Source organism: Anolis carolinensis, chromosome 2, assembly GCF_035594765.1.
Source record: "Anolis carolinensis isolate JA03-04 chromosome 2, rAnoCar3.1.pri, whole genome shotgun sequence".
NCBI lineage: Eukaryota > Metazoa > Chordata > Lepidosauria > Squamata > Dactyloidae > Anolis > Anolis carolinensis.
This window is the reverse complement of record NC_085842.1, coordinates 260,438,523-260,582,701: the sequence shown is the minus strand read 5'-3', so window position 1 is coordinate 260,582,701 and position 144,179 is coordinate 260,438,523. Positions and strand designations below refer to the sequence as shown.

The window sequence follows — 144,179 nt, the reverse complement described above, 5'->3', positions numbered from 1 at the left end:
TGGATGTGCAAACACTCAAGCAAATGCCTTTACTTGGGATGATCTTGCCTCTAGCAACATGTCAAATAGCACACTGCAATATGATCTCTGAAACCTTCATGTGGTGCAGAATGCAGCAGTCATATCCTAGTCAGGTGACCACTACAGGGCCCTGGTTGAGAACTATTTTGCATCTGGGCTCTGCTAGTCTATGTCAGCCCAACTTACCACCATAGGCCACACAACTAACCCACACAACTTTGTGAACTCTAGTTGGCTTCTGTAAATTGATATGGATGTTTGTTCAGATTTTATATTATTATATTATTTTTGTCTGATTATGTTGGTTTAATTTATTGATGTTAGGTTTAATTCATTGATCTTAGTTTTAATTGCTGTTTTCCTAAGTGGGGGTTTCCTGGGATTTTATTTCAGTATTTGTTTGTTTTATAGAGGCATTGAATGTTTGTCACTGCATTGGAACTCAGTGGTGCCCAGGGGGAGTGAGACACCAAATTGATTTGTGCAGTATATACACACACACGGGCACGCATGCACATGTGCACATGCATACATATGTCATATTTTTGTAGATTTAACCACGAAAACATTTGTCATAAGTCTAGCTTATACAGTAAATAGAACACTTCTAGGTGCAAAACTATACATTTGGAAACTGAAAGAAAATTGCACTCTGCAAAAAGGTTTCTTATGTGGGTCAATGTCCTAATTCTGCTTTCCTTCCCATACCAATAGCCCTTTACCCTCCCTTGTTTTATAATGTGTTAATGGTGGTCCTAGGGATAATTATTGCTGCTTGTTTAAAACATTTTGATATCAATATTCTATCTAAAAACTTATTATTATTTTTATAGTTTTATTCTTTTATTAGCCATCCTATATTCAAAGGCTGGATAAGTTTCAATTTTTAAAAAGTACTGTACATGTTTGGAATTTTGTTCCTATTGCACTTGAAGTGAAATTTTGTTGTTTATTGGTTTATAAAATGTAACAGCATTGAAAAATTTCTTCAAATGACAACAGAAAGAAACTGATCTTTCTTTATAAAAAATGGGGTAAAGCAAAGCTGACAGTTTAGTCTATTCCTAGCCAAGGCTGTCCAACATCCTAGGCTTGGTCTGGGAAGCAGGCCAGTGCTTGTAAATATCTTTAATATTTGAAAAGGGAATCAATATGCATACGCAAAAACTGTAGAACGGAGCATTATTGACCACTGCTTACTAGCCACATGAATCTAATGAAAGATGGGAAAGAAATTAAGGGGAAACATAGACGGAATATAAACACATACTTTTGATCTACGCCAGCTGAGCCTTTTTTTCCGCCTCTTCACTCTCTTGAGAAGAGGAAAGAAAGCTTTACTGCTGTTGCCAATCTTGTAGCCAGATTTTCTTCACTGCGGGAATATAAAGTAGTATATTTATTTATGGAGCTGAGAGGAATGGCTTTAATTAAAATAAAACATTTCATCCATCTTAGATCCAAATAGACTTTCTGATGAAAACATCACTTTGAATTTGATTTGGCTTGCTGGAGCAAAACCATTAGAATGAATTGCTGCCACAGCCTTGGCCAGCATACTAAAACAATGACTAAAGCTTTCTCTCTCTCTCTTTCTTTCTTTCTTTCTTTCTTTCTTTCTTTCTTTCTTTCTTTCTTTCGAGTGGATTTTGGACAATAAGAGAAAATGAAACTTGCAATTTAAGGGAGGAAAATAAAGTGTTTTTCAAAGCATGACACCTGTCTGTCCTCATTGAATTATACATAATGCTATGCATGTTTATGCAGATGTAGCTCCCTCAGTGTTCAATGGTGCTCTCTCTTTCTCTCTCTCTCTTACACACACACACAGAGAGAGAGAGAGAGAGAGAGAGAGAGAGAGAGAGAGAGAAAACATGAGTATAGGATTGCATTAAATAGTGACAGGCTCTTGAATTTGGCCCCATAAACTGATATATTTTGCCAAATCAATCATTAACTTGACATTGGAGCCACAAAGTCACCCTGTGACTCTCACCACCTCTACCATGATGTCTCGGCCAGAGGGTATTGGAGAAGTAGCTAGCTATTCCAGATGATCATAAACCTTTGAGGGAAAGTGTGGGGGGTCCTTGAGAGGAATTCGTCTCCCCATCCCCACACCAGAAGTTTAGACAAAGCTCCCTCCAATCCAATAAAGTCCCTGCAATTAGAAAACATGTACTGTGGTGTTGACTATCCAGATAAATTCTTGTCTGAAAAAGAGGACTTCTTGTTAATGAGGACTTCCTTGTATACAGTGCCATCCTTCTGAGAATTTCTGACAAACCATCTGTAGCCAAGTTTTTGAAGCTGAACCTTAAAACTGCCAGTTCTAAGCAGTTCTGAGGCTTTTGGAAATAATGTGTTCTACCATTCTAACCAGAGCCTTCCTTGGCCCTCTTGTGCTTGAACTTGGAATGAAGCTGGCCTTGCCGGAATAGCTTGGTTACTCTTTCTGAAACCTATTTCACATTGAACTTTGCTTTTTGAACCTCACTTTCCCTTCCTTAGGACTAATCTACACTGCTATATAAAATGCAGATTAGCTGGTTTGGATTATATGGGTCTACACTGCAGTGTGGATGGGGCCTTAGATAGTTTGAACCTGCATTTGAGTCAGAACCTATTTCTTCCCTAAATTGCCACTCTTGTTCAAATCCTTCCAGCTTGGAATCAGTCTGGCCTGGAACAGAAAAAAGTCCATGTCTGATCATAGTCTTAACACAGAATGCAGAGATAGCTGCAGATGTATGGGATTTAACTGCATGTTGATTCACGATTAAAAAACTGGTTCAATGAATCTACGCTATTTTTCAGTGTGTGCCTTCAAGTAGCCTGATGATGTATGGTGACCTAGGAATTTCACAATTTTCTTAAGCAAAGAATACTCAGAGGTGGTTTTTGTCAGTGCCTTCCTCTGAAATCTAGCTTACAGCACCTGGAATGCATTCCCCATGGATACACAACCCACTGTAAATACTTTCACTGATCATTCTACACACATATTCTGTGCAGTTGTGATCTACATAATGCTCTATTGTTTTAAACAAGGGATTTGAGGGAGCTCTGAAATCTAGGACTATTTATTTATTCAGTTCATTTAAAGAAATAACTTTACATTCAATTATGCAGTTTCCAGAATCCCCTGGGTAACAGAGCTGACACAAGGAATGTGGCCATGTTGGCTGTGGCATTCTGGCAGTTGTAATCCAAAAAGCAACTTGTCCAGGCTCTGCTTTAAATTAGCAGTTCCATTTTCAGTGAATTCTCTTGCTTCAGTTTGCAGCTGCATTCCATGTGTCACTCTGTAACTTCCTTCAGCTAAACTGGAGGATTGGGGAGGGAAGGGATGAATACATTTCACTTAAGATTACATTTCTCTTTCCATGCCAGGAGTGATAAGCAAAGCCTAATACCCTGAACAGAGAAACAATCCTTCAAAATCGAAAGAAAAGATTCTTGACATTTTAACAATAACAAGTTATTAATATAATTTGCCTTGCTTGAGCACAGTTACAATGCACTTTCCATGCAGTTTTGTGTACATTTTGTGTTTTGCTTTGCATTAAATAAATACATATCTGTCATATCAATGCAATACTAGTTATAATATACTCTGCAAATTTATGTTTCTAGCAAAGAAAAATTAATTCAAAACTTTCCTTTTCACAAAATGACAAGCTGCATATAAAATAGCTGAATGTTATATGCAAGAGCATGAAGAAAGTGAACAGTTATTTTTGGAAGAGTTACCCACAAACCAGCAGTGATAAAGGGATTTAACTATTATTCCTGATAATTAAAACAGCATAAAGGTAAAGGTAGCGGTTTCCCCTGATGTTAAGTCCAGTCATGTCTGACTCTGGGGGTTGGTGCTCATCTCCATTTCTAAGCCGAAGAGCCGGCATTGTCTGTAGACACTTCCAAGGTCATGTGGCTGGCATGACTGCATGGAGCACCATTACCTTCCTGCCAGAGCGGTACCTATTGATCTACTCACATTGGCATGTTTTCGAACTGCTAGGTTGGCAAAAACTGGAGCTAACAGCGGCCGCTCACGTTTGAACCTGGGACCTTTCGGTCTGCAGGTTCAGCAGCTCAGTGCTTTAACACACTTTGCCACCAGGGCTCCTAAAACAGCATAATCCCACACAAATGAATATAGACCCTAAAAATAAAATTTGCATATGCAAGTTTCTTCTTCAAGTGGATGAGAAAAACCATGAACAACGCATAACAAAGGAACAGTACCTTGGTGAGAACATCAAAAACAAATGAACAATGCCCACTGAAGACCTGAGCTTTGGATGGAAATTTTCCTAAAAGGATTCGCGGTCTAACTCCAGACCTTCTTCTTTAGGGGCAAATCTTAGAAACATTACCTTTCTAGACTACAACTTCCAGATCTTTTTCTCAAACAGTTATCTGTGAGATTCTGGAATTTAGAATCGGAAAAGTACTTTTTCAAGCTCTGTTTACCATGTGACCTCCCCCGCTCCTCCAATATTCTTGTGTTCCCAGAAATTCTTCTCTGCCTTGAGGTGCTCAGATCAAACATAGCAAAATCCTCTACTATATTTTGCATCCTCGAAAACCCCAATGGTAGTACTATACTAGGCAGAGATGAAAATTCTGCCACAAAGTAGAAAAGGCATTCAGGTATAATGACATGATCCGGAATGATGGCATGGGGGGAGGGGGGGAGAGAGGGGTATGTAATATGATGTAATATGATGTATGTAAATCAAGTGAGTACCTAGCCTACCTTTCCCACCCACCCATCTCATTAAGTTTGTGCTGTAACAAATTTTGGATTTCTTGCTAGAGAACCTCATTTACCAAACTGTGACCAATTCTGTTTTCAAAAACAAGACAAATTACATCCAACAGTACAAAACAAAATCACTTTTCTTCTTTGAATGTTAGATATTTGGTGTTATAAAGTTCTTCCTCAGGGGTATTTTCTTCTTTCCTTCTACTCTTTCAAAGAAATAATATTGCTGGAATGATAGAAAGCACACTCTCTCTTACTGGTTTAAATACACTTACATTTTAAGAATAAAGTTGAATTCCCATAGCATCTGCAAATCCATGGAAAAACTGTGGATTGCCTTAGGAAAAACAAAAAGATTTATCCCAATAATGGCCCTAGCTTGAGATCTAGTTGGGATATTATTTTGGCAGATATAGATGGCAGAAGTGAAACCTCGATATAAAAGAAAGGCACTGATAGATAGGTTGCTTAAGGCTAGTAGATTTTGGAGTTTATCACACAGAGCAGGCAGTCCATAATTCCAGGAAGACAACTGTGTTCTTTGCTTTGGATTTATCTCATGACGTCACTCCTTTCCTGCCAGTCTCCTGGTGGGATATCGTTGGAAGGCATTTCTTTTACAAAAGGAGGTCATTATTGGATTATTTGGTTTTATAAAATAAATGTTTCCCAGGCTTTTTGTCCACCAAGAGAGCAGCAGGAAAAGAGCAACATCATGTGATAAGTCCAAGGCAAAGTATAAATGCCTGGCTCACATGATAATCCTTTACATCAATGTCCTCTCACTGCTGTTGTGTGTTCCTGAGGCAAAGCGCATCCACTAACATCATGCACTAACTCCATATTTTGGAAAATGAGGGTGAAAATCCTATGAGTAAAATGTAATGAAATGAAAGGGATAATTAACAATTTCCTTGTCTTCCGTGTCATCCCAAATCTTCTCCTTGAGGGAGACATTCTGCCTGCTGGAAGAGCTGCCCTTTCTGAATTTAACTCATGCAGCATGTGTTTATTTCTCTGTGTATGTTTTAAACTGGTGCTTCTTTTGTCACAACAGAAAAGCTGTTTTCATATTTTAATAGACTCCATGATATAAAGTCTTGATACAAGACTTCCAGAAACTGAGAAGCACAGTTTGCATATCCCACCTCATGAAGCTAGACTACTAACTACACAGGGCTATCTTGATAGGAGCACTCCACCTGTGCAACACTGTCCCAAAGGAGGCTAGATTGGCCCAAACTCTTTTGGGGCAGTTGTGGAGACCCTGCTATTTCATTTGGCTTTTGGTTCTTTAAATGAATGGTAACTTTATTTGTCTCTAAGATGCTACAAAATCCCTCTGCATTCTCTTAAGTAAATAAGTAAATTCTGGAAACAGGATGCAAACATGGTGTGTGTTTCTGGTGTGTTTGCTAGGGTGACAGCTGGTTTAGTTTTACTGTCAAGAAAGTACCATTCTGTATTTTTTTTTCTTTCCTAGAATGGTATATCGCAATCCAGGGAATGAGCGTGATTGAGCTAGCAGACTTGGACAACAGATGAATTTTGAGTATCATGGTCTTCCAGAATAGCAGGAATATACAAGGTTGTAATACTGCCGACATTTGCAATGTCTTTAAAAGCCTCTGACTGTCTTTCCTCAGAAAACATCTGCAAGGCCAGCTGCACATGGACATCGCCAAAGACGAAGAGGAAAACAAGGTAATAAATTCTGTTTGTAAAATCAAGATGATGGCTGCAAGAGTTGCTGAGTGGCCTCTTTTCCCCCCTGAGAGATAAAGATGAAACTCTTGCTACTGCAGTATGATGGATGTCTGGCCCCATTTGCAAGTTCTTTCTTTGAACAGAATATCTTTGGTGAAAGGGGCAGTCAGGCCAAGGTTTTACTCCTGTCCCCCAGGTCATACTACTTCTCTCACCCTCACTGTCATAATGTTCTCCATAACTTCTGAAATGGGGGGAAGAGACATGCTCCAATAAACATGGTGTTTCCCATACCATTTTAGTCTTTAAAAAATCTCTTTATTACAGGAATACAGCAAGAGATGTAGCAACAAGGGTGAAGTAGAATGCATGAATTGCTTCCCAATGCTGTCATCTTTGAAAAAAAATTTAGTCTCCAAATTTCTAGCATTAAAGCAATTTATTATTTCATTTGAACATTTAAACAATATTGTTTAGACAGCAAAAGAATAAGAGCAGGCAAACTTAGCAAGGGAAGACAAACACAGAAAATGAAAGTTTTAAATGGAGATTAGAGGAAAATTTTGTTTTCAAAACAGAAATCTTATTTGGGTGGATCAGTGCTCTCATTTTGCTCACCATCCCATAGCTCCCTTAGTACAGCCCTGCATAAAAATCCCCATATATAGTACACTCAAGTGCTAAAAACATTGTACAAGGGCATCTAGTTTCAAGATCATGGAAAACAGCAAAGACAAAGCAGTCAGTCACCCTTAAGAGCTTTCTGCGAAAAATATGACTCTTAAAACTTTCCATTTCTACAGTCAACTGACTTTTTTTCCATTAGCAAGCAAAGATTTTGTCAGCATTCAACTTTAGACAATCATTTTATGGGTGCATTCAATGTGTCTTCAAATGTAAACATTAATCTATATCTTCACATTATTCTACATTATCAGTTCTCCAAAATTAGAGTATAACACATCATCTTGTGGGTGTTTCATGGCTGTCACAGTCCTACTGAATTCAACCCATCCTGCCCAATTTTAGTGTATGCCATTGTAGTGGCAAAAGAACTCTCATTCAGGCAATGACATGGGAGGGCAGAGAATTTCACCTTCTCTCAGAGTAGAATCAGGTTCTTCACAACCTTTGGCAACTACATTTCTGCTCTACTTTAAGATGCCCACTCCTTTATTCCCTCATTTTTGTGTCTAGATACAATTGTTAGAAAACAGGAAATGGTTCATCTCTGTTTCCAGACAGTGCATATAGCTGAATTTCAGAGCTGCATAACCATAGTAGTGAGGTGAGATCTAGAGGATGCAATTGTTCCTCATGCCCACCAGTTACCCACTATTCTTTTGGATACTGAATCCTAAATCCTATCTCAGCCCTAACTACATCACACCTTCCAACATTCTCAGAGGGAAATTAGTACCCATGTGGAAAAGAAACATCTGAGTGCGGTCAAGATGGCAGAAGTTGTTAATGAGGAAGAACACAGAAGATGGAACAGGCTACAGCAGTTTGCTTTCACCTGGGTCTAGTGGGAAGTCCAAGACTCCTCCACCTCCTCTCCATTCTCCCACTAAGATAAAGGCAAACTTCTTTTGTATGTTGAACTTGGTTTGCAGCACAGAAATAAGCAGAGGACAAGGAGTTGAGAGTAGAGAGGTCCATTTTAAAAGCAACTGAACAAGTGAGATGGCAGAGGATTGTTAGGAGTGTCTGTCCACTAAAGGAGGTATGTTACTCAGAAAGAATCATATCAACATTCACAGATATTAATTTACTAAAACAGATTCCTTTATCCATGTCAACTGATCCATGTCAGCCAATCCATTCTGACAATTTTCATCTTCTTTTGCAAAGCCAGTAATATTAACAGGTGATTCAAAACCTACCTACCCCAACATTCTTTAGATTATCAACCTTATCACATGGGGTAAAACTGGGATTGCTCTCATCTAGATATCGTTGATGCTGAAAATTTGTTTTCCGCATTCTTCCCAGCTATTGTGAGAATAGCATGTAAATTTAGGAGAAAAAAAGGGGACCCTGACAACTAGCTACTAAGGAGTTTAGTCTTCAAAAATATATACATAAACGTGAATCATGCACACTAGCAAAAGTCTACATTCTGTTGTCGAAGGCTTTCATGGCCGGGATCACAGGGTTGTTGTATGTCTGGAACATGGCCACACAGCCCGAAAGACATGCAACAACCCAGTCTACATTCTGCCTTCTTTCCCCACTTCTTTTTTCTTTTTTGTCAATTGAGCAAAAGCCTTCAGCTTGCAAGGCCCGTGTCACATATTTTGAAACTAGCAGCATATCTTTGTCAAGTGTGCAATCCATCTCTATCAATTTTACCTGTGCAATCTATCAGCAAGTGCAGTTTAAGAGAGTAATTACATACCTTGACTATTCCTGTGCCCTTGTACAAAAGAAGCAATGTTGATGGTGGTAGCTCAACAGTTTGAAGGGGAAAAAAAGCTAAATAGTAAGGAAAACATACCTTAAATAAAACAGGTAGGTAAGGATAAAAAGTCAAGGTAATTTGTATAACTTCAATGTAATTTACACCCTGGTTATTCTGTAAACCTACAAAGCCAATTACAACCTTAACATACCTCATACAGGACTACGGCATTTAAATCAATTAGTCACACATTTACTCACTATAAAGATTTTAATTGTGAAGATAAATAGGCAGTTTTAAACAAAAGTGGAACAAGCACATATCATAAATAATGAGTTTATTCATATTTTGGATAGATCCATTAAAATCACCATTAGTAAAGTCATAAATAACCCAAGTCCTATTGTTTGCTGTGGGTCTGCTTTAACTATGACTAAATCCAGAACCAACTCAATGTATACAATCATCAGCTTGATCTGACCTACAAAACAAGATATTAGATTACAGGGAGGCTTTGGAAAATACATTTGACTGAGGTCAGACAGAAAGTTTTTGTTAAAATTATGAATATCTGTCAGCATTAGATTAAGGATCTAGAATTAAGAAAATTGGTACCATGTTTTGGATCCCCTCAGCAACTTCCATAGCAAACAGCTGTGGATATTGAATTTCTGTTGAATACAATCCATGAATGAGTAATGAATGAATTATGTACTGAAATTAATATTACTAGTGGATTGCCAGTTGGGTGTCAAAAGATGCCAAAAGTCATGGCACTTTAAATCCTGTCAAATTGGAGCCACGTTCATTATATATAAATTCCACCATTTCAAGGCAGTAAGTTGTTTAAGAGAAAAAAATATTTTAATCTTAGAGGAGAAGTTACGTCATTCCCATGATTACAACCCTAGAAAGAGATGAACTGAAATTGACATCCAAAGTATAATCCTTCAAACATGCACATGGAAAGAAACACAACACAGACACACAAAAACAATTTTCAATGTGTTGGATGCTCTCCAAATCAGATAAATTTCAGTCACAAACTCTTGACTAATAACTCTTCTTAGATAGCAATCATAGAATCATAGAATCATAGAATAGTAGAGTTGGAAGAGACCTCATGGGCCATCCAGTCCAACCCCCTGCCAAGAAGCAGGAAATCGCATTCAAAGCACCCCTGACAGATGGCCATCCAGCCTCTGCTTAAAAGCCTCCAAGGAAGGAGCCTCCACCACAGCCCGGGGGAGAGAGTTCCACTGTCGAACAGCTCTCACAGTGAGGAAGTTCTTCCTGATGTTCAGGTGGAATCTCCTTTCCTGTAGTTTGAAGCCATTGTTCCATGTCCTAGTCTGCAGGGCAGCAGAAAACAAGCTTGCTCCCTCCTCCCTATGACTTCCCTTCACGTATTTGTACATGGCTATCATGTCTCCTCTCAGCCTTCTCTTCTGCAGGCTAAACATGCCAAGCTCTTTAAGCCGCTCCTCATAGGGCTTGTTCTCCAGACCCTTAATCATTTTAGTCGCCCTCCTCTGGACGCTTTCCAGCTTGTCAACATCTCCCTTCAACTGTGGTGCCCAGAATTGGACGCAGTATTCCAGGTGTGGTCTGACCAAGGCAGAATAGAGGGGGAGCATGACTTCCCTGGATCTAGACACTATACCCCTATTGATGCAGGCCAGAATCCCGTTGGCTTTTTTAGCTGCCGCATCACATTGTTGGCTCATGTTTAACTTGTTGTCCACGAGGACTCCAAGGTCTTTTTCGCACACACTGCTGTCAAGCCAGGCGTCCCCCATTCTGTATCTTTGATTTCCATTTTTTCTGCCGAAATGAAGTATCTTGCATTTGTCCCTGTTGAACTTCATTTTGTTAGTTTTGGCCCATCTCTCTAGTCTGTCAAGATCGTTTTGAATTCTGCTCCTGTCTTCTGGAGTGTTAGCTATCCCTCCCAGTTTTGTGTCGTCTGCAAACTTGATGATCGTGCCTTCTAACCCTTCGTCTAAGTCGTTAATAAAGATGTTGAACAGAACCGGGCCCAGGATGGAGCCCTGCGGCACTCCACTTGTCACTTCTTTCCATGATGAAGATGACGCATTGGTGAGCATCCTTTGGGTTCGTTCGCTTAGCCAATTGCAGATCCACCTAACCGTAGTTTTGTCTAGCCCACATTTTACTAGTTTATTTGCCAGAAGGTCGTGGGGGACTTTGTCGAAGGCCTTACTGAAATCCAGGTACGCTACATCCACAGCATTCCCTGTATCGACCCAACTCGTAACTCTATCAAATTAAAGAGTACTTCGACTACATCTCAAAAGCAAGTAAACAAAATTAAAACAAACTTCCTGTTAAAAGAAAACTAGTAAATTTACAAAAAGCTGATTCCAACACATGGGTGGGAATTATCTTGTTGAACTGCCACTTCCAGGATTCCTTGGACTGGTGAGAGTTGCAGTTCAGTAACACTGATATCGTGATAAAATGAATTTTAATGAATCACATAATTAACATTCTGCATTTTCTAAACATAGGACAGACTCTGTTCTAGCAGCACCAATCTCTAGGCCTCTAGGTCCAATGTGATTCACTAGTCAACCTCCCCCAGTTATGCCAGAGGATCCAGAGATTTCTAGAGAAAACACTTCCCTCAACATCTCTAGTTCCTCCAATACAATTCTATAGTCAGCTTCCAGCAGAATGTATCCATAGAGTCATGCTGGAAGACCTAGAATTTCCCAAAGAGGCGTTCTCTCAAGTAAAAAAAAAAAGTCTTTATTCACAGTTTTTCACTTTCACAATAATAATAATAATAATAATAATAATAATAATAATAATAATAATAACTTTATTTTTATACCCCGCCTCTATCTCCCCGGAGGGGACTCAGGGCGGCTTACATGGGGCCAAGCCCGAATAAAAACAGTAGCAGTATAAAACACAGCAATAGACAACAACTTGCACAATAAAAAAATTTAAAAAAATAAAAAAATTAAACATTAGCCAATAAAAAACAAGAACTAATAAAAACATGGATTAAAACTGAGAGATTGTAAAAGTAGACTGGGTAAGGTACACCATATAAATATTGTAAACACAAGGTGACTGATAAAGTGCTGCAAATTCTGGAAGTGCAAATTGGGATGGGAATAGACCCTGTGTCTATATCGAGTTGACAAAGGTAAAAGGTGCAAACCGGTACAAGAATGGTCACAGATACAGATTGCTTCTGGATTAGCAATCTTTATCTAAAGGCTTGAGTAAAGAGCCAGGTTTTCAAGCTCTTTCTGAATGCTACCAGGGTGGGGGCTTGCCTGATTTCCCTGGGGAGCAAGTTCCAGAGCCGGGGGGCCACCACGGAGAAGGCTCTCTCTCTCGTCCCCACCAACCGTGCTTGTGACGGAGGTGGGAGCGAGAGGAGGGCCTCCCCCGACGAACGAAGAGATTGAGCAGGTTCGTAGGGGGAGAGGCAATCACTAAGGTAGGAGGGTCCCAAACCGTTCAGGGCTTTGTAGGTGATCACTTGCACCTTGAATTGGGTCACAAGGATTCTATGGCCCTATTCTCAGCAAATATGGAGAGTTTTGCATTTTTAATCCAGTATACCTGACTGCATGGTCTATTGTAACAGGGTATATAGAATCATATTCTTATGGCAAGAGCCATCTAGTCCAACACCACCATGCCAGAAACCACAACTAAAGCACTAGAGGAATGGCCATTTAGCCTCTGCTTAAAGACCTACAAAGGAGATACTACCACCATGCAAGGCAGTCCTCACCCATTGTTGAACAGCCTTTTCTACCTGGGAATTCTTCATAAGGTTTAGGTAGAATCTTTTTTTCATATGATTTGAATCCATTGGTCCAAGTCCTAGGACCTCTTCACATGGCCCTTTTGGGTTGTGCAGTTTCACCAGCAGTTGCTGGCAAAAAAGAAGGTGCGTAGAGCGGCTCGTGGTGCACTGTGCATCATCCCTCCTCCCCCCATCGTACAATGGGGATGGGACAGGGTGTACTGGCAGCCTGTCCCTGTTCCCATCAAATGGGAGAAAGGGCAGCAACACACATCAATGCCATCTTTTCCCCAATCATATGGTGGAAAGGAGAGGAAAGTGTGGGTAGCTCCATTAGAGCTACCCAAAACACACTTTCCTCCCTGTGGGGTGGAGGAATAGCCTTCTGGCATTTCCCTTCCACTTTGGGAGGAATTTGGGGGGGGGGGGCTGCCGAGCATCATCCAATGACACTTGGCAGTCCCCGTCCATACCCAGCCAAAAGTGGCAAAATGGGTTTGTTTTAGCCCTGTATGAAGAGGTCCCTAGTCTTGCAGCGGCAAATCACAAGCTTGCTGCATGGAATTCATTCAAATGTTTAAAGACAGCTATCACACCATTTCTCAGTCTTCTCTTCTACAAATTAAACATACTCATATCTCTAAGCCATTTCTCTAAGATCTCGGTTTCCATCTTGGTTGCTCTGCTCTGCAGGTGTTCTCCACACACATTAATCAAATCCTTCCTTCCAATTCAGCAATAATTCAGCATAGTGAGACCAGGAAATATTTACTCTAGATTGAATTCATGACATAATCACATAGTCTTATCTGATTGACTACATTAAACCAACATTAAGCTTTTTCGGAAATATAAGGTATTTAATCTTCTCACTATGATACGGCTTTGTGACATCATCTGGTTGCATCCTATTCTTTCTGTGAATATTTCAGGGCCAAATATAAATAATTGAAATAAATAATAAATAAATAAATATTGTTATTTGGCACAATGACATTTAAGCAAGTACAAATGGTATCATGTATTATACTCTATTAGCAATATATTTCCTGTTTGGGATCATTTCCTATGCTCTTTTCAAATTTGTCCCCCATGTAGAAGATTATGTTATTACAATTTTAGGGAAAGCTTTGCAAATGCTTGGCACTCAATAGGGTTACAATTATGTGATTTCCATGAGTCATTTTACCAATTCATGTCAAGCTTTGAGCAAAGTAAGGAGTTACAACACCAGCTAATAACTGCAATTTATAAATATGAAATGTTTTGCTTCAAAAAAGCCTAGAGGCTTCTGAAAAGAACTAGTAAATGAAGAATGATTTTCTGAACAAAGAGGGAAACTAGCAAGAAAGGAGTTTAGTGTCCCTCGGCTTTGCAATACTCTAGGCTGTGAAATAGCCATTGACTTTTCCCACAGCCTGATACTGAATAATTTGCCATACAACAGTTTTCAAAAATTTTGGGCCTAATCTGCATATTATGAAGAAATATTTGCTAATTATGTAAAATTCATGGTGTGTTGAGAATCAATATTTATCATCCCTAGTTCTAGCAAAAGGCTTATTGTGTCAACCATTGCACATCTAAAGAGTTAACACAAAAGTGCTATCCAATAGAGAGCTTTTGGTTGTGTAGGCAATTGTGTAAGGGGCTGCACAATAATTCTTTCAACTGAATAACTTGCAGAACTGCTTTCCACACAGACTTGCATAAAACCAAAATCCAGTACCATGTGGTTATGGAGATTTGCACTCTGTTAGCATTAAGTTAGATGTATTCTAATGTATTATGTGCATTTTCCCAAAGCCTATGAACATTATATATTGGACCAGAAAAAATGCAACATATAAAATGCCTTTAAAACCCTCAAGTTTTTAAATCTTTTCTATATTTATGAATCTATCATAAATTCTAATAGCCAATCATTATTTTTTCCCACTCCTCTGGGGAAAAGTATGCTGTCCTTATTAGCAAGTTGATTTTCTAATTTTCTTCAGTCATGTGTGTGCAACTATGCACAACAAGCATAGACTACTTCTCCCCATGCATTTCTTAAAGTCTTAGCATCAGCTTATAAGAAGTGCAATGAAAGGAAAAATTCTGTCTTCTAGCTCTTGAAAGAGAATACAGAATCATCTTACAATAAGGCAAGGTAAAAAGCTCTCAGTACACATTTATCAATGGACACCTCCAAACTTAAAAGGAAAAAAACCCTCTTTTTTACTCATCCAAATTTTAAAGACAGAATAGCCTTAGTACCCTAGAAGAGAACTCTCGCCCTGCACCATTCTCAAAGAGAATACGGAATGCACCTCCAATAAGCCAAGGGAAATACTTGTAGTAAAGTCTTCCTCAGATGTTTCCCAGCAAGCCCAGAAGGTTCAATACAAAAGGGAGCCTTTGTTTTCAAAGGTCTGTAAAGCAATTTTTAATGTTTCTTCCCACGAATTCCCCTCTTTTCCAGTGAGCTACCATCTCCCAGAAAGACAGGAATGTGAATAAATAAAATAATATTCTGGTTGGTATTTTCTTTCTTTCTTTCTTTCTTTCTTTCTTTCTTTCTTTCTTTCTTTCTTTCTTTCTTTCTTTCTTTCCTTCCTTCCTTCCTTCCTTTCTTTCCTTCCTTTCTTCTTTCTTTCTTTCTTTCTTTCTTTCTTTCTTTCTTTCTTTCTTTCTTTCTTTCTTTCATTCTTTTGCAACATAATTCATATTTCTCAGAGCAACACTTTTTCACCCTGTACATAAAACATTCTTGTGCTTGACAAATTCAAAGGTGGGTTGTTCTGCTTTACAAATTTCATTGTGGTTTTAGGGTGTACTCCATGCTCCATACAATAGAGGCTTTGCTATTAATGTAAGCTGAAAGACCCATTTGTTTCTCATCTCGCTGGTACCACAAGAACTCTTGTTGCTGTGGGATGCACAGCTAAAATGTTCAATTGTATTCAGTATGGGTATACTGAAAATGTCATATAGTGGACTGGGATTTTCTGCTCTAAATGTAATACTTTTGCATGCTTTCTAAGAAGATGTAGTACAGTGTTCCCTCACTTATCACAGAGGTTAGGTTCCAGGGCCACCCGCAATAAGTGAAAATCCGCAAAGTAGGGACACTATCTTTATTTTAATATTTATACATTCTTTTAATAGTTATACACTATTTTAAGTCTTTATCAACCAATGTGTGTTGATAAATCACCTCCTTCTCCTCCTGTTGCCGCTTGGGCTCCTTTTCTCTCCTTTTGGCTTCTCCTTCCTCCCTTCCTTAGGCTGTAAATTGTAATTTTTTATGATTTATAATAGTCTTTTAGAGTTTATTGAAAAACCGCAAAACAGCAAATCCGTAAAAAGTGAACCGCAAAGTAATGAGGGAACACTGTACTTCTGGGGTGGATCTCCAGGTGGAGGTCTAGGGCTGATTGTCGAAAGGGCCACCAAAGGTAACTCCTTTATGAGGTTCACTCTAATTCATGTGATACTCCATTCACTATTATCCAGCATATGAGATTGAGATATTTTTCTAGCTGACTAACCTGCTTGCTTCAGAACAAATCAGACACTAGAGAAAACTGCATCTTATTAATATTAACTTGAGATGATTCTACATGGAAACTTTTTCCCGCTTTCCTCTGCTTCTTCCTGCTATCTTCAATTAGAAGTCAGAAGAACACCCGACTCCTGAATATTGACTTTTCTCTCTATCTTCTCACAATGGTATGACAGATTTGCATCATGGGAAAGCCACTGGGGACTCCGTTACACCAGAGTGAGAATATGGTGAGTAAACAGGGAAGACTTAGTGTGGCATAAGGTCCATGGTCATATCAGCCCCAGAGAATGAAATGGTTGTGGACCATTCCTCGTCACCTAAAGTGATGTCCGCCAGGATGCCAGAGTGATGTGGAAGAGAGGAGAGGCAGAAAGGAGAAATCACCCCCTCTTTCTCCGTTTCCTTCTCCAATTAACCCAGTGCCACAATTGACATCACTCCGAGCAATGAGCAACAGACACCAGTCATTTTGTGCCCGGTGGCATCTCTGCCACAATGAGAAAAAAAGGGGGGTGATAAGTGCCACCTGAGCATGGAAACACAACATGGCCCTATATACAGTTGCAACCAGTTCCATCTCAGAACCAACTGTTTACATGAACCTGAAGTCATCATTTGCTCCAGATTCTTGAGAAAACTCCAGAGCCAACCATGACTTTTGTTAATACAATTCAAGGCCATATTAAGCTGCCTTGGCCTATGAATATTGTGTAGCCACCATGGAGCTGATTTGCCCCACCCGCTTCAAGAGTTAAGTGTCTATGAATATGTGCTCTATAGTTTGGGAAGCTAGATTTTTTTCAGTATAAATGTAAGACTAACCAAAGTTTTGGTTAAATGGTGATTCATCTAAAATAGAAGCAGAACTTTCCACTAGCCTTTTCACAGCTATGGAAGAGAAAAGAAGATGAGTGCATATGAGTCTAAGGAGAAGGTGGGTGTGCTCTCATTAATTCTAAGACATAGTATAACATGTCTGTGGAGTTAAAGAATCTAACAATGAGCAAGATCTGAACTACTTTCCATACTTAGAAAATATTCACAGAACATACTCTTCAATCAGCATTTGAAAGTTTTTCAGTCAGATAACAGCTTTTATAAGTAAAGTCATGTCATAATAAATCCAATCACCTGACACCCTGAAATTAAAAATGTCCTTTCCTTTTTGTAATTTGAAACCTCACTAATTATTAAAATAGTAAGTTTTCTCCCACATATTCTTTTTCTGGGAGCTGTAATGAAAAGAATTCTTGCAGACAGTTGAAGTAACCTTGGAAATGTATGTGGGAGTTAATTATCTCACTAGATTTTTTCATTTAAGGCAACATTCTGTGGCCACTTTTTTCTTTAAGAAAGGTGTCTCTAATCTTTACTTTTGTGCTTGCTTTCACCTGGGTTCTTTCCCCATCTTTCTTTGTACTTGCAAAAGAAAGTTATCCACTTTGACCTACATTGCAGGTGCTTAAAGAAAGACAGCTGGGCAACATGGCTTCTTCTTTCTGACAGAAAAAAGGAACAAAAATTATTGATATACCATACTGTCACATAGTGAATAATGACCCCATTGAACTCACTTAGCTCCCATTGAGATGGTCTTTTCTTCATCCCATTGAAAACAATTGGACTTTTAAAATGTTTAATGGCAATTGGGTTGTGCCCAAATTTTATACCTGTTGCCCATGCTTTCCATCAAATATCAGTCTAAAATTGCTCCTTCAGTAATCCAACTTTAATAACAAATATTTTAATATTACAATAATATTTCTATATATCTAAAAATACATAATTTTATGCAATTTTAACAAGAAATTTACTGGGGAGAATTTGCAGTACTATAGCTGACATGAAAAAAAGATATCCTTCCTGTCACTGTGACAATTAATTTGAGGAAAAGAAGTCTACTGCATATTACATCAGGGATAGAATATGTGTTGTGCCTCAGGTATTGTTGGAATGCAACTCTCAGTAACACTCACCACTGACTGTACTAGCTAGGATTGATGGGAATTGTGTTTCAACATGTGAAAGAACAGATATCCCTCTATCTTTTACTAGTTTTAATTTTTTTATCCACTTCAAAACCTTAATATTATTTTGTGAGGGAGGGTTGCATATTTCCTTATTTTACGGTGCTATTTTGATGGTGTAGCAGCCAGAAGAGTATATGGTTTTCCAACTATGGTTTCATCATTGATTCCTGTAAGAGCAACACAATACTAACATTTGATTATCAGTCCATTTTCTAATCACCACTAGCTGGACTTTTGCTTTTTTGACTACTGCTACTGGATCAACATTTTTGCACAACTCTCTTTTGCTAACACCCAAAAGCAAGTTCAACACTGAGATTCCTGATGAGCAATGTCTGTTGAATTATCATGAACACAGGAGGAAGCGGGAAGGTTTGCCCTGTGGGAGGAAAAGAAAGAAAGCTACATCTGTATGCACTCTGTCCATTACTTAGATGTCATCTAAGATATGTGGAAGGTTACTGGTGGCGAAGAAACTGCTAATAGGTTACAGGACAGGCAGTGCCTTCATCCTCACATGGCTTCTTTAAATTTGGGACATCAAAACTAGAAAAGGAGAAGGAAAAGGCATATTGAGGAGACAATCACAGGGACATGTTTTGTTAGGAAACAAAGCTGTTTTGTTTTATTTGTACTGAAAGAACGATGAAGGTAAAACCCTAGAGGAATTCTAAATACAAATCTTTGAAAGATTTGCACACCCTAAGCTCATTTCCTCAGAGAAATGATATTGTGATTTCTTTTCATTTTCCAAGTCATGGAGATACTCTAAAAATAAACTGGGAAATACAGCATAAGTAAGCCTAACAAAAAAAAAAAAAGCTATCTCATATGCAAATCTGACTATTTCCGTGCCCCACATTTGGAAGTCACTAATGGAAATTTATGTCGCTGCTAACACTGTGGAAGAAAGCAACATCGGAGGAGGACACACCACTTGCTGTATTAACAATGACATTTTAAATATCAAATTCCACATTGCATGCTCTGTAAATGCAAGGTTATTGAAGAACTGTACAACAGAAATAAGTGTTCTTTTGTCTAAGAAAAATAGGGAAAACTGGAAAGGTTTCTCTGTTCTGTCATTCCCAACATAGGTTTACAAATGTTGTCCACTTCATTTATGTAAGCATTTCTGCAAGTGTATCAAAGCCCCACCATGAAAGAATCACAAAAATCAGCAACAAAGGCAAGACTATAGCCCTGAACCAGCTGCAGCGCTGTCTTGGCAGGAACCACGGCCAGGATTAGCAGGAGTCCAAGCATGATTGATAAGAGAAACTCATTAGGAACATTGAATAGTACTTGGTCTACTCAATGGAGCAGGAAGAAATCAATCTACCATAAGCCTGATAGTAGCATAGCTTACAGGTTAGTATGTGAAAAAGTAGCTTGCTGAAGACTGAATTCTGCATCACACACTCCCATAGAGCTGGATAATCAAAGAAGCAGCACAGAAAGCTTTGAGGCCTGGAGATTAATTGGTTTATGTGGCAAAGTGCTATATCCTTCATTCCTTGATAACCAGTTTGGAACTCTTAGGATATTTTAATGTACTGCTGCCTTGGCTGATCCTACCCAGTCAGCAAAACATATCAAATGGTACTGAGGATAGATGCTTGGAGGAAGCAGATTCATCCTCTGGCTGACCATCATGAGCCTCCTGCTTCTTTTTGCTCTAAGATGGAGTTGTGTAAGCCACCCAGCTATATCTAAACTCCAAAATTAGCTGCTGCTGAAAGTCTGTCCCCTCACTATGGATCAAGAAGGTTCTGGTTGCCAGTTCAGTGTTTCATGCAGCAAATGAGGAAGGATGCCACCTATAGATGCAAATCCTGATTAGTCTGTCTTCATTCAGTGATTAGAGTAACACAGAAAAAACTGACCACAACGCAATGAAATGATTTTTTGTAGGATAGTGTTTTGGGGCTATTGCACAAGGCAGGCAAACTGTCATTGAAGCTAGATCCTCATATTTCACATGGCACTCTGTGCATCCTGCTACCAGTTTGCTTCCTTCCCCATAATTATCAGGTCCCTTGCTATATAAAGCCCATTAATGGTTCCCATCATCTACCTTAGTGCCATAAGTGCCTTTTGCTTCTGTACTAGCATGACATCAGGGCAGGGGAATTCTCCTCCTTTCCCCCTTTTCCTCCCATTTTTGTTTTATTTTTTACATATCTTTGGTTTTTTAATGCTAAGTACAATTGCACTAAAATAAATGTAATAAGAGGGGATGCAGAAATATGATCACAGGGCCACGGAGTGACATATTAGTGTACTTACACTATTGAGTAGAAGTGTGGTACTGACACTTCAGTATGTATCCACTTCAGCATAATAATGTGGCCGTAGTGGAATAGCAGGTTGGTGTGATCAAATCCTTGGAGAGATTTTGTGCACTAGCAGAGCAAGACTTAAAGAAGCAATAAAGCAATCAAGGTTGCTTAGATTGTTAAAAAGGAAGTTAATTAGATGGTTTGGTTGCATGAGAGTGCTTGCTGCTTGTGTAGGCTTATAAACAGAAAATAAAATCCTAGTTCTGTAGCAAGATTGTGGGAAATGATTCTATGATTCTGTGAATATGACTAGGGAGTCCTGGTGCCTCATTCTCATTCTAGACTGTAGAACTCTTACAGGAGCTGAAAAGGTAATTATAAGACTCCTCATAATGCTGATATAACTGATATAACCCATCCCAACATATGTGTGTGCATGTGCGTGTGGGTTATGTTTGTTTTATTTTGAAATAAAAAACAAAGCCACTGAACCAAATCACACCAAATTTGGCCACAAAAGACATAGTCATCCAAAATATGTCTTTCAATAAAAAAACAAGAAAAATAAAGTTCTTTAGAGGAAGAGGAAGAATTGTTTTTTTTCCTATTGCTGCAAGTTAGAAGGCTAAGCTCCGCCCACTTTGTCTCCTAGCAACCCACTCAGTCATTTAATGACACCCAGGGCCTCTTCAATCAGGCCTCTTCCACACTGCCTATAAAATACAGATTATCTTATTTGAACTGGATTATATGGCAGTGTAGACTCAAGGCCCTACCACACACCTATATAAAGAAGCATTGGCATTTTGTGAAGAGACAATACACTATGTGCATAAAGCATGAAAAAATGTGTTGATTGGTTAATATACACTAATCTTCTATTCATGCGTTCATAGTTAGGAAAAATCAACATGGGAGGGAGGAAGCATGCTAGACCTACTTCATCATCTTTTTCAAAGAAAATTTGACATTGTACTTGCACATACAAGAGGCTTCCTGAACCATTGGCTTTCACATAAACAAAATAGCTGTGGGGGAGGTTTACTTGACTTAAACTTTCATTGATTGTCAGAATTGGATACATGTGAATACACATAATAATATAATAGAATATATGACAGATTTAATAAAGGAATTTAATTTGGTAGTTTATGAAGTCCAAGAACACACAAACTCAGAATTCCCATTACCAACTAAAGGTTCAAAGTCATTTCAGTTCTAATCTATGTACTCTGACCATGGTGGTCCATGCTCTGGTTACATTCTGTATAGACTACTGCAATGTACTCTATGTGGGGTTTCCTTTGAAGACTGTTTGGAAGCTTCAATTTGTCCAACGGGCGGCAGCCAGGCTGCTCACCGGAGCGACATACAAGGAGCATTCCACCCCCCTGTTACGTCAGCTCCACTGGTTGCCAGTCTGCTTCTGAGCTCAATTCAAAGTGCTGGCTTTAGCATATAAAGCCCTAAACGGTTCTGGCCCAGTCTACCTGTCCGAACGTATCTCCCTCTATGAACCTTGGAGATTAAGATCGCCTGGGAAGGCCCTGCTCTTGATCCCACCTCCTTTGCAAGCGCAGCTGGTGGGGATGAGAGACAGGGCTTTCTCAATGGAGGCCCCTCAGCTGTGGAACTCCCTTCGTAGCGATATCAGATCAGCTTGTTTGCAAATCTTTGCAGGTTCACAAAAATAAAATTCATATGTTCAAAGTGTCTATACTATCTTTAATTGTGTTGTGCAAATAGTTTTCAATAGCAAGCATCACAAAAACAGCACAAACACAATAGGAGATTTGCATTCTGGTTCAGGAATGTGAACTATTTATATGTTAGTCTGTATTTTTTTTTAAAAAAATCAAGTATCTCTTTCTATGAAACAGGCACTGCCATGCTAAAATACACACAAATGCTGCCATCACACTCAGGCTGGCAGTGATGGGGACAATAATGAATTGTATTAGCTACAATCCAAGCTTAAATATAGCATATGATATATATTATAGCACTATACCATTGTGAAACATCTTAATGGTGCCAAAGTGGCAAATATATCAAAATGTTTTGGAGGCGTTTTACCCTTTTCTCTAACTGATGACCAACTTTCCATTTTTCTATGAAAAAATGAGGCATGGAAGAGAATTCATCAGCACTAGGTGGTAGAACAGCAAAACAAAAGGATAGTTTGCTGCTTCCAGTGATCAGAAGTGAAGTAGGAAAGCAAAAAGGAGAGAGCAAGTGTTTTTTACTTTACTTGTCATAAAAGTAGTGGAGGAACAGAGGAGTTAGGTTGGCTGAAGAAGTTCTATGAATTATGGCTGTTGCTGTTAGCCTGTACTGGGCAAGCTAGGTTTTTGCAAACATTGCTGAATAAGCTATAGTTCATTAGCATGCTAACAAAAATGAATTGCACTCAGTTCTTGTTCAACAGGAAACTGTGTTTTTAAAGGAAAAGGAACAACAGTTGTACACATCAACAGACCATCTAGGGCAGGGGTCCCCAAACTAAGGCCTGGGGGCCGGATGCGGCCCTCCAAGGTCATTTACCTGGCCCCCGCCCTCAGTTTTATAATATAATATTTTTATATCATTTTAAATAATATAATATATTGTATATACATATAATATTGACAATAATATTATAAAGTTATACAATATAATACTAATAATAATATCATATAATAATATTAATTATATGTTATATATTACATATAGTATTACAGTATAGTGGTATAGTTCAATATAGTAATGTATAATGTTAATATTGTGCTATGCTAATAATATAATATATTGTATGTATATACAGCTACTCTGAGTCCCCTTCGGGGTGAGAAGGGCGGGATATAAATGTAATAAATAAATGTAGTAAATGAATAAATAAATAATTTTAGACTTAAAAGATAAAGGTAAAGGTTTCCCCTGACGTTAAGTCCAGTTGTGTCCAACTCTGGGGGTTCGTGCTAATCTCCATTTCTAACCCGATGAGCCGGAGTTGTCCGTAGACACCTCCAAAGTCATGTGGCTGGCATGACTGCATGGAACGCCGTTATTTTCCCGCCAGAGTAGTACCTATTGATCTACTCACATTTGCATGTTTCCGAACTGCTAGGTTGGCAGAAGCTGGAGCTAACAGCGGGTGCTCACTCTGCTCCCCGGGTTTGAACCTGGGACGTTTCGGCCCGCAAGTTCAGCATCTCAGTGCTTTAACACACTGAGCCACCGGAGGCTCCAATTTTAGACTTAGGCTCACCCAAAGTTTGAAATGACACAACAACAATCCTAATTAACTTAACTATCTCATTGGCCAGAAGCAGGTCCACACTTCCAATTGAAATCCTGATATGTTTATGTTGGTTACAATTGTTTTCATTTTAAAATATTGTATTGTTCTTTCATTGTTGTTGTTGTTTTGCACTACAAATAAGACATTTGCAGTGTGCATAGGAACTTTTATTTATTTATTTTTTTCAAATGATAATTCGGCCCCTCCACAGTCTGAAGGATCGTGGACCGGCCCTCTGCTTTAAAAGTTTGAGGACCCCTGATCTAGGGTAAGGAACAATAATATTGATTTGCTCTAGGGTGGATACATGTTGAATTTTACAGGGAACAGTCCTCTATTCAGATATTACTGAAAGTATTTTCTCTTAGAAAAACTGTCCAATTGCATTATGTCTTTTTTAAAAAAAGTGGCTGGATTTTAGATGGTTCTCCATTATACCTAGCATTTCTTACCATTTATTTATTATGCAGGCTAGGGCTGACAACAGTTGCAATCCATCAGCATTTGAAGGGTTTTTTTGCATATAATTAAGGCATATGTGGACAAACCTTAACATTTCAGGGACAAATATTTCACCTGTAGAATCCACAGTGGGCCACAACAGATGCTGAAATGTCCTATATAATGGAAGAACTCTAGAAGTGAATGGAATTTTGTTTCTTGGTGTTCCGTATTGGGGGTGTATGATTTCATTTGGAGAACATATTACTCTATTGTTACAAAATTGCCACTGCTGTTAGCTGCCCAGGGCAAAAAAAAAAGTCTTGTTTAAAACAAATCATTTTCATGCTGGACTCCTTGGGGCTGTAAATCCATAAAAAGGCCTTGAATGATATATGTACCAGTGGATGAAATTTTCTGAGCCTTGGATTCAGGTAGAAATGCATACTTCCACCCACCCATTGTCATCCATACAGAACTCCTACCCATTGCCAACAAGTATCATGAGATGTCAGTTCCCACCTCACCCCTGTATAACATGCAGAAACACATTATCAGTAGGTGGAAGAGAAATACAATTTCTTGTTTTGTACAATTGGTGCCATTTCGGTTACATGAGACTCAAAACTTACTCTTTAAACTTTGTTAATAGAGAGATTGAGAGCATCTCATTTCCCATTCATACTTTTGAAAATGTATCCATTAATATAATCAGATAAAGTGATTTGCACTATTTTTGTGTGAACAGAAGTGTTAAAGGCAAAGAGAAAAATAAAAGTTATTATAGAAAACATCTGGAGTTTTAAATCCTTTTCCTATCACCCCATAATTTATACACACTGTCAGGTTTGGTGGCACTCTAAAAAAAAGAATAGCCAAAAAGTAAAAGTAAACTTCCTTCTTATAAGCTGTCAAACACAAAATACTATCTGGCTATTTCTATAAGTATTTATAAAACACAGCTGTGGAATACAAATGTATAGATTTAGGTTTCTGTACAGGAGGCATTGTATTTGTCTTCAACGATAGAAAGGCATGACTTTTAGAGCCTTGGCAAAATAAATAAATGGGATTTTAAAAGAAAAAGGGAGGAAAGCATTATGTAAATTAATAACAGTTTCTCCTGAATAAATTAAAGATTTCAACACACAATAGAAGCAACATTCATAGGACTTTTGGATCAGTACTATATCTTACACACGCAATACAAAATCTCATCAGTTCTGTGGCCATCAGACATAAGCCAGTAACTTATATCAGTCAAAATACTAAACAATTTCTCATGGCACATTCAGTACAGCAGGGAATAATGAGACAAATAAAAATAGCTAGTTTCTGGTCATTTTTTTCTTTTCCCAATTATAAAGATATGGCAACTTCACAATTAGAGCTAAACAACCGTAACATAACCATGCCTTTTCAATCCTTTGTATAGTCACAGTCCATAATTGCCATTAAATGGTAAAAAGACAGCTATCGCATGGTTTCAGGGAAGACATATACCAGAGCACAAAAGGCTATTCACTGTTGTAGATGTTATATACTTAGCATGGTGTTCTGATGGTAGTAATTGATAGCTTCCATGTCAGAGGCATTTGCTCTGGGTTTTAATCCAAACTATGAAGGTGCTCATCCTATCTCAAATAGATCCAGCAATTTGAATGGTTCATATAAAGTTTAAACCAGAGTTTCTCAAATTGTGCCTCCAGATGTTTTGGACTTCAGCTTCCACAATTCTTAACAGCTGGTAAGCTGGCTGGGATTTGTGGGAACTGAAGTCCAAAACACCTGGAGGAGCAGTTTGAGAAACACTGATTTAGACCAGTGGTTCTCAACCTGTGGTCCCCAGGTGTTTTGGCCTACAACTCCCAGAAATCCCAACCAGTTTACCAGCTGTTCGGATTTCTGGGAATTGAAGGCCAAAACACCTGGGGACCCACAGGTTGGAAACCACTGGTTTAGACTAATCATTGATATGGGAGCCACCAGCTCCTTTACATTCATATTAACACACATGATAATTATGCCAGGGCTTATCCAAAGTGGGGTATTTTGAATCAGCCTGGGAAAGACCACACAGTCATTTTCCAAGCTGGCCTTGTGTCAGGAGGGTGTCCACACAGCATGATACCATACCAAGGTCAGGAAAGAATTTGCACAGCCTAGTGTGCCCAAACCTGATTCATCGCTGCTGAACAGCCACCCTTAACATCAGCCCTTCTTTTCCCTCTCTAATTGCTCTGTCATTCTGACTAGTGCTAGCACCTGCAACAAGAAACAACAACAACCAGCAATTTTACATCCTGTGATCATTGCCGCAACAGGGATAGGATGGTGATGATAACTGCCATCCCCTGTTTCTTGATAGAATAAAAAGGTAAAGGTTTCCCCTGACATTAAGTCCAGTCATGTCTGACTCTGGGGGTTGGTGCTCATCTCCATTTCTAAGCCGAAGAGCCAGTGTTGTCCGTAGACACCTCCAAGGTCATGTGGCCGGTATGACTGCATGGAGCGCCGTTACCTTCCCACCGGAGCGGTACCTATTGATCTACTCACATTGGCATGTTTTCGAACTGCTAGGTTGGCAGAAGCTGGAGCAACAGCGGGTGTTCACTCTGCTCCCGGGATTTGAACCTGGGACCTTTCAGTCTGCAAGTTCAGCAGCTCAGTGCTTTAACACACTTGATAGAATAGCTGAGTTTAAATTAGAACTAGCCCAACTACTTACATGTGGTCAGGACCAAAGCCAGGAAAAAAAATTCAGGGCGGACGACTTTTTTTAATGAATCATGAAGAGTCATTCCATAATGCAAAATAATTTAGAAATCAGGCTCCATAGATAAACTTCAGTGGACACTCAAGCCAGATAAACTTCAGTAGACACTCATGGGATTTAGTTAATTAGTTAAAATTCATGAGTAAACCAGGTTTTTAAAAAACTGAAAAATTGGGAAGGGTTGAACCCCTAACCCCCCACCCTTGGCTACAGCCCTCCATGTGGCTAATGTTCAGATGAGCTCCAAAGCATTAGGGAAACTCCAGGGCATCCCCTGGCATTGGGTAAAATGGCCTTATCAGGCATGTGGGGTGAATCAGCTCTATACAGCATGAGGATGCCACAGAGTCCATTCATCACCACTCTGTTTCATTTGACCCATGTTGATGGACCCTTAGAGTCAGAACTTGGAGAAATTATATTTTTGAGCCACAGCTCCCAGAATCTCCTAGCTAGTGGTCATACTGGTTGTGATGACCGTGGCGCCAGCTTTCAAATTGATTTGAACCCGCAGCGGAGAGTTCCGCAGATCCATCACCAAAGGAACGGAGCGGGACCGCAGCAGACTATTATTAAAAGATATTTTTTTCTTCACTTTCCCCTTCCCTGAACTATGTAACAAATCCCCCCAATAAAAGTAGCATTCATTTTTAACAGTAACACTCTCTATCTGGTTATTTTGTGTCTTTCCCTGACTCCTTCTTTTGCACGCAATCTCCTCTCTCTCTCTCTCTAACCCGTCCGACCTTCAAACCCTGGCGGAGGCTTCCCCGCCATAGGTTAATACGGCGGACGATACAAATTGGCTCATATCTTTATCAAAATTACCCCTAGCACGCTCCTCTTTTAGTCCTAACCCTTCCTAAGGCTCCTGACCCAAGGACCACCAGCGGAACCAAAATCGGTCCAGTTCTCGGCACCTCATCAGCTGACTGTCAAACGGAACCGACTGCTCTTTTCAAGCCAGACTGCTCTCTTCCAGCCTTATCCCGGACTTTCCTCTCCCCGCGACCCGCGGGATGGTTTTTAAGAGATCACTGGTCCCTTTCTGTGAACTGTGGATGGGGGATCGCTCTCCCGCTGGGGAGACATAGTTCTCCAAGGACCTTCACCCTCTCTACAGCTGCCAGGAGGGTGCCTGGACGGGCGCCCTCCACGTTTCATTCACACCTTCATAATTTTATGAATGAGAAGAACACTCTTCCCAGACCTACCCCTGAACTTATGAAATCCTATATTTCCAAAGACTGCAACCCACATGTACCTCTTCCCCATGCTATTTCTATGAATTCCTTCCACCACAGATGAACTCTTTTCCCAATGTATCCGTGAATTTTCATATTCTATGTACCTGGACACCCTCATGAATCACTGTTATATGAATTTCTAATCGTTGGGCTAACTTCATGAATTGTAAAATCATGCTGCTAAAACTCCACTTTTATGAATTTCCATATTGGGTTCCCCAGATGTTATGAACTTCGTTCTTATCAAATGTTTTCAATTGTTTATATCATTCATGATTCCCCTTTATGCAATGTAACCACCTTTATGGATTCTCCCTTATTTCCATGAAATCTATCTATCTGCCTATATGTATTTGTACTCTTTGGGATCCCCGGAAAATATGTATTTTTCCCAGCAGGGTTTATATTCCAACTTTATTTTATTTTTCATTTTATTTCATATAATTGTCAAGTCATGAAATCAAATAGGAAATATTTTGAACTCAACCTGAACCCCAGAACCTATCCCATTTCCTATGACCCAGGCTTCCCTTCCCAAAAACAAAAGGATAATCTGCCACCGCTTAACCCAATCAAATTCAGATTGCATGGACAATATAGGGCTTGAGTCGCCGAATTCGGAGTGTTGTCCTAAAGGTGATTCGCCCCAAGGCAAACATTGTCATATCTCACCCAAAGGAAAAACCAGGACACCTCAGGAAGGCGCCCTGCAGAGCCTGTCAATTATGGCTCATCACCACCCATCTCTACTTCCACCTCTGACACCCCAAGACATATCTAAAATCTGTGTACGTGACAGAAACCCGGACATCCTTGATTGCTGTCATTAATCCCTTTAGAAATCGGTCCAGCAGGAATTAATCCGATCTTTCCTGCCCTGTCACTTCATTGTTTCAATAACTCCCGCCTTCTCCCTCCTGATTGGCTCGAGTAGAGACAAAAAGCAGCTCCCTATTGGGCCAACAGAGCAAGGCGGGAAACGAAAGCCCGCCTCGTTCAACCTTCTAGCCTATCAGCGATCAGATGGGCGGGGGAGCGGGGCGGGAAATTCAAAGGGCTGTCAGACTGAAACTTTGTATAAATATGGCTTTATTTTGATTATATGGTACCCTAGTAGACTGAATGATCGCTACTAGAGTCCTCTTCAGCTGAATTGCTCAATAAAGACTCCTTGGCGGAATTTTCCTTCAACTTTGGCGGACCTTCTTCATTTCGGCTTCAGGTTGTATTGCGGCTTATATTCTCCTTTTGGCTTCGCCAAGGTCCATTCTCTCAGGACCGGGTCGGGTCTCTCCTTAAGGGCCCGATCCCCTGAAACGCGGTCGACAACAGTTGGATAGTTCTGGGAATTCTATTCCAAAAATAATCACTTTTAAAACTATGCTTGAATGCATCTTCATATCCTGCAAGGTCTCTCCTCAAACCAACACAGTTAAGCATGATGAAATTGGTGGGTTTCAACAGGCTTAACTTTGTATTGAGTTGAAACTCCTGATGTTGGCCAACAAATACCATAGTCCTGATTGGGACTTTTGCGTTGGGAGGCTCCTGAGTTGAAAAATGGCATCCTGTGGTCGCTTTTTCTGAAGAGAAAGGTTAAAAATGGATTCAGTATATACTTTGATATAGAGGATTCAGAAGGTACTATTAAATCAAAACCAGCATTGTTTTTGTTGGGACTGATTGTTGATCAGTTGGAAAATAAATATGCAAAACTGTTATAATATATGACCACTACAACAAGATTGTTGCATACAGAGCTCTGGAAGTACAGTGCCATCAGCAGAGGATTGGTTGTTGAAGGTGGACAAATTACAGTAGCTGCTTTGATTAATCAATGGGAACCTTTTATCACGTTTTTGCAGAAAAATGAGAATTATATGTTAATTGTAGTTTTTGAATATTTGTGAGGGTGCACTACACTGACAATTAAATGCAGTTTGACACCACTTTAATTTCCATGGTTCGATGCTAAGGAATTACAAGAGCTGCTGCTTTACAGTTTTCAGCTTCTCTGCCAAAAGGTTCTGGTGCCTCATCAAACTAAAATTCCCAGGATTCCATAGCATTGAGACATGGCAGTTTAAGGGGTGTATGCATTCATTCTACAGTGTAGATGGACCCTAGGTCTGATTTAGAAGTGTATAAATAGGTTTGGACTTGGAGAAGTAATATCGTCTGTATTGGGATATAGAATCATTGGTAGAATAGTCAATGCATCTTTTTCTTTGTTCTGTTTCTTCACTGTCTTGTGCTTTTTTTTGCATATTTCTCTTTGCTTTTGATTGAATGTTTTCTCCAATTTAATGCATGTGAAAATTCTTAATAAAAATATTTAAAAATAATTTTCCTTTTCAGTACATAGTAGTTTCCTATAGTTATGTTGTTTCAGATGCTGTTCTGTAAGCTGCATTTGAACAGCATGCAAAATCCGAGGAGAAAATATTTATATGCAAAATGGTTCAACATGAGGAAATTTTAAAGACTATTTAGGGACTGCGGGATCCCCATTTAGAGCTCTGTCAGTATGAAGAACAAACGATCCTCCAAAGCAAGTGTAAGAATTGAAACAAAAAATGGCTTTTACCCACAGGGAAGAGATTTCCTTTGTAACCCAGTAGGTCACCCTCAAACCAATCTCTGTATCTTTCTAAATGTGACATTCGTGGGTTTTAAAGTTAAATAGATCTTTTTACTTTTGAATGACGAATTTAATCCCGGTTGTGGTTGCCTTTTTAAATGTAAATACTGTGACAGAAAGAAACTACAAAGATATTCTTGCAATCGAATGATTAGCATTATCTGTCTTCAGGAAGGGGGGAAAAGATGAAATAAATGTTCCTTTCCCCGCAGTCAGTAGCAGAGGCAAAGCATATTCTTCTGAGAAAGGAGCTAGTTAGAGGAAGGTTATATGGAATGACTCCTGGCAGACGATACACTCCGTCCCCCCTTTTTTCCTCCCTCTCTCTCTCTTTTTCTCATTTGAAATTCATGAAGATGAAGTGCTGCTTTTGTTTCCCGTCTCTCAGATGAGCCCTACTCTTCTTGCCAAAAGCAAGCTAAAGCGGTGTAATTGTTTTTCATCTAAATTGCATGTCCAACCTGCTTAGTCTTCAAAGAACATTGATGATACAGCTTTGATACCCAACAGAGGACTGACAATGTACAGGGCACACACACAGATGGTCATGATGAGCATTTTTAATCATCACTTTATCTTTCAGTGTGCTGAGAAACAAGGGGGAGAAAAAGAGAATTGGGGGGGGGGAGAGAAACCAAATGGGAGAGGAGGAGGAAGGAAGGAAGAATATTCATGAGACCAATGTGGTCCTTGTTCTCATTGAGAAAGCCTTTTCAAAATAAACAAGGAAATCAGCAGTTTGGAAAGAAGCTTCCCTGGAGGCATTTTTAATCTGCTACATTCCCAGCCAATAGAAAGGGTTACAAAGTGAATGAAAATATAACCAGGAAAGACAAAAGGAGCTGTCTCTCCCAATCTGAAGAGCTGCTGTTTATTTAAACCCAAAAGCAAATTTAGCTTAGCTTTACATAATAATGCATTTGCAAATTGAGGCTGCCCTGTTTCTTGGCTCTGCGGTCCAACAGGCTCTCCTGTTGTCCTTTTCCATTGGTGAAATGTCCAAATGATGAATTAGATTTTAATGTTATGATTGCTTCACATATGCTTGGAAGCAAACTGTTTTATAACCTTGCCCATTGACTTCCTTGGGTCAGCTGGAAGCAGTCCAATTTTGTATTAGCTGAGTCTGCTGTGAAGTGAGTAAAATAACGAAGGAGTTGTTATCTGAATTCACATTCTCAGAGGTGGGAACGCGCTACCGAGAAAACATGTGGCTTTCATTATTGATCTCTGTAATTCCATTGTGTAATCTGGAGCTCGGACAAAAGGCTTGGTTCCACTTTACCATTTTGTTCCACTTAATTTAATTCTTCTTAGCCAGTTTAAGCTATTGTTTTCTAATCACATTCTCTAAACTGCACAAAAGGGTAAAGGCAGTAAGGGGATGGGGAGTGGCCTATATGCTTTTGCCTGTCATGCACATCAAACATGGGGATGTGGCGCTGGAGTTATCCCTGCTGCTTTCTGTAATCTTATCACTGCATTAGCCAAGTGCTAGAGGATTCTTATTTAATACCAGGCAGTACAGTCTACAGTGTTTCCATAAATCACAGCAAGGAAGCTACACATAGAGGTAGGTCTCCTCCCTTTCTCTAAATAAAAGGCAGATGCAATTTTCTAGAAGAAACAGTGAGATCATTAAATATTCAAGCATAAAATATTAGCTTTTTCCTTTTGTGATCATCCAACCCCCTTTTGAAATTGCTAGCATTAATGCAGATTACTGAAGAAACACTCACTCCTATGCCCAAATCCCCTCCTGTAAAGCCAAAAAATCTTGTCCATATGAAGCAGAGAGGAACTGCAGATTCACAGAAAGATTCTAAGCAACAGAAACAAAAATGCCAAGACCATTGAGGCTCTGGGCCAAAACGTACAAGCCGACAACACAGTAATGCCGTCTGACTGAAGTAGACAGGAAATACAATTCTTCCTTGCCTCTTGGTATGAAGTCAAAAGGTAACCCAACAGAACTACATTCTTCAAAGGTGAGGGCTTGCAGATGAGAATTATTGCTCCATAAGTGTTAGAGAACGTTTTCTACCCTTATCAAAGCAAAATCCACTACATCTTTTGTAGGGATGGACACTTCATTCTTTTTCTAACCCATAGCACTTACATGACACAAGTTCACTCCATTAAATTTCAAAATCAGCTAATTTTTAAAATGAAAGCATGTTTGCATGCAATTGTTGCATGTACTTTGCATACATGTTTCTTGATATTTCTTGATACATTGTGGTGTAATGATTTGAGTGTTGCACTAGGGACCTCATCACATTGATGTGATCCAGTGTCATGATTCACCAGTCTCTGTGGAAAATCTGAGTGGCAGCGGAGCGATCCTGGCATCCCGGCTGCCAGCGGACACTTTCGTACCCCACGTGGGAAACCGTTGCCACTCCACTGAAGCCCCATTGCTCCCAGCATGCCGCCACCCCCGTTCACTCACGGAGTCCCACTGGAAGTCACCCTACATTGTATGATGGGAGGTGCGGGGCTCCATGGGTGAACAGGGACAGAAGCATCCTAGGATATTTCTTATGCCCCATGTGATACTGTGATAGGACTCTGAAGATTCAATTACCCATTCAACCATGGTTCAATTACCATTAGATAATAGATATATAATTACCATTAGATAATAGATGGTTCAATTACCCATTCAACCATGGAAACCGACTGGGTGACCTTTGAGAAGTCACACACTTCCAGCCCCAGAAAACCCTTAGGTCTTCACACGTAGGAAATGACTTGAAGGCACACACAACCACAAAACATTTAGACAAATATTTCCCTAATAATATATATTTACCCCACCTTCCCTATTAGCTTTCTATTCAATATTCTCCAATCAATCATTTTATTGATCTATTTGTCTTTTCTCCAAAACTTGCTTTTCTCAAAAGCAAGTAAAATCATATGTAGTTAAACACATTTTAAAAATTAAGTATAACTGCACACTAAACAAAATAATAAGTATAACTGCACACTAAACTGCTCCCAAAAGCCTGCTGAAATAGGAAAGTCCCCACCAGCCTATAGGAGAATAGCAAGGAGAGTGTCAATCCTATATCTTTAGGAAGGGAGTTCCAGAGTTTAGGAGCAGTGAAGTCCGTTTCATGCATTTCTATTAGAAGTATCTGCTTTAGCTGATGAGATAATGGCACCTCCCTTAAAGTTCTTAAAGGTTAGGCAGGTTCAATGGAAGATACAGACTTTCAGATAGCCTGGACATGTGATAACCAGCAGCTTGAACTGTGTTTAGAGGAAGACTAACAACCAGTAAAGCTACCGTGACAAGGGAATAATGCCCTCCTTGTAACCAGTCTCTGTTAGCAATCTAATTGCTGTTCTTTGAACTGGCTGAAGTTTCTGAAAAATGCTGCAGAGACAGCCCCATTAGAGGGTGTTACTGTAATCCCAATGTCATGAAACTAAGGTACACATCACAATGGCCACATCGGACATCCCTTGAAACAAAGATCGTTGGTGCACTAATTTTACCTGTACAAATACTCCCCTGTGTCTGTATGTGCCTTCAAGCCACTTGTTGACCCTTGGTGACCTCATGAATTTCATAGTGTTTTCTTAGGAAATAAATACTCAAAAATGGTTTTGTCAGTGAAATACTACCTACAACACCTAACATTCATTGGCGGTCTCCCATCCTGTTACTAACTAGAGATGATCCTACCTAGCTTTCAGGTTCAGATGGAATGTGGTATCTTCAGGGTGCCACTGCTAAAACCTGCTTCAGAGTTGGGTCCAGAAGTACACCCACCACCTGTGTCTTCAGGAGAAATGTAACTACACTCAATACAAGCTGAATCCCTGTTCCCTGATCTGCTTTGTGACTGACAAGAAGCCCTAATATCCACAAATATGTGCATTTCAGCTCAAATATTGAGTCAGAAGTTTTATTAAAAATATAAAATGCACATTCTGATATCTATATTCTGATCTTACAAGAACATTTGAATTTTACAGAAACAAACCAAGTGAAATTTCCCTCCACCACTATTCACAACATGGGGAGCTTCTATTCTTTCTTTATGCAAATATATACATCTCTTTGTTTTTGTTCAAGAGTTGCAAAGACAAAAAAAATGAATGCTGTGGGTCTGCAGCTTTGAAATATGATTAAATCGGAAAATTGATCAAAAGTGAGGAGGGAGAAAAGACATTCTCCTGCTAATCAATAGTGGAATCTGTTGAGATATCCATTGTCACATGCAAAATTGTGCATTTTGTTTTCTCATTTTCCTCACTCACAAGAATATTGCAGGATCAGTGCTAGAAAATAGAATTTATGACTTGATATAAATATCCCTGTGCTAGCTGAAAAAAAATATTTTATATTCAGACATTAAAGCATCTTGAAACCTATCAGAGTTGGCATAGATTATGATAGAACCAGTTCTTGCCTCTTGCTGAAATAAGCAGACAGAAGGGCAAAGGTAAGTCAACTGCTGCTTCATGAGAGGACTATTGATTTCATTGACTGGGTCACTAACGTCTCACAGTGCATTAAGTAAGGAGGGAAAACTGAAAATTACATTAATTCAAACGGCTAAATCAATATTTAACAGTGTAGTTACTGGTGGTTTATCTTATACGCATCTTTAATAAAACAAAGGTGAACTGAAGCAACCTCGAGCATAGGCTCATGCATGGTATTAATGTAAATTAATTCACAATAATGACACATCCTCAAATCTTTTGACCAGATTATGGTCAGATTTTGACAATGTAATTCATTGGATATTTTTAGAATTTTTAATTGTTCCAGAGATAGACTTGTGGAATTTGTCAGTGGAGTGTTCAATTCACTTTTTTGTCTGTAATAAAGAGCAATGAGTGTACACAGAAAAGGGTGCTCTCTTATTTTTCTTTCTTTCTTTTTTTTTTGGACAGTGATAATTATGTACTTGCACAATTGCAGCAATGTATTTCTTAACAAAAATATTAAAAATTTCTCACCCCTTTCCTCTAATTTTCAGTATATGGGCAAATGCACATTGGAACCTCCACAGTCTAGTATGGAATGCACCAAGAAATACACTGAGGTCTGTAGCAGAGACTTGCCAAGCCACAAATTCTAGAATTTCTTAGGATGGAGCCATGACAGTTAACATGTGACAGTCTGATATAACTGAAGTGCAAACTGATTGTTCGTGGGTTTTGCTGAAACTAACAAATCTGGAATTTGATCATTGTGACATTTTCTGGCTCCTCTCAATGCTACATTAGATGGCCTTTCATATGGGGAAATGTAAATTTCTCTTTTCTCAGATTTCATACTACTGTTGCTGGATCTACACTGCCATATAATTCAGTTCTAAGCAGATAATCTGGATTTTATATGACAGTGTAGATGAGGACACAATTGCAGTACTATGATTCCACTTTAACCATCAGAACAACATTGTATGGAATCCTTAGGCTTGTAGTTTGGAAATACATTACAACTCTGGTTGAGAATTCAAAAAACCACACCTTAAAGTGCAAATCCCAAGACGCATTGGAAAGAATCATGGCACCTAAATGGAATCATAGGCTCATTCTACATGGTTCCAGTATATTCTCTCTCTCTCTCTCTCTCTCTCACACACACACACACACACCCCTACACCTTAAGGAGAATGGGCATTTAAATGTTGCTTATTTCCCCCTTGCTGTGAGGATAAAAAGGCTTATAAATGGTTGATGATGGTTGATAAACATTACTTTAAAAGAGAGAAATCTGAGCCTTTCATGTCTTGTTATATTTCAAGTACATCACACCCTATGTGCATGATATTATAAACAAATTACAATATCACCAAGTTTGCATGGTTTGGTCATATCTAGTGAGAGTGGGTGAGCTCCCTCTGTCAGCTCCAGCTCCCCATGCAGGAACATGAGGGAAGCCTCCCACAGGATGGTAAAACAGCAAACATCCGGGCATCCCTTGGCCAACATCCTTGCAGACAGCCAATTCTCTCACATCAGAAGCAACTTACAGTTTCTCAAGTACCTCCTGACACACAAAAAAATAATCTTGAGAACTCTGATGACTGAAAATAAATTGTGTCCTCTGAAATCAGCAAATGGCAAGGGTCTGATGGGAACTTTCCAGATCTAATATTTTGCCACATTAATTAGTGCAGTGTTTGTCTCCTGCTTACATGTCTCTTTGGCACATTAGTTAATGGCAGAGTTCTCTCCTATTTGCATGGCTCTTAAATCTTTGAAAGCATCCACTGTGGCCTAATTATTTTCACTTAAAATGCTCATATATCCCTTTTTTTAATTCATGATTCTTATCAGCCTGCTTTAGAAAGGTTTTACAGTTCCTTTGAAGATTTGTTAGGAATTGTGCAAGTAAAGGAAGCTTTATGTTTTCATAATGCTTGGGTCCTAAAGACCCTTGAAAGACAGAATAATTGTGAATCAAGGAGTAATACACTCCTGTGAAATGAGTTTTTAATTACTGCCGTGCGCTCAGCTGGTTCACTGGAGCCATAAATGTCATGGCAGAATATATTGGCTAACAATTGTAACATTTTCTCTTAAATGCAAACTGCATTTCTAGCTACTGTATATTGCAAAGTGACAAAGTACATTGAATTCACTGGGTGGCTCATGGTTTCTTCTGAGATAGGTTGGACTTTGGTGATATTTTCCCACTTTTCATTGTGATATCACAGCTTTTCTGGTACAGTAGAGTCTCACTTATCCAACACTCTCTTATCCAACATTCTGGATTATCCAACGCCTTTTTGTAGTCAACGTTTTCAATACATCGTGATATTTTGGTGCTAAATTCATAAATACAGTAATTACTACATAGCATTACTGCGTATTGAACTACTTTTTCTGTCAAATTTGTTGTATAACATGGTGTTTTGGTGCTTAATTTGTAAAATCATAACCTACTGTATATGCTCGAGTATAAGCCTAGTTTTTTAGCCTTCTTTTTAAGATTGAAAAAGCCCCCCTCGGCTTATACTCGGGTGAGGGTCCTGGTTGGTTTATATTTAGGTCAGCTTATACTCGAGAATATATGGTACATTTATTATTTTTCTCTATTATTGTTGGTATTATTACATTTATTATTTTTCTCTATTATTGTTGCTACTATTACATTTATTTTACTCTATTTTTATTATTATTATTATTATTATTATTATTGCATTTATTATTTTCCTGTATTTATTATTACATGTATTATTTTCCTGTACTTATTATTATTATTATTGTTATTATTATTATTATTACATGTATTATTTTACTCTATTATTATTAAAAGGATACATAACCAAATTTACATTGAAGAAGGTGAGAATAATAATTTAATCAGAGTTGGACACTCTAATCTTAAATTAGAGCTTTATGTAAATATTCAGAAACATTTAACCTACTGATGCCTCAATTAATGCAATTTTATTGGTATCTATTTTTATTTCTGAAATTTACCACCCTCGGCTTATACTGGAGTCAACGTTTTCCCAGTTTTTTTTTGGTAAACTTAGGTGCCTCAGCTTATATTCGGGTCGGTTTATACTCGAGTATATACGGTAATTTGATGTTTAATAGGCTTTTCCTTAATCCCTCCTTATTATCCAACATATTCGCTTATCCAACATTCTGCCGGCCCGTTTATGTTGGATGAGACTCTACTGTACTACTTTTTCACTATTTGTAGACTGCAATGCTTTTATTGGAATGCAACAATGTTCAACATTTCAACAGTTACATGTATCTCAAAGAAAGAAAAATGATAGGGTAAGTGATTCTGAGACCTAAAATTTCTTCATATGATCCACTTACCCTAACTTCTCCAAGAAAAGACTGATATTGTTAGGGATCACTCCATCTCTTCTCTTCTCTTCTCTTCTCTCTCTCTCTCTCTCTGTCTCTCTCTCTTTATTATTATTATTTTTTGGTATCTCACTGCTTAAAAAGTGAAACTAACTTAATTCTGCTCTTCCTGTTCTAGCTTAGCCTACAACATTGTCACACGAAGAGGGCAAACCAGTCCATTGTAGCTGGACTGCATAAATGACAGTCCCTATCACATGACATCAAATGTGTCTCACTACCAGTTTATCACCCACATCCCTATGAATCTTCCATTCCTAGCAATTGATGAATAAAACCTATCAAAAGTTCCCAAACCCATAAAATTCCCATCACTACCTTGGTGCCAGCATGCCAGTTGCATTGTGACATCAGGGGGACGGGATTCTCCTCCTCTTCCTCACTATGCCCAATATATGCCTTTGCCTTGTTGTTGTTGTTGCTGCTGCTGCTGCTGTTGTTGTTTTTAATGATGAATTTGTACAAAAATAATAATAATTTAAAAACCGCCGTAGAGCAGGAATGTCGGGTTATAAGGATTTTGAGAAGTATGATGACAAGACCATGGAATAGTGAATTCATGCAATTGTCCTACTGAAGAGAGTCGCAATATCAAAGGTTCTCAACATGGTATTTATCCACTATCTGCAACTGTAGCAGTATAACGGGTTGGTATGATAAAGTCCATAGCTTAGCACACTTAAATAACTTTTCTGTCTATAGTAAAGTTCCTATTACAGTAGAGTCTCGATTATCTAAACTGGTGGGCAGATTGTCAGATAATCGAAACTGTCAGATAATAGGGAGGGTGGCAGAAGAAGGAGCCTCTTCCCCTGTTGATGGGGAAAGAGGCTCCTCCACCCCCTTCTCCTCCTCATCCTCATCCTCTTCTTCTGAGGGAGAAGAGGAGGGGGGTCATGAGGAACAGCGGTGGGGCACCTTCCAAGCCTCGCTTGGCCTCTTCCTGGCTCTGGAGGGAGAGGAGGAGGAGGAAGAGGACAAGCAAGGCTTGGAAGGTGCCCCACCACTGTTCCTCATGATCCTCCTCCTCTTCTCCCTCGGCAGGCTGGCTCTGGAGGGAGAGGAGGAGGAAGAGGACAAGCGGCAGGGGCAGTGTTGCCACTGCTCCTTTGCTTCCGGTCCAGCCTCCCTCGCTTGTTGGCTCACTCACCGGGCCATGTCCAGCAGCAAGGGCAGAACCAGGACCCACCCCAGTGAATGAGTGAATGAGCGAGAGTGAGGGCAGGTGGCAAAAACCCTCTCTCTCCCTCCCTTGCTCACTCCTCACTCACCAGGCCAGTCCCAGCAGCAACGGCGGCAATGGCAGCAGATCCAGGACCTGGCCTGGTGAGTGAGCAGGAGAGCAGGGGAGCAGGCTGCCGGCACCTTTGCTGCACTGTCCCAGGAGGAGGTGAGCGAGGGAGGGAGGGCACCCTGGGCATCAAATAATATTGAGTGTCGGATAAGCGGAAGTCGGATAAGTGGGACTCTACTGTATAAGCTATTGGTGCTAATGCATACATACACACTCCTCATTAGTGCTCTGACCATTATGTATGACACTTAGAAACTCTGAATAATTATTAAGTGGAATAAGATCTGAGCTTGGGCACATCTACACTGCCGTACAGGGTTGATCCAAGTTAATCCAAGGGAAAGCCAGTGAACAAATCCTGAGGCAGGATTCAGGTTGTCTCCCGAGTTAGGGGGTGTCAAGAATTAGGGGGTGCCATCCCTTTCCCATCTGCCAGCCTGCAGCCTTGCTAAAGAGGCTGAGAGAGGGGAGAGAGGGGCCCTGCCCCTCCCATTTTCCTTAATGATAGGCACCCTAGCTGATGTCAGCCAGAGCCATTCAAAGAACCAGAGTGCCCCAAAGAGAAAGGCAGGGTGTTGTAGCTGTCACTAGTCATGGCATGGAGGGGTGTGTTTGGTGTCCCTGGGCAGTGGGAATGCTCTGTTGCTTCTGAAGCAGCTTAAGGAGACCTCTCAGGCAAGCAAGCAGACTCAAATTGGGCCAATTTGAGCCCGCTTCAGTAGTCAGTATAGAAGGGGCCTAAGTCAAGAATATGATGGCATCAGCACTCTTGTTGAGCACTGATTTCTGTTTCTAAGAATGGAGATATGCTAAGGTTTCTAAGGGACATTTAAGTGTTATGATCAAGGCATAGTGTACACATTCATGTGTCTTCTTCTTCTTCTTTTTCTTCTTGGTCTCTGGCCAATGAAACTGGGAAATAGGTAGTGTCACCATAAAGTGTAGACAATTGTACTATCTCTAGGACAATATTTTGGTGAATGTACATGGAGTGATATACCTATATCAGTAATGGTAAAATGGGAACATCTTTACATGCTGGGGCTGTAGGTGTACATATTTTCTCATATATGAATACTGTATAATCATCATGTCCTCCATAATTTAATTGTGTTTTGCTATTCCTGTGCTGATGAATTAACAGGTATGGGTTTTGTACAATATCCTGGAGGTTTGTTTGATGTACAATTTAATCTCCATTCCCAGCCTCTCCTTTCGAAGAAAATACTTTACATGTTAAAATGAAAGAACAGAGTGCTTGTCTCTTAACTAAATAGAGAGGGGGAAACTAGCAAAATCTTCATAGGTGGCATGATTTAGTATCTTGCTGACAGTTTCTCTTTTGTCTAGTGCAAAAGCTAGATTTGTTTGATGAGCGTGTTGCACATAGAAATAAGTGTTGCTTAAGGAAAGTGAGTTATTTTCAGTTGTCATTAAAATGATACACCAGAGGTTTGATTTACATAAAACCTGATAGAATATTAATATTGCTTTATGTATTTCTTCTAAATCAATGTCATATCATCACTGCATAAAAATTTTCTTACTTTAGAAGTCTGAGATTTGGTATCTTTTTGCACTCCTTTTTTGTATGTAGAGCCCCTTCTACCACAGTAGAAGGCAAACTGGCATTGAGGCTGGACAGTCACCTTTGGTGAATACCCTATGGCACAACAACATGCACATCCTGCTGCCAGTCTGCCTCCTCCCCATGATTAACCAGTCCACCACTATTGATGGGAAAAACCTGTCAATAGTTTGCAATCCAACAATGTTCCTGCCACCTACCTTGTGCAATAGGTCTGTTTCTCTTCTGTTCTGACATGCCAGCAGTAAAGTGCTACTCTCTCACTTTTCCCGAGCTGTCTGTTTTCTGTTTATTTTATATTTTACAGTTATATTTGCTTTTTGCTGAAACTGAAATTGCTCTAAGAAATTTAAATGAAAAAATTGGGTCAACAGAAGTGCAGGAAGGCAGCATTATGAGGTTATGTGGAAGGACAATCACAGGACTATGGATTGTGAATTGGCACAACTGCACAAATGAAAAAAGTTGTGATATTGATGGTACTCATCCCAATATGTATCCAGTATCTGTGGTGGCACAACCACTGGGGTATAGCAGCTTCATGAACTAAAGTTCTAAGTTTCTAGACCAGGGGTCCCCAAACTAAGGCCCGGGGGCCGGATGCGGCCCTCCAAGGTCATTTACCTGGCCCCTGCTCTCAGTTTTAGACTTAGGCTCATCCAAAGACTGAAATGACTTGAAGGCACACAACAACAACAATCTTACTTAACTTGACTATCTCATTGGCCAGAAGCAGGCCCACACTTCCCATTGAAATCCTGATAGGTTTACTGTATGTTGGTTAAAATTGTTTTTATTTTTAAATATTGTATTGTTCTTTCATTTACTAATATTGTGCTATGGTAATAATAGAATATATTGTTATACATATAATATTCATACTAATATTATAATGTAATACAATATAATACTACTAATAATGCAACATAATAATATTAATTATACATTATATATTAAATGTAATATTACTAATAATATTACAGTATAGTGGCATAGTACAATATAGTAATATATAATGCTAATATTGTGTTATGCCATTAATATAATATATTGTATGTACATACAACTTGTAAGCCGCTCTTGAGTCCCCTTCGGGGCGAGAGAGGGCAGGGTATGAATGTAGTAAATAAATAAATAATTGATTGTTGTTGGGAGGGTTTTTTTTTTTTTTTGCACTACAAATAAGACATGTGCAGTGTTCATAGGAATTGGTTCGTTTTTTGTTTTTTTTTTCAAATGATAATTCGGCCCCTCAACAGTCTCAGGGACCATGAACCAGCCCTCTATTTTAAAAGTTTGAGGACCCCTGCCCTAGAACTTCTACGTTGATTGTAGCTAATAGTTAAGACATTAACATACTTTGTGCAAAGACAGGGGAAGCTAAGTCATCAACGTGTCCAAATTGTCTCCATCCTGTAACTAAACTTGAAACCAGATTAAAATGCCTCTAGATAATCCATCTCATCCAGACATCATCATCATCATTCTATAGAAACATTAAAACTGGAGAAGGATATCAAAATTAGGCATCATAAATCTCTTATGCATTGTCACAAATAATGGATGCCATACTGTATGTGCAGACGCAACACTTAGCAGAAATCTGATGTAAAGGTATAATCAGCTAAATTGGTAGATGATTAACTCATGCAGGCCATTTTAATGTGTAGATAAAAATGTTCATTCATGGAGTTTCAAGTTCAGAGCACAAATAATTACAGTTTTAGTGCCTCATTTCATCAATGTAGAGCAGGGGTTCTCAACCTGTGGGTCCCCAGATGTTTTGGCCCTCAAATCCCAGGAATTCTAATAGCTGGTAAACTGGCTGGGATTTTTGGGAGTTGTTGACCAAAACACCTGGAGATCCACAGGTTGAGAACCACTGATGTAGAGATTATAATGCTTGCTGTAATAGATTTTTTAAAAGTGAGTTGTAACTTAACAACCATAATCATATTATATTCTTCACAAAACACACAGCTAGATTATGGAAGTTGCTATCACAGGATGTAGTGATGGCCACCAACACAGATATGTTATTGGAAAATTTCACAGAGGATAAAGTCCCTGGATGTGGTACAAATTCAAACAAATATATGCAGATGGGGAGGCTTGCATTCATATTTCTAATCAGCTAAAAGCTCATGGCCTATTCATATATCACTGAACTTAATCTGTCCTACAAGGGTAGTCATGAGAATAAAATGGTAACTGTTCAACAACTTGACATATTGTCAGGTTTTGAACATATCATTAAAAGTGTTTAGCTTATGGATTTCAAAACATTTGTGGTACTGAATTATAGCTGTCACCTCTTTTTTATCTGTTAGGCTCCCATCTTTAACTAGAAGATTCAGTAAGATCTTCTAATATGGTGAATCATTGTACCTATTAAATGGGGCCAGTGCAAATGGAAAATAAATTTGTTTAGTTCATTTTATAACCATTTCTAAAATCCGCCACTTTCTTCACAATTTTGATGGGGAAAAATTACAGATCCATCCATCTCTAATTAGTAGTCAAGTCCTCTAAAACAATGCTAGTAGTGGAAATTTTGTTGAACTCTCAACTGATGGGAGGTTCAGGAAGTATGTGAGATTATTGATCTTAGAATAATAATTAGTATCTAATGGAGTTGGTTTCACTTGCAACCATATATTTTGGTTTAAGTATCAATAAATTACCAGAGTGAATATGAACTGTGCATATTAATCTGCTTTTCTTCTGTGATCCAGCTGAATTTCTGATTTGGTTTGCACATACACCAAGCTTTTAGAATAAAACAGGACAGACTACATTAGGTAAAAAAAATATTTGGCTACAATACCAGGTGTTTACATGATCACAAGTCAAGTACAGTGTATGTGTATGAGAGAGAGAGAGAGAGAGAGCGAGGGAAGGAGGGAAAGAAAGGAAGGAAGGAAGGAAGGAAGGAAGGAAGGAAGGAAGGAAGGAAGGAAGGAAGGAAGGAAGGAAGGAAGGCTGCTTTTTTATTTCTATTTCAGTTTGCAATCAGGATATAGTGTCTATAATACAGCAACTGTAGAGAAACAGCAATGAAAATGTTCATTCAAAATAGCACATAAAATGTAGTGTCAGACTGCTATGGTGACATGCTCTTCATTCTCCATTAATCTATGACCTTGCCAACAACAGCACTAGGCATCCAAGAGAAAAGCTTTAATTGAAAATGATACATTTAATTAACTGGCATCATGATTATGCATAGCACATCACCCACAAGTAGGAGTCAAAAAAGACCATGAGCTTTAAAAGCAAGAGCCTTGAGTCTACACCATAAATGACTTGCTTAATATACTTTCCAACATTTCACAAATGAAAACTGGGACATGGATGGACAAGTAGCATCAGAGCAAGATCAAATTATTAGTGAAGTAGAACACAAACTAGGAGAAGGTGGAGTCTGCAGAGAAAGACACAGTTCAAGCCCTTATCCTTCTCTTCTCACTACTAAGTTAACTGAGTGCAAATAACTTTTACACTTTGAAGTCAGTTTGCAACAATTTATGTAAAAAAAGGGGAAAGTGGGAGGGGAAGTGAGAAACTAGGACATTTTAAAATAAACTGAAAATTATCATAATTATTATATTTATTTATATCCCATTTTTCTCTCTCAAAAATACTTAAAGTAGAAAAATTAAAACTATATCTGCAAAATCAGGACAGTTGCAGAGTATGTCTTAACCTTAGTCCACACGACCAAGAAAAAAAACAGTTTGAGAATCAAATTTGGAACATGGGAAAGACTTGCATACTTTGGAACCTGGGTTTAATTTCAATTTTCCTATGACTTTTGCCTTATTTGGTTTTTAATGTGGGCTGACAACATCTGCACAGTACAAAACAAACACAGGATGTCATGGAAAGTTTTGCAGCAAATGAGCCCTGAATGCCAAAATTCTAGTTCGATTGCATCCTGAAATTTTGTCTCATCCTCAATATTTTTTTTATAATGTGCAGGTTATTCCTTGACTAAACACAAAAAAGGAAAAACAGCCTGTACAAAATCTTGTCAAAATGTCATTACTAATCAAGGTATCCCATTGAAACAACATTATCTTGTTGAGCAAGTGGTTCAAGCATTTAATTGACTGTAAACATGAGCAAAAAAAATAGGCCCTGATTTCCAGCCTCTGAACATAATCTGAGTGGCACAGATTGTGTTTACACTTTAAATCCCAGGATGCTTGTTGCTAAGTGTAGCAGAGCTTGCAAGGAAATTTGTATCATACTATCAATACATGCAAACAATCTGTCAGGAGTTGATGTTGTTCCTGATTTTTTTTAACAAAAAAACCCAGACTCTATGCAACATTCACAACAAGCATTCATTTATAACTGAACTGTAGCACAGAATGAAGTAATTTTTATTGTTGAAATAAATGTACAAAGGACCACCATCTGACACGAAATATATTTCAACAGCAATCTTTAACTTCTCCCAATAGTCCATTAATACAATAGTCCATAATTCTCTTTCTTTTCTATGCCAAAATAAATATATATACATGCATTTATTTATTTTGATATTTATAAGTCAGTCACCACACAATTCCTTAATAATAATGTAGTAAAATGGAACTAAATAAAAATAGACATCTGCAAAAATCCAAATGGTTTTCCATCACATTAAAATGACACAAAGCATTGATGGAAAAATCTCTTTTCAGAAAACGTTCTAAAACTAAGGTACAATCAGCTTCCACTTCATTTCTAGAGGCAATGGGATATAAACAAAAGAGCCTTCAAATGAGATCTTAATGTATAAGTATGTTTTTGTGAGCATAGGTAGTTCTTGGGCACGAAGACATTCAGGACCTGGTTGATATCACTCAGAGATGAAGACAAGCTTCACTCAGTTCATATTTTATTCAAAGGGTTTTTGTAGTAGCTTTGACTCATTGTGAAAAAGACATTTGTAGCATGAGCCTGCATTGCACTAGTTGACTCCATCAGATGCAATAGAAAGAATCTGGGGGGAAATTGTTACAAAATTCTTTCTCCCAATTAGGGTGCTGCTCAGATGTAGAATCAATGTTGCCATGGCTCAATTCTTAAAGTTGGAGCATTACAAGGTCTTCAGCCTTCTCAGCCAGAGTTTTGGTACTTCACCAAAGTATAATTTCCAGGATTCCATAGCCATGACTGTTAAAGTGGTGTTAAACTGCATTCATTCCACTGTGTAAATGCACCCAAACTCCCAAAGATGTTACAGGACTCCTTTGCTTTGTGATACCCACTGACATGCTGAAAAATCTCTCTCCCATTAACAAACAAGCTGAAAAGAAAGCCATCACAGTGATCTTAAAACTCAGGTGGTTTGTATAGATGCGGTCTTTCAGAAACTGACCTTTCATGTTTCCAGGATATCACCGTTGTAACCCTATCTGTCATGGAACCCAGTTACAGGGCTTTGGTAATTCAGCCCTGTAACTGGGAGTCATAACATAAACAATCCCAGGAGCACCTGGCAGAAGAAGATAGAATATGCCTGGGAACTTGGGGCCGAAAGTATAAACAATTATAATTGGTCTAGTGTGTGAAAATGGTAGTAATGTGATATTGGGGGTGGGACTTGATGATGATATTTACGTGTGGTGTTACGTAGCATCAAAAGTTATAAAAATAGTTGTATGTAAACATTGGGTCATTCCTGACTTTTCCAAAGTCATGTGTTCTTCAATAAAGATTGGATTTGAGAGCAGCCATCTCTGATCTGCGTTCAGACTGATCCTTTGAAGTGAGCAGGACAATTAAGTCAGGAATGCAGTTCTCACCCTCCTGCAAATTTGCAGTGAAGTGATAATGAGCAGGGAAGGAGATCAAAGCCATGACGGAGCAAAGGGGCCTCCGCTGGGAGCTCTGCCGTTGGCAGAAGAGACATTGCAAGCCATAGCTTCCTCTACGGGGTACCCCAAGCCGGACGGCGTGACCCAGAGGATTCCCAGAGGGGGAAGAGGCGTTCCGGCGGCGGCAGAAACCAGTTGGGGATCTGGAGGAAGCATGCCGGAGACCGTGGCCCTGCGGTTATCCATCCTGGAAACTCATTTATCCAGGCTGTCGGATACCGTGGGGAGAATAGTGCCAATATTGGAAGAGAATCTCCAAAAAGAGCACATCCGATATGGCGCCGAGAGAGAGCCAAGCAAAGGAGGCGATTGGAGCCAGAGGGGACAGCGAGCTTCCACGCAGAGTCCCGCGGCGGCAAGGGACGAGGGAGACGAGGAATATTGGCAAGAGCTGGAGTTCCGGGGCAGAATGGCGCGCGAAGTGGAGCGCCAGCAAGCTCTGGGAACTCTGAGGCCGCCAACCCCAACAGAGCTCCCAAACCCCCGAATGGGCGTCGGAGTAGAAAGGCCACTGGGGCCAGGGATCGGGTCCAGTGGATTTGTAGACGAAGGCGGAGAGAAGCGGGGGATCCAGGAAGAGGAGGAGGATGTGCCGTACGACGAGGAAAGGCGAGATGAGGGGGCTACAGCGAGGCCAGTATGCGGATGGGCGGAAGGGCCGACAGCGGCGGCAGACTTTCGGGAGCCGCGCAGAATGACCACCGGAGTGGGGCGCGGCGTGTTCCAAGGAGCCGCCCGAGGGAACCTGATGCAACCCTTCCCCATGCCTCCCAGACAGCATCAACGGGCCGCCGAATGGATGCCAAGAAGAGAAGATCTCAAACTGGAATACGGAGGGGAATCAGATGAACTGAACTTTTTTCTAATTAGCATCAGAGGATACATGGAAGACAATGCACACACATTCCCCTCCGAAGCAAGCAGGGTTCGAGCCATCGGCAACACACTAAAGCGAGGAGCAGCCAGCTGGTACGTGCAACTCCATGCCAGACACGACCCATGCCTGAGGTCAGTGCCCCGCTTCCTCGCCGCACTGGAAAACCGATTCAGAGACCGGCTAGAGCAATTGAGGGCTCGAGACCAGCTGAAAGGAATAAAGCAGAGGGACAAAACAGTGCCCGAGTACGCAGAGGAATTCCTACACCTCGCGGAAAGGGTACCAGAGTGGTCTGAAGTGACCAAAGTGGAGTTATTTAAAGAGGGACTACGCCCCGAGATTTTCAGCTGGGCAGCGCACAGAGATGACCCCGAAACGCTCCAGGGATGGATTCAACTAGCGGGGCGCGTTGAATCCACCCTGGCCCAAGTAAAGCGAATCAGGAGCAGCGGCGGCCAGCAAAGACCGGTGGCGAGAGGTCGAGGAGAAACGAGGAAGCAGGAAAGACCTGGAGGGAGGCCGGGGATTCCCTCCAGAGGAGACGACAACAAACCTAAACCGGGATGCTTTGTATGTGGGAAGACGGGCCATCGAGCAGCAGAATGCTGGGCACGGAAGGGGGAGCCGCCAAAACCCTCAAAGCCCAAGCCAGCAACCGGGAGGCGTGCGGAGGAGGAGGTGCAAGCCCCAGAATCTTCAGAAAAATTGGTGAGTCGGGACAAACGCATGATAGTAGTGCCAATCTGCCTCTCGGGGCTAGAGAATCGGGCCACCTGCAAGGCATTTGTGGATTGTGGTTGTTCCAGGAATATTATAACTCCAGAGTTAGCAGGAGCGTTGAAATGCCAGCAGATGGCGCTTGACTCCCCAATTGCATTTTCGCAGCTAGACGGATCAGTTGCTACTGGGGAAGTATCTACAAAGGAAATACGGGAGGTCCCATGTAAAATAGGCAAATGGGAAGGAAGAATATCCTTTGTGATAGCCCCTATTGCCACATACCACGTAATATTAGGGATACCATGGCTCGAACAGGCAAATCCCGAAGTAGATTGGAGAGGAAAGAGCCTAGCATTTAAAGAACAGCAGACGCAATGGGAGATAAGCAAGATTGCAGAAGAGGAGGACGAGGGAGATGAAGAAGGTGAAATAGACCCACTGCTATTGCCACCTGAATACAGAGACTTTGTGGATGTGTTCAATCAGAAAGAGGCAAGTAAATTACCTCCCAAAAGGAATATAGAAGTAGAAATTGAAATAACCCCCGGAGCAAACTTACCAAAACCAAAAGTGTATCCCATGTCTGTGCAGGAGAAGGAGGAATTGAGGAAATACATTGATAAAAACCTGGCGCGGGGCTTCATTAAGCCATCCAATTCTCCTCTCGGGGCCCCAGTGTTATTCAGGAGAAAGAAAGACAACTCCCTAAGATTGTGCATTGATTATCGAAATTTGAATGCAATTACTAAGGACAATAAATACCCTATGCCCTTAGTAAAGGATTTAATTACCGTATTGAAAAAAGGGAGCATATTTACTAAACTTGATTTAATTGAAGCATATCATAAATTAAGGATCAAACCGGAAGATACTTGGAAAACTGCATTTTCCTGCGCATTCGGCCATTTTGAATATAAAATTTTACCTTTCGGTTTAAAAAATGGAGGCGGGTGCTTTATGCAGCTTATAAATGAAATACTGCACCCATTGTTGTACAGAGGGGTATTCATATTTCTTGATGATATCTTGATTGTGACTGAAGATAAGGAAAAGCACGTGAAATTGGTCCGGGAAGTTTTGCAGAGACTAAGAGAAGCAAAGCTGTACGCAAAACTGTCCAAATGTGAATTTAATAAAACTCAAATTGACTTTCTGGGGTATCGGATATCTCCAGAAGGGTTAGCTATGGATCCAGCTAAAGTATCAGATGTAAAAGAATGGGGAGTGCCTCAAACAAGGAGGCAATTGCAATCGTTTCTGGGGTTTGCAAATTTTTATAGATCCTTCATAAAAGGCTTCGCGCAAATAACTGCACCCCTTACTGAACTTTTAAAAACAAAAGGGAAAGGAGAGACAGCAAAAGTAAAAGCTCCTGGCGCCAAACTAAGTTGGACGCCAGAATGCCAAAAGGCATTTGAAACCCTAAAAGAATGCTTCACAGAAGGACCCATTCTAAAACACCCCGATATCAGGAGCCCTTTCATAATCCATTGCGATGCCTCAGACTGTGCGTATGGGGCAGTACTATTGCAAAAGGATCAAAATGGGAACTTAAAACCCTGTGGATATTTGTCCCGGAAGTTCAGCGAAACTGAAAAATGTTGGCCGATATGGGAAAAAGAGGCACTAGCCATATTAAAAGCCTTAGAATGCTGGCGACACTTTCTCGAAGGAAGCGGAATCCCATTTGAAATTTGGTCTGACCATAAGAACCTCCAGTATTTAAAGTCCCCTCGAAAATTGTCCCCCAAACAGATTAGATGGGCACAATACTTCAGCAGGTTCGATTTCCAATTAAAGTTTTTTCAGGGGAAGCAGAATGTCTTGGCAGATGCTCTTTCACGCATGCCTCAACACGAAGGAATACCCACAGCAAAAGAGGGAACAATATTCTCTGACAAACAATGGGGTTTAGCTGTCAGAACAAGAGCACAAACCCAAAAGGAGAACACTGCTATGGTTGAACTCGACGGAAAAGATAATTGGGGAAACGAGCTGAAACAGTCTTATGAAGGAGACCAGTGGATCGCATCCAATGCAGAACAGGGGGAGCAGAAGGGGGGATTTTGGTTTGTGAACAAGAAACTGTATATCCCAGCAACATTAAGGATCAAGATTTTGCATCGTTTTCACAACAACCAGAGCGCTGGTCATACAGGAATTACAAAAACAACAAAAGCAATAGCAAAACATTGCTGGTGGCCAGGGATGAGGAAGGGCATAAAAAATTATGTTGTTCAATGTGATGATTGTGCCAGAAATAAATCGAGAGGAGGGAAGCCAATGGGATTATTACAAACAGTAGCAGAACCTACCAGACCTTGGGAATGTGTAGCTATGGACTTTGTGGGGGAACTACCGGTTAGCAAAGGACATCGTTATATTTGGACAGTATTGGACCTGTTTTCTAAACAGGCCCACTTTATAGCACTGACGAAACTACCATCAGCCGAGAAACTAGCTGAATTGTACATAAACCATATTTACAAACTGCATGGATGTCCCAGTAGAGTGGTCAGTGACAGAGGAGTACAATTCACAGCAAAATTTTGGGAAAAATTCCTGGAAATGCTAGGAGCAGAAAGGAGTTTAAGTTCTGCTTTTCACCCCATGACAAATGGGGCGGTAGAACGTACTCAGCAAACACTTGGGCAGTTCCTTCGAATGTACTCTAACATGAGACAAAATGACTGGTCTCGGTGGTTGGCTTTTGCAGAACTAGCTTTTAATTCGACTATACATTCAGCAACAAATAAAACCCCCTTTGAAGTAGTTTACGGGTATGAAATACAGCCTCTGCCCCAGCTGCCGAGATGGACAGAGGATGAGGGAACAGAGGCAGGGAAATGGAAAGCGCAAATGATGGAATGCTGGAGTCAAGTGACTGCATCCTTAAAAGAAGCACATAAAAAGTATAAAGTATTCGCAGACAGAAAGAGGGTGGAAGGTGATAAATTGGAGAAAGGAGATTTAGTGTGGCTAAGTACCCAAAACATCAAACTGGGGCTACCTTCGAAAAAATTGGGCCCTAAATATATTGGACCATTTAGAATACAGGGTGTTATCAACGAGGTGACTTTCCAGTTGGCATTGCCAAAAAGCTTAGGGAAAATACACCCTGTATTCCATCGTAGCTTACTGAAAAAATATATGGGTACTCTGGACAAAATGGACACATAGAATTATTGTTTTGTTTCAGGCTGGTGATGAAAGAAGAACCGAAGAGGAGGACGAAGAAAAGGAGGGCACCATGTCATGGAACCCAGTTACAGGGCTTTGGTAATTCAGCCCTGTAACTGGGAGTCATAACATAAACAATCCCAGGAGCACCTGGCAGAAGAAGATAGAATATGCCTGGGAACTTGGGGCCGAAAGTATAAACAATTATAATTGGTCTAGTGTGTGAAAATGGTAGTAATGTGATATTGGGGGTGGGACTTGATGATGATATTTACGTGTGGTGTTACGTAGCATCAAAAGTTATAAAAATAGTTGTATGTAAACATTGGGTCATTCCTGACTTTTCCAAAGTCATGTGTTCTTCAATAAAGATTGGATTTGAGAGCAGCCATCTCTGATCTGCGTTCAGACTGATCCTTTGAAGTGAGCAGGACACCTATCCTTTCTCCACTTTGTTGATTGATGTTTGAGAGGCAAAAGGTTTGATAGTATAAAGACATCGCCTCATGCATTTTATTTGAGTACACATTCAGCCACCTCATTCTGTCCAATTCAGATAAATACAAAGTATTTGTTCAATCATTTTCTTGAACACTCACTGTACAGTAACATGAAGCACGGGTTTTCGCCTGGTATGTGACATTTGAACCACAGCTCCTCTTTGAAACATTTATTCTAGCAAAGGATCAACTTACACGTTGCTTTGCCTGCAGCTTACTCCCATTTGTTGACAGCTATAGTAAGTAGCAACATTGTTAAGAAATGTACAGAAGCATTTATCTTGCCTCGTTCATCTGTCTGGCTGCTTAACATCAAGCGTAACAGTTTTCTCAGAATTTGATCAAAGACACGGAGTTTCTCTCTGTACATGACACCCCTTTCGTCTTGGACAAAAACAGCCCAGAGAACATACCATATAAAATTAAGCCTGATTTTAATTATCTCACTGCCTGTTTCCTGAGCTTAATTAACTTTTCTGAGTGCTTCTCTCCACTGCGTTGCAGAATGGATTCATTTTGCCTTATTCAGCACTTCATCCTTTTCCTCTTTTTCCTTGGTTCCTAGGACAACGGAAGCTTTCTGCCACCCTAATTGCTATGCCAAAGCCGGAGATATGAGATTTGAAAGACCAGCTATAACAAAAATTGGGGAGTGTGCCTATGCATATTAATGAGCAGGCAGAACTCTGCATGTGCTGAGAGGTAATCCCTTCCAGCCTGTAAATGAACTGACTTTAAATATTTAATTATCTTGTTAAGTAAATTCAGATTATGGGACTCAAATCCCAGTCATTACAGGTCATCAGGCTGTTTTAGATGGAGTACAAATTGACTGCTAATAATCTGTAGTGATCAAATAGGTTTGAAATAAAATAACACTAGGTTTACATACTCAAGCTTCTTATTCATTCTATCCATGTAGATCTTTATGAGATTTGTCAAGTCATCATGAATTACATCTTGGAATATAATTAAAATATAAAATAGCCCCTGCTCGTTGCTGACCTGGCAACCCGAAAGATAGTTGCATCTATCAAGTAGAAAATAAGGTACCACTTATAAAAAAAAAAGTGGGGAGGCAAGTTTAACTAATTTATGACCTGGAATGAGGAAGTGCCGTCAGAGTGGATGATGAAGCAGCTGCTCCCCCCTGTGGCCAGAATCGAACATCCCCTCAGGAGAAGATTAAATTGCCTCTGCGTCTGTCTGTCTCGGTCTCTGTTTGATGTGTTTATGGGCACTGAATGTTTGCCCTATGTGTGTATAATGTGATCCGCCCTGAGTCTCTTTTGGGGTGAGAAGGGCGGAATATAAATACTGTAAATAAATAAATAAATAAATAAATAATGTCACAGAGTAGATTGTTTCCATGGTTTAGAAAAATAATAAAAGCCATTAGCAAAACCTGGAGAAGTTTCCCCCCCTAGAATATTTTTTTTGATTGGTTGTGGAAGTCTTGGAATTGCTGTTCAAGAAAGTAACTTTTTCAAAGAATGGAAACAACTCTGGAAGAAACTATTACAATTTACAAGATGTTATACTGTAAAAGACAAACCAACTTTAGCCCTACAGCAAACTACAAGAATCTCTAGAATCTACAAGAATAGAAACCTTTTATAGACTTCATGAAAAACCAAAAGAAGATGATCACAGCAGGACTAAAAATAAGATAAATAATATATGTTTATCTTCTGTATTTGGTATGTTAAAACTTAAGGGATGGATGCTATCTGATGGGTCAACTGTTGAGAAATTATAATAGAAAAATGCATAATATGAATGATATAGAAAATATAGAAGCATATACACACACACATATATATATAGGTATATATATGAATGTGTTTATGAATGTACTTACAGTCATACACTGCGAGCAAAATTGATGTAAAAGAAGACTAGATGGGTTAGTGTGAACAAAAACTTGAGAAACAGAAGTTTGAGAGATCTGGCCTTCAGGAGCTATCACATAAATTCTTAAAAATAGACTATAAGAATATGATCATACTGAGAGATTATGGTTAAGTCAGATGAGCTTTCGACCCCCAGCAGTTATAAATGGAAAATATATCTGATGTAAATACATAAAATGATAAAAACATTAACCTACTTACAATATACATGAAAATTGTAGAACTTTCTTTATAAATATTTAAAAATGTTAATGTGAAATCATCTGCTATCAAAAGTTCAGTTTAATTTCCATTGAATCAGAACTGGAAAAGAATATATGAAGACCAAGAAACAATGTGAGAAGACAGAAGAAGATACAACCAATGGACTTAAAATTAAAATTGTTAGAATACTCAATATACAGTATTATGTAATATGTGTTAAAGAAATAGAGATGAAGACTTGTTGTAATACAATGATAACTTTGTAAAAGAACTCCCCATACCCCAGTAACCCCACCCTCTTGGTTTTCTCCTCGCAACATACCAGACATTTGTAAAGATACAACTAACCAATAATTAATCTATTATCCCTAAATAATATATTTTTCTTCCTTTGTCTCCCCATCCCCTACTTTCTGAGTAAATGCTTAATAAAATTATTTGGGAAAAAGTAACTTTTCTAAGCTCTGGCAGCTAAGAGAGCAGATACCCCATCCATCATTGGAATTTCAAGTTGGGCCGTGGCGCAACTGGTTAGTAGCCAGCAGCAATAAATCACTACTGACCGAGAGATCATTGGTTCAAAGCTCAGGTCAGAATTAAGCTCCCGGCCTTTAATAGCCTAGCTTGCTGCCCACCTAAGCAGCTCAAAAACAGTTGTGGTTGTGGGTAGAGAAATCTAGGTGCCTCTTAATATGGGGAGGCTAATTTAACTTAATTTACGACACCATAAAAACTGCCAGCAGCATGCAAAGAGCAATGAGGAAGTACTACCATCAAAAAAAGGATTCGGTATCACAGTGGATGATGAAGTGGCTGGAATCAGGCATACCCATATGAGGCCAGAAGTTGGAAAATGTTAAATTGCCTCTATTGTCTGTCTGTATGTTATATGTGTAATAATGGCATTGAATGTTTACCATGTATATGTACATTATAATCCACCGTGAGTCCCCTTCGGGATGAGAAGGGCAGAATATAAATACGGTAAATAAGTAATAATAGATAGGGACCCAAGGAAACTTCCATAACAATAAAAATATTAACAATGAAAAATTTAAAACAATTAAAAGCACATAAAAATGGTAACATCATAGATTTCAACATGATAATAGGATCTCTTCCTATAAATACAGTACTAAAAATAGAAATACTGTAGCAGATGTTACACTGCACTACTTTTTGTTGACAGGAAACTGTTTGGCAACTCTTTTGACATAACATATGAGGAAACAGTTCCTGGATTCCTATTTATTTATTTATTTATTTATTATTTAATTTATATACCGCTCTTCTCCCCCAGGGGGACCCAGAGCGGTCTTACATAATGGCAAGATTTATGCCACATATAATACAAAATATAGTAAAACAAACGATCGTAAAAACACACTTAAAAACCAATATCATACCCCATTTATAACAGTAAAGCACTGTGTGGCCATTACAACAGGGCCAGTAGCATTGGGCCAAAAGTCAGAGCCAGTCTGTATTCAATAACACATTAATCCAGTGAATACATCAGATTATATCGACCGTATCTTAGGATGGGCCAAAAGCTTGGTCCCACATCCAGGTCTTCAGCTGCTTCCTAAAAGACATGAGTGAGGGGGCTTCCCTAATCTCCCTTGGCAAGGAGTTCCACAGCCGTGGAGCCACCACCGAAAAAGCCCTGTCCCTCGTTCCAGCCAAATGCACCTGTGACGGCAGCGGGACCGAGAGCAGGGCCTCACTGGAAGATCTTACTCTGCGGAGCGGCTCATAGGGGGAGATACGTTCAGAGAGGTAAGTTGGACCAGAGCCGTTTAAGGTTTTGTAGGCCAAAGCCAGCACTTTAAATTGTGCCCGGAAGCTAACAGGCAGCCAGTGGAGCTGCTTCAACAGAGCAACCCTATGGTTGCCTGCTATTGTATCTGGTATCTAAAGCAGCCCTAATCTCTGTGGAAAGTTTTTTTTCTACTCCAACCCTTCTGTAAGCAAATCAGTTCATGGTGCTTTTAGTATTAGAAGTAAACAACACATTAGGTATATGGCAGGGAGGGAGGCAGAAAGGTTTAGTGACGTGACCCCAAAAATTTTAAATCTTCCCTTTAATCTCATTTTGAAATCAGACTTTGAAGCCACATTTTGCTTTTCAAGGTCTGATGGGTTTCAGCATTTTAGTTCTGTTTCCAATCTGATTTCAGCTCTAACACTGTTTCCTTTGAAATTATGGGTCTTCTGTCCCTATGTTGTGCATGCAAAGTAAACGCCCTTGGGCAAAGAGAATCCATTTGCCTTGCACAGAACCACAAATGCTTCCTGGCCCTGGTCCTTTTGTTTGATTACGAGGCAATATTAAATTAGCATCTCAGTATTGTGCCTCAATTAGACAAGGCGGCAATATCACATGGCGGGTGGGGAAGTGTTGTAATGGAGTTAAAAGGCAACCGCTTCTGTGCTTTCCTACAGTGACCTCTGCCTGAAACTCTACTAACATCTGGTTATTTACAATTTCAATCTGCTTAGAATTGTACTGTTGTTGGCTGCTGAAGCAATCTCACAGCATCACTGAATCAATTAAGGATACCATAAATAAGAACATGAGAGAGCAGAGGGGGAGAAATGTTGCATTATTTGCTGGACTTGTCCAGCAGTATTCGATTTGTTCAAAGTAAACATTAACAGCACTAGTGCCTAATTGTGTTCAGCTGTCTGGAAACAATTCCCTGCAAATGCCAAAAGCCACTTAGGTCTCTCCATTGGTTTTAAAATTGAAAAAAGACATGGGGGAAATAAATATGTTCATTTTCTATACACCCCCACCTCCATTATGGCACCCCAACTTGCATCCTATTGATTCGTCCCAACCAGAGAAGCTACATTGAATCAATTCCTGAATGGTCAATCACCATGTAAGGAAAATCCCACTGATCTCACGCAATTGTATGGGGATCAGGGGCCAATATTTGCTCTCCCCTCCCCCTGAATCCTATGTGTGTCTTTCCCAACAATTCTCCCGAATACCACTATCTAAATATGAGTCTTTCCCAAGATGCCAACTAGAAGTAATGTCAAATCACTTCCTATTGCCATTTTGAGAAAGATTCTAATGAAAATAGAGGTGTTTCTTGGTGCTAAGGGTGCAGGGAACTTTTGGATTGGGGCTGGAAAAGAATTGCCTGTATTGGGGGTTATCCACATGATTGTCAGGTGAAAAATACCAAAAATCCTACTGACAAATATAAAAATGAAGAGTCTGGGGGGCTCTGAGTATGACACAGGGCTTCAATGGCTGTAAAAGTGGGATCCAGGACATATGTGACACACAAGACCAGTTTTCTACTCCTTATTTAACGGATCTACTTTATTTGGAACAAACAATGGGCTTTCAGTCAAAATGGATAATTGATGTTCTGTGTCCAATTATAAGAACAAGGTTGTGCTTACATTCTATCCTGGGATAGAATGTATACAGGGATAGTCTATACAGGGATAGTCGGAAGTAATCATCTGTTATTTCACTTTTTTTCAGATGTTTTTAAAATGTCCTGTTTTCTTTCTGTTCCTCCCACTTTACCCTTTCATCATCAGGATAATTCAGCTGCAAAATGAATAAAAAGTGTAAAAGTAATTGCATGCAATTAACTCAGCAGTTGGGGAGGGAAGGGTAGGAGTAGCATACAGGCAATAGATGCATTATAATAGACGGCTTTTTATTTTTAGAGGTGATAGTATTTTTTTTCAATCAATTATGAATAATGGGAGTATATACTGGCCTTATAACAGATTTGATAGAGATAGAAGAATGTTGCTTTTGGCAGGTGCACACATGCTTATGCGGCTTACTGTAACTTTGATAAATCTCCCTACTTGCCTATCAATAGACAAGCTTGACTGTAACTTTGATAACTTGTTAAGTCAAATAGAGAGTTCTTCTGAAAGGGTTTAAGTGGCCAGGAAGATTGTAACCCTCCAATGGAAGGAGAGACCAAGTGGCCATGGAAAACGGGATATAAAAACGTGCTGAACTTTGCTTGTGTGTACCTACTTGCTAGGAGACCCATTTTGCAAGATGTCTTCTAACTAATAAAGCTTTTCTATTCTTATTCAAAGATCCACAGTGGCACATTGCAATAATGATTATACAAACTATTTTGTTCCGATTTGATATATGCAATTAGATCTCACGTGGATAAAGATGCTGCCGTGTGAATCATGAATTTTGTGCACTTTATGCACTTGTGGTATTCAGTGGTTGCCCAGCTGCCCTCCTTCCCCACCACCCCCTCCCCAATTGGCTGTCGCTTCCTAATAGAAAAATCCATTGAGTTCCATTTGTCTAAATGCAAAAGCATCATCAGCTGAAGCGGCAAAGAGCTTATTGGATATGTTCAGTTGAGCCTGCTTTGCATCTCTTCTGCCCTCATTAGCAGATATTCTGGCAATCAATGAAAATACAATAAAGCCTCAGGATTTCAGAAGGCAAGAAAAGACAGCACATTGTAAAAGAATGAGAAAAAAAATAAATCAAGCCTAAAAATGTTTTTACCTGCTCAACCATTTGCACCTCTCAACTTCTATTACTTAATTATATTTTATGCAGTGAATGCTTTTTATTGCAGCCTGTCATTTTATATTCACATGAAGGAGCTGTCCCATTCGTAAATGCTTGTGGGAGGAGGATGCTATTGTTTTCTCCATACATTTCCTGTGATTTAAAAGTAGACACCTGAGGAATATAATAAAAGATAAGCAAATTGCACTTGCCCTCCATTATTTGGACTTCCCTCCCTCACTAATCACTTTGGACAAGTGTTGACGCCTCTTTTGCTTATGACTCAATGCATAGTGAAAAAACTAATCCTCTACATTCATATTATTTATTATGCCACAAGTCGGTCCTGTTATTTTTATGGGAACACATAGAAACTTTAATATATTTTTACAGACTTTAGAGTTTGGGATGTTGTTTTGGTCATTTTCTCAATTATCCTTTTTTTTCAGCATTAAAATTCTCAAGCACATTAAAGCACTATCACTTTTGCTCACGGTCGGAAATTTGATGCTCCTCATGCCAGTAACAAATGAAACCTGAAGGTAAGTAAGCAGATGAACTAAATCTTATTCCAAATCTGCCAATATAAAGCAGATACTTATAGGATTCCCAGTCAAAGATGGCAATACATCTGATGGATCAATTCTGTTGCATAGCTTGAGCTTTCCTTTCTTGATCACTACTACTCAGGTCAACAGATGTCGACAGTGCTTTAGAAAGACAATAATTCAAGATCCAAGAGAGTTCTGACTCTTTGTCAGCAGTCTTGATCTTCAGAATCAAGTACACCCAAAAGAAAAGATTTTTGAATGCCAAGGCTGAGGAGTGGGGATCAAAATGGCTTCATAGAAATATGTCAAATGATTTATGCCATTCATTGGATTTACAATGAAATCCTGTTGCTAGTGCTGGCTAGAGTACACTCATTAAATCTATTGGATTTTCCTCTTTGTTGACCTGCCATTCAATAACTGATTGGCCTACTCTGGCCAGAACTAATCAATAAGACATCCAATGTGTGCATGCAACACATGCACAATCTCTGGTGCTTGTATCACACAGTTACATTTGCCAGGAAGACAAGGTTGTTGATGAATCTCTTATCATATATAGACTCAGAAATATATACACACTGCAAAATGTGTGAACTGACCATCAGTATATTCATTCCACTAAATCTTGAATAAGAATCATGGCAGATATCTACTGCTATATGAGCATAACATATAAAGAAACATGGATTCAATCATAAACCAATTCAGATAACATTTTGCTATCACTTCAACACTTTATGACTTTGGGATAAAGAAGTTGATCCACCAGCAGATCAGAAAACTCAATTACAGTCATGAATTGATTTATTACAAATCTTGCAGGAGTTATGAGTGATAGCTCCTCTAAACTCCTATGCATGGTGTTTGCACATAATTTGAAGAATGGAATTCAAACAATCACAAATCATGGGTATTTGAAGCTAATAATACAACAATTGGAATAGGCAAGAGTTGTTGCTGTTGTGTGCACCTTCAGGTTGTTTCCAGCTGATGGCGATCCTAAGGCAACCCTGTCATGGGGTTTTCTTGGCAATATTTGCTCAGAAGGATTGTGAAAATGAATCAGTCAGTCTGGGTGGATTTTGAGGAATGGTTAAATAAACTGGGTGCATTTGCTTGGAGATTAGAAAATTGAGGAAAAATACGCATAGTGGTCTTAGCACACTCAAATTACTCTCACAAGAAGATGTGGTAAACTTGCTCTTTTATTCCAGAGATCAATATTCGAAATGATTGGTAATTACTGCATCAGAGCGGATTTGGCTAAATGTTAGAACAAATCCACCAAGCTTTGTGACAGCGGAAGATAATGTCCTAAGAGGTGATGGGAACTTCTGTGTTGGAACAATTTAAAGAAAGATTGGATTGCCATTTGTTAAGGATGCTAATTAAGACTACTTGAGTGAAAACTGGAGAAAGCTCTGTATCTTTAACAGCTGTATAGAAAATGAGATTTCAGGAGGTGTTCCTTGCTACCTGGTTGTGTCTTTTAATTCCCTGCACTTTGAGAACTCCATCTTTAATCTGACAACCCTATGATATGGACATCATGTGGCCCTCCAGATGGCTGCTTTTGAACTGCAAGTTCCAGAATCCCTAGCCACCATAGTCAATGGTGAAATATTCTGGGAGTTCCAGTCAAATAATAACTGGAAGGCCTCATGAGTCCCACATCTGCTATAATTTCATAATCTATTGATCCTACCCTGAGCAAAAAGGTTGATGACCTGCATAGGTTTGTGACCATGTTCCCTTAACTTGGGATCTTATCGTGTGATTTATGTTATGCAGTGGACCCTTCATTATCCACCGGAATTTGCTTTCATTATGTTCTGAGGATATCAAAATCTGTGGGCACTCAAGTTCCATTATATACAATGACATCCCTTTTATGAGTGCTGGAGATAACCTAAGGGTGTATTAGTGAACATCACAGCAGGTTATGCCTACACGTCAGCATAGTGCTTGGTATGTGACCAAATCAAGGCTTTTGGGATTTTGTTCTCTATATTTTCAAGTCATGTTTGGTTGAATCAGTAATTACAGAACCTATGGATACCAGGGGATGACTACACCTTAGTACATTACTTGGAAACAATTCTGTTCAGTAAGCAAATTTCTTTGCATTCTCATTCTGTTACTTTCACTGCACAGCTTTTTCTGCATTTTTTTGTTTGGAGTCTAAACTTTTCCAGTTGATTTTAGGCTGCTTTGTGGAACTGCTGGAGGAGGGACAAAGTTATTTAATGGTAAACTTCCACTTAAGTAGTAGGGCTTGAGTGGGGGGGAGGGGATTTCACTCCCAAATAATAATTGGTGTAGGGGCTTAATGGAGGCAGAGAATATGGGGTGCAAAAAGGAGTAGGGGCTGCATGCAGTCCAAGGGCTGTCTTCCATGCTTTACTTGCAATGGATCCAAGGTAAAATAGATGGGCCACCAGACTAATGTACCAAGCCAAATTAAATGTGATGCCTGAAGTAGAACAGTAGATGGCGGGATTACACTGTGGTGCTGAGAGAGGTGTCAGCGTTGCTTCTTGCTCTTTGCCAAAGGAATAAGGCAAGGTGGGATCCAGTCTGAGCTGAGCACTTGAAGTGCCACTGAGTTTAAGGAAAAAATAATAACAGCTTGCTTCACTCTGTCATCAAGATCAATAAAAGATAAAGCAGTTAAATACAGGCCAAACTATGTACAGTATTATTTTCTTTCCATTAAATCTTTTCATTCAGGGAACCAAAAACAATTAGTCCTTGTTACATCTTGAGAGAACACAACAAGCAGTTAGTTACAATCACATATTATTTGAAGGCTATTAACCACTTTTCCTTTTTTTAAAAACTTTTAAATTTTTTCTTGATTGTGTTGGTGTTGGATGTTATTGTTTTTATTATTGTTTTAGTTATCACATTTATAAGTACCTGAATGCTACAAGTAATTATTGAGCTGTTAGGGAGTGGAAAAAATAGTCTAATGCCATAAGTATGCATAAAGAGATTTCTACCTTGGCCATTTAATGCAATTTCAAACTGGTATTGAAGAAAGTGTGCAGATGGTTGCATAGGAAATCCTGAAACTGGTTTGAGGCTGGGATAGGGATTACACAAACCACAGAACATTGATGCACATAAAAAGCTTTCATTTTGTGTACTTTTGTGCGAGTTTGATATGTTACCTTGTGGCCCATTGACACTGCCATATAATGTAGCTTCAAACTCCATTATATGGCAATGTGGATGAGGTCTAAAATAAAGTAGACTCGCTGATCTTCTGCTGTGGAGCATCCAGACAGCACACAGTTGACTTTGCAGCAGAAGCCCTGCATCCAGTTTCTGGGTTGGGTTGGATCTACTATAATCCACTGTCCACACCTCCAAAGGGCCCACTGAGGTGCCTCTGCAAACAAGTAGCTTCTTGCCAGAAGGCTTTCTCATTTCTGGTAATATCACAATAGGACTCCAATACATGTCAGCGAACATATAATGCTGCTCTTGTGCCTCTAGTAAGGCTTCTTGTTGGCAACAATTGCAGTGGTGAACTCCCTTGGATGGCCAAAGGGCTCCAGCAAGATTCCTAGGATACATCATAACAGATCTAGTGCCCTTTAATCCAGATAAATTGGGTGAATGTAGACATGGTGTAAAACTACATTAAAAATAAATACAAAGACACAGGATATAATTTTAATATTTCTATAGCATTAACACAATAACAACATAGCAGTATGTCCACTGTCCCTTCTACCAGCTTCAGTAACTGTACTCAAGAACAATGCGCAGAAATATTTTTTAAATTTGCATTTTCATTTAAAATACTCCATTTTAAATACAGCACCGTTCTGCCTCATTAGAACCAGTTGCTTTAAGAACATGTTGCTAAATCAACAGCACACAATAGTAAAATCTGCTTATAGTACTGCATTGAATAAGAATACATATATTTTCTGGTTTCATTTCTGCAATGAAAACAAACCATTTCAGTTATTTTTCTTCTCATTCTCTGATAGTATGAAGTACTATTCATATGCTGGGACTTCAGTCTGTCAATCCATCATTCTTGGGAAAAAATATGTTACCTGTCAAATATTTTTGCACAGAAGCAGTATGTGTCGTGCAAAATTTGATTCTAGAACAAACAAAGCGCAATTGGTGGGGAAGAGGGAGAGGTTCTTCTTGGTTGGTGGCCCCCCAGTTTTGGAATACCTTGCCCAAGGACATTAAGCAAGCCCCCACACTGTCCTCCTTTCAGAGGGACCTGAAGATCTGGCTGTTCAAACAAGCGTTTGAGAATACCTAGTCCCTAGCTGATCTATGCAATTGTTATGCAGTCTTGCACTTCATCCCATGCCCTCATACCATGTTTACTGCTTTGCACTTATCTCATTTACTTGTCCAATGCAAGAAGAAAGTAATTATTATTATTTGCACAAAATTCATAAATTTACATCAAAATATCTTCAATCCAAAAATATGTTTTATGTGTAGAGAAACTACATATGGTTTTGTTCAAATATATTTTGTAAACTTTCTGCTATGAGGAATGACTTAGGCATAGTTGGTCGTGAGCCTCATGTTTCCCCCAGATTCAAATTTGACCCGGGAGGGACATAGCGGAAAGCCCACCCCGCTCTGGTATTAGGGGTCATTTGAGGGCAAAATTGGATTTTTGGTGGTGAGAAATATCACGGGTGGTATGGCCTCACCTAGGAGAGTAATGTAACTCTGGTTTTCCACAGTTACCCATTACTGGCCTTGGGGAATCTGCTAAATTTAGCTTTAAGAAGAGAAGAGGTAACATGATAACTGTCTTTAAATATTTGAAGGGATGTCTTGTGGAAAATGAGGTGAGCTTGTTTTGCATAACTCCAGTTAACAGTGATGTAAGTGCGGAGTGAAAGCGTCAAAATAAGACACTGCACTTGCAAGTAAGAATTCTGCCTTCTCACTTGAAATTTTCCATTGGTCCCCACATTTCTATCATTTCAGTCACTCAAAACTTCATTTGCTCATTTAGAAAAATAGTTTAGGCATCAAAAGAAAAGGATCAGGCAAAGTTACCAAGGGAATGTAAAAACTGCAAATATTAACTGTTCTAGGTGTGAATGGCATGGAGACAAAATAAGGGCACTGATCAACAAGTGGGTACTAATGTACCCAAATAAGAATTTTCTCTACCAATGAAATTTTACTTTGGTCTCCAAACATCTAGCACTGCAAAGAGTGAGACACTGAAAATTATTCACATCTGCAATGCATTTATTTGCTCTATTTGCATTTCCTTGGTAACTTTGCCTGCCCCTTTTCTTTGGTTGCCTAAATTGTATTTCTAAATGCTCAAATTTTGCATGAAGCTCCCATCTTCTCCCACCTTTGGTTAGGCTGGATAAATCTGCTGTAGTCCAGCATGGTTTGGAAGTCCACAAACTGCTTATTCCTGTGCGGCATTATATTTTGTGTAAGCCATTTGATATTTCTCTTTTGAAAGTTCCCTTTATTTTCCCTTGGACATATCCATCTCTAAACAGCACTTGATAAACCACAGGGTGTCATAACCATCTGATTTGATGGATAAATACTCTGCTGTATGTCAGCTTCCTTTCAATAGTGTTCACTCTGCCTAGATTGATCCAGGCAGGCTTTTCAAATCACTCCTTTGCAGTTTTGATGGGAGGCCTTGCCCTCCAACACAGTGTTCTTTGATCTTGGAGTCCTTGGAAGTATACAGCAATATTTTCTGTTTGAGTAGCTCAGCTTCCATTCCAGGGAGACATGAATTCTGAAATGAGGAATTATTTATGAATTGTTCTCCATAATACTTGATTTAATTGAACATACTAAATATTTTCATGTTTTGGTTATTTATTGAAATTGAGTATAATCTTGTTGGACAGTTACGAATGATGACCTACCTACAATTATGCATTTGTGGCTGTTTCGCATTCACAATAGCCCCAACTTAGGGAATATATGTTGTGGTTGTATAACTTCAAGTCTTAAGATGACATTAAAGTGAACCCAGTGAACCTTTCATGGGGTTTTCTTGGCAAGATTTTGCCCTTGAACTCAACTAAAGCTAAACGAAAGTGACCTGTCTAAAGTCAACCAATGGGTTTCCATGAATGGACAGAGGTCAACTCATGAACTTTAGAATCATAGTCCAGCATTCAAGACCGCAATCTCCACTTACCATCCTGTGATAGACAAGAGTCTGTTCATCTGTCAATCAGGAAGCACCCACTCCCTTGCACGAGCAATCTCTGTCAGGGAGGGGCATTCCCACAGGGATCCTACTTTTGCCTATCACTCCAGAGTTTGCCTACAAGAGGGTTGAGACTGTCAGCCAGAGCCCTATCAACTCCAACAGAGGAGACTGAGGGGCACACTGCTACGGAGGTTGTGGGGGGCATTGGGGAGAAGATTAAGTTTTAAATGAAATTTTAATTGTACAAGTATTTTTATTTAATCTTAACAGTGTTTTAAGTTATATCCATGATACAATATGCAATTTTTTTCAATTGTTTTTCATTTTTGTATTTGGTATTTTGTATTTGCCATTGGGGAGGATATTGAGTTTTAAATGCAATTTTAATTGTACACGTGTTTTTATTGTATCTCAACTGTGTTTTAACTTATAGCCATGATACAATATTTGTTTTAATTGTTTTTAATTTTTGTATATATTGTTTTTACATTTACAGTGTTCCCTCACTTATCACAGGGGTTACATTCCAGGACCACTCACAATAAGTGAAAATTCGCAAAGTAGGGACACTATATTTATTTTAATATTTATACATTATTTTAGTAGTTATACACTATTTGAGTCTTTATCAACCAATCGTGTGTTGATAAATCGCCTCCTTCTCCTCCTGTTGCTGCTTGGGCTCCTTTTCTCTCCCTTCAGCTTCTCCTTCCTCCCTTCCTTAGGCTGTAAATTGTATTTTTTATGATTTATAATATGCTTTTAGAGTTTATTGAAAAACCACAAAATAGCAAATCTGCGAAAAGTGAACCGTGAAGCAGTAAGGGAACACTGTATTGGTTGTGTCATGGAATTGTGAGCCGCCTTGAGTCACCATGGGTAGAAAAACAGAGTAGAAATGAAGTCATTCAATAATAATAAATAAATAAACAGCTGCTGCCCAGCAAGTAGGTATTGGAAAAGGAGTCCAACAGTCAGTATTTGTAACCCATCTTTTTATTTGGAAAAAAGCAAGACAGCCGACTAAGCTCTTGATGACTGGTCCAAAGAACGATGAGCTCTTATAGTATAGCTGTTAGGATTTTGTCATTTATTGCCACTATTTCTTCCTCATTAACTTTCCTGTCAACAAGCTCTTTCTGTTATTTTAAGGACTTATGCATTACTGGACATAACAATTTATTGGATCTTCACTACACAGTTTTTTAAACTGGGTGGGCAGCTTAGTGAGACTAGAATATGTTCCTATACTCGGGGAGGCAGGGTCTTGGAGTCATAGTATGTCAGCCATCAGTTGACACTGATGTTTTTGGTTCAAAAGCATTCTTTTAGTGTTCAGCTGATGTACTATGTTGCTACAACACTAGAGGAACAGTCAAATACCAGCACGAACCACAATAATAGATGGGTATACCAGTATTAGGCCTCATTTTTCAAATCTGATGCCTTGAATTTTTTTATATATAATGTGCTGTTTCCAGCAAATAGTTCAAGATAACAAAAAGATGATCATGTATATACATCTTATAGACATTATATGTAACTACAGCTATAAAAAACCAGAAACAGTATTACATTTGCCCCATCTGGTTTCCCCCTGCACCCAATATCAATACCTTAAGAATATTTAAATCACAAGCTGATTTTCTTTTTCTTGGTTTTGCTGCAGATAAGCACTGCAATTCCAACCAAAAGATATTTTCTGTTGACAGATTCCTCTTATGTCCGCTGATCTTGGAGATTTGCCAAGAGAGCAATCTGCTGGTAGAGCACAAATGCCAGGGAGAGGGTATTCACATGTAATTTCCAACACTCTTAAACTGTGAAAGTTCAGACTCAACACAGTTGGCTTTTGCTAATTAAGATTATATTCCGAAATAGCTGTACATGGAAATGACTACACAATGGCCAAGGAGCTATACAATAGGATATATAACCCCCCCCCCCCAAAAAAAAACCATACTTTATAAACAGTGCAGGGACCTCCCTCCTATGGCCATTTTTCTTGGTGTCAGAGAAGGGGGCACTAGGGACCTGTCTCGCCTTACATCTGGACACACTGCAGCAAACATCTGCAGAGATTTTGGGCGGTGATAACCTTTCTGCAAGTGACAACCTTGCAGTGTCAGGTCCAAAAAAATAGCTGCGTGCATCCCGTTTCACTTCCCAGCTCTCTGACAACACAGAAATGTTTTTGTTGGATGGCTGTACTACTTACAAGTTGAGTTTACGGGGGGTGGGGACTTTGGCCATTGTGTGATCACAATAAAATGTGATCTACACAAAAGCCATAAAAGTGACTTATGATGACATAAGTCTGACTTAAAGCATTATAATTCACTAACCATATGACAGACAGCGTTTTCGTGTGAATTTCCATTCCATTTCTTTCATGTAGATGTGATTAGCTTTCCATATAAATAGGCTCACTAAACCACAGCTAAAATTTCAATGCTTTCATTCAGTCTTAAAAACCAATGTTTAAATCACTAAATAAATAAAGCTGTAAGAAGTATGAAGCACTTTACCCTCAATGACCAATCAGCTGCTCCCACCCACAAGCAAAACATGACTGCAACAGAACTTTCTTGTTCTTTTTTGTCAGTGGAAATAAGATCCAGTTTGGTGTAGTGGTCTGAGTGTTGGTCTAGGATCCTGGAGACCAGGGTTTGAATCTCCACTTGACTAAAGGTGACCTTGGACAAGGCACATTCTTCCAGAGAAAGACAAACCCACTCTGAAATAACACCATGAGAGGGTTGCCATAAGTCAGAAATGACTTAAAGGCACACAATAACACAACACATTTGAGGAAATATATCTTTGTCCATAAATAACAACCAATAGCTCTATCCGTGGTTTTGTTCAATATCCTTTTAAATACATTCAAGTTTCTAGTCATCCATTCATCTTATGCAAATGAATTCCACAGTTTATTATTATGTACTTTGTGAATAGACAGATAACAGAAGCAAATCAGGCAAATTTGAAGATGAATTTTCCCAAACCTGGGATAGAGACTTTTTCCCAAGCCCAACTATCACTCCAGCACCTACTCACACATGGCCTTGGTTTAGTTCATCCATTCATAGGTGGATTGACTTATGAGGGGTTCTGATCCTTTACAAGCCAAACTTTCTATGAATCAAATGTAATCCACCCATGGTTGCATGTGTTTTTATATTCTCCCTGGACATTTCAGTATTCTGAATTGATTACAGAAACAAATTAGATATCAGTGAAAATCATAAGCTCTGGAATAGTGAATTTCATGTAATGGATTCCAGAAGGACCCTGACTGCTACATTAAAATTTCCAGATGCTCTTTAAACCCATATAGTGCATGCTGTGCCAGTCTAAACTGGATGTTGTCAAGTCATATGTTACTGTGGCCAGATTTGACAAGTCCATCCATTCAGTTTGCACATGAATTTAAATAGCTATAATATGAAACCTACCATAGGGCTGGATCCAAGTAAATAGGAACAGAAGGAAAATAGCCACTGGTGTTGTTCTGCCAAGTATAATTATATGTGATAATGTTGTAACAGTGTTATAAAAATAGATCCTATAGCAAGACTTGTGTTTTTTGCGCACAATAACACTAGCTAAGCATTCGTTGTTAAATTAGTGTAAGCGCAATAGAAATTTAATTTTCCCCCCAACATGCTGTTTGATTTAAAATCTTTTTTTGTCTAATGTTTAATTTCATTTGCTTCACACTGAATAATGATTGTAAGGAAATCTGACCAGGAACTTTAAGTATTAAAGCAACAAAGCTAGACATAAACTAGAATTGTTTCTTGGAGGATGAAAATCACACTTTCTGATCCAGCTAATCTATACTCTCTTTATAACACAATCTCTTCCACAAAAGTGATCCCTTACTTCCTCAGAGGAAAAAATATAACCAAATCTTGTATTCAGTAGGTGTTTTCTTTCGATTTGTAGAGGTGATATAGTTTTCCAATTTCACAATGGGTATGTGTGTCAGAGGGAGGGAGGGTGATAGAATGAACATTCACAGTTATATTTGATGCAATATGTGCAGTGTTTTCATCCCATTGAAATCAATGAATCCAGCAGTAGTAAATTTGAAACATGACTAACTTGTGCTTCAAACCATAAAACTAAGGAGGCACTACAAATCAATAGAAAAGCACGTGCTTGGCATGCAGAAGACCATGGTCAAACAACAATGTCTTCAGTGCAGGCTGGGAAATTATTTTGCCTGGAACCTTGCAGATATATTGCCAATCAGTATTTACTATAGTAGAGTACAAATAAGACAGCAGTGAGCAATTTTCCCTGGGGAGAAAAGATAAAATTGGGGTGGGGTGGGTGGAAGTGTTTGAGCATTGTTCACTATAAAGGAGTCTTCTGTAGGAAAAACATTTCCATAAGAAATGACAAAACTGTCATTCAAGTAATACATTTGAACAAGAAAATATGCCTTGGAGTTTGCAAAAAATCCAATCAATTTACACAAAACAGTTGTGTAAACTGAATTAGCAGTGACTAGGAATGAATGCATATTGTGCAAGTCATCCCACCAGAACAGACTAATGTCCGATAACATCTGAAGTATTATGATTTCTATGAAAACCTGCAGATATACTACTCAGGACCCAACTACACAGGCCTGGAAAGCCAGGTAGAAAAAGGGATAAGGGGAGGTACAAAATATACAGCCATAATGTGCGCTTGATCACGTGATTAAAATTTTGCATAAAGTCCAAGGTTGGGCAAAAATGTGCTGCTATGTGGCACTGTATGTCCCAGTGCTCCCCAAAAATGAAAGTTCCTTGTGGTGTGCTGGTGTAGACTGCTCCAGCGCTTATCCTCATTTTAAAATCTCAAAATAGCTGATGGAAGGATGTAAACAGATGAAGCCACAGACACACAGGTGACTAAATAGAAGCACACGAGTTCCCATGAGAACTCTCTCCAACCATTCCTTTGTTCTAATTCCCTGTGTATTGCTGAAAGGAAACAGAGCTTGAAATTACACAGTTGGCAGCAGCATGTCGCAAGAAAGTGACCCCAAAGGGAAATGGGGTTCAAGAGAGCAAACCTGGAGGCACCAGGAGAAACAACAGAAAATCTGCTTGTGCGCATTTTATTATATACGCATCAGCGTGCTGCAACTTTGGCATAATGCTTATGAGGTGCAGCACATCTTGGAGCATCATAAGGGGAAAAATTAAAAGAAAACTTCTGGTGGATGACCCGCCATACCTTCTGTGGTTCCCTTCAACCCACATTATCCAAACTTTTCCGGATGCCATGGGACCATTTTCTACATTCTCCAGTGCTATTCTATGGTATGTGTTCAATATTACCCACAGTTTCACATATCCACACAAATGTATCCAGCACAGATATGGGGGTCGTAGTGTACATGCATAATATATTTGGTTGTGATGTATTAGTTTGGGGATTTTGAAAGATTTTACAACAGCCTTTAGGGGAGAGCAGTAATTTAAACTTTATTTCTAAATGGTTAACTGTAGTGACAGAAATTTGAGGACTGGAGGGAAATTATATGGGGGGACAAATAATTTAACTCAAAGTAAGTCACTCTTCTTTATTCTAATGCCAGGGTTGGGTTTATAATACTGATTTGTCAAGTTGTGCCTACCAATGGTGTCTATCCTTGTATAAATATATTATAGAGTTGTTTTTAAAAGAATAAAAAATAAAGACTTTATTATCCAGATAAATTGTAGTCAGAGTTTAATTAATGTATTTCTCTTTGTCTCTTTGATGGAGCTTTTACATGACTACTCAAAAGACTTTTTGCCAAAGTCAATAAGACTACCTTCAGACAGGTACATAAAAGATTGCCCAACCTAAGGTAAAAAAGTATGTGACATCATACAAATAAGTAACTTATTAAAGCTGGAAGGAAAAAAAAAACCTTCCTGCTTCAACTTGATTCCGAGTAAGAATCCACGTCACATATCAGCAAATGCTTATACTACAAATGTAGTGTTTTAGGGACAGGTGAAAAACACTGATTCTTTATACAACACAATGAGGAAAAGACACACTGATGATTGGTGTGTTTCATACAAGAGTCAATCCAGCTTTCAAAGGTCAAGTGGTGAACCTTCTCCTCTCAGCCCTACGGATAGTACTGGTTCGGTGTTTATAAGGTATGTTAAGTAACTCAGGTTTTTTTTCCTTTTCAAACTTTTCCTGAATATTTTAATCTATTATTAAGATTGTGGCATGCTTTGGACTAATTCCAAGTGGGGCATCAGAAGGAATGAGTGTCAACTTTATTTGAATTCATTTTTTTTATCATAATCGACTGTGCCTCAAAGTCTGAATGTGCAAGGAAGCAAAATGGCCCAGATTTTCTCATTACCAGACAAGCATCAGTGAATGTAACCGATACATTTCTTACAATCAATGAAGTCCCCATTTTGATTAAGACTGGTCAGCAAAACTCTACATCCCATAAAGGCAGACCCACCCTGCCAAAAGAAAGCTAGGAAAATCACTCTTGGAATACCTGGAGAAATATTTCCTTTGCACTGCATTCCTTTTAAATGCCATAATGTGCCACTTAATCTGTCACAGATTATTCTGCCCATCCTCATTTCTGAGACAATAAGCAAAATCATACACATTTATTTTTCTCACCATAATAGACATGAAGGGGCTAGAGATGTAGGCTACATGAAGATTTCTTTCTGTGTGAATTCCCATAATAAACAAGTCAATCCACACCGCTTGGAGTGTATTTAGCACTTTTTCTAATGTTGCAAGATAGTTCTCAACAGTATAAATGTATCCAAATATGCATTTAAGAGGAAGTGTAGCTAATATGTAGGGACAACATTAAGGCACTTACCCACACACAATTATGAGTCCTGTCCCCCAATGATTTTTTTCCTTCAGACCTCAAACTATATTTACTTAGAACTCTATATTTGCTCATGGTTGTTTGTTGGGTTTGTCTTTTTGATACCCAAACTGATATTTTAAGTGACTGAAATGCTACAGATTCAAGAAAAGGAAAACCTCATGGTGTTTGAATTCATATCTGGGCCATGATTTCCTTATTTCTATACACACATACATACCCAATGCACATCCCTGCATTACTTTCAAAGAAAGCATAATATTTAAATGGGTATTTTGAAAATATTTTTAAAAATTAAAGATTAATGAAAAATTAGGAGAACTGAACCATGGATAAAATATGCAAAAGTATCAAGGGCTGAAAATTAACGGAGTTACACGTCCCTAGAGGGTAAACTATGTTCTGCTTCCACATGTATCTGAAAACTAACTATCCGTAGGTATACAGAACAGTGAATACGATACTTTAAGTGAGCATGAAAATGCAGAGCAGAGTCCAAAAGATCTTATTACATGTGCTTGATGTTCTTATGCACTGTACATCTACAGCATCACTATCATTTGGATCATTAAGATTGGGAACCACTGTCTTAAACAAATTGCATGATCCCTGTGATTTTTGTTTTCAGTACAATGGGAGGTTGCTAACATCATCAAATTTGGAAACTGCAGACACCACAAAAACAACTAAGACCCCACATTCTGCTTGTTTTTGGCCTAAATCAAGATATGCAATGTAGATTTATGAGCTGGAGTGACAATCTGGTTTAATTACCTGTAACTAATTTACTGATTCAATTTTACTTCTAACCAGCATTGACAATGCATAGAATTCTGTAGGCAATTTTAATGAGGCACCTAAGGAATCTGAGAAAAGAGACTAAATAATTAAATCTATATAATTTCATGTGTTTCTTACATAAACAAAATGTGTATTCAGCCCTTACATAAGGATATCAAATGTCTTTGTATTTGCTTATGTAAAATTTAACATGGCCACAAAGAAAAGGCTGCACATACCCATGCATTAAATATATTTGAATCTCATCCTACAACAGAGGTAGTGTGTGCTAGAAAATGCCAAAACAATGCCTGGGCAAGGTAGCCCCAATGTGCCCCCTTGATCTCTTGTTTCATGTCTGGAATGTCTCTGTTTTCAAAATGTTGTCTTTATTTACTGTTCTGATTTTAGAGTTTTTTAAATACTGGTAGCCAGATTTTCTTCATTTTCATGGTTTCCTCCTTTCTGTTGAAATTGTCCACATGCTTGTGAATTTCAATGGCTTCTCTGTGTAGTTGTCCTGTTTTGTCTTTCAAGAACAGCCTTAAAACACTGTGGTAAGTAAATAAAACTGCTTTACTTCAGCAAAACATAAAGCACAGCACACTCAGTGGAGTAATGCAAAAAGAAATAAGGAAGTCACAGGGCAAACACAGTCTCTGGTAAACGCCCAAATCAAATAACAGTCTTACTTCAGACAAAGAAACAGCAATAAATCCAGATGCAGACTCGAAGCAGGCATCGGGGCATGAAGGCATTAGAGTCAGTTTGTTACCAGCAAGAGCTAGCTGCACCTGCTTCTGCTTTATAGCTCTGAGTCCCCTAACAGCTGCTAGGGCAGTTCCTAACTACTCAGCTGCATTTCTGGCAGCTAATCTAGCTGAACGACGTCTCTGTTCTGTTTCCTTTTGCCTCTCCTAAAATGAGGGTACTTGCAAAGTTTCCTCCGCCAATTCTAACTCACCCTCAGATTCATTAACACTTTCCTGCTCCCCTTCCTCTTCTGAAGAAGAGGAATCCCTAACAGTAGTCTGACATGGTAGTTGTTAGAGTGGTCCAGCATTTCTGTGTTCCCAAATAATATGCTGTGCCCAGGTTGGTTCATCAAGTGCTCTGCTATGGCTGACTTCTCTGGTTGAAGTAGTCTGCAGTGCAGAACAGTAAGTAAAGAACAACACTCTGAAAACAAAGAAATTCTAGACATGAAACAATCAGGGATAGGTAACACCTTCGAACAAAGGATTCTCCCAGACAGGAAGAAGCCAGACCTTGAGGCCATAGGGCCATCAAATGTCAATCAATGTGATTAATTACAACATCCACACCTGCCTCCAACAGACAAGAGTTCTTTCTCCCACCCTGGACCTTACACAAATATATAAACCTCCCTTGTCTAGTTTCCAACATACCTCACAATCTCTGAGGATGCCTGCCACAGATGTGGGCGAAACGTCAGGAGAGAAACATGGCCATGCAACCTGAAAGACTCACTGCAAACCAAGGTTTCCTTTTATTCTTCTTAGATACTCCATTAGGTCTGGGCCTTCCTGAAAAACCCAGGTTTAATGGGATATTGGGCCTATGGGGACTCACTACCAGGACTGCTTCCACAGCTGCGGGGATGAATCTCCACAGTCATCTCACTTCTTCATGCTTTGAAAACCCCAGAGGATCAGGATGGCACCCACTCGCTTCCCACAAGTCCCAAATGTATCCCTTAAAATGTACTTTAAAGGTCCCTGGCTGCCATAAAAGTTCTCCTTGCATCCTCCTGGCATAAGGACATTGGGGGAAGGAGGGATTTTCTTCTTTGCTCCTCCTGTCTCTTTAAGTGTCATTTTCTCATACCAGGAGGACATGAGAACTTTTATTGCAATCATGGACCTTTTAAGTAAGTTTTAGAGGGAAATTGGGAGGCTTCGGGATGGCATGAAGCCTTCCCGATTTCAATCAGGATTGCATGTAGCCCCCCCCCCCCCCGCACAGGAAAGCCCTGGTGTGGGTGGGTAAGTGTAGATAGAAGCCCATGCCAAAGTGCTTAGGTGTGAATTTTGGCACTTTCTGGAAGCACCCTTAGTTACATCGTGATGGATTACTATAACATATTCTACCTAGGGCTACCTTTGAAGAGTATTTGGAAACTTCACCTGGTCCAGAGAGCTTTAGCCAGATTGCTAAGTGAGACTGGCTACAGGAAGCACACAACGCTTTTGTTCCAACAGCTATTTTTGAACACTTTTCAACATGATGGCTATGACCTTTAAAGCTAAACACAGTTCAGGTCCAGGCTATCTAAAAGACCATATTTTCATCTACGCACCAGTTCTTTCTTTGAGATTTGTTCAGTAGGCCCTTCTTTCTTTCTCACCATCCTCCCAAGTATCTAGTGGTGCTAGGGCTCAGCTAGGGCAGGGAATTTCTCAAAGGATGAAGGGGATTATGGGTTTCAAACTGAGCAAACTAAGAAGTCTGTGTGTGATCAGGAAGAATTGCAGGCAGCTGAAGACGAGACAGAGGATGTTTTGGATTTCAATGTTCATTCCTTAGCAACAATGGAAAGGGAAACTGGTGAAAGGTCCATTTATCTTGAGAATCGGAGCCTCCGGTGGCCTAGGGGATAAAAACCTTGTGACTTGAAGGTTGGGTTGCTGATCTGAAGGCTGCCAGGTTCGAATCCCACCCGGGAGAGCGCGGATGAGCTCCCTCTATCAGCTCCAGCTCCATGCGGGGACATGAGAGAAGCCTCCCACAAGGATGGTAAAACATCAAAAACATCCGGGCATCCCCTGAGCAACGTCCTTGCAGACGGACAATTCTCTCACTCCAGAAGCAACTCGGGTTGTTCCTGACACACACAAAAAAATCTTGAGAATCGGCCTTCAGCCGGGGAGTTTTCTCGGGAATTCAGATTAAGTCTCCAGACAGAGGAAGTGAAAGATAGATTAAATAGGCATTCGGAGAGTCTCCATGAGAAAAAGTCCTTGAAACCTGGGTGTGTGAGGCATGATTTGATGGCTTCTTGGTCAGGCTTGGGTTTGAATTAAGTGAAGTTTACTTGGTGTCTCAGAGGAGGCAACGCTGCCCAAAGAGTCAGGTTCTGGTCTCAGCTCTCAAATTCATGATTCAAGTTTCCTGTGTTTGCCTATGTTGCTGAAAGAGTTTTGCTTGGAAAAATTTCCTGCTTTCATGCTTATGGATTTATGCCTGTGATCTTGACTTCCTTGACTTCATGTACCTTGCCAGTTTTGGACTATTGCTCTTTTGTATATGGACTACTGCTATTTTCTAACTCCTTTTCTACTGCTATTTGGGGAATTGCCCTTTTCCCCTTTGTACATGCTTTTCTTAATAAACTGTTGTAGTAAATACTACTGGACTCTGGTTTAGTGATGGGTGAAAAGGTGTCTCACAGCTAGAGTGCAACAAGTGGCAACAGAGGAATAGGCCTTCTTAAGGAGTGCCCCTGGCTTCTGGCACTCTCTCCACTTTAGTTTTTCAAACAAATAAAGACCATTATGTTTCAACAAACTTTGAGAACTGAACGATTAGGCAAAACAGGATTTGTGCCATGTGCTGAATATTCTGTTTGTTGTTTTTGTTATGCTTTTATGTGTTTTGTGGCCTTTTTAAAAAATGATTTTACTTTTAACTTGTTTTTGTGAATTTACAAAATACAAAAGTTAAAAGTATTTCATCTGTAGTAAGATGCCTTGTGTCCTGAAGTGCAAAGCAGAATAATAATAATAATAATAATAATAATAATAATAATAATAATAATAATAATAATAATACTTATCCTGCAAAGTGCAGCCTGTGCACCACGTGTGGACATTGGGGCCTGAGCAAATTTTTGCCCAATTAACATGTTTTTAAGATATGTGGTGGCTTAGAGGAACTGTTGGAACAAAACTGCTGAATCCCTTGAGAGAAAAAAATGACCACTATCCTACATTGCGATTTCCTATTCGTAATATAGTGACTATAATTGGCTTGTATTCAGCCATGCTCCATAATCGCAATCGTGGCACTATTGCCACAATCACAAATGCCCCCCTTCAAATATCTAACCTTGTCATCCTCTGATCTCTGCTCCAAATCAAACTCCAGAATCTATTTTATTCAGACCTAACTTCCCCAATTGCTATTGTCTAATAAAACTAACTATATAATGCTAGCTTTAAAATGTATTCGGTGTTTGTGTTCTATTGGGCATCAGAAATATGGGGTGGGGGGGTGAGAGTGGCTGTCAAGTTTTGTTTGCAAACTGTATTTATTTATTTTACTGAATAGTGTGTTGATTTGACTGTGCTGTTTTGATCTTACCAATAGAAATTCCTAGCAAGGGTCCAATCATTTATACAAGTGCACACCTGGATGTGTCTCCATGATGATAAAGTATCTGTAGCCTGCAGATGTAGGTGGAACTAGACTAAAATTATTGTGGTGTAACAAGCAGCATTTGTCTGGTTTATGGCCAGCTGACTGATGTACCAAGTAATGGGGATTACTGTGTGAAAATAGATACTGCTACAATATGTTCTGATGTACTTGCTGTAATGTCATTGTAACTCTTTTGCTGAAGAAGGCACCCAGAGCATTGTGCTACTAAGAAAACATCCAGAGTTATTTTACTGGTTACATTTATATTCTGGCTTCCCCCAAGAATCCCTCTTCCTCATTTTTATTACTTGCTTCTGTTTAACAGAAGGAATAGTTAATTTTCTAAAATATTGTGGAAAACACAAAGACATCCAGTTTTTAATATTCTTACAAAAATTGTTGTATAACTTCAAGTAATTTCCTACTTACAGTAACCTAAGGCAAATCTATCATGTCATGTTTTCTTGGCAGAATTATTTCAGAGAGGGAGGGCTCTGAAGCTGAGAAAGTGTGACTTCTCTAACCCCACCAAGTGGGGTTCCTATGACTGAGAGGGGATTTGAATCCTAGTTTGAGATAGTTTCAGTCCAGAATCCAAAACACTACACCATGCTGGCATTTCATGCACAAATATATATAGAAAGAGAGGGGGGATGGTATTGAATAAATCTTTTATGGTCAAGGTGGGCAATTACAGTCTCCAAGAAGGTTTTTGTCTTCAACTCACATTTGCCCATGCCAAAAGTGAGAAATTCTTGGAGTTGCAGTTCAAGAATATGAGGAGAGGCACAACCATCTCTCCATCATCACCGCTTTGCAGTGTAAAAGATTTACAGTTGGATTCTAAGTGGTATTGTTCCCTAAAGCTTTCCCAGTTTTTTGGTGACTATGACAAACATGTTTTCCTTCTGCTCAGTCAATGGCAGAGCAGGTGTCTTGGAAACAGAGCTCAACATGGTTGGCTGGACAGCTGGGATTTTCCCTGAACCTGCGGCAGCCGGATACATTTGGATGTTTCTCTCCCCTGGCATCTGTATCAGTCTAACAGCAAAACCTAAATATCCTCTCCACTTCCTGTTCCAGGTCAAATTATTGACTGTAGTAGAGTGACAGCTTCCTGAGTAAAACTTAGCAGGGTGTGTAACTAGCCCCCTTTTCCTCATCCCTCACTCTTGTATATGCAAATACAGGTATTATAAATATTTTAAAAATGTGAATCTCTCCTCTGGATAAGGGAGAGTCAACCTGTATTGTGTTCCTTGTAGTTACTCTGGGGCAATTCTATACTTCTCACAGTTGCATTCACAAATATTTAATCTTTAAGTAATTTCAGGTTGGGCAACATTCATATCATTATCAGGTGTTACAGGTAAATAAACTGAAGCAGTCACTGATGAATAGCTTTAAAAACTGACAACCAGGAAATAACATGGAGAGAGGAAAGAATGTATTCATTTCTCATATATATTTGATTAGTAGAGCTGAGATATGAGTAGTGATGGTGAACCAAGTTAAGAATTCTCCAGTCCTCCTTCTATGACATGCTTCATATTCAAATAGTTGTTGACGAAAAACAGGTTCTTTACCTGTAACCGGTGCTTTTCAAGCAGACCCTGTTCAGCAGCAACTTAGAGCAATGTTTGGAAATTTTCTAGAACTAAGGTGAAGGCGCTGGCACTTCTGTCCAAGCACTCCAAGCAAAAAGGGCTACTTTTTTTCATGTATGTTTTGAGACGAAGGACGAGCACTGTCTCTCCCTACCATTCCTTTTATAATTGCCATAAGAATAATCCACAGAAGGGAAAGCAGCATGGAAGAAGGAGAGTCATGTGACTGCACAGATGAGAGCTACACCAGTTCCAGGTAAGCAACCTGTTTTTGTTTTTTTTTTGTTTTTGTTTTTTTCATGAGAGCTGACAGACCTAAAGGAGCTGGTTCATGTCTTCAGCTGAACTGGTTGCTAAGACGTTATCAAAGAAAATATCAGTCCATTTCCTCCATTCAAAGGCATAATGTTTTACAAATGTAGATAATCAGACATCTGCTTTGCAAGTTCTGGGAATTAGACCTTTCTGAAGAAAATAAATCATGCGGTGATTGTTTCAAATGGCTGGTTCTAAAGAGGATATTTCTAAAAATCATTAGATAGTGTGGTAGTAGAAATATTTTTCATAAATATTTTTTATTAAACATTTACTAGGAGAGTGGGGGGGGGGGAGGAAAGGAAAAGGAAAGATTTAGGGATAATATATTTATTATTGGCTAGTTGCATCTTTACAAATGTCCAATATGTCACAAGGAGAAAACAAAGAGGGGTATGGGGAATTCGTTTACGAAGTTATCATTATTACAACTAAGTCTTAGAAATATTTCAGTAGGAGGCCACTGAGGAGACATGCCTTTCATAGAAAATACATGTTTTGTAGAAAGATACTTTTTTGTCTAGTTAGAAGTCCAAAGTCTAGATATGAAGGGCCACACCACACAGTTTGATCGATCAGTTTTAACAGAAATTGGAAAACATTGCGAAGAATGAATATGGCTGGATGTGAAAATCTGTCAGGGCAAATTGGCTTTCTTTATAACATTCAGAAATATTCTATATCCAGACAAGGAATCTGAGAGCAAGCAATATAGAGAAACCTATCTGGAAAAAAGGAGACAAAGGTTGCTGGTAGGCATAAGTTCAAGGTATTTCCATATCAACTGGATAAGAACTAAGGACAAATTCCAAAGAGGTGTTAGAACTATTACAGTGGACTACAGATTGTTGAAAGAAACATTTAACTAATAGGTGAGCAAACAACAGTGTGCACAAAAAGGTATAATAACAAAAATACGGTCCTTGCAAAAGCACCATGCAAGTTTGTTGAAAGAAATTGCAAGGAGAGTCAGGTGCTGCTGAGACACATCTTCACAGTTCAAGCTATCCATTAGAATGTCATCCTAAGAAGGAAATCACAGGATCACTTTTCACATTGTGGCCAATCAGTTGCCTGAATAACTAGTAGAAAATGAATACACTAACATCTTCAAGGTTGTGCTGCTGGTAGATAGGATTAAGCTTCTGGGACTGGTGGGAAAATATCCAACCATTCATGATCAGTAACAAGTGATAGTCTACCCTCTTTGGAGTCTAATTATGCCACAAATTGAACATAAGTAACAGTGTGATACAGCAGCTAAAAAAGCCAGTTGGGTTTTGGGCTGCATCAAAATGAGTATAGTGTCTAGACCAGGCATGGACAAACTAAGGCCCAGGGACCGGATGCAGCCCCCTGGGCAGTTACCTCAGGCCCTCCTCATTTTCCCTGTCCTCTCAGTATAATAACACAGTAGGCCACCACATCCTTATGTAGAAAGAGCAGGAGGAAGGCACACAGCAACTGAGAGCCTGCTGGAGTGCTCTCAGCCACTGTATGTCTCACCCTCCTCCTGGCATAATGCCGAGAGGAAGCCCGAATATTGGGAGAGGAAGATTGGGGCAGTTGCTGCATGTCTCATTTTCTTCCCGGCATAACGATGGGGCAAGCAGCCTCATCCTTATGCCAAGAGGACAACCTGAGGATGACCCTGCCCCACCCACTCCTGGCATCACCCTCTCACAGGCCCTCTTCCTCCCAGCCCTTTTGGTTGGGCCTACAATGTGGCCCAAGGCAAAAAGTTTGCCTGGTCTAGATCAATGGAAGTAATGGTGCCCCTCTATTCTGCTTTGGTTAGACCTCACCTTGAACACCGTGTCCAATTCTGGACACCACAGTTTAAAAGAGATATTGACAAGCTGGAAGATGTCCAGAGGAGGGTGACTAAAACCACATCAAAGGTCTGGAGACCATACCTTATGAGGGGCAGCTTAAATACCCTGTTTCCCCGAAAATAAGACAGTGTCTTATATTAATTTTTGCTCCCAAAGATGTACTAGGTCTTATTTTCAGGGGATGTCTTATTTTTCCATGAAGAAGAATTCACATTTATTGTTGATCAAAAAAAATGAACATTTATTATATAATGTACAGTAGTTGTCATCACAATCCAGAATGACCAAGCAAACTGTGAATCCTATCAAGAATTTATTGTTACTACCATTATTTCCATGTACAACAATCTATGGTACATACATTTACCAATTCTGCATGCTCTGGTGTACTGTTCGGCAGGCATACTTCCAAACAAAACCTTTGCTATGTCTTTCGGGGGAGGCCTTATATTTAGCAATTCAGCAAAACCTCTACTAAGTCTTATTTTCAGGGGCTGTCTTATTTTCGGGGAAACAGGGTAGCTGGGTATGGTTAGCCTTCAGAAGAGAAGGTTAAATGGAGACATGGTAGCCATGCATAAATATTTGAAAGGATGTCATAAGAAGGAGCAATGTTGTTTTCTGCTGCCCTGGAGACTATTACTCAAAGCAATGGGGTCAAATTACAGGAAAGGAAATTTCACTTGAACATTAAGAAAAACTTCCTGACCTGTTCAGTAGTGGAACTCTTTGCCTTGGTGTGTGGTGGAATCTCCTTCCTTGGAGGCTTTTACACATTGGCTGAATGGCCATCTGTCAAGGGTACTTTGATTGTACTTTTCTTGCATGATGGGGTTGGACTAGATGGTCCATGTGGTCTCTTCCAACTCTATGATTCTATGATTTTATTTAAAATGAAGAACAATTTTAACAAAATAAACTTACCAGCATTTGAATGGGAAATGGGGTCCTGCTTTTCACTGATGAGATAGTTGAGTTAATTAGGATAATTGTTGTTGTGTTCATTCAAGTCTATTATTCTATGATTCTATTTAATCTCCTTTTTGAACTGTCCTTAAAGTCATCACCTCATCTTACTAAAGCAGATTCCATCATTTTGGAGTCCCAAACTTCTCACCATTAAATTTCAGATTCTGTTATTATGTGAAAGAGAAAAAAAATCAGGCTTTCTAATTTCTCCTTAAATTGCAATATTATCATGTTTTCCCTTATTTGCTCCCCTCCCCATCTGAAAACTCTGAAATATTATAACTCTTTCTTCATAGGAGAGTTGCTTAAGTCTATTCATTATTTTATTTGCCCATGTTTTTTTTTTACAAAGATCAAATTCTACGTATGTTAGGAAGATTGACAGAGAGGCCATGTGTTCTTTCCTAAGTTGCACCAATGTGTGGGAAAACCAAGAAACACAATGTTTCCTTATATTCAGAGTAAATGAGAAAAGATCATATTGAAATCATTAGGATTTCAGAAGTCAGTGGAAAATTAGAGGAATAGATCCAAATTTAACAAGAAAATGTTACTATAATATAACTAGTGGGGTTTGCTCATGATGATACTCAGTACTACTCAGGGCCGTAGCCAGAAAAAAAAATGGGGGGGGGGAGGGAGTTGAAAGTTTTACAAGCCTGTCAATATTTGCTTGAGATAGTGCTTGTATTTCTATAGGGACTCTTAATATATATTTTTTGCATCTCATAGACTTAGCATGGGGAGTTGGTTATCCAGTTAAAATTCATGAGTAAACCAGGGGTTTTTTTAACATGAAAATTTAAATTTTAAATTTAACCCGGCTACAGCCCTGGCACTGCTGGTGGTAGATCAGGGCTAGAATGTCACACTAAGGAGGGAAATGCAATTTTGTTAATCATCTAGATTGCTCTTTATGGTGTGGATTGCTTGAATGAATAGTGTGTTTCAATTGTGGTGCATTTGCTTTTCAAAGAGATGTCTCACTACATCCATAATACATAGGCTATTAAGACTACATAATAATACAGCTTCATACTTGCGTAACAAGATCTGGCCACTGAATAAAAGCTTACAGTTTGAGAAGATTTTCCATCCGCATTGGCAACCACTCAATTTCCTATTTATCTTTTATAAGACTCTGTGGGCTTAAAGCATAAGGTCACATTAAAACATTAATACTTTAAATTGTGAGTACTTCAGTTCACTTAACAAAAATCAGGAGTGTGGTTTTTAAAAAGAGAAATAAAAACCTTCCAATCCTCTACTGATTCTTCTGGTAGCACAGCCCTATCTAAAATTGACAGGCCTAATCTTTGAGAGGTTTCTCATGTCTTGAATAGTACAGAAAGACTGTAGTGCAGGGATTCATTTCTGTACAAGACAAAATATAAGACCCAGAGCCTTATCACATGAGTCTCCCCTCCTACTACAAATGTGCTGTCTATGAAATGCTATTCAAGCAAGATTGCTTTTTTTCTACCACACTTTCAGAACCACTGTGGGATTGCAGTGTCTGCTTGCACTAAAGCCATGTATTTTGAAGACATTATATCCCTGCCCCTTTTTAGTGTTTGGCACACAAACATACACAGATTGCCCACCCCAATATTAGACATCATTGTGGTGTTGCTACGTACAAAGCCAGTATAATGTTATAACACTGCTCTTCCTCCAAACGTTCACCCATCTCCAGCAAAGGAACAATGCAGCTACCCACCCCGCACCCCAGTTGCCAGAGCTTCCCCCAAATTTAAGAGGAAAGGCTTGACTTTTGGGCTGAGCACCATCCTCTGACACCCACCACTGTTCATATTATTATGTCATCTAATCTTTCCCCACCCAAGGCATGCCCATTAGTCTGCCCTTGACCACCTAATATTGGATTAAATGCACAACTAAACTTTTGCAAGGGAAATAATTCTGCAACATAAGAAGGAAGGGATATAATTCATGGATTTTTTCCAACTAGAAAAAAATAATAATTTTTAAAGCCATCTCCTATGTGACAACTGAAGAGTGACAACATCATGCACTAAGCCATCACCAAAACCACTATTGCCCTGATGCAGTTTCGCTTTGACTGCCTTATGTGAGAAGGCCCTCCAAAAGAGGAAGTCATGTGGGTGAACTAAAAGAATCAATTTTTCCTTTGGAACAAAAAACAGAATTAGCAACTAGGGCTATGTAATCTCCTCTGAGAACCAGTGCTAATCTATATTTTGGTAAATCAAAAACAACTCAATTAACTGCATTTATTTCTTTTCTTCCCAAACAGACTGTTGGGTTTTAGATAAAAGACTGGTGCACAGTGCCAGTCATACAGTATATTTTTTTCACCATTTCCTGGTTGTGGTAGTAGAGTTGTGTACATATTTTTCACAGAGGGAGCATATGCAAAATGCCTGTAAATATGCTGTTTGTGATATTTGCTTCCTTGAAGTTAGAAAAAAGATGTATGGAAACACTATCTATGTGAATTCATTATATCTATGTGCATACATTACTGAGATAAAATAAACTAGCATAATCTCTTTTATTGGACTAAGAGCAGGCAGCTGAATACACTTTTAAGTTTCAAAGTTCTTTGTGGGGCAAAAGGATAAGGACGGATTAAACAACAGTAGACAGGTCCTGAACTTACTAAAGACTCTTTTATGCAACTGTGTTCAATTTGTTCACTGGAGATCTTGAGGCATCCAAGATAGTTTCCAACATGCTGAGGAGGAGGTGTGCAGCAGTCTCAGACAGAAGGCTTTTTGGAACATTCAGATAATTAAAAAGACAAGCCTGACTGGGGGATTCCGTGACTCCCAAACAATTTCCCAAGCTCTGAAGTAGAACAATTTCTCTATCCTGTGGAGTAAAACAAAAGGCAGCATTCTGAAACAGAAAGGCATTTTAGAGACTACATGTGCAAAGTGGCATATATGTTAAATATATCTATACATCAAGTGTATAAGAATAATTTTGTGAAAGATAACTGGTATCTGGTGTCTTCTATTAGTGGGCCAGTGAATTAGCTCCAAGTTTCACTTCAGATGTTAAAGGAGCTAGACATGGGGCTTAGCATCCCATCTGAAATCCTGTGGCTGCCTTCCTTCAGAATTCTGGGGCCTGGAGTTTAGTGAGACCCAGGACCTCTCTGGCTGAGCATTTTAAAAGCCCCTTCACTAGACTACAAGCCCCAGAATTCTGCAGGAGGCAGCCACATGCTAATATGATACTGGTCCTAGTTTGAGAATGCCAACCAGTACCTTTAGGAGCCCGTTGGCAAAGTGTGTTAAAGCAAACCCCGGGAGCAGCGTGAGTGGCCGCTGTTAGCTCCAGCTCCTGCCAACCTAGCAGTTCAAAAACATGCCAATGTAAGTAGATAAATAGGTACCGCTCCAGCGGGAAGGTAACACACTCCATGCAGTCATGCCGGCCACATGACCTTGGAGGTGTCTACGGACAACGCCGGCTCTTCGGCTTAGAAATGGAGATGAGCACCAACCCCTAGAGTCAGACATGACTGGACGTAACGTCAGGGGAAAACCTTTACCTTTCCTTATCCAGTACCTTGGATAGTTTCTTTAATGTCTGGGGTAAAGCTTAGAGTAAATTTACCAGCTTCCTCCTTTTTAAATCTTAAAATAACATGCATTTAGATGAGGAAGAATATACTGCCCAATGAAAGAGTGGAGTATGAATAACTTTAATAGAAACCACATACTAGAAAAACAAGCCGTGAAAAATGGCATGTTATGATATATGACCAATTTCAAATTGCAATTTCTTCAGCAAAGTCAGGTTGATATTTTAAGCAAAAGAAGCTCTACATAGTTTTTCAAAAGCAACAGTGCATTAGCTTGCTGGTTGGATTCTGGGTGTTAGTTTCTTTAATGATTTTATGGTGTTTTCACTGTTTTGATTTAAGAGTTTTTCTATTGCTGTACTGTAAACTAGTAGGAATGTCCTTGAATTGGACAGTAGAGTACCAGATTTTATAAATAATTAGATGAACTCATTTGGAAAAAATTATAATTGTACTTTGAATCCCTTTTTCAGAAGAGAACTGTAATGTCACTTAAACTGGTGTAGGTGAATATGCATTAGAGAGAAAAGATAAAAACATATCTTTTTAGCTTGCTCCAGTTCTTTGTGAAACCATTGCATATATAAACTAGTTTTAGTAAATTCACTTGATCAGCAGAGAGAAGAGAATGAGTCATCCCCATGTTGCTGCCATCATTCTTTAACTGCCATGGAGCTCCCCAGAAGAATCTGGCAGTTGTGGTTGCATGTAGTGAGGCCAGAATGGGATGCTCAAACAGCCAGCAAGAAAGAGAGGATCGCTCTAACCCTACCTTGCTGGTTTCACGGGTGCACCGTCATGGCCTCAGCAGATGCAACCACAACATCCAGGCACTCACAGGTGCTCTTGGTCAATGAGGGGCAATGACAGTGATAGGGATCACAAGGGGATGGCCAAATGGGGATGGTAGAGTCTTGGCCCAGCTGAACCATCTAGACACTAATGTGGTCAATTGCTTTGGTCACCATCACAGTCAATCGAGGGCCAGTCCTAAGCATAAGGCTCTAAACTGGTCCCAGATTAAGTGACGAGTGTGGATGAGGTCAGCACAACATATGCACATTAGAACACCATGTACACAGAATATTTTGTTTTCTGTTTTAAAAAGTATAAGATTTGCAGAGAATAAGTCCTCACCTACAAATAGGAAGTAAATTGTGAACATTACTTTTGATCCCTTTGAGAATAAATTTAGTAAAGAATAACAGCCCAAGTTTGCTTAGTATCAACAGACCGCTCACACTAACCTTCCTCTCTCTTGTCACTTTTCCAACTCCCACATAAAACATTGATCAGACCTTTTCTTTTAAGTAACCAGGAGACAATACGTGAGGAGGCCAACATCCTGTATGAATAATTGAAACTGGGTAACAAGCCATCCCCTTGAAGTCTTATAAGGAGTCAGGATCATGGCCAGTTGCTGTGGAACTCTCTTCCTTCTCCCTCTGCCACAACCCCACTCTGTTTCCTGTCTGGTTAATTTGTGACAATTAACATTTCCTAAATTCACCAGACCTCTTCTGATCTTGGAAACTAAGCAGGGAGAGCCATAGTCAGTCCTTGGATGGGTGACCATGAGTGAATAGTAGGTGCTGTAGGCTATATTTCAGAAGATCCCAGAGTATTTCTTGCCTAAGACAATCCTGTGAAATTTATGAGGTTGCCATACGTCAACAGGTACCGCAAAGGCACATATACACACAAAATCTACTATGATCACTTTCTTGAATCCAAAAGGGTGTGTGAAACCTAATACTTCACCGGTTAAAAAGAAACATTGAGTTAGTGTTAGAATATGTGTTCCTGTGCTTGAGTAATAATTTCCTCTCTGATGAGAAGCTTGTTCAACAGGTTTTATTTTCATGTGTGTGTATGTGTGTGTGTCCCTTCCTCCTAACTTTGTGGGTTGAGAAGAAGGATGTGTCTTCCCTGGGTTTCCCCCTCCCTTTGCCTTACTTGCCTCATCAGAGTAAAAGGCCAGGCAACAGCACCACCAGTTCAAACTCGCTCAGGTTAGTTTGTGGGAGAGCAGAGCAAAGAGGAGAGAGCTGTTTTCCATTTGGATTCTGAAGTTGAAAAGCAGTGTGCTCTGACTAGCAGGAGGGAGGAGGCAAACACAGGAAAGGCTTGGAGTGAGTCGTGTTCAAACATTGCTAGGACTAGTGGGAGGGGAAGAAAGGAGTCGGCAAGCAAGACAGACAGGAGTGCTTCCAATGGTGCTAATGACTGATCTACAGCATGATGGGGAAGAACTGAAGCCTGTCAGGGTGACCAGCAGAAAAGAAAAACCTGCCTTAATCCTGTAAGTATCCTTCCTAGCAATATATGCGTACAAGAGCTCTCTGCTCATCTGTTGTCACAGAAAGGCTTTGTGACTGAGAAAACTTCCTGAAAAGTTTGTCAGTGACTGCTTCTTGACTGCCATGAAAATCGTATTCTCTCTTTATAAGAACAGTATAAACCAAAGTGGTAGAGCTCTGATGCTCATGTAAGAGGAGTGTGTTGCTTGAATTAATATATGGCTCAGGCTGTCAATATAAGTTGTTGTTTTTTTCATTTACAGCCCCATCTGACCATTTATGTAATTCAAAGGGTTGAAGATAAAGGAGTGCTTGTTTGTGAAAGAATGATTTTGTAATCTGTCAATATAATAAAATTGGTAACAGTTCTTGCAGAAAGGGTGCAATACCATGGATGGTGTGATGGGTGGTGTGATCAGTCATTCTGAAAGGTGTAATTATCTGGCTGTGTTTCTAATGGGATGTGCGTAATGCTGCTATTATGCAAACTTTTAGTTCAATCTCATTCTCACAGGTGTGTACATAAATCAGTAACTGACACTCAATAGGGTTGTTGTATGTCATTCGGGCTGTGTGGCCATGTTCCAGAAGCATTCTCTCCTGACGTTTCGCCCACATCTATGGCAGGCATCCTCAGAGGTTGTGAGGTATATAACTCACAACCTCTGAGGATGCCTGCCATAGATGTGGGCGAAATGGCAGGAGATAATGCTTCTGGAACATGGCCACACAGCCCGAAAGACATACAACAACCCTGTGATCCCGGCCATGAAAGCCTTCGACAACACATTGACACTCAATAGTTCTGTACTGAATGTTTGGACCAGCTCTGTCAATGCTATATAAGCGGTGATGACAATTGTTGAAGAAAAGCTGGCTGGTTCTTGATTTTTCGTGTCTCTTTCACACCTGCAAGTTTAAGTTAGTATTGCAGCTGAGAAATGAATAAGCACATATGTCATCTATGTTAATATATTGTCTACAGATGGCTATGCAAATCATAATAGATCTCATTGTGGCATTTGTTTCATAAAGCTACAATTGACCCAAGTTATATGGCTGTTTTTAAGCTTTAGAATGGATTTACAATCAATGGATAACTTTGCCTTTTTGGGCTAAGTTCCATAATTGAAAATAGTTCCTATCTCTGTGGTTTTGGGCAGCCCAATCTTATGCCTGACTAGAAGCATGAGAGGTACTGAAAAGCATCCTGCTAAAGCTCGTGCCTGCAATATCACATCCAATGAAAGTAAAGTAGAACAGGCCTGACATTTGGGCTCCCTAAAAGGGGATAGTTATTCTTCAATAGCTCAAGGTGGCACAAGGTTCTGGAAGCTCAATTCCTCAAAAGATCAACCTTGTGAGTTCTTGAAGATGCAAGAAAGTGAAAGGGGGAGATATCTTGGATTGACAATTGGACGTGCTTGAGCATCCATTCTTCAAAACATGTAATAAGCACCAAGGTGAGGGGGGTATTTAAAGTTTCCAATATCATCCCTGATACCTTCTAAACTTTAATCAAATCATGCTCCCCAATTCTAAAAAATGATAGCTAAGACTTTCTCAAAATATGATGGAACTATCTCACCATTTAGTTTCCCCATACTTTAAGCACTGAATGCGGAAGCTGAAGTAAATAAAGCAAGGAAGACCACAAACCACAAATGTTGAACAAATCCAAAAGAGTAAGAGAGGGAAGGTATGGGACAAGAAAGATTAATCAAATTCATAATTTTAGAAAAGCAGGTGAGTGTCACAAGCAAAGGATACTAGGGTATATACCAAGGGTGGAAAATGTACAAATATCCAGGTATTTTTGGACTATAGCTCCCAACAAGCCTAGCTAAAATAGACTGAGAATATTTTGAAATATGGATGTTGAACCTGACAGCAGGTGTGGTGTTCATAGAGGCAATCATACTTGTCACTTTCTACAATTTTCTCTTTCCCTTCATCCAATTCAGGGATATGCCTGAGTGATAGTGCCAGCAAAAGAGTCAGAATATTCATAGCATACTGGTCGGCCTGTCAGCTGCTTTTCCCACTTGCTCTTGTCATCCTTGCCTTCCTCTCTAGATAAAATCTGTCACGCAGAAAGCTTTCACTTCTCTGCAAAAGGCCCTAAAGAGTATAAATGCCTAACATATTTGGCTTAGGCAAGTCACCATATAAAAGTCTGTCACTTGAAGGTCAATTTCACTCTGTGAATGTGGAGAACTAAATAGTATCTCTTAAATTTAGTCATTTGTCCTGCTGTTGTTGTGTAACTTATGGTCAATTAAATTGAGTTGCCACCTCTGTGTCCAGTCCAGATGAAGTTATAGCATGAGGTAGAGAGAGGCAAGCTTTTAAACTTTAAAGTACAACAAATCATGCCTTTTGCTCTGGCGATCACTAGTTCCATTCCAAGGGTCATTTTAAGTGGCAAGTGCTTGCTTGCTCGCAATATTCCTCTTATATTTTTCCTGGCGGGTTGTGCAGTGAACCAAATACACAACTAAGCTTTTATATCATCTTGGAACTACACTCAGACACAAACACACAAATTTTGATCATGCAACAGCATGACCTAAATGTGGTTTGATCAACAGGTGGTTCATTCCATGTCAACTGTTACTTAGACTGGGAAGTAAAGGATAAATCCTACTCCTAAAATAGATAAGCATGTTGTCCAGCTCCTTCAAGGTTTGTTCTAAAACTTAGTCTCACCACCACACTGAAATAAGAATCACTAGCAAACAGAGATTCTGACAGGGAATTGGACTGGATGGCCTTGTGGTCTCTTCTAACTTTATGATTCTATTATTCTATGATTCTACGATTCTGTTTGGTGACACTCAGCTTAATACTTCGTTAAAGAAACTGAGAAATATTTGCAGCATTGTGATGTGGGGGAGGGGATACTGGGCAAACGGTACCAAATAGGATATACTCAAGATAAAAACCATCAGTCTGTAATTCTTTATATACTTCGTTGCCATTCGTTGTTGTCAAAGCTGGAATCATTCTATGAATGAGAGGCATTCAGTTATGAGTTACCCTGATCAGGTCTGTGACTTCCTTGAATGATTCAATCCATCTGTAGTGCTATCTCCCTCTTTTCCTACTGCCTTCCACCTTATCAAATTTAGTCACCCTTCCTAATGAGTTATGTTGTCCCACGATATGTCCAAACTGTGGCAGACTCAGTTTTAGTGAACTTTGCTTCTACTGAAAGTTCAGGCCTGACCTGCTCTAAGACCCATTTATTTTCTTTTTAGTAGTCTGTGGTATCCACAGAACTTACCCCCAGCACCACATTTCACATGAGTTGATTCTTTTCCTGTCAGTTGTCTTCACTAACCAGATTTTACAACCATTCATGGAAATCAGAAACCCTATGACATGGATGATTCTGACTTTGGCATTTAATTATATAGTGGCTCTTGGTATCCACTGAGGTTTGGTTCCAGGACTCCCCGGGATGCCAAAATTCATGGATACACTGCAGTGGTATAATAAAATTGTCTTGCGTAAAATAGCAAAAATCAAAGTTTGGTTTGGGGTGGTTTTGGGAGGGGTTTGAGAAGGAGGAATATTTTCAAGTCATGGATGCAGAATCAGTCGATGTGGAGGGCTAACTGTATATTTTGATGGACTTCATCAAGCACAATAAAATCAGTGTTTCTACACATTTAATGTAAGGGCAACCCATGTTGCCCTTACATAACACAAGCTTCAACTGTGGGGTAAGGTATTTTGCCATTTCTAAACTGTTGGTTTTTCCTAAGATAGTTGGCAATCAACTTAGTTTTAAATTCCTGGCATAAAGAGGGGCAAAATGGCAAATTTCCCCTTGTGATGTTAATCCTTGTTGCCTGCTTTTGTTGTCCGTTTGTAAATAAAATGATGACACTGTGTGTGGGAGGAGTCAAAATGCCCATTTCCCCAGATCACCAATGCAGAGGTTTGGGAAAAGATTAGGGTTAATTTAAAACCACTTCCTACAATCTGGGGTGATTTTTTTCTAGAGACAAATAAAAACCTGGAGGGACAATGAGAGGAAATTTCAGTGCAAATGACCCCAGGGAAAGTTCCATCTTAAGAAAGGTGATTCTGTTTTAGTGAAGGGGTCTTGAAGGCAGTGCTGCCTTAAAAGATGCCTGCTTTTAAAAGTGTACTGGTATCCTTGAAATGGGAGGAGTCATTGTTTGCCCATGTGATGGGAATTAAACGGATGTTTGAATTAGAGGCTGGAGGAGGCAATCTTACTGTGATGGGAATGACTAAATTCTTCATTTTCTTTAAAGACAGAACCCCATGAAACTCCACCCTTTTCTCCGCTTTCCCTCATTTTCTCCAGCTCAATGTAATGAAGTCCTATCTTGAGGATCTTATCTAGTTCCTACATAGTTGACATTCGAAATCTGAGGCTCCATCTACACTGCCATAGAATGCAGTTGGAACGTCATTATATGGTCAGTGTAGACTCATATAATGCAGACTGAACTGCGCTGAGCTGGATTATATGAATCTACATTGCCATATAATCCAGTTCAATGCAGTTAATCTGCATTCTGAAACTGCATTATATGGTAGTATAGATGGGGCCTGTGTCTTATTCTGTTTTTCTATATTGTGTCCTGACTGTGGCCTCTTGTACTGAGTACATTATCAGGACAATCAGATTTTGTGGCACACACATTTCTTGTAAAGCAAACCATATTTTTGGGATCTACACAATCAAAGACTTTGCTCTGATTTATAAAGCCCAGGTTGATTACTTTTTGAAATTCTTTGGGGCAGACTGTTATGCCCAGAGCCACCTCCTTTTCTGAACTCAGCTTGTACATCTGGCATATCTTACTCCATGTATGATAAAAGTCTTTATTATAGAGTCTTGAGTATCAGGATGCTTGCATGGGAGATCAATGCAATAATTCAGTTACTGTAGTTCTGGTGTCTCCTTTCTTGGGGACTTTCTGTGGTGGGTTATTTTGTTTTTTGCATTTGTTCACAATCTTTTTGTTAGAATTTGAATGGATTTCATCTTTATAGTTTGAAATAGTTCTGGAGATATGCCATTTGTCTCTAATTATTTATTTCTCCCAAATGGTTTGAAAGAGTTTTCCATACTGTTATAAGCCAAAATGAATTCAATATATTTTGAGTAGACACACAGTAAGTTGCATTTTAAGTTCTCTGTTTAGCACAGTGGAACTAACAATTGATGCTTTATTCAGAAGTATTTATAAGCAGTATGATGGACCCAAATGTATTTAGGAGCATCCTTCTTTATATCAAGGCTCATCATGGCATGGCATGAGTACAACATGTGTCACAGAGGAACATGGCCCTAAAGGGCAAGAGCTGAAAAAAGCAATGTGGAGTTACTCCATTCTCTCTTTCTCTCCCCCTTTCTCCTTTCTCACATTTTTTCTAACATTCCTCTGCCCTTTCTCTCTGGCCAGTGTATAATCAGAAAATTTACAGATCATTCTTTGCCAGAGGTCTGAAATGTTTCTGTGCTGAAAGCTTATGAATCAGACCAGTAGATAAAGGGGCACAAGTATACAGGGTGAAATGGTTTCTGTCTTGTTTCTTGGGCCTTTATCAGCCAGCCCCAAACATTTTGATCATCAGAGACAATTGACAAGGTGACAGCTTTCCCTCATACGTCCCTTCTTCAATCCATGTAAAAAGCTCTTGACACTAACAATTAAATCTTATTTCAACGGTGGTGTCAAAACTACATTCTACTGCATCTATGTACAGGAGGGTGGTTTAAGTGCCACAGAGCAAGCCACATGGGGATGGCATCCTTTTGATGCCATCACTTCAATGCCTGCCACTTTTGATAGGTGCCCACTTTGCCTAATGATAGGGATTACTCTGTAATTTCATGGCATAAAGATATTTAGCCCACAATGCACTTCTTAATGCAGAGATGACATAACAGGAAAACTTCACTAGATAAATTTCTACAGAACATGCATCAGTTAAAGAAACAGCAGGGAGAGAAGCTGGCCAGTGGCCAATTTCAGATCAAAAGCCCTCTGAAATCTCTCTGTGTTTGGAATAGCATTCAAATGTTATTCACTGCATGGAAATCTCATACCAGATATCAAAGCCAGAGATAGCATGCAAGAATTGCAGAGCACGTACAAAAGTCATAGATCACAACTGTTTTTACTGTAAAATTGGTTAATGTTAGATATGTGAACTTTCTTTTTAATGTACAGACCTTTCTTATAGACTGTCCAAGGCACTGATACAGTTAATAAATAAAAGGAAATTCTCACTGTTCATCCTATTATGTACATTAGGGGTTCTCAAACTTTTTCAGCCGCAGAACCACAGAAATTCCTATGTACACTACACATATCTCGTTTGTAGTGTAAAAAAGGAAATAAAGAAAATCAAAACAATATTTAAAATTAAAATATTTACAATTTTAACCAATAATAATAATAAAACTTTATTTATACCCCGCCACCATCTCCCCAACGGAGACTCGGGGCGGCTTACATGGGGCCATGCCCAGAGCAATACAATATAACAAAATATAAAAACAACATATCATAGCACAATTAATACAATAGATAATAATATACATTACAGCACAAAGTCAAAGAAACAGTAAAAACAAGGGCGGGCCGCATGAACACAAAGATAAAACTCGGGGTGAGAGAGACAAAGGAATAAAAACCACGGGGAACAGGGACATACGAAAGTGGAACAATCTAGAGGATAGATGTTGGAGGGGAGTAACAAAAAGGAGTATATGACAGTTACACTCCAAAAGCACAACGGAAGAGCCATTTTTTAAGTCTTTTTTAAAAGCTAATAGAGTGGGAGCTTGCCTAATCTCAATGGGCAGTGAATTCCATAGTCGGAGGGCCACAGCAGAAAAGGCCCTCTCCCTAGTACCCACAAGGCGGCCCTGGGATATAGGCAGTGGCGATAGGAGGGCCTCCCCAGATGATTGAAGAGATCGGGCAGGTTTATGGTAGGAGATACGATCACGAAGATAGGTGGGTCCCAAACCGTTTAGGGCTTTATAGGTGATGGTCTGCACCTTGAATTGGGACCGGAAGATGAACGGCAGCCAGTGGAGCTCCTTGAACAAGGGAGTAGATCTCTCCCTGTAACTTGCAGTATTTCAGTGGAAGGCCCCAGGGGCCATCCAATCCAACCCCCTTCTACCAGGCAGGAAAAGCACAACTAAAGCACCCCAACAGATGGCCATACAGCCTTTGTCATAATAATAATAATAGGGGAGGGAAGTGTGGAGCCCCTAACTGTGCTTCTTGGAGCCCTAAGGGCTCCCTGGAGCACTCTTTGAGAACCACTGATATACATTATGCAATTAATTTGTATAAAATTCTATAAAGCAGACATCCTCAAACTTTTTAAGCAGAGGGCCAGTTCATGGTTGTCACTTTGGGGAGCAGGCTATAATTTGGAGAGAAAAAACACAAAAAAAATCCTATGTACACTGTACATATCTTATTTGTAGTGCAAAAAAAATAAAGAACAATACAAAAACAAAGTTGAGAAAGTGGATGAGAGCGATACGGGTAATCATCAAACAAAAACAAAACGGGAAGCAACAGAAGTTTGCCTATATGCCTTCAAGTCACCTGTCACTTATCGTGACCCTATGAATGTTATAAGGTTTCAGAAATTATTTTGTCAGTTCTTTCCTCTGAACTATAGCCTACAGCACCTGGTATTCATTGGCAGTCTTCCATCCAAGTACTCCCAAGATCAGATGAAATCTGGTGCCTTTATGGTACTGAGGTCCTAGAAACAGGAGAAGCAAAAGTAAAAATTTCTCTTTTACATATTGCTGTAAATCTCATTGGTTTTCATTTGTTTTGTTGATAATTTTAAGGACAACTGAAAATATTCTTTCTCTCCCCACACTGTACTCAGCAACTGAAACATTTCAAACAGAAAGACTGCTAATTAGCCTCTGTTATCAATCCTGCTAATTTGCTAATCAGGCTCGGTTCTTGTCATGTGAGCAGAACAAATCAACTCTGCCAAAACACACAAGCAGGCCTGCAATCCCATTTAGAAACTCAAATAACAGCAGATGGAAACTCAGCACATGTGAAAAGTTACGATATTTTAGCCTTAAAAAAAAGTAGGTGAAGAAAACCAAAATGATGACAGGGGTCAAAAATGGTGCAAGATGTGGAAAAAGTGAACAGGGAGAAGTTATTCTTCTGATCTCATCATACTTAAACCAAGGATCATCCAACGAAGTTTGGGGGAAGTCCACATTGTTCATAGTTAAATGAAAGTGTTTGTGTCTCAGCCTCACAGAAACCTCATCTGTTTTCCTCCTTAGTTTGGAGAGGTTAGCCTGCATATTATAAATAGCCATTAAGATATAATAATAATAATAATAATAATAATAATAATAATAATAATAATAATAATAATAATAGCTTTATTCTTATACTCCGCCCCATCTTCCTCCTCCCCTTTCAGAATCTTCCCCAGGGCAGAACCTCTCAGCTAGACTCAACTGCATCTCTGGAAGTCAGGCATTAGACAAGGAGGTGTCAGAGGAGTGAAGATGCTAAAATATTCCACATCAGTGTTGATAGGCAATGGTTGATCAATATAAGTTAAACAGTTGTTTCTGTAAGCAAATTGGCTTTGCTAAAGACACAGAGAACAACGAAGAAAAAACAACAGACAACTAGGCAACAAAGATCACTGTTAGAGTATATCTCCAACATTTTAAGAGACTTTTGCCTGTTAGATCAGGAGGAGTTGGGATTTGAACCTTGCTATTGTTTTATTAAAGTCTCTATCAACTGTTCCTCTGAGCATATTAATTCCGTTCCCAGAAAGATCAGGACACCTCCATGCAAACAGCTTGCAGGAGCAGAACAGTTTGCTATCATGAAATGTAAAGCAGCTATAGTCATTGGCCTGGTTAGTTGCTGAAAGTGATGAAACAAAACATGGAAAGTCACAATAGCTGAAGATGATATTACTAGAATACCAATCCTATGGATTACAGCAGAGAAATACTCTTCTACTCATGCTGGGTTTGTAACCTTCTCATAGGGCATTTGATTAGCCACTGTAAGAACAGAATACTGAAGGAAATAGGCCTTTTACAGCTCCTCATATCCTATCAACATAGCTTCTCATATCCTTTGAATTTTTTCCATGCCAGTATCATTCCTTGTTGGAATTCCTTAAAAGGTATAGCTCCCATTCTGCTAATCAATATCGAGGTGATTTCATCAGTATCTATAGTGGTAGAGTAGACCCATGATATCTGTTGGGGTTTGGTTTCAGGACCCCCTGTGGATATCAAAATCCATGGATGCTCAGATCCCATTATATACAGTGGCATAATAAAAATGAGATCCCTTATATAAATTAGGGAAATGACAGTTTTCCTTTTGGACTATTTTTTAAAAATAATTTCAAGATGGTGGAATGCTTGGATACAGAATCTTTTGAGTGCCATAGTCTGCCTGCATTCATTCACTTGTGTTTCTTGTTCTTGCTAGAATAATATTTATCACAGTAGAATTTCTTGAGCGGCCAAATCATAGGAAGAGGTAGTTAGTGAGAGTTGTCTATGGATATCATTTGAGGGTCGGAACAGCACACATTATATTGCTGAGCAGATGGGATCCCATTGACAGTTTATTCACAGGCACAGTTTAAAAAAAAATAAGTGGGACTTCCTTGTGTTGGTAGTTTTTGTATTCTATTTAATTTGCACTTTCTGCCTTGTATGTGTTTAAACAGAACCCAGTTTTCCCATACAAAATTTATCATTAATTTCTAATGCTCCCATTTTAATTCCCCAAGTTTCTAGCCATCGTGGATTGAAAGTGAAGTCTAAGAATATCCCAGCAATGACTACTGAGAATTCAACAGTTCAAGGAAGTTAACTGTAGTGATGCTCTGCATGGCTATTAAAATAGTCTCTTTCTCTTAAAAACCAAGTGCATTCACTTCTCACGTGATTCCCAGAATCTACAGCTTATCTGTGTATTTCTTTTCATATTGGTCATTGCTAGTCCTTCAGAAACTTGAAGCATAGTTACACTATGCAAATATAAACATTTAATGTCATTTAATCTAGCATGACTTCATTCTACAGAAGCCTTGGTGAGATCATTAGACTTTTCTGCTATGCACTATCTCTACCCAAATCGCACTCATACACGGCTTTCCTTTCTCTTCTTCTCAGTAGAGGTTTTGTTAAACACATGTGTGGGTTCTCTGTGTATTTCATGCCATTTTGCTTTGAGAAATGCAGCTTTTTCCAAAGGTCTTAATTACAGAAGTTAATCCAATTTTCCCTGTGGTTGACTTTGCCCTTGTAAGTCATTTTGTCTGCCTGTGTACATTTGCACATTTCATTCAAGCAGATTGCCTGTTTACTTGACCCATGAAGTCTGGAAATCCCTGGAACCATAGTTTTTATTGTTGTTGTTTTAAACTGCTGTGGGAGTCTCTTGAACTGAAGAGCATGGAAAATTTGCATTGTTAAGCTACAATCATGAAATTATTTACAGAGGGGGAAATTCCAGTGTTCTTAATGGAACTTAATTTGAAGTAAACATCTACAGTATTGTGAAATTAGTTTGATTTATACTTTCTAGTGATTTAAATGGAATTATGAGATATTCCAGTTGTCTAATGACAATGTGTCTATAATTATGTTAATATGATGCACACCTAATGAGCATCTGGCCACTTAATTTCCAAAACTATGCATCTGAAATTGCAGTTTACTTCTGCTTATTTCATTCTCCTCTTTAGTAGAGAAAAGGGGCATGTTAAATGTTGTGTGTTTTCATTGAATCAATTTCTCTACTCTCCTAATTGGATGCTCCATTTGGCTCCATTTGAGACTGAAATCTATACACATAATAAAAGTGAAAATCTGTATCTATGTATGTGGCAGGGTGTCCACTTACACAGACAAGCTCCTGCCTCCACAAACAGCTATAGCTCCCACTACTCAGGAGACACCAATGGCCCTCCCCTCAAATTACATTGCAGGTTATAGTGAGCATCATGAATATGTCCAAGAGCCCTGCCAATATCTTCCACAAACACCATACTGCCCACCACCCAAGTGAAGGCTTTCATGGGGAGACAATTTCATCTTAGATTTTCTGTTTTTCCTCCACCACAGACATCCCAGTGCTTCTTCTATCTCCATTGGTGTGGAATTTGCATAACCCCACCCACTGCCTCTCCCTTAACCCTTTCCTATTCTTTTCTATGGCACAGCAAACAGAGGAATTTATCAGCAACTGAACATACTAGAGAGATTTGGGGAGAATTCACCATGATCTATAGGAATTGTAAGTACTGGAATGTATAGTTCACCTGAAATCTAAGAGTACTCTGAACTCCACCAATGATGAACCTGGAACTAACTTGATACATAGATCCCCCATGACCAATAAAAATACTGGAGGTCTTTGGAAGGATTTATAGGAGTTGTAGTTTGCCCACATCCAGACCGCACTATGAACCCAAACAATGATGGATCTGGACCAAACTTGGCACACATACCTGACATGCCAACATTTGAATATTAGAGGAGATTGGGAGGAACTGACCTTCCTTTCTGGGAGCTGTAGTTCACCCACAACCAGAGAAACTGTGACCTCCACCAATGATGGACTTGGACCAAAGTTGGCACACAGAACCCCTATGACTAACTCAACCTCCTAGAGGGGTTTGAGGGGACTGACTCACCATAGTGGAAGTTGTAGTTTACCCTACATCCAGAGAGCACACTGAACCCTACTGATGATGCATCCAGAGCAAACTTGCCCAACATAACAAACTTTAAGTACTGTGAGTTCTAGTTTACCCACAACTTTATGAATTTCGTACACTTTAAAAACTGGCTTTTTCAAATAACCTAGGCAATGCCGGCTATCCAAGCTAGTATAAATATAAAAGAACAGCCTGCCTTTTTGCAAACAATCTAGTCCTTGTCCAGCTGCAAAAACTGGATTAATTATGGAGGAAGAGAAAAGAATTTTCAACTAGCATTTGAATGTGTTTTCTTCAGAAACAGACACAGAATGTGTGTCCCCTGCCACAATATTGCAGGGACAGTATGGCAGGTCAGAGAAAATAGCCCTTTAAGATTCCTGTAAAAGTGTCATAAAATAGACATTTTAAGTGGAATTATAAAAACAATTAACATCACTAAAAACATTTAAAAATAATACCATCACAATAGTAGACTTATACAGTAGACTTTCCACTTTTGTGGGAATTAGGGGGGTCCATGAAAATGGAAAAACCATAAATAAAAAAGAGTTGATTTGTTTTGTTTTTTAACTAGAGAGTTTCATAGCAATACAGTGCCCATGACATGATGGGTCCCCTAGTACTCCAGTGATCATAGCACGATGAAATCACTGGTAATGAAATCAACTACTGGTTCACAAAACCAGTATAGTGTATTTACTTCGGTGTTGAATTATGTTTCTGAATACAAGGGTTTGAATTCCTTCCTGACCATGGAAACCCACTGGATGCCAGCCATTATCTTTGTAAAGAAAGCACCGTTTTCTGTGTAAACAACCTTATGTACATTTTTCATGAAGAATATGTGTCTAACTGCAAAAATTCTTGTCTATACAGATTTCTCATCAGGGTTTCCTGCCACTTTTTAAATCCTGGATTTGAGTATTTACAAATATTATGTCCATCTCTTATTTCTGCCTAATGCATTAGGATACAGTGGCTAGGCTAATGCTTCAGTACGTTGTGCACAGATTCTGTAAATGCTAGCTAGATGAAAGTTCAAACCTGGATATTCCTTAAGCATATGATGAATCCTTTTCCCCTTCTTTATTTCATTCACTATTCTGCATGACACACTACTGTGTCCTTTTTAAAAAATATTCATGTAGAAAACCATTCCAAAAAGTTTATTACTCCTAACTTTAGTCTTACTGTAAAAATGAAGAAATATCTTCCCATTCTTGAATGAGCTAATTACCCAGTCAGCGTTTTTAATCATATTACCTATTCGTGTGTTAATATCTCTAATTTCACACATAACACTTGTCAGACAAGTAGGTTCCTATTATATGATGCATTTAATGATGGTTAATAGCAAGTTATGCAGTACAGCCCTTTAATTTATAACAAGATTTTATTTTAAAAACATCGTGTCTGGGCAAGACTAATTTGGGAAAGTCCTGCAGCATATCTGAAACGATGAAAATATACAATAGTGGAAAGTCTTTTTTTTTTTAACAAAGGAAAAGCTCATACCATCATAGATCAGTGGTTCTCAACCTGTGGGCCGCGGCTGCAAAAACAAAAATCTGGTCCTCGAATCTCCTTCCTCTTTATTTATTCATTTTATTTATTTTATTTTATTTATTTTCCACAGAGCTGACCATTGCATTGGATAGACCACATCATCTCTAGATTATTAAATATGGTTTTCTGTGGACGAGCAGATGGCAACTACTGGATGGCATATGTTCTGTATCAGAAACTAGAGCTCATGTGGTCTATCCAATGCAATTTTCTAAATCAGAACCCCAAATAACCAAACCAAAACTGATTCGTAACCATTTTGGTACTAATGTTGGAGAGTGGTCCCTGGTCAAAGTGGTCACTGGTCAAAGTGGTCCTTGTTCAAGTGGGCCCTGGTCAAAGTGGACCTTGGTTTAAAAAAGGTTGGGAACCACTGTTATAGATGGTATTATGAAGCAGCAGGTTATTGGTTGTATCAGCCTGTTAAGGGTCAGTCTTAAAAAGTCTGTATTTTTCTTATTAAATGCAGATAATTTCTAGGTTGCTTCTTTGTGTCAAGGGCTCATTTTATTTATCATTATTTAACTGGACAACCCATTTAGAAATCAACAAAGGAGCATCTACCTCCTGCCTTGCTGAAACAGGTGGATGTCGTATGTTTTACACTTCTTATACCAGAATTTCTCTTCATTGTCTATATTAGCTGCGTCTGATGAACACTCCAGTTAATAACATGTAGAGGACACTAGATGAGGACATTTTACCTAGCTATGGAAGCTCTATTGACTAAGAGATCAAAGCTCCATCCCCCCATCTTCACCCAAAATAGTGGGCTACTCAAATGAAAAAAGTTTTGTGTGAGTGGCCTTTTCTATAAGTTCAGTTAAGTTCTGATGCTACAAATGAAAATCATAATCTTAGCCTGTGCTCCAATGTACTCTTTAATTCTTTTTGTGTGACAGAAAGCTAGTAGAGCTTGAGGTTCTAGTATGTCCAACAAGCCTGAAATATTCACACTTCAACTGTAAGATAATGGGTTCTTCAAAATGCAATGAAGGATAAACTACACGGTACATTGACTACATCGTTTTTTTACTTTGAAGTAAGCATTCCAATCAGGATTATCATGCATGAAGGAAAATAGGATTACTAAAAAATCCCTCATTATCACCAAAAGAGTTTGGCTGTTCAGTTAGCTCCTGTGAGTGTCAGCTTAGGGTTGCCAGAATAAAAACTGGAAAAAGGTGTCCAGATATTTTATAGTTATGTATAAAAGGGTATTTTAGTAGGTACTGCTTGGTACTTGGTTGGACTTTCTGAAGTTTCCTCTTCTACACTGTCATTAAAATACACGGACCATATCAAGGTTTTGGTCTGGTAATGCCAGACCAGATATACATCAGTTGTGTCTGCTTTCATATGGAGAGATGTAAGAAAATTGTCCTTGTTTTTGTTTCTACTGCTGCATCCATTCTTTATCTACTTGTAATCAATAAAACTGTTTTATATCATCGCTGGCTTAATTTTACTTCAGCCTGTCCTTGAACCTAGTTTGGCTAGGTTTTGAATGAGCCCTCTCGTTCTGACCTTTAGGTGAATTCGTTCCTCAGGAATGAGAAACGTTGAATCAATATCTATTGGTGAAAAGCTATGTAGACTATCAAGTGACAGAAGACAGAGCAACATTTTTCATTGTCAGTGAATATAACCAGGACAAACTCTTGAATTTCAGCACTCTCCACTGAAGAGAAATTAACTTAGCTAGCCTAGAGGAAAATATTTGCCAGTAGAGCAAGCAGAACAATGTTTTAAATTTGGCCTGAAACGAATTCCATTTTGTAGTAGATAATGACCAACTGCTAAAAGTGAAGGAGGGCAGATAAGATAATACTCCACATCCAGATGTTCTAGACCAGTGGTTCTCAACCTGGGGTCCCCAGGTGTTTTTGGCCTACAACTCCCAGAAATCCCAGCCAGTTTACCAGCTTTTATGATTCCTGGGAGTTGAAGGCCAAAAACATCTGGGGACCCCAGGTTGAGAACCACTGTTATAGACTCTTTACAGTATGGTAAATATCATGCCAATTTTTGCTTGGTTTCTCCTTCAGTGAGCTTACATCGTACTTTTGAAATCTTCCATTACAAATCATAGGAAGGAATTAGGTTACATTACCCTTTCCCCTCCTCTCTAGTTTTATTGTTTTGATATGGAGCATGGGCACTGTGAAAATCTATGGGGAGAGACAAGAAGAGGAATCTGATGTTTGCATCTCTGAAATGTAGAAAAGTTGTCTTCCTGGGCAAGATATTCTGGGAGTTGTAGTGCAAGCAACCAGTAACCAAACTCGAAAAGTTCCTTCCTTCTGAGATCAGAACTTAATTAAGCATTGTCACTGACTTGGGAAGAGGAAATCTGCTCCTTCTTGTGGCCCACAAGATATGTTCCTAATGCCACTGGACTGCAGTCTTAAGCATGGAATCCAAGGTGCTTACTCTGAAACAAGTTCCACTGAAACCATTGAGGTTGACTTCTATATAAATGTGTTTCAGGCTAAACCTAGCACATACCATGCTTGACTTCTAATCAAGCCAATTACTGGCTTAACCTTCACAAGGAGCTGGGTCTGCTTCTTTCCTCCAGGATGAGAAAAATGATTACATGAGCTTTAAACTTCCCAAGGTAGCTATTGCTTCTCTGACCTCTTTGGGAATTGCAAGTAGCAGCTCATGTTGCTCAGGACAGATAAATATTTGTTCACTGCACAAGCAAAACCAAATCATTCTATTTCAGCACAGCTAGTATTTTCCTTTATTTGTCTTTCAGCAAAGTGTTTTGCCTTCATCCGGCTTGCTTTGACAGTGTTCACCAAAGGAGTTCTGAAAATACTGTCTTTTACAATGATAAAGCCAATGGGCTTTCTATTGTAACTGTACACTATGACTCCTGAGGCTATTTTTCCAGGGCGGGCCCTGACTTGCCACAAGGTAAATTTACCTGCTTCGGGCAACACCAGAAGAAAGAAACAGATGAAGAGAGGCATGACATTCAACTCGAGGAAAAGGTCAATTCTCATAAACTGGGCAATTGTGACCTTCCAGATGTTGTTTGATCACAGAATAGATCTTTATAGGCAGACTGTGTGTGTGTTTATAACCATAGAAATGTAAAATGCACAGTGCTGAGGTGATAAGTTCAGTTTTCACAATAGTCATTGCAAGACAAAGACAGGAATCAAGATGGTCATTGAGGTACAAAGATGGCCCCTTTATTTATTGATTGATTTATCATGTCAGAAACAAATTGAGGGTACAATTATAATGTATTTTTAAAGCACAAAGTTAAATACTTGGCATTATACTAGATTTCCTTTGACTAGAAGCTGGCTACTTGGAGTGCCTCTGATGTCGCTGTGAGAAGGTCCTCCACTGTGCATGTGGCAGGGCTTAGACTGCATTGTAGTAAGTGGTCTGTGGTTTACTCTTCTCCACACTCGCATGTTGTGGACTCCACTTTGTAATCGCATTACTTAAGATTAGATACCCCCTTGATGAACATCATTAACACTGAATTTGTCACATCATCACCATATTCAGGTGTCACTAAGAGACATCAACCATCAATTTTGACTATGAACACTCTAAATACTTTGCATTTGTGTGGAAGAGCCCATTTTTTTAGTTGTTTCTTAGTAGGATTATTGCTTTCTTGCAGTTCAGAGAGTGAAAATGGAACAGAAGAAAGGAAGAAATCTGGCAGACCATCCCCTCAATTGTCACAGCTATCTCCTGATGCTGAATATTTTGAACACCAGAGGAAAATTTCAATTTCGAGGTACTAAAGAACGACAACAGTGTAAACCTTTCAAAAGTACAAACTAATAAAATTAATTCACAAAAGACATTAACACAACTGTGCAGCCTGCAAATATCAGAATTCCCGCAGGTTTATGTATTAAGCATAAGATGCATTTAGATCAGAAGAAGATTTTGACTGAAACCCCTCCCCACCAGACTTCAAAACGGAAAAAACAACTTAACTTTAGTGTTGTTTAAGGTATAACTAGATGCAGGAGCAACCACTATAAGCCATAAACCTCAGGAAGAGAATAGCCCAGCAATTATCAAGACTATTGGCTGTCGGAAAGAGCTCTAACATAAATGTCCAATTAAGCACCATAGCCATAACTACAGCTATTGCTATGTTCCTTTAGTCCACATGGCTATAAGTGGCAATTGTCTATTAATAAGGGGGTTGGGCAGGATTCAGTCTGAGTATATATGATTAATGTACGTGGGAAAAGGTTTATGTCTTCAGTTATGTCATAACATGGCACCTATTCCATCCAGAAGAAGGCTCCATGGTAGAGGATAGGTTTTATAAATAGTTAATCCCAAATTTAATATCTGACAACTTGTTTTTTATTATTATTATTCTAGGTCAAAGACCGTTGTGGATAATACCTTCTTTGCATTCGATGGCAAAAATGACTCAAAGCCGGAAAGAAAGAAGCATGCTTCAAATCAGGTATGGAAGAAAAATGTTCACTTATTTGTGATGTGGATGGATGTTGACTCATTATGGCCAGGGAAGAAAACATTCTGTTATGAACTGATTATGACAATGGATCTATTGCAAAAGATCAGTCTGGAAAAATGATAGCATTGAAATACAATTTCTGCTCCTCCCTCCTGAGATGTGGAATCTATTAGCAGAAGTGACACATTTCCAACATCCAGCTTCCTATTATTGTGGAATTAATATTGGACACATTAGTTACGAACCTAGATACAAATAAAGACTATCAGTTGTTTTTACATACCCTACAACTGTCCCAATTTGACAGTGACAGTCCCAATTAATCCTGTCTTCCCTCTTTCTCAGCTACTTTTCAAGGGCCCCCATTTCTCTCTCCTCTTCCCAATTTCCCTCTTTATCTCTGGTTTACTCCAATTGCGACAAACTGAGTTTAAAGTGCAAAACTAGTTTGCATACAATTACCTCAGCAACTGAAGGAGGAGAAAATGAGGGATGGAATTTTGCTTTTCCAGTAGGCTTGGGCAAAAACAAACTGCTTCAGCCTCTCCTATCTTGTATGCTCTTTCTCATTAATAAACCTTGCCATCTTGATCACATTGTGATGTTACTTGTCCACGTGTATACTGGGTGTCTACGGACAACGCCGGCTCTTCGGCTTAGAAATGGAGATGAGCACCAACCCCCAGAGTCAGACATGACTGGACTTAACGTCAAGGGAAGTCCTTTACCTTTACCTTATACTGGGTTTCATCTGTGAAATGTTGGTTGGTATGTTACTCCTTCTTTTCAGCAAGAAAAGAACAGCAAAATCTTGACCTCACCTTAGAAGAGCCAGTGTCATATAGGAACCAAACAATATGATGCTCCTTCCTGTTGCATTGCCCACAAATAGTGACCTAAGCAAACTATGCCACATAAGCATGATCTATATATCATTATTGTGCCAACATTCAAACACGCCCCTACAAGAAAATTGCAATTGGGATTAACCTTGGACATTTTCACAATATAGTCAAAGTATCAAAATCATTCTCCCTAATCACAAGTTATGGGACTTTAAGATCTCTATCTTATTCTATTTCTAGTACTACTTCCCTGGAACTTTCCTCCCTTTCAACAGGTAACAGACCCATAGCCTTTATTTGTCTCCTCAGTTACTGACAATCTTGGGTGTTCTGTTTGACTTTACTCCTAGTTTCTTCCACTTCCTGATACAGAAGAAAAGATTCTTACATTTACTTAAATATAAGAGAAGCATAGGTTGAGACATGGTGAACAGAGATATGGGTGATAATATTTAGCAATAATTAAAATATATTTCATTTTTCCCAACTACAGTTTAAAGCAAATGCTCACTTTCACAAGCTATTTCTGGATGTCCCAATTGATGAACCTTTGAGACAAAGTAAGCTGAAAGTGCTAACATTTTCTGTTGTTATGTCATGTTCCTATGGACTGTGTTTTCCCTTGTTTTAATACATCTTTTGCAATGAAAATTATACAGTAATTTCTACTGCTTATTATAATGTTAGTATGAGATGTCAAATATTGGCTTGTGAATTTAGATATTCCATTTTTTTATTTCTACTAGTTCATAGCCAGAATTGTTTTTCCTCATATAATCCAATGACTATTTAATATTGAGTACTTTCTCCCCTGTAAATGCTAAAATTTAGATTACAAAAGCTCTAAGATGTGATCCAAGACCATTTGGCCTTTGCAAAGTTATTTTTCCCTCAAGAATCACATCCTTAATACCTGTAATTTTTTTTTAAAAAACACCTTATATATGTAGAGTATGTGAAATATATTTCTTAGAGCATTTCACTAGTGTAACTGTTATATAACCTGTCATATGTGACCTTTGTAGATTTCACCTGTGCCTTACAAAAAGAAATCTTGTACCAAGGGAAGCTTTTCATTTCGGAGAATTGGATTTGCTTCCATTCGAAGGTCTTTGGCAAAGATACTAAAGTAAGTAAAATCACATTTTATGCATTTGATTCAATGAGTTCTGCCTAATTCTAATTTAATGTTCATATTATTCAAATGATAATGGACATAACATGAAACACAACAACAGAAAATCTGATATTCTTGTACCAGCTTCCATAGTATTGGCTTCAGTTATGTTTAATAATTGAAGTTATTCTTCCATATTGTTATCTATTTTTCTACATTTGTTCCACAAAAAGTATTGTAGTGCAGGTGTGGTTGTGTTCAAGGTGGTACTGTGAGAGATGATACTAACTAGTTTTGCCAGGATCCTTTCTTTAGCAAAATCAAGTTCTAAGGAGAGCAACATGCTGTTACTTGCTTCCTATACTAAGTTACATTGGAGGTGGAGTAGACTGAGGTTCCATCTACACAGTGAACATGCCACTTATGTTAAGATAGAAATACATTCTGGGAGGTAGGCATATAATTACTTGATTATTTCATACCTCACAACCTCTGAGGATGCCTGCCATAGATGTGGGCGAAACGTCAGGAGAGAATTCTTCTAGAATATGGCCATACAGCCCGGAAAACATACAACAACCCTGATTATTTCATCTTTTTAATTACAAATACATTCTACGCAGTATTTTTGGGGTCTCAATCCTGAAAGAAAAGTGGGGTGGTAGTCACCATCACCACAATCATCATCTCCCTGTGCTTGACTCTCCCAAAATGTTGCAGACTATTATTGTGTGGGAAAAAAAACATTTATGTGTTTGTTTTGCACAAAGCAATCTTTTGAATAATGTATGTGGTTATTGCTGAGGAGCATCCTAGAGATTTAGGGTGCTTCTTATAGCTGGAAGATGCCCATACAACTCATCATTTGCAATATGCTGAGTAGTATTTTGCTCATTAAATGTTTGCTAATACTTGATTTTTAATGAGTCCTTCTCAATTTTAAAATCATTATAGATGTCATCATTGGATTTTTAAGGGAAGCGAATGCCGTACTATTCAGGATGTTTGTAACTTTAAACGTTGTGTATCAAAAGCATTATTTCATGTTCAGTATTCCGTGGGGAATGCTAGAATAAAAGAGCATAATACACACTGTCACAACCTTACTGGCTTTGTTAGTACAAATAGAGATATAATAATGCTTAAGCTTCATAAAACCATAAACCATTTACACATAATGGGCTGTTTCTAAATAAGTTGTCATTTTCTCACTGCAATTACAAATATGATTTCATTTCAGATAACCATACCTGTCCACTCCGTCACACTAATAAAGAAAACTAAAACCGCTCTTCTAGTGCCAAATGCTTTGGTTATAACAACTGTCTCTGATAGGGTGAGTTCACATTTTGTTTTTGATGTTTCTGCTGTTCCCAGTTATTTCTTGTTCTTTGATTATTATTATTTTTTAAAGGGGGGGGGGGGACTTGCATGTATTGTGGGTCCTTGGTATCTGTTTGCATTTAATTCCAGGATCTCTCATGGGTATCAAAATCCATGGTTGCTCAAGTCCCAATAGTGTATATTCGATGGCATACTAAAATTGTGTCCCTTATATAAACTGGCAAAAATCAAGATTTGCTTTGTGTGTGTGTGTGTGTTCAAGGTTGAATCCATGGGTGCAAAATCCATGTATATGGCAGTTGACTGTAACTCTTTCTTTAAAAGAATAAATGAATACAGGAATTGTTCTTCACAGTTGATCAAAAGCAGTTGCATTGTGTGAAGTGACTGTTAAAATATAACTCCAAAAGAACTGACTTTTAGTAAACTTATGTATTGCTTTCATATATTTCATAATACTAACTATTACTAGTAGTCACTTGAAAGTCCTGTATCATCTCACACAGCTCCTTGAAAATTTATGGTTGGGGTCACAATTTACATGTTTCTGTATCCTATTACATTTTATCCCACTATGAATTGTCCTTAAAAACTTTTACTAGCATGCTATCAATACATCTGAGGAAACAGACTATAGTCTGCAACAGACTTACACAGTCATTCATTTGAAAACTGTTGAAATATGTTTTATCTTTAAAAGCAATTGTTGAACTAGACAATGTGTGTGTGTTTAAAAATTAACAAAGATAAATTCTGGATCCTTCTCTTAATTTTAAATAATTATTGTTGCTGGTTTTCTTTTCAGTACATATTCGTCTCCTTTCTGTCCAGAGATACAGCTTATAAGCTATTAAAATCAGTTTGTCGGCATCTAGAGGTGAGTAAGAAGTATCTCCAAATGTTACTGTCTAGGTATGTTCTTACTATTACTAGCTGATCCAACTGTATAATTTTAAACTATGTTTTCAGGATTTCAGTGTTGGCAACAGTCCCAATCCTTCTTCTCCAGAAAACAGTTTCAGGGGTGATCGCCCTACAACCTTACCTCTGGTAAGTGATGCTATGGGAAGCAAAACAGCATTGATACTGAAATACTATTGATGGATTGTATTCTTAATTAACAACATTAAAAAGGACATGTTTGAATGAGCCTCAGTTTTAACTCACTCTCCTATGGTAAAAGCATAATGATAATTTGGGGACTTTTTATATTTTATATTAATAACAGTATATAGCTGGAATGTTACATCCTCACAAAATACAATATATCTTAACTATGTGTCATGTATACAAGCAAACATAGTTTACAAAACTGGTTGATTTAAGGGTGCTAAGAGCCAGTGTGGTGTAGTGATTTGAGCATTGGACTACAACCCCTGAGAACAGAATTTGAAGCCTCACATAGTCAAGGAAAATCAAGGGTGACTTTGGCCAAATCAAACCTGCTCTGCTTCAGAGAAAAACAAAGTCCCCCCCCCCCGCCAAAAAAAAACAAATTGTGCCAAGAAAAACCCATAATATGTTATCCTATGGAGCTGTCACAAATTAGAAATGACTTGGAAGCACACAACAACATAAATTGCAGGTTTAGACATGACAACTCATACACACATAATCTAAAACATGAGTGGAGAAAGTGGTCATCACATGGCCCAGTTCTATTTTATAAGCCCAGCCCCAGAACCCACCCCACCCAAAAAACGATATATCTGGTGAAATTGCAACCTACAAAATTCAACATGTTCTTTGCCCCTAACCCCCACAAAAGTGAGGGCCTATTATAATGTCATAGGACAGTTGGAAACATCTGCATGTTAAGTTAGACTAGGTGTCCCTTGATGTCCCTTGTAACTCTTTAATTCTACCATCTGAGAAAACAACAATATTCTTGTCCACTAAACTAGATTAGGTTTGCAGAGTGTGCCTTCATAAGGATTATCTAACAATGGTGGTGGGATCAGGGCTGTTGTTTTCTCCATTGCAGTCATATAGAGTTAGCTAGAAGTAAGCTCCAGTTAGCTCAGTGACTGGAGTAGGCAAACACAGGATTGTATTATGAATGTGCTGTGTGATTTTAAGCCAAATTACTGAAAGCATGAGATGAGGGGGAAATAGCTAATAGCTTGGTATTTTTATGCACTTTCTAGGATTTCAATGAAGACTTTTGTGAACTAGATGGCATCATCCACCAACGCAGGCAGGAGATGGAAGAATCCAGTAGCACTGGCTCTCAGACTCCAGAACTGGAACATTTCCAAGGTTTATAGCATTTTTTCTAGACTATCAGATTAGAAGTCTTTCTGTCTAAAAGTTTAGAAAAAGCAGAAAAAGATATCTTCTGTTTATTCAATACTTATCTGAATTTACAAACATAAATGGTATACCTGCCATACAACACTTTTACCACAGTTAAGGGACAGAGTCTGCTGGAACCCATCAAACAACATACATCTACTTCCAGCAGGGCTCTGTCCCTCAACTGTGGTGAAATTGTCATAAGAGGAAGCTATGAGAACACAGGAGGCAGGAGTGGGGGAAGCCAAGCGGCAACGCTTCCCCCCGTGGGATGGATAAGAGGCGATGCAGGGCACAGGGCCACAATTTTCTTCCGCTGCCCTCCAGATTTGCCACACTGCGTGGCAACCTTCTCCCTCGCTATCACTCGTCATGTGGATCTCAATGTGATAAGGTCCCTCAGCTTGGAAGTAACTAGCTGCAAATACAGTAGAGTCTCCCTTATCCAACATAAACGGGCCGGCAGAACGTCTGATAAATGAAAATGTTAGATAATATGGAGTCTTCTACTATTATCTGTCTGACACGGCACTAGACACCTAAAATACTAATGCAGGACTCAAAGAGTTAAGGCGAGGCAACACCGCCGAGCTAGAGCGGCCCAGCAGGAAGTGCCCGGATGCGGAAGAGGAACGTGGAAATCACAGAGGAAAGGAAGGAGGATGCTTCTGCTTCTGCCTCTTTTCCCCCTTTTCTCCCTTCTCCTCCTTGTCTTGCCTTTTTCACTTATTGGGAAAGGAGAGAGTGTTGGGGAGCGCTCCTTTAATTGAAGGGGAAATGCTGGAGGAAAGGGGAAGCGTTGGATAAGATGGAATGTCGGATAAGTCAAGGTCGGCTAAGTGAGACTCTACTGTACTGGTAATTAATTATTGATAATTAATTCCTTTTCCCAATAATGAAGGCATAATTAAACCACACTGCAGTTCATTTTAACAAGGTTAACAGCTGGATTCCTTTTCTTGTTTAACCGCAACTTAAAGTTACTTTAAAGCTATACAGATATGGCCTTGTGTTGTGAGCATTAATGAAATAAATTAGGTAGCTGGGAGAAGAGCATGTTTTATGCTAAAGACTAGCAGTTTGTAACATTCAGGTGATTTTTAAATAAATACTGTCGGCCCATTTATTATGTGAACTCTTAGTACACAGTTTCATTTATACAAGAAGAGCTTTGAATACCATAAAATCACTCTGTCTATACTTAGCCATATCAAGAGAAGAGTTTTCTCTAGGCCTCCAAAGCAATTTTGTGGTCAATTTCTGCTGGAACTTCCACTCAAAGTTAACCATAAAATCACACTGGAGGCCTGGGGAAAACAATTCTCAAGAATTTGCTACGTCCTCCAGAGCAATTCTATAGTATGCTTTGGCCAGAAGCCCAAGATATAGTTTATTTCAAGTAAGAAAAATAGAGTTCCAGATTATGTACAACTCATATTACATGAAGGGCCCTGGAATGCATTCCTCATGTAATATGTTAGTCAACTGTAATTTTAACTGAATTAAATTTTTTAAAATTAATTTAAATATAAATAGCCCATAGCCCATAGCATTAGGGAAAATAATTGTGTACATTCTCATTTGGTGTTACAAATTCATTCTCAAAGTGCAAATTCAAGTTACTTCACACATTATTTGTAATGTTTTCCACTTTTCATTTAATTTTTTTTGTTGTTCAATAGAGTATCACCTGGTTGGCACCCAAGCTCATCTGAAAGCTTCCCAGTTGGAGACAAACGTTCTGCATGCAGATGGACAGTCTAAACATTTGTGTGATGATAAAGTCAGGAATACTTCAAGGAAAGGTAAATAAACACAATCCACTTTTATACACAGTGCTAGGAATAAAATTGATGTAGACAACCAGGTTTGGGTTCTCTGCTTAAAAACACTATGCTTTGAATCCAAGTGTCCATCCACATACAGGAAGTGTCTGCTGTACATAAAAGGGTGTTTTATACTTTGTGTGCTATAGAACAGTGTGACAAAATGAAAAATATATTTCAAAGATGTTCTTTGAGTTCATTGAGAATTCATGCAGCCTCTGGCAGAAACATTAAAACTGCCATAGAACCTACCAATTATATTACTGACTCATGAATTAGTATGTATTTGCTGAATACTTCTTGCATTTCTTTTTCTTCACTTCACACTTCAGGGGATCCAGGCTCTTTCTTGGAATCAAAACATACAGTGGTTTTTTGTATTGAAAACCTAGAGACATCCATGATTTTATTTAGTGAAATCACTTTTAAGAGTAAAACTTTGGAGAGATGGGGAAATTTATTTGGTTACCTGCCTGCATGTCAATTCTGACTGACGATGACACTTGCATAGGATTTTCATGTAACGATCCATTCAGATAGATTTGCCACTGTGGCTGAGAGAAAGTGGCTTGCCTGAGATCACCCAATTTATTTCCACATGGATCTGAGTCCTGGACTCTCAGAACCCTAGCCCTGCACTCAAATCACATCTGCTGCCAGGAAAACTGATAGCATATGCAAAAGAATTTTGTTAGGGACAAAGTATGCAACAGAAAAGTCCCCCACTCATCTTCATATTCGCGATAGAAATTTTACTTAATGTTATAAGAGAAGATCCGAATTTAAAAGGAACTAAAATCAGAAATTTACACTACAAAATAAGGGCATTTGCAGACGATTTGATTTTCATAATTGAGAACCCGACAGAAGATATTCAAAAATGGATTGAGAAAATAAATGATTTCGGCTTGGTAGCAGGGTTTAAGTTAAATAAGAAAAAGTCGATGATCCTAACGAAAAATATGAATAAAAAAGAACAAGAAAAACTGAAGGAAATATCAGGCATACAAATTACAAATAAAATTAACTATTTGGGAATTAACATTACAGCCAAAAATTCACAGTTATTAAAAAACAACTACGAAGAAAAATGGGTGGTAATAAAGAAAAATCTGGAAGACTGGAAAACCTTAAAACTTTCTCTCCTGGGTAGAATCTCGGTAATTAAAATGAATATTCTCCCTAAAATGTTATTCTTATTTCAAAATCTACCAATAATTAGAAATCAGACATTGTTTCAAAAGTGGAAAAAAGATTTATCAAAATTTGTGTGGCAAGGGAAAAGACCCAGAATAAAACATTCAAATTTAATAGATGAAACGAAGAGAGGGGGACTGGGTATGCCGGATCTAAGATTGTATTACGAAGCTTGTGCCCTTTTATATGTAAAGGATTGGACTACTCTAAAAAGAGAATCGATAATAAATCTAGAAGGCCATGACCTGCGCACAGGCTGGCATGCATACTTGTGGTATGATAAAATAAAACTAGAAAAAAAATTTTGCAATCATTTTATAAGATCAGCAGTAATAAAAATTTGGAATAAATACAAAGCAAGAATATACCCAAAGACTCCATTATGGATTTCGCCACTTGAAGCATGCCAAAGGAGACTATCCGGCATGGAAAAATGGCCCCTTTATAAAGATATAATAGTACAGGTGGGAGGACAACCAGAAATGAGAACTCAAGAGGACATAAAAGTAAAATTCACAAATATCTCATGGTTCCAGTATAGGCAGTTAAGGGAATCTTTTAATAAGGATAGAAAACAAGGTTTTATGGACAAAGAAACATTCTGGGACAGAATAATGACTTCGGGAAAAAAAGTGATAACAAAACTTTATAGACAGTTACTGGAATGGGCTACTGAGGAAGAAACAGTCAAGGAATGTATGACAAAATGGGCGGTAAATTTGGGAAGAACAATTAGAATGGAGCAATGGGAAACTATGTGGAATCGCAAAATGAAACAAATGTACTCATACGATCTGAAAGAAAACTTGATCAAAATGTTTTATAGATGGTATATAACGCCACAGAAATTAGGATACTACTACAAAAACATGAACACCGCCTGTTGGAAATGTAAGCAACATGAAGGAACATTCTTTCACATGTGGTGGACGTGTGACAAGGCGAAAAAATATTGGAAAATTATCCACGAAAATATGCAAAAAATTTTAAAAACCAACCACCAATTCAAACCAGAATTCTTCCTCTTAGGAATCACGGAACTGAAGTCAACAGAAAATGAGGAATTGTTAATTAATTATATGACCACGGCAGCAAGGATCATATATGCAAAGTATTGGAGACAGGAGGAAACACCGGATGCTGACCAATGGTTACTCAAACTAATGGAAATTAAAAACATGGATAGGCTAACATATATAATAACAAAACACCAAGGAGTGCCCAGAAAAAGTACGGACTGGGAACCAGTCTTAGCTTATCTACAACAAAGAAGAATGACAACATTTGTACAGTGAGAAAGACTGAGAAGTTAACTATAAGACATAGATTGATAATACCCGAAACTACAAAACATGTAAGGATAAGTTGATAATACGAATAAGTCGCGGGACTAGAAAAGCTCTACTATAGAGAAGCAGACTCAGAAATAGAAGCAAACTACTACAGGGGTAGAAATCTCCCCTGAGAGACATTCTGGTTTAGATATGGATGGAAGTCAAACTAGATGTATGTGTGTGTTCTTTTTTTTTTTTTTTTCTTCTTCTTTCTTCTCCCCTCCTCTATTACTCACCTTCCTACTTTTCTATAGCCAAATTGTTCCCCCACTTTCAATGTTATTTTTATGAAATGCAAAAATAAAATTTATAAAAAAAAAAAAAAAAAAAAGAAAAGTCCCCCTGGGGGAAGCATACTTTTTTTTCTTTGTGGGATCACTGAAGAAAGGATTGGTTGCTATACACCAGTGATTCCCAAAGTGGATGCTACCACCCCCTGGTGGGCGCTGCAGCGATCCAGGGGGGCAGTGATGGCCACAGGTGCATTTGGCATATGCATTAATACATATATCTTTCTGTTTAATTGCTATTAAAATTTTAAAAAAATAATTTCCAGGGGGCACTGAGTAATATTTTTTCTGGAAAGGGGGCAGTAGGCCAAATAAGTTTGGGAACCACGGCTATACACAGAGCATTACTTGCTTTAGCTGACATTCCTAACAAACTAGAATATATTTTTCCAATTCTATTTTCCTTTCATCTATTGCAAGGGCTCTATATGCACCACCAGAATTGGTTATATTTTATACCTCATAATGTGACACTGCTAGAGTTACCTGTTTAGGATCATCGCAGATGTTAAAGTTACCAGATCAAAACTGGAGACCAAGGGATGGGTTATACATTAAATTTCAACCACAATTGCTCACAGCTTATCATTCAAACACAGAGGAAATTTATTTTCCTGTTCGGAAACAGAGACAGAATTCTTAGCTGTCCTTAAATCAAGGTGAAATAGGGGATTAATCTTTCTCACTTTCTTAGGGAGATGGAATAAAGAATGTCTGAGTCTAGCCAATAGTTGGCCCTCCACGTTTGGGGGAACATCTGGCAACCCTAGATACAGCTGTTCAGATTTTTTGGGTTGCTTGCTTTGCCCCACTGTTGTGAATATATCCTATATACTCATGTATACATCTAGACATTTTAGTCAAAAAACTCACCCATAAACTTATCCACAGTACTGTACCTTAATGCTTATCACAAAAAGAAACTATTATCTTCTCTGAGTGGAATGGTGAAAGACAACAGCTTAGTCCATCCAAAAAGGAGCACCAACCTGACATAGTGTGGCTTCTTGGCCTCTTTGAATGCCTGGGCAAGAAAATGGCAGTGGTGGCTAGCTCCCTGGGGTGGTGCTAGTTCTTTCCCCTCTTCATGTCTATGGATCATATCAAAATTCGAAATTTTGGCCCCAAAACCTGCTCTTCACTTATATATGAGGTCAACATACATGAGTATATATGGTAGTTCCAATCATAACAGTTTATGCTTTGAATGATATCTCCCATAGGGCTGAGAGCATGACCTCACTAATCCATTGATCACATATTTAAAATGTAAATTTTAATGAAGGCTCCTTTAGCCGTAAACGTGTCTAGTGCTGATGATATTACAATAAGCACCAGACTCAATTGATTTAGTATGCCTTGCATTCATGCGGTGTAGCAAACAAAGCCAGTTAACTTTCATTAAATGAAGTCAAAACCTAACCTACTTTACCTTGTTGTATGTATTTTTTTAATTTGATAAGGGGAAAAACAACTAGCATAAACTTATAGCTATCTAGCAGTTCTATTCGCCCATTGGTTGTTCAGTTGTAGAAATGCAAGAGAGGGCCTTCTTGGTGGCTGCGTCTTGTCTCTGACACTCCCTGCCCAGGAGAGCCAGAATGGATGCTGTCCTTCTGGCTTCAAGCTAAAACCTTTCTTTTCAGGTAGTCTTTTAACAAAGAAAATGTTTAAAACCAAATCAGGGGGTGTTGTGTAGTGTTCTGCATATTTTAATTTGGTTTTAATGCTTTTAATTATTCAGTTTTAATTAGTACTAAGTTTAATTCTGTTTTTATGTTCATGGTCTTTAGGTTTTAAATTGTATATTTTATTTATTTCTACCTCTTTTCACCACTTTGAGTCTCTTTCAGCTAAAAGTGGTATAATAATAATAATAATAATAATAATAATAATAATAATAATAATAATAATAATAATAATAATAATAATAATAATATCAAGATCTATGTTGGTAGTCATAAATATGTTTTGTTCATCTCATAGTTCCATCTGGCATCCTTGGATACTTCCACGAATGGAATTACCAGACTTTTTTGTCTACGAACCACATACTTATTCTCTATGCAGTTCTGTAAGTGAACCACTTTTTCTATACATTTCCTGCTGCCCATACACCCACCAATACCAACAGGCTAAAAACAAGAGCCAGGCTATTTTTCTGGGGATGGCACTAGTATAAATCTGAGATATAGTCAGAAAGTTGGGCCTCCTGAGGCTAAATAAATTGCTTACACATTCCTTTCTCCTCTTATTTGCTGCACACCAATCAAGTACTCAATACATTCCACAAGGCAAGAAAGGGAAAATGACCTTTTCTAAATTGTTCCACCTCATATTATGGATAATAGGCTTATGTAGTTTTCCAGAAGCATTTTGCCAAATTCCTGGAGGCTAACTAAAAGTAGATTGATATTTTCAAGGATTACAGGTCAGTACAAACAGTCAGCTGCATCACAACCCAAGCTACAGCTAAGGGGAAGCAGTGAAGCTGCCAGCAAAGAAACATCAGTCGGGAAAGCTTACTGTGTTATATAGCAAAATATATCCGTTCCCAAGGACCCTATAGTCAGCCCTCCGTATCCATGGATTCTGTGTTCAATCACAAACAATCACAGCTTGAAAATATTCCCCACAAAAATTCCATAAAGAAAGACTTGATTTTGCCATTTTATATAAGGGACATCATTTTACGGTGCCATTGTATATAATGATAGTTGAGTATCTATTTATTTTGGTGTCCATGATGTGACTTGGTACTAAACTCCTCTAGATACCAAGGACCTGCTGTATTAAAACCTCTGAAAGCCCTTTTGTTTGGCAAAGCTCCGCTGCCTTATATGGTAGCCCATCAGTTTGATTGCAAAAGAAAACTGTCTTACATTCTTAACAGTTTAATCATGGCTAATTAAGGTAACACAATTTCTCAATACACTTCCAGTATCATCAAGCACATACTTATGATTCCAGGCAGTCACATGTGTTTTCTTATCTGTTCCTCACCACACCTCTCTTACAGGGTTTGTGCACTCATTTTCTCCACATTCTACATGAGATACAAAATCCACATACTGGAAGACCAACTTGACTCCATGACTTCCTTCAGGGATTCATATATTAATGAGTAAGCCTGCATTTTCTTTGTTCCCATGTTCCATATTTATTACTTGTTGTATCCTTTGTTCAGGAGGCAGCAACAAAGTACATCCCTGTAGTGTCTCAGAGACCTTCGAGTCATGACCCCGTCGCCATTATGGATCAGACTGAAGAAGATATGGGGTTTGTGCCGATTCCGCAAGATTCTGCTCCCTTCCAGATGTCCCCTGTTGACAGTTTTAGCCCACAGTTAATTAAAAAGGCCCTTGAGCCAGAGCCCGGTTCTCCAGAGAGCGCTCCTTTTGACTGAAGATTGTTTTGGGAAACATCTCGCTCGGAGAAGCAGAATAAGAAAAAAAGCGCTAGATTAGCGGAGAGAGCAAGCGCTAATTAAGCCAGTTCCCTTGAGAGTTTCCCAGGAGGGTTGCATCTGGCAAGTTGTTGACTTTAGTCCACTTTCCCTTGGGAAAGAGTGTTCAGACACCTGGCTGGAGGGGAGATTGTAGTCCCATAAAAGTTCTGGGCGCCGATTGACCTTTGCGGTGTCAACGTGTCAGTTGAGGAATTCACATCTACTCTAGTTTCTGCAGCGCGCTACTCTCGAGTAGACTGGGCATTGCATCTCGTCTCCCTGCCAAGCCTGGACAGCGATTCAGCTCTACCACGACTAACTTTGCCTTGCCTTGTATCCTAGCCTCAGAATTGAAACCTGGAACTCTTTGACAGACCTTGCTATAATCCCCACTCAAACAGCCTAGAAGTTTGAGTGTGTTTTGGTTATCGGATTTAAAACTTTGAACTCTAATACTGGACATCTACTTTCATATTACTGGACTATATTTGACCTTTTCTGAAAGGACTATTGCTGGACTATATACTCTGCTTATTTTTAGTTGTCTCCTTTATTTCTTTAATAAAGATATTAGATTGTTTATTGGCCTCAGTGTCTGGTTCCCAGTGCTCACGCTGCCCTGAGGCGTCACAATCCCAAAGAAAAAGAAAACCAAGAAGGCAAGATGGTTGTCTGTTGAGACACTGGAAGTAGCCCAAGAAAGAAGGAAGGTGAAAAGAAACAGCGATAGGGGGAGATATGCCCAATTAAATGCACAATTCCAAAGGTTAGCCAGGAGAGACAAGGAACTATTTTTGAACAAGCAATGCATGGAAGTGGAAGAAGACAATAGGATAGGAAGGACAAGAGATCTCTTCCAGAAAATCAGAAACATTGGAGGCAAATTTCAGGCAAAAATGGGCATGATCAAAAACAAAGATGGCAGGGACCTAACAGAAGCCGAAGAGCTCAAGAATAGGTGGCAAGAATATATAGAAGATCTGTATAGGAAGGATAATAATATAGAGGATAGCTTTGACAGTGTGGTGAGTGAATTAGAACCAGATATCCTGAGGAGTGAGATTGAATGGGCCTTAAGAAGCATGGCTAACAACAAGGCAACAGGAGACGATGGGATCCCAGCTGAGCTGTTTAAAATCTTGGAGGTGATGCTGTCAAGGTGATGCATGCCATATGCCAGCAAATATGGAAAACAGAAGATTGGCCATCAGATTGGAAAAAATCAATTTATATACCCATACCAAAAAAGGGAAATGCTAAAGAGTGCTCAAACTTCTGTACAGTGGCACTTATTTCCCATGCCAGTAAAGTAATGCTCAAGATCCTACAAGGCAGACTCCAGCAATACATGGAGCGAGAGTTGCCAGATGTCCAAGCTGGGTTCAGAAAAGGCAGAGGAACGAGAGACCAAATTGCCAATATCCGCTGGATGATGGAAGAAGCCAGGGAGTTTCAGAAAAACATCTATTTCTGCTTTATTGACTATTCTAAAGCCTTCAACTGTGTGGATCATAATAAACTATGGCATGTTCTTGGTGGTATGGGGATACCAAGTCACCTTGTCTGTCTCCTGAGAAATCTGTACAAAGACCAAGTAGCCACAGTAAGAACAGATCACGGAACAACAGACTGGTTCGAGATTGAGAAAGGAGTACAGCAGGGCTGCATACTTTCACCCTCCCTATTCAACTTGTATGCAGAACACATCATGCGACATGCGGGGCTTGAGGAATCCAAGGCCGGAGTTAAAATTGCTGGAAGAAACATTAACAACCTTAGGTATGCAGATGATACCACTCTGATGGCCGAAAGTGAGGAAGAGCTGAGGAGCCTTATCACCAAGGTGAAAGAAGAAAGTGCAAAAGCTGGGTTGCAGTTAAACATCAAGAAAACCAAGATCATGGCAACTACACCTATTGATAACTGGCAAATAGAAGGAGAAAACGTGGAGGCAGTGACAGACTTTATATTTCTAGGCATGAAGATCACTGCAGATGCAGACTGTAGCCAGGAAATCAGAAGACGTTTACTTCTTGAGAGGAGAGCAATGGACAACCTTGACAAAATAGTGAAGAGCAGAGACATCACACTGGCAACAAAGGTCCGCATAGTCAAAGCAATGGTATTCCCCATAGTAACCTATGGATGCGAGAGCTGGACCATAAGGAAGCCTGAGCGAAGGAGGATAGACGTTTTTAACTCTGGTGCTGGAGGAAAATCCTGAGAGTGCCTTGGACCACAAGAAGATCCAACCAGTCCATTCTCCAGGAAATAATGCCCGGCTGCTCACTGGAGGGAAGGATATTAGAGGCAAAGCTGAAGTGTTTTGGCCATATCATGAGGAGACAGAAAAGCTTGGAAAAGATCACGATGCTGGGGGAAATGGAAGGAAAAAGGAAGAGAGGCCGACCAAGGGCAAGATGGATGGACGGTATCCTTGAAGTGACTGGCTTGACCTTGAAGTAACTGGAGGCGGTGACGGCCGACAGGCAGCTCTGGCGTGGACTGGTTCATGAGGTCACGAAGAGTCAGAGACGACTAAATGACTGAGCAGCAGCAGTTGTATCCTATTGGGCATGGGACATATATGCACACAATTAATTATAATACCAGAGCCTTACCAAACTCCAGATTCCATGAGATAAATACATAGTGTGAAAAGAATCTTTAGTTTCTGTGTCCATTCTGAGCCAATGGACACCTTTCCTTCTTTGAAGCTTCTAAAACAAGGACAAATAATTGGCAGGCCTTCCACATGGTGTTGCACTGGTAATTCCAGTAGCCCTAGCTGACCCATCAAATGGAGGTGGGCCACATAACAGGTCCTCAAGCAGGCCTTCAAGATGAAACTCTTTATCTTGGCTCTATAATTGAATCCAGATTTTATCGGATGTGATTCTGTATATGGTGTTGTCTAGCATAGTACAACACCATAATAAACCATTTGTGTTTACTATTGTTTTATTGCTTTTGCTGCTATTTAGTGTGCTTTAAGATATTTAATATTTGCTACTGTGGAAGGGTTTGCCCTAAAGGTTGGTTTCTAAGCATTTTAAATGAAATAAAATTAATTGTTCTCTCTCCTTTTTTCTATCCATATTCTATCTGTCAGACATCCAGTACAGGAAGGCCTGGCATCCTATCTGAACCTTAATGCTGACAGTCTCTGCGAAGAACTAACAGCAAATCTTATCAGACTGGAAAAGGTAAATATGGAGAATTGCTAAAACATATTTGTTAGGCTATAACACGTAACCAAAGGGAGCCAGATGCTGTACATGCCCTTTGTCCTACAAAAATGCAGTGGAATGATCTTTGCATGGAGAATTGTAGTATATGAACTCACCCTTCCAGAGAGGAATAGCATCTCACAAGTACAGTATCTCCTTTTTCAGAACAACTAGCAAACTGGATTACATTCTAGGAACATACTAAGAATACATACTGAACACTGAATGTGGCGATGCATTTCACATGCTGCAACCTTCCATTAGAAAGCATCCTTTTAGAACAGCTCTTTTACAAAGTGTGAACTAGCATACTTGTGTTCATACCAAAAACAGTAAAAATCATTCCTTGAATTTCATTGGATGGGGTTAGCAATATGTGTTAAATTGTTGCCTGCACCTTGAATATTCTGTCTGTTTTTTGTTAATTTACCACCTGCAAATGTAAATGCCTTTGGTAACCTCCACAAGGAAGACTGGAGCCCAAAACTAGGCAGATGGCCTCTGTGCACTTGGCAAAATTAGGCTACAGTTCCTTACCAACTTTATGCCCTGAGAGTAAACCAAATTCAGTAGGCCATACTTACAACCAGGCAAATAAAAGATTATGTTGTTAATCGCACTATACAGTAAAATAACTTTAAATAAGAAATATATCTCCCAACTCCTTGTCTTGTCCTTTTAGGATTCCTTTTTCTGAAAATAATTTGTTCCATTTCCCTTACTCAAAATGTTGTAGCCATTAATAGTGGCTCAGTTCAGATATGAGAGGAAGCCATGATGCAGAAGACTAAGCAAGCACATGGAATTTATGCTGGTGTGATGCTAGTATATAAATAAAAGCGATCTAACTTAGATGGATTGCATAAATGAAAATTCATATATTACGTAAGTAAAAGGAACTTTTCTCCATAACCTTTTTTTTGTATTTTTCTTTCTTAAAGATACAGAGCAATTTACAAAGACTCCTGGAAGACAAAGAATGAATTGCCAGTTTCCTTTGGACTATCTTATTCCTCCTTCCGTTTTATTCTCCTGATGAACAACTCTGAAGGTGGTTTCAGGTTTTGTGTCCCAGAGTGTGTATGTCCTTCAGCTTCACCCAAATCTGCCCTTCTTTGGAAGTTGTGAATAATGTGTGCCTGGTCAAAGGAAGATGCCTTTCTGCTATCTATAATGCTGTGTGAATAATTGAGAAGACTGATCATAACACTTCGTTGTATTGCTCAAATCTGTAGCAATTCCATTTTCTTGAACTGTGTTACATTCTCTCTAAAAGTGGATGGGTTAAGGAAAAATCATGGTTTTAATAACACTATGATCCCACTTTAACTGTCATGACCACCTCCTATGGAATCTCTGTGTTTGTAGTTTGAGGAGACACTAGAGCAAGGCTTTGTAAACTTTTTAAACTCGTGACCCCTTTCTGCCCGGGCATAGAGATATATAAAATAAACATAACTTCAAACATTTACTGATAATAAATTAGCTAGGCTTGCTAAACAGGCTGGATTTCCTTTTTGTGGAGTAAAGCTGAAGCATTTTTTGAATTGTCTACTATAAACACTGCACATTGTTGCTAACAGATTTGTGTAAATGGATGGCATTCAGAAACCTGTTGCCAAATATGTTGTGACCCCAACATTGACCTAAAGGGTCAATTTTGGGTTTGGGGCCCACAATTTAAGAAGCAGTGAACTAGAGGTTTCTGGTTGAGAATTCTAAGTATCACTCCCTAAACTGCAAACCCCAGGATTCCATAAATAGAAGCCGTTGCTATTAAAGTGGAAACACGGTGCTGTTATTAGGGAGTTTGAAAGAGTTCTTTGTTTCTCCTTAATCATGTTCTTTCTGATTGGGACTTGGCATTTTCCATTTAGAGCTTCCAAATGGTCTTGTTCCACTTGTGAAAGAAATTTATCAGTTGAATCCATTCTTGGTCTATAGAGGATGTTTTTGTGTTTGGGGAGGGGATCGGGTAGTATTAAGCTTCAGTTGCTACTGATCTTTTTTATGTCAGGAGATTAAGACATATCACAAGATCCAGTTGAAAAGTCCACAGTCTTCATTTCCATACAGCTGGGTTCAACTCAAGTGTAGAAATCAGTTTCCAAAAGATTGAGAGCCATTCTCACTGTTAAAAATCTTGGGAGGAACTGGGTTATGTTACTCCTGAGATTTTGTCCCCACAACCCTGGCTTTCCTTCAGGGGATGGCATCCAGCTCCCTTCAGCCCCATTCCCCAAAAAAAACCTAACCCAAGGGGCCTGCCAGCAGTACAAGCCCCTCTGCAGATTACTCATGATGCACAAAATGTATGTGTCAGGAGGTGGGGTGGGGAGGAGGAACCTTACCTTAAGGTCTGGATCTTTGCAGGTGTTAAATTAATGCAGAATAAATGGTGAAAAACTTTTGATGGCTTGGAAGCCTGTGTAGAAGAGCCCTGAGTTGGTGTGCTGCAGCAAATGCAATGCAAGCGAAGTCTCCAAAGATAATACATTTATAATATTTTGAAATCCTAAGGACAAGTTCATTGTGAATAATTTTTATGTTAATATTAGTGGGGTCCAGATATAACCCAGCTGACTTGAATGTATCCCATACGTTTTTCTGGAAGTGGGAAATACCAGCTAGATTTAGCTGATTTAATGCCATGGAGATACAAAACTTAATGACATAAAGGCAATTAATTTATGCAATAGATTGCCTGACATTTAACTGTTGTATTTGTTTTTGAAAATACACTCCACAAAGTCATGAAAACTGTCACAACACAATGAATAATATATATTTGTTTTAACCAAATTATTTTCCATTAAATTACATTTTCAATTAAATTAAATCCTTCTAGAAGCTATCATTGAAGTTTTACTTTGAATTAAGCTCAGGGCAGACTGACAAGCTAGTAAAATAGGTATAATTTTGGCATGAGCCAGTTTGGTTCCAAATGATTTTAAGATCTTTGTGTGTCTAGCAGAGCCGGTCCAACAATGAGCTGAATTAAGCGGTCACTTGGGGCGCAAAACATACGGGGGTGCAGTCAAGACTGCTTTTTCTGTTGATTTGTTGTAAAACGTGATGTTTTGGTGCTTAATTTGTAAAAGCTTAATGTAATTTGATGTTTAATAGGCGTTTCCTTAATCCCTCCTTATTATCCAACATTTTCGCTTATCCAATGCTTTTATTTTTCAGTTATTGGTTTGGGGGGGGGGCAACAAAATTCTGTTCGCCTACACTTGAAAAATACCTAGGGCCGGCTCTGGTGTCTAGATTTTAATCACTTGCCTAATAGGATTTTGGAGTTGCAACATGGTAGATTTTCAGTGGGACTTTATTATATTGCCTCGTTCAGTCTGTTAAGAGAATGGCAAATTGGTGAGAACAAAATGTCAAACAGGAAGATGTAATGAGCATGTAATGAACATCAATCGTTTATAAACAAAAATTTTTTTTGCTATTACATCACCCATAACATCTTCTGACCTATACCATTCTCTTCACAGTGCCTTACCCAGGAAAAACACAGTGATTCTATTATTTTTATTTGCCGTATGGTTTGGTTCACACAAATGTTATTTAAAGTATCAATATATAAAATACATTCTTCTGTTTACACAGTCAAAATATATCTTATCATTTCTGTGAAATGTAATTTATTTGTTTTTATAATAAATTATTTCCAAAAATGTAAATCATATAGTTGTTGGTTTGTTTGGGTTTTTATTCCTTTTCTTTTAGAGGTATCTGGATTGGAGACTAATCTGAACATTGGAGCAAAGAAGGTATTAAGTGTAACAATGACTTCAAGTGATGCATTATTTCATATGACCACTTCCTTCTGATCAGTGTCATTGTTTATGTAGCCAAAGTAGCATAATGTACAGCCGAGAAAGTGCTAAATCCTCAAAGGTTTTTACCATTTTATCAAGGTGATACACTACTCAATAATTATACCATCTTGGGCACACCCAGTGTCACCTGTTTTTGGGAGCTAAGTGGGAACAAGCTTGACTACTATAAACCAACAGGAAATATTAGGGATTTGTGGGTACGCCTAAGACAGAAACCTGCCTGCAAGAAGAACTGACAATACTGACCTAGATTATTCAACATATGTCTCTTTACACTACGAAATTATAGCACTATGAGACTTTAGCAGCCATGGCTACATTCTATAGAATCATGAACTTCACAATTTGGTGAGTTATGGTATTTAGAATGCTCTACCAGAGGGTTTTAGTGACACAAAAACTGTAAACCACAAGATTCTGTAGGAAGCAACCACGGCAGTTAAAGTGGAATCAAAATAATATTGTGGTGTAGTATGGGATTATAAATTCCTCTGTATTGATAGGAATTCTCAGTAGCCACAGAATACAGCCTCCTTGGGGAGAAGGAACAGAAAACTAGGGAAAAGGAGCACTGAATGCAACATTAGGTGTATCTGCTACATAGGGTGATTGTAGTTTGACACCACTTTAAACTGCCATGACTCAATGGAATCATGGGAGCTGTGATTTTACAAGATCTTTAGCTTTCTTTGCCAAAGAGTGCTGGTGCCTAGCCAACTACAACTCACAGGATTCCATAGCATCAAGCTATGGCAGTTAAAGTGGTATGAAACTGCATTAATTCTACAATGGAAATGCACCTGTTGCCACCAGCCCCACTTTTGTAAATTGTGACTAAAATAGATCACATAATGCTTCAGTAAACAAAAGTTTTAGATACTGATGCAGTAGACCAGGGGTCTCCAAACTAAGGCCCACGGGCCGGATGCAGCCCTCCAAGGTCATTTACCTGGCCCCTGTCATAAACTTTAGACTTAGGGTTGACCTAGGTCTGAAACGACTTGAAGGCACACAACAACAATCCTAATTTTGGACAATTTCATCATAGTCCAGCCCCCCAACAATCTGAGGGACCGTGAACCAACCTCCACTTAAAAAGTTTAAGGACCCCTGCATTAGACAAATGGTTGGAATTGTGTGCACTTCCTGTTATTTACTCATTATTTATTAATTAAAATATTGATATCCTGCCCTTATTGCGAGGCATACAATAAAAGCAATCTAGCAATCTAACAATTTAAAACAGTCCAAATAATGCACATGATGTTGAAAGGCAACCCCTCCCCCCAATATTCAATCATTTAACAAATTAAAAAGAAGATTAAATGAGTTAAAATAGTTTAATATGAGTTGTTGGAGTTCAACTTGCAACATTCCTCGTTATTGACTGGTGGGAATTAGATATCAACATCTGGAGGGTCCACATTTGCACTAGACAGATGTTGGAACTCTTCTGCTTACATGCAGCTGTGTGTGTACTGAGCTTCTATGCAAATACAAAACCACTCTGGAATTTGGCACTGGCATCAAAACATTGAGTACCAAGCATCCTGCTTTCTTTTTTCTTTTCTTTTCTTTAAATCCCCTGTGTATGGACTGCTGGGAAAGATATGGAAAATATACTGACAATGCAATCCCTCAGAAGATTGCAGAAAGTGGAGTAAGATTTCCAGTGGTTGGAAAGGAATCATCCCTGAGGTCCACTATTCCTTTTTTCACAGCAGAAACAGACTAAATTATGCAAACTAGATGCAAATCTGCTTAATTTGAATAATTCTGTACAGACTGCAGACTAACTTTGCCCCATCACTTAATTTTAAGTCTTAATTTTTTACAAAAGGTTTGAGTCATTTAGAAAGATGGTAAAAATAGAGGTTATTGCTGAGACTCTCTTTCCCTTTCTGGTCTCAGAAGCACAACATGCCTATTAGGATTTTTTCATGTTGATGCAAGACACAAGGAGATTTGCCTGTTTGTTGTAGATTTCCAGTATGATCCTTTGCCATTTTTGAACATTGAAAAATTTGGGAATAGCAAATGCCCTTTGCCATATATGGCAACATTCCAGTAAAGGTAAATCTAATTGGAAGCAAACAGATTAGGTAAGAATGAGTGGCAAGATCTAGACACTGATACTGTCATTACATATTTATCCTAGAGGCGTGATGTACACAATAAGCACAATAAGTGGAGTATAGTATGTGGACATTTTTCTATTTTTTTTTTTAAAGAAGCTACCACTCCTTTCAAACACATCAGTTACCTAACAGATTCCATAATTCCTTTAATAAAGGACCCATAGTAAAAGGTAAAAGTTTTCCCTTAACATTAAGTCTAGTTGTCTCCAAATCTGGGGGTTGGTGTTCATCTCCATTTCTAAACCAAAGAGCCAACATTGTCTGTAGATGCTTCCTAGGTCATGTGGCCGGTATGATTACATGGAGCATCGTTACCTTCCCGCCAGAGAGATACCTACTGATCTACTCACATTTTTTAACTGCTAGGTTGACAGAAGCTGGGGCTAATAGCAGGGTCTCACCCTGCTCCCCGAATTCAAACCACGTTCAGCAGTTTAACCCACTGCACCACCAGGAGCTCCATCAGGACCCATACAGGAGTTTATAGGTGATTAATATTCTGGCATTTCAATGCCTATTACATCTATTAATCAGTACATTCACGACACCATAAATTTACGACACCATAAAAATCATACAGCCGCTGTCAGAATGAGGAAGTTGCCATCACAGTGGATGATGAAACAGCTGCTCCCCCTGTGGCTGATATCAAGCATACCCTCAGGAAGCTGGAAGCTGGAAGCTGGAGAAGGTTTAAATTGCCTCTGTGTCTGTCTCGGTCTCTGTTCTATGTTTATATGGCATTGAATGCACAGTGGTCGGAGAGGGCGCCCCGCCCATCTTGCTCATCCGCCAGAGGTGGTCTGAACAGCGAGATCGGTGGGGTGCCCTCTCCAACCACTGCACATGCGCCATGCGGCCACTTGGCCCCGCCCCGTATCCTCGAAGGATACAGGGCGGGGCCAAGCAGCTGCATGGTGCAAGCGGCCTCCCATCTCGCTGTTCCTCCCCTCGGTGCAGCCAGCGCCGGTTTACCTCTTGGTCCCACCGCCTGCCTCGGGACGGGTCGCCAGAGACCCCGGCAGGTAAGAGGCCTTCCTGCCTCTGCGGCCGCAGCCTTTTCTGGCCTTCGCCCCCAAGACCAGGTCTCTGGGCTGACTGGCCATGTTCCAGAAGCATTCTTTCTTGACGTTTCACCCACATCTATGGCAGGCATCTTCAGAGGTTCTGAGGTCTATTGGAAGCTAGGTAAGTGAGGTTTATATATCTGTGGAAAGTCCAGGGTGGGAGAAAGAGCTCTTGTCTGTTTGAGGCTAGTGTGAATATTGCAATTGGCCAGCTTGATTAGCATCTAATGGCCTTGCAGATTCAAAGCCTGGCTGCTTCCTCCCTAGGGGCATCCTTGGTTGGGAGGTGTTAGCTGGCCCTGATTGTTTCCTTTCTCGATTTGCCCTGTTTTCAGAGTGTTGTTCTTTATTTAGGCTTTTCCTTAATCCCTCCTTATTATCCAACATTTTCGCTTATCCAACGCTTTCATTTTTCAGTGATTAGTTTGGGGGAGGGGCACCAAAATTCTGTTTGCTTACACTTGAAAATTACCTAGGGCCGGCCCTGGGACTGACTGACTTCATGAAAAAGAAGTGGTAGGAATGATTATTTAGATGGAAAGTGATAAGAAGGTGAATCTAATATTTTCTTTGACTTCATTGCCCTCCTGGAACTGTGTAGAGAAAAATTTCACAAATAATATATTATTTTTCTCCTATGTGGATAATAGGTATTTCAGAAAATGATTTCAGCTAGTAAACTGGTTTGGGGACAATGGTTTAAATATCTCACTGCACAACTTTGATCCAAATCACACAAAAAGGGGGGGTTTTTTCTTGCTGGTCATGAACAAGAAAATCCACTTTCAGTCCCATAGGCATCTTATGTGACAAGCTTTTCATAATGAAACTCAGCTTTTAGTAATGGGTTGTCTCCCTTCCAGATTAAAGGCATGGGAATGCTCTGTTGTATCCACAGCAATTATTTTCATAATTGGCATCCTGTATGACTATTGCTCAACCCCTGGATTAACACAATGACCTTTGCTCAGGTTATGGACCATAGATTAACAAATCTAAGTCAACAAACCCTTGATGGAGTGTTACAAGTTACTAAAATCTGGTATAGAATTTGAACTAATGGTTATAGTTTTATAAGAACACCATCAAACTTGCACTGAAAATTGACACATAGGAGACAATACACAGAATGACATATTTGCTGGCATTCATATAAACTCCAAACCAGAATAGTTCGTGTTGGCATTTTATAATCTTGGAGTTGTTCAGTCACAGGTAGGTCATTTGTTTTCTCTTTAAGCTATCTCTAGCATTTATTGGGAGAATTAAAATTCCAGTCCTATATCTACTGAGAAAAAAATCAATTGAACGCAATTGAACTTACTTACAAGTAGACCGATGTTAGATAGCACTGGGCATTAGATAATAATATATTAAACCTGACTGTGCCCTATGATATAGGAGAAAAGCAATCCATTCTTCATATAGTTCATATGACAGTTTATGATCATAAAAATGATAAGTTTGGTGGTAGCCTAGGGCCAAAGTGCATGTGATGTGGAAGTTTAACAGCTAAACATATTATTGCTGACTACAGGGGGATTGTTGTGGATTCTCTCCCCCCACCCCCCAAATAATAATATAAGTATTGACATCAGTCACACAGTGGAAGCAGTGGGTTTCTCTCTCTTCCCATACTAGTGCTTTTGCTAGCTCACTAAAGCGTTCAACAAGCATACATAGAAAAGTCTAATTTAACCTCAACACACATTCAAATTAAAAAAGAGGAAGAAAGGGGGAAGTGGAAACAAGAAAAGTATATTTAAGACCATTTTTTATTTTCACATGAGTCTTTGTGGATATAAATCCACATTTGGGATGTGGTACAGTGTGGTGGACTACAGTGTGAGTGATTCAGATATGTGTCTACCCAGGCAGCTAAAATCACATCAAGCCACTTTTCGACTTTATGGACTTTATATAAGCTACTTTTCAATTTTATGGATAAGACAATTTGAACATCAAACTTAAAACATTCAGGAGATCAAATACATCACTGTAGAACATAAGTACAAGGCCGCAAACCTTATTAAGCTGACATAAGCATTTAACAGAAAGATACTAGCAACAAGCTATCAGTGTAAGATAACAGACAATGAGACCTGAACGGTTGCTAGTGGAGCTTTAGTAGAGGAAATAATGTGGATTTACATACAGAGACTGTGGAAAGGGGTTGCCAGATCTCAGAGCCATCTCTCAAGTGCTTGGGCCAAAAGGGAAGAATCCCAGGACTTCTTGAAGGCCCTTCCACACAGGCATATAACCCAGAATATCAAGGCAGAATAGCCCACAATATCTGCTTTGAAATGGGTTATCAGAGTTCACATTGCCATATATCCCAGTTCAAAGCAGGTATTGTTGGATTTTATTCAGCTGTGTGGAAGGGGCCTAAGTGCTCTTGCAAATTGTGTGTATAGGTTGAGGATTACTTATCCAAATTTCAAAGACTGTTTTTATTTCATACATAAAGCTATTAAATATAGAGCATAAAATTACCTTTGAGCTATGCATACAAGGAGTAAATGAATCATTAATGAAATTGTGTGTGTAGACTTGGGTCCTATCTCCAATTTCCTTCATTATGTGCACACATGCAAAAACAGATTTTCCAAAATTGAAATAAATCTATAACATAAAATACTTCTGGTCCCAAGCATTTCAGATAAGGAATATACAACCTATACATGTTTATATTTTTCTCATTTCTAAGATTTGGTATTTTTACTAAGATCCACTTTCATGACATCACAAATAGCTGTCAATAAGTCACAGGTTTTTGTTCTGAAACTCAGGGCCTGGGATAGTCCCGATCTGGCAACTCTATTAAGATACAAAATAATAAATGTTGTAGTGCCCCATGGAAACAGAGCAGAGGGTAATCTGCATCAGGATCACAACTCACACATAAATGCAAGGTTTAACCTTTTCCTCCCCATTTGCAAACCTTCCATATATCTATCAACCTAGGGTAAAGCTCCCCTTGACTCCAATAAGGACCTCTTCACACAGGCTTGATTTTGGTGGCGGCGGCAGCAGTTGCCAAAAAATTGTCAGCAGTGGACAATGGGAGGCTCCCCGTTTTTCCATACGGATATATGGGTTGAGCCACCTTAAACAGGCTTCCCCTATGTGATGAGGCAGGGGAGAAGCCACAACGGTGCAGGGTGCGGGGCAACAAGGTGGTAAGAAAGCTTTTCGTTTTCAAAGCTAATAATAGTGGATCAATAGGTTCACAGTTGGTGATGCAAAGGTTTGACCTCATCTGATAATGTTGCTGTCCTGACACAGATACCCTTTCATTGGTTTCTGGTGCCACTTCCAAAATATGATGTAAATTTAGCATCATATTCAGTTAGGTCTGGAGGTAAGAAATATATTACGCTCCTTTGTGCTTCTTTCATCAAGTCTTCGAGCCTTCCAACAATCACTCTTATAAAAATATTTGAAATATCAGCCAAGTTGCAGTTGTCTAAAACTGCCATTCAGTCAACTTTAACTTAAGGTGGTGGGTCGCACTGGGGGTGGGCTGAGGGGTAATTGTATTGTGGGTTGGGGGTTGTCTATATATGTGTATGTGTATATGTTTGTAATATGTATTGTGTGTATTTTACAATTTTAAAATAAAATTATATTAAATTTTAAAAAATTTAAAACTTTAACTTATGGCAACCCTATGAATGGCAAATCTCCAACTCACCCTATCCTTAACAGCTCAGGTCAGGTTTTGCAACCTTGGGGCCCTGGTTTCCTTGATTGGATCCCTCCGGAATACAGTCTTTCTCTTTTCCCACTGCCTTGTACCTTTCCAAGCCTTACTGTCTTTTTAGTCAGTTATGCCTTCTCATGACATGGGCCCCTTCCACACAGCTGTATAAAATCCACATTGAACTGGATTTTGTGGCAGTGTGGACTCAAATAACCCAGCTCAAAGCAGATATTGTGGATTATCTGCTTTGATATTCTGGGTTATATGGCTGTGTGGAAGGGCACATGGTCAAAGTATGACAGTCTTAGGCTGGATCTACACTGCGCTGTATCCTAGCCTTAGGCCCTTTCCACTGAATAAAATCCCACATTTTCTGCTTTGAACTGGAATATATAGCATATTTACACCTTCCCCAGAGAAGGCCATCTCAGGACTTCTCCACCTGTTCTTTTTCCAAATATTGGCTACTGTTTCTTAGACTGTTGATATAATCTGATTCCCTTAAAAATCTTTTTTATTGCTGTAGTACTGTGTATTATTCACAGTGTTCATTGTGTTGGCTGTTTTAAAGAGAAACACAGGGCAAAATAAAAAAAAGGAAATGTATTTTTAAGCAGATTCAGTTTGATACTGAATTCAGCCAGCTCTTCGTAAACAAGTTTCTTGATCTTTGACCATATAGATAGCACAGATGTAGGTCAAGATCATGAAGGCAATTGCCAGCTCCTGTTCTCTTAAATAATAGGATTTGATGAGGTAATTTTCCATTGAGAAGGCATTTTGCCAGTGCTTAGCAGGAGATTGGAAGGCAATAATTTGGGTGTGCTGCCAAGTGAAAAATTAAAAATTAACTCTCTTTGTGCTAGTCACAGATATAAAGGGGAAAGGTGCTTACCAATATGAAAATGAAAGAACTGGGGTTCAGATTTAAGCACCACGGTGACCTCAGATAAATGTGTGGAACTGAGCATATAGATCGCTCCTACTGTGTCAAGCCATGACATTATACTAGTTTTGCAGGTGACTTCACCCATTACTTTCCCTGTATTAATCTCTCTGTCAGGAAAAAAGAGCAGGGATGTGGATGAATTGTAGTCACACACAACCTTTGAAATTGGGAAACGTTGCTCTTTTGCTTCAGTCTAGCTTAAACTAATCTGCTCAGAGAGTCTTGAACATGCTGTTTTAAACGATTCTACCACAATTATAATCCCATATCTCCATGGAAGCAAAGAAAAAAATAAGTATAACCACTAATCTCTTTGGGGGGGGGAGAGGAAAACTGGGAACACTTTAAGAAGTTTTACTTGGAAATTATGCAGAATTCTTAGTCAATTGTTTGCTTTCAAATTCTCTAGCAATAACCCTTCTCTTAAAATGCCACTTAGAACCTCAATCTCCCACCACTAACCACAGGCCTGCCAATGCTGCTCTGCATTGCTTCAGCTTCTGGGAGGTGATTTGGATTTCTACCTCAAGAGTAGGGGACAACCCAATATAATTTGTTGCTGGAGATGAATCAAAGATGGCACATCATATTGCACTTACACAGACTGAAAAGATCCATGGTTGAATCTTTCCTGAATATGGAGTTTGATTGTTTTTAAAACTTTGTCCAGCATGCTATACTTCAACCCTAGAGATGGGATATCATTATCAGCTGCACTCAAAGAAAGGAGAAAAGCTGACACTGTGCAGGATAGCTCTCCTGGAACACACGTAACTGTCCAGGAAATTAATGATTCTGCTCACCACCACATTATCCAGAATATACCAACGCGTCTGCAACAAATAGATCTTCAGAGTTGTTTCGAGTTGTTGGGGAGCTCCTCCACCCTCCTCAGGTCGGGGGAGCACCTGACATCTCGTCAACTCGGTGTAGCGAGTTCGCTCACCATTTTGCAGACAAAGTCGCTCAGATTCGTTCCGACTTAGACGCCGGCCTTGATGCATTGCCAGGTGAGGTAACCGAGGCATCTGTCTGTTCGATCTTGTGGGATTCATTTCAGCTTGTGCAGCCTGATGATGTGGACAAGATTCTTGGAGCGGTGAGGGCAACCACCTGTGCCCTTGACCCTTGCCCATCTTGGCTCTTAAAACAAGCCAGTGGAGGGCTAGTTGATTGGTTTGTGAGAATAATCAATGCCTCTTTGGAGCAGGGCATATTTCCATCTGGCCTAAAACAAGCTGTGGTGAGGCCTGTTTTGAAGAAAGCCTCCTTGGATCCGGCTAACCTCAGTAACTACAGACCAATCTCTAAGCTTCCATTCTTGGGCAAGGCCTTGGAGAGGGTGGTTGCTTCCCAGCTCCAGGGATTCTTGGAAGATACGGATTTTCTGGACCAATCGCAGTCTGGTTTCAGACCTGGCTACAGTACCGAGACGGCTTTGGTCGCCTTGGTGGATGACCTCCGCAGAGAGCTGGACAGGGGGAGTGTGACCCTGCTGGTTCTCTTGGACATCTCAGCGGCTTTCGATACCATCGACCATGGTATCCTTCTGGGACGTCTCTCTGGGATGGGCCTTGGGGGTGCTGTTTTGCAGTGGCTCCAGTCCTTCCTGGAGGGTCGTTCCCAGATGGTGAAGCTGGGGGACACCTGCTCGGACCCCTGGCCATTGATCTGTGGGGTCCCGCAAGGTTCCATTTTGTCCCCCATGCTTTTTAATATCTACATGAAACCGCTGGGTGAGGTCATCCGGAGTTTTGGAGTGCGGTGCCATCTCTACGCGGATGACACCCAACTCTACTACTCCTTTCCACCTAATTCCAAGGAAGCCCCTCGGATACTGGACCAGTGTCTGGTCGCTGTATTGGCCTGGATGAGGGCGAACAAGCTGAAGCTCAATCCTGACAAGACAGAGGTCCTCCAGGTCAGTCGTACGTCTGATCGGGGTATTGGGTGGCAACCTGTGCTTGACGGGGTCGCACTCCCCCTGAAGGCGCAGGTCCGCAGCTTGGGGGTCCTCCTGGACTCTGCACTGACACTTGAGGCCCAGGTGTCGGCCATGGCTGGGAGGGCCTTTGCACAACTAAAACTTGTGCGCCAGCTGCGACCATACCTCAAGAAGTCAGATCTGACCATGGTGGTCCATGCCTTAGTTACCTCTAGACTGGATTACTGCAATGCGCTCTACGTGGGGCTGCCTTTGAAGACGGCTCGGAAACTACAACTAGTACAATGATCAGCAGCCAGGTTTCTAACTGGGGCAGATTACAGGGCGCGCTCAACGCCGCTGTTTAAAGAGCTCCACTGGCTGCCATTTATTTTCCGAGCCCAATTTAAGGTGCAGGTTATCACCTACAAAGCCCTAAATGGTTTGGGACCCACCTACCTTCGAGACCACATTTCCCCCTATGAACCCGCACGACCTCTTCGCTCGTCGGGGGAGGCCCTCCTCTCGCTTCCACCAACTTCGCAGTTGCGGTTGGTGGGGACGAGGGAGAGGGCCTTCTCCGCCGTGGCCCCCTGGCTGTGGAACTCGCTCCCCAGGGAGATTAGGCAGGCCCCTACCCTACTCTCTTTCAGGAAGAGCCTGAAAACTTGGCTATTCCAGAAGGCCTTCGTTGACTGATCCTTGTGGGATCATGTTATTTACCTATTAAGCAGTAGACCCTCTGGATTGTTTTTAGGATTCATTCAGCACTTTAAGTATTACACCTGCTGTATAATTATCCCTCCCTGATAACTTGATATTGCTTTGCACCTTGGCCTGGATCTTTTGACCCAAATCGGGATTTTAATATTATTGTCTATATTGACTTTTATGACTGTTTTTAATCATGTTGAAGTTTTACTGCTCGGTTTAATGTTTTATCTGATTTGTGCTGTCGTGTCTGGGCATGGCCCCATGTAAGCCGCCCCGAGTCCCTCCGGGGAGATGGGGCGGGATATAAGAATAAAACTATTATTATTATTATTATTATTATTATTATTATTATTATTATTATTATTATTACCACGTGACATACGTGACAAGACTGCCTGATGGCAAAACCAGACCTACTTAAAGGGAAAAGGAGTGGGCACATGTTGAGGGTAGGAGGGTCAGCTCCAGTAACTCCCACTCTTTAGTGGGTGGGGTAATGTTTCTAGCAACTAAAAAGTGACCTCCAAATACTTTAAATTGTGTCTGATATCCTTCACGGTCAGACATAACAGAGCTCCATTGTTGTAGTTATATCTGACAACACCAGGCCCCCAATCCCTACCTTTTCAGTCAGGCAAAGTCCCAGTGAAAATGTTTCCAGAGTGCTCTGGTTTGGGGCATTTCCCGGGTTATGGGATGCATTGAGAAAAGCAGCTGGAGAGATCCTCAGGGTCTGGCCACAACTGCTTCTCTCAGGCCCCTTTTACACTGTCATGTAAAATCCAGATAATCTCTCACATAATCCAGTTCAAACCAGATAATGAGGATTTTCTGCTTTGATAATCTGGATTATATGGCAGTGTAGAGAGGGCCTCAGTGAATCCTGCAGTCAAGGAAGCTTTGCATAATTTATTTCCTAGAGACACAGCCCAAAAGTCCTTGGAAACTTTTCAGTCATTCATCATTGAAAATGTAGGTTTTTGGAACCATATTCAATCATACAGTGATTATACAAATGAACCCAAAAGATGTGAGATTATAAATCCAGCTAATGATCTTTTAACTACTGAACAGGATAGTACCCCCATATTATTTGCAGTTTGGCATTGATGAAACCCCCTCAGATAGTGATTACTGGCCAAAGTACACTTTCCTAGAAGCTATTAGCCTCTGAAACCACATTTCAGTTTTTTAAAAATGAGATTCAATGATCTTGGATCCCAAAGGTTTCAGGGAGCTCCTCAAAAACTGCATGCATCTCATGCATGTGCAACGTCCACCTTTGATTTGAACATCACCTGTCCTCCTAGGAAACTTTCCCTTCAGACTTTACATTTATACTTGAACTATTCTTGTTATTAAAATGTGAACTACAGCTAAAAAGACCTCTTTTTATGTTTGCTCAGTGGTTTTAAAGTAACCTTAAGCAAGGCATTTGGATCACTTGTAGACAGACTAATCATTAGCTGCCACTCCTGCACAAATATAGTTATGTCTTCAGTTTACATTTTGATCACTAATCCAATCTAAGGGAAAGTAGAAATCTAAGGTGGTTAGAAATCTATTATTTTGAAGGTATCTTTCACTATGTTTAAGAAATCTAAACGTGTCAAAATATCCCTTGTTTTTTAAATATTCACACCAGGAAAATCTTTTTCTTTTAATGCTTTAAGGAAAAGCAGAAGATCTTCTAAAAGTTCTCAGATAGCAGATGAACATTGAATGCCCACTCCTATTCTGCAGTATTCTTAAAATTGTTTATAAAATATCTGAGAGCAGCAAAGGGGGGCAGTACTAATTTGGAATGCATCATTCACCAAGAGGGGGGGAAGACAAAAAGTGCTTTAACAGCAGTTGTTCCATGCACACAAACAATTAGCTTTATAAAAGGTAAAGGCTTCCCTTTGACATTAAGCTTGTGTGTCCAACTCTGCGGGTTGGTGCTCATCTCCATTTCTAAACCGAAGAGCCGGCGTTGTCCGTAGACACCTCCAAGGCCATGTGGCTGGCTTGATGGCATGGAGTACCATTACCTTCCCATCTAAGTGGTACCTATTGATCTACTCACATTTGCATGTTTTTGAACTGCTAGGTTGGCAGAAGCTGGGGCTAACAGCAGGAGCTCACCCCACTCCCCGGATTCGAACCACCAACCTTTCAGTCAGCATAATATTAATTCATAAATGCTGTGTAGTATTGGCAGAAAGAGATGCGTAGTTAGTAACATGGGAAACTTCACCATGATTGATAGCATGAACTGTGCAATCTGCATTGTCCACGCTAGATAAGCCTGCTGCTATCTGGACTAGTATGGAAAAAGACCCAGGTCCTTCTGTAACCTTTGAGGGCTAAGTGTTCACAATACAAATCCTCATTTCAATGAACATGCCAGAGAAAGAATGACCAGAGTGGAGTCATTAATTTGTTGTCCTGCCAAAGAAATAAGGAAAAGGTGAAATGCTTTTAAAAAATTTTCAAGTGATGTTGCTTTGCCTTTCCAGAATCTAGAAGACAACGCAATGGATTCAAATTTCACCTAATGTGCTGTACCAGAACCTTCTATTTTACTTTCTTGCTGCAAATGTTTGCAGCCATAGGACAGGCCACCTGTCAATCACCATTAAGTTTGGTTCCGCCCCCTGTTCAGGGCTCTGGGAGGGAAGGAGCCATTTTTAAGTTAGTCTCTCTTGGGAAGCTCAGCTGTAGGACATACACCAGCTCGTCCCGTAAAAGGCTTCCTATTTCAAGACCACCAGGGTTCAAGACCACCGGGGATAAAGAGCACCAGGGTTAAAGTATACCAGGGATATTGACCGTCCCAGGATACAGAACTACAGCACAGAAACATCTGAAAGCCTCAGCTGGTAGGTCCACTCAACAACCAGACGCACTTGGGAGTTGGCAGTGGGTCCCAGACCAGCTAGGCCCAGATAACAGATAGCCTGGGAGGGGTTATAAGAGGGTTTTCACCGTTATTCAAAGCCTATCGCCTGTCCTGTGGGACTAGACTCCTTGAAGATTTATTATTTGTTCATCAATAAAGACTGTCATTTATTTAAAGACTTCAAGGCCATCTTTTCAGGAAAATTCCTCAACGACCCTTCTTTAGGCCCCTGGCTTCCCGCTGGGCGTAAAGCGTATGTCCTATATAACAGACAGTCAGTCACAGGCCCAGCGCGTGACAGAACACCTAAACACCTAAACTCCAGTAAAAACTTTAGGAAGAAATTATTTACTGTATGAACTGTTTGGCAGTGGAATGGACCGCTTCAGAAGGCGGTAGATCGCTATCTCTAGAAGTTGTTGAACAGAATTTTGGTGAGTATCTTTCAGAAGGGCCCCACTTGGATGTTCTTTCATGGCAAGGATTATAGTCCTCTCTGATTCCACAATTCTCATGCGGGGACATGAGAGAAGCCTCCCACAAGGATGGTAAAACATCAAAACATCCGGGCGTCCCCTGGGCAACGTCCTTGCAGACGGCCAATTCTCTCACTCCAGAAGCAACTCCGGTTGCTCCTGACACAAAAAAAAAAATTCCACAATTCTAGGATTCTATCATTCTAAGCTGGCACCTCATTGACTCTTTATTACTATTATTATTTTACTATTACTTCTACTACTACCCTGTTTCCCCAAAAATAAGACAGTGTCTTATATTAATTTTTGCTCCCAAAGATGCACTAAGTCTTAGAATTCACATTTATAGTTGAACCAAAAAAATGAACCTTTATTATATACTGTACAGTAGTTGTCATCACAAACCAGCATGACCAGACAAACTGTGAATTTTACCAGGAATTTCTTGTTACTACCATTATTTTACTGTACAACCATCTATAATATGTACATTTACCGATCCTGCATGTTCTGGTGTTCTGTTCAGCAGGCATGCTTCCAAACAAAAACTTTGCTAGGTCTTACTTTCAGGGGAGGCCTTATATTTAGCAATTCAGCAAAACCTCTACTAGGTCTTATTTTCTGGGGCTGTCTTATTTTTGGGGAAGCAGGGTATTAACCACATTTTCTCAAGGCAGAGTACAATACAGGTAAAATAGACAAAAACATAAAACAATTAAAACACATATATTCAAAGACTTTGGCCTACAAATAAAATGTCAATGTAACTACTCATAGTGCTTGGTCTAAAAGAGTGATTGGTTGATACAGCAAATCTTAGGGATAGTGATAGTGTATGCCCAACTGAAAAATGTAGCCACAATCTATCATGGGACACAACACTACACTGACTCTGTTTCACGCATTATACATTTTGGGTTTTTTTTTTAATGTCAGGAGTGACTTGAGAAAGTCGCTTCTTTATGTGAGAGAATTGGCCATCTGCAAGGACATTGCCCAGGGGATACCTGGATATTTTACCATCCTGTGGGAGGCTTCTGTCATGTCCCCGTATGGGAAGCTGGAGCTGACAGATGGGAGCTCACCCCACTCCTCAGTGTGGTGAGCTCCCATCTCAGGGGCTCCATACATTTCCGTGACTGTAGACAACACTTAAGGCTTTCTATTGACTAAAGGCATAGTACTGGAAATATTGTTACATAAATGCAGAGCTGTGGTATTTGAATTCCAAACAACACCCTGAACTACAGGCTGGGAATGAGATCAGTCAATTATAAAGTTGGAGGCAATTGGTTATAAATAACAAGAGGCATGTGATTACTGCACTGTCATAATAACTAAGGTATAATTAAGTTATGTCTGATACTGTAACTCCTCAACCCAATTCATGTCCACTATCTTTAAACCTGAACCTCTACCATTTTACTCAGTATATCTGAGGAAGAGGACTGTAATTCAGAAAAATTCAGTCCTTTGAAAAATATAGGTTTTAGTTACATTTACATCTTTTCTATAGTGGTGAGTAGCCCTGATTCACAAGGTAATTTGGACAAAAGACCAATGGCTTATATTATTCTGATGTGGAAGTGGGGTATTTAAAGCAAAGGAATAACTGTCTTTAATTACTTTTGAGTTGTGAAATAGTTGTGTGTGTGTTTTTTAATGAACTAAAAATGTTTTAGAAATTTTCAATGTTTTTCCAACTTATTTACAGGAAGGCAAAACAGGTCATTACCTATAAAGCCCTAAACGGTTCGGGTCCTGCCTATCTTCGTGATCTCATCTTCCGCTATGAACCTGCACAGGCTCTAAGATCTTCTGGAGAGGCCCTTCTCTCGCTCCCACGGCAAGGGGCCACCACTGAGAAAGCCCTGTCCCTCGACCCCACCAGCTGCGGGACCAAGAGCAGGGCCTCCCCAGACAATCTTAACATCCGAGATGGATTATAGAGGGAGATATGTTCGGACAGGTAAGCTGGGCCAGAACCGTTTGGAATTGTGCTTGGTAGCAGACTGGCAGCCAATTGAGCTGATGTAACAGGGGGCTTGTATGCTTCCTGTATGCTGCCCCAGTCAGGAATTGGCTGCTGCCTGTTGGACCACTTGAAGCTTCCAAACAGTCTTCAAAGGCAACCCCATATAGAGCACGTTGCAGTAGTCTATTCGGGATGTAACAAGAGCATGGACCACTGAGGCCAAGCCTGGCTTCTCAAGGTATGGGCGCAACTAGCTGTAACAGGATATAAATACAGTAAATAAAATAATCTCTTTCTACTCACATTTTTTAGACTGTAAGGCTGATTTTTTTCCATTTATCTCCAAAAATTAAATTTTCTTATGATGGTCCTCACATGGTACACACTTTTTTCTTTTCTACGCCCTTCTTCAGTTCTCTCCCTCTATCCTCAAATTAAAATTTAGTAATAATCATCATCATCATCATCATCATTTGCATTAATTTATGCTGTGAGTCTCAGCAGTAGGGGATACTTTTAAGGGTTTTTCTTATAAAAGTGGGACATCTTTAAGAGAAACTATTAACCATATTCAATGGAACTGGAATGAATAAATGCCTGGCAAATGCAGGCGTACTAGCACAATCTGGAAAAAGTACCTATTGTATGAAGTGAACAAATACACTTTTAGAAGGAGGAAGGAGACCTATAGATTTGTTAAATAATACCATGTACAGTTCATAGTAGAATATGGTTGTTTCACTGCAATTAAACTGAAGCACTATTTTCATCTACCTTGTTGGAGCTGTGTGTATGTGTAGAAGGGTATTAATCAACTGAGACTTAAGCTGAGTGAAGTAGATGTAATTATCAGCTAAAAAAAAAAGCAATGTCCCCAGCTG

The 144,179-nt window shown here is 39.4% G+C and overlaps 1 protein-coding gene across 2 annotated transcripts; it reads left to right on the top strand.

The window, feature by feature from the left end:
* Window positions 1-72,035: 72,035 nt before the first annotated feature.
* On the top strand, window positions 72,036-127,306 carry gramd2b (GRAM domain containing 2B). 2 transcript variants are annotated; one of them, XM_008114075.3, is made up of 14 exons: window positions 72,036-72,400; window positions 105,867-105,986; window positions 106,592-106,679; window positions 108,030-108,096; window positions 108,562-108,665; window positions 109,894-109,989; window positions 110,803-110,874; window positions 110,967-111,047; window positions 112,145-112,256; window positions 113,975-114,097; window positions 118,926-119,013; window positions 119,959-120,063; window positions 123,500-123,593; window positions 124,559-127,306. In XM_008114075.3, exons 1-14 carry the CDS (start codon window positions 72,279-72,281, stop codon window positions 124,598-124,600), a joined length of 1,314 nt encoding a protein of 437 aa, XP_008112282.2. In that variant the 5' UTR covers window positions 72,036-72,278; the 3' UTR covers window positions 124,601-127,306. The 2 variants fall into 2 exon arrangements, with proteins under 2 accessions (XP_008112282.2, XP_008112283.2); XM_008114076.3 differs by lacking the exon at window positions 72,036-72,400 and adding an exon at window positions 87,434-88,881.
* Window positions 127,307-144,179: the final 16,873 nt, after the last annotated feature.

Excerpts from the sequence above, each read along its gene's own strand:
- gramd2b (XM_008114075.3), top strand. The coding sequence starts at position 72,279 with ATGAGGAAAAGACACACTGATGATTGGTGTGTTTCATACAAGAGTCAA. Across the intron at positions 108,097-108,561 it reads TGATGAACCTTTGAGACAAA|ATTTCACCTGTGCCTTACAA; the intron begins GTAAGCTGAAAG and ends TGACCTTTGTAG. Across the intron at positions 108,666-109,893 it reads TCTTTGGCAAAGATACTAAA|ATAACCATACCTGTCCACTC; the intron begins GTAAGTAAAATC and ends ATTTCATTTCAG.